The sequence below is a fragment of the Acinonyx jubatus genome, chromosome D4 (genome assembly GCF_027475565.1).
Source record: "Acinonyx jubatus isolate Ajub_Pintada_27869175 chromosome D4, VMU_Ajub_asm_v1.0, whole genome shotgun sequence".
NCBI classification, from domain to species: Eukaryota; Metazoa; Chordata; class Mammalia; order Carnivora; family Felidae; genus Acinonyx; species Acinonyx jubatus.
Genome location: NC_069391.1, coordinates 31,822,251 through 31,924,651, shown reverse-complemented (window position 1 = coordinate 31,924,651; position 102,401 = coordinate 31,822,251). Strand labels below are relative to the sequence as shown.

The 102,401-nt window shown below is 37.8% G+C and overlaps 1 protein-coding gene across 1 annotated transcript; it reads left to right on the top strand.

Moving 5' to 3' along the window:
- The first annotated feature begins 38,425 nt into the window (after positions 1-38,425).
- STX17 (syntaxin 17) lies at positions 38,426-99,318 on the top strand. The gene is made up of 8 exons (XM_027039546.2): positions 38,426-38,477; positions 46,672-46,857; positions 58,616-58,681; positions 81,317-81,542; positions 89,438-89,553; positions 89,634-89,684; positions 97,312-97,398; positions 98,141-99,318. The coding sequence occupies exons 2-8, from the start codon at positions 46,735-46,737 to the stop codon at positions 98,378-98,380; spliced, it is 909 nt and encodes a 302-aa protein (XP_026895347.2). The 5' UTR covers positions 38,426-38,477; positions 46,672-46,734; the 3' UTR covers positions 98,381-99,318.
- Positions 99,319-102,401: the final 3,083 nt, after the last annotated feature.

Sequence of the window (102,401 nt, the reverse complement as noted above, 5' to 3'; positions counted from 1 at the left end):
CATAGTGTTTTTACTCAACTTACTACATCTATAGGAAAATAGGCTTTTAAAAATAACCACGACCATTTACATTTTACCTGATGACCATGAGGAAAGTAGTACTTTTGCATTAATTTTTTGAGCTTATATGCAAACATAATAAACATTATTAAATATCAGGAAAGCTAACATTTCATACAAGGTAGCTTCAGATCAAATTCAAATTGAATTTGAATAAATTAGAAATGCTGTGCATACATAACCCTTTTGTGCACCATTGGTATTGGAAAGTTAATCCTTGTTTTTTGTCATATCCATAAGAGAAAAACAAAACAAACAGAAAAACCAGAGCCCTGGAGAAATGCTGTTACTTTTTATTTTTACACCCATCAGATTTAAGGAAAAGACTTTTTAGCCGTAATATTGATTGGTTGAAATGAATGAAGGTTTTTAGTTATAGGTCTAGACGCTAGTGCTGAAAATAATGGTTATAGCCAGTGTTCTTCCGTCTTCCATAGTTGTAATAACTATGAGAGCTTCCCACATAATCCATCAATTCAACTCCCTTTTTTTGTCTTGATGTTGACACACAAGTTTATACAGAGTGGATGACCAAACTAGCTCAGAAGAGGACAGCAAGAATTAAAGCAGGTGATTCTTCCTTGTGGGAGAGCTCTCTCAGTGTGAACACGCCTTCTGTGGGCAGAAATCAGGAATCCACCAGCTGTTAATGGAGAGTGCCTTGCCTTTCATTTCAGACAGCAGAGTTTTCCAAAGTTTCTCTGCTCTTCTAACAGCATTGCTCTTTAGTGTGTGTTAACCTGTGGTTTGAAAGAAATGCTCTTGTACATTAACAATGTAAATTTAAATGATTAAACTACATTTTATCAATGGCTACCGGTGTGTTGAATAAGCATGCTTCATTGAACAGTATTCTCTTAATCATTTTTAGAATAGTATTTGCTGTGAACTCTTAAACACATCCCAAAATAGATTTTTTTAAAAGGCTTACTAATGCTGAAAAATTAATAGGCATTCTGAATTGGAAATATATTAAACCTCACTGATTGGGAAGGACATTCTGAATTCAATAACCATTTATTGACTGCTTCCTGTGGGCAAAGCACTGCTGTGTGCTTTGAGGAGATACAAACATGCACAATGTCTGAAGCTATTTTCTTTCAACTATATATAACTGTGTGTATATTAAATGGAGCTAATAATTTATTGCCTAAAAGTATTCTTTAGGGGTATAAAGGATTTATTTCTCTATCAAGATGATGGATATTAATTGTTTGTGAACCGGAATTTAAAACAATCAGGATTAGAGTTCTCCAGGATTGATCAGAACTCTCTGCCTTTTTGCTGACGTCATTACTGCTATATTGCCTAGAAACCCCTCACTGTGGGCAATTCCAATGCAACTTTCATTCATCTCTGCCCCAAACATCATATATTCTGAGTTAGTGCAAATATATATTTTTTGTGGGCATTGATGGCTCAAAAAAAGAAATATAGAGCTCTCCCAGTCTACTAAATCAGTTCATGCACAGAGTATTTTCCGTGACATCTAAGTGCCATGTTTAGCCCAGGGCCAAACCCTTCTTCCTGCTTCTAAGAAGTACCTTCAGTACCTTCATTTCTTCAACTATGCAGTATGATTACTAAGAAAAGAATGAGAGAGTTGGTAGAGCTCCATCTTGCATATGACTTTAAATATAGGTGCTCAGCCACAGGGGAAAAAGAGAGAGTTCATCTTCTTCTCTGGGGACTCCAGAGGCAAAAGTCTGGTTTGAATAGGAAGGGAGGTGGGAAATCCAGGGCTAAATAAGGGGGATGTGCTTGTAGTTGAAATTTCCACAAGTTAAATACACAAAGACAACACAAGAAGCTAATTGCTGACTTTTCTTAACTGGGGTGAAATACACATAAAACTTACATTCTTAACCATTTTAAAGTGCACAGTTCAGGTATGTTAAGGACATTCACACTGTTATTTAACCAATCTCCAGAACTCTTTTCATCTTAGAAAACTGAACTCTATACCCCTTAAACAATAGCTCCCCATTCACTCTTTCTGCAGCCCTGGTAACCACCATTCTTTCTGTCTCTATGAATTTGACTACTATAGGAACCGCATGTGAGTGAAATCATACATGTCCTTTTGTGTCTGGTTTATTTCACTTAGTCTAATGTCCTCAAGGTTCATCCATATTACAGTATATGTCAGAATTTTCTTCCTTTTTAAGGCTGAGTAATATAGCATTGTATGTACATACCACATTTTGTTTATCCATCCACGTGTCCATGGACTTTTGGGTTGCTTCCTCCTTTTGGCTATTGTGAATAACACTGCAAGGAATATGGTGTAAAAATAACTTTTCGGGACCTGCCTTCAATTCTCTTGGCTAACTGTTGATGGTTGAGCTTAGTATAATATAAGTGCTCTGCAAGGATAATCTTGATTATAAGTGATTTTTTTTGCTTCAGGCACTGATTTCAGGCCTTCCCCATTTCTCTCTCAGAAGGCACCTGAGGTCATTTCATGAGCAAGCTGTTTGTAAACCTTTGCTCTAAGACCAGGCTTGAAATGGAAAGGACTAAAATCTAAGAACATTAAATGGTCCGTCATCTTGTCCAAATACTTTTTCTTTGCAAAATTCCATACTTTGCCCAAGGGGTTGAAAATCCCATCAAATTTCAAAGAGGGTTTTTGCACCTTCTATTATCTGACACCCTTCACCATGAACAAAATTCTTCAACAACTCTTTCAGAAAATTCTTCCTTGGGGCTGTCTCTGAGTTGCACTGTGACGCTAACACAGATAATATCTTTTGTTTGTGTGTTCTGTTTTGATAGTGTTGCAAGTGCAGTGTCATTCTTGTGTTATTTTTTCTTTGTCTCTGCCCATCTCATTGTTCCATCGTTGACCCCAAGGATCAATGGCCCCTTCTCTGATTACCTGCTGTGATGCTGGCCGTCTCTCATGCTGGGCCTCTAAGGGCATTTGATTTGAGGGGAAGAGAAGAGAGATCTAATATTTATTAGGCATCTATTGTGTGTGCCAGACACTCTGGTAAATACTTTCATATGTGATCTCATTGTCAGACTGTTACACCAGTCTGAAAATGGGGAAAGAGCTGGGAAGGGTTAAGTCCCTTACCAAGGTCCTATTAGATTGAAATACATTTCAATATGGCTCTGTGACTCCTGGCTGCCTTCCTGCAGCTTAGTCTTCAGACTCCTGCTCCTCTCGGCAGTACAGAGATCATTTACCCTCAGTTCCCTGCTCACCAGCAAGTGATGAGGAATTCTACACAGGCACCAGAGCTACTATCCTATACACAGACTCAACCTCATTTCCCTTCTGGTCAACCTTACCACCTGTCCTACTAATCCCTCAGGACTCAAGGCCCCCACCATTTTGTCTCCAGGTCTCTAACCTTGTCCCTCACGAGCCTTATACCCGAAGAGTCTTCTAATAATGAAGCTCTGCTCCACTTCTAGGATCATTTCTGGTGCTTCCCTCTCTCGACACAAATGCTGTCTACCCTGAGAGCAGACTTCGATTACTGAACCCTCACAACTCTTTCCTGCCTCCTGCCAAACTCCCAATTTCTGGGTAATTTAAAACTTCCACTCAGGGGCTCAGCTGGTTAAGCACCCTACTTCAGGTCAGGTCATGATCTTGTGCTTCATGAGCTCGAGCCCCACATCAGGCTCTCTGCTGTCAGCGTGGAGCCCACTTCAGATCCTCTGTCTCCCTCTCTCTTCTCCTTCCCTGTGCATTCTCTCTCTCTCTCTCTCTCTCTCTCTCTCTCAAAAATAAACATTAAAAAAAAAACCTTTTTTAACTAAAAATAAATAAATAAAACTTCCACTAAGGCTCTATAGTCAACAGCTTCAAAGTTGTCCTCCTTTGGAGTCTACAACCACCCCTCTGTTCCTTTCTGGCCACATTCACTAAACCCACAAAGACCAGCCTCATCACATGCAGAATCTACTTTCTTTGTCCCTGCAGAGAGAGAGAGATGTTGGAGCATTGCAGAGAACCAGACCTTCCTTAAGCATCTCAGACTTGTTCTCTTCCTTGAAGCCTGGGGTACATTTGCCCATTGAATTTATGTGTCTTCTAACACACGTCCCACCTTCTCTCTCTCTCTCCCCCTCTGTCTCTGTCATCTCTCTCTCTCAACAATAAATAAACATTTAAAAATAAAATTAAAAAAAAATTTTAAGAAAAAGGGGGCGCTTGGGTGGCTCAGTTGGTTAGGCATCTGACTCTTGATTTCTGCTCAGGTTATGGTCTCACTGTTCATGAGTTTGAGCCCCGCATTGGGCTCTGCACTGATAGTGAGGAGTCTGCTTGGGATTTTCTCTCTCCTTCTCTCTCTGCCCCTCCCTCTCTCTCTCTCAAAAATAAATAAATATTTAAAAATAAAAATAAATAAAATTATAACACACTTTCCACCTCTTATACCTAAAGTCCTAATTTCTTCCCCCTCACCATCTCATCCTTGCTCATTTTTTCCTGCCAGTTTCTAATCAATTGTTCAGAAGTTTACAAAAATGTTTTTAAGTATATAGAAAAAACATACATGTAAGTACACTACCTAACAAAGCTACTTGCGTGTGTTTCACTGTACATTTATATATCTTTAGGGGATTTTTTTAATTTTAAAAACTAAAGAATACATCCTTTACATTTGTATTTTTGCTTTTTACATTACCAAGATTCTATGGGAAATTAAAATAATATAAAATTAGAAAAATATGATTAAAAGGAACAAAGTGGGGCTCCTGGGTGGTTCAGTCGGTTAACTGTCTGACTTCAGCTCTCACAGTTTGTGGGTTTGAGCCCCACCTCGGGCTCTGTGCTGAAAGCTCAGAGTCTGGAGCCTGCTTTGGATTCTGTGTCTCCCTCTCTCTCTGCTCCTCCCTGCTCGCGCTCTGTCTCACTCTGTCTCTCAAAAATAAATAAATGTGATTTAAAAATTTTTTTAATTTAGAAAACAATTAAAAAAGGACAAAGTAAAATATTTATATATACAAAAAAAATAGAAGTGATCTAAAAGCAAAAAATTATGATGAAATGCTTTTTTTAAGTTTATTTATTTTGAGAGAGAGCGTGTGTGTGTGCATTCATGAGCGAGGTAGGGGCAGAGAGAAAGAGAGAGAGAGAGAGAAAGGATTCCAAGCAGGCTCTGCACTGTGAGCACAGAGCCCAACACAGTGCTCAAACTCACTAACCATGAGATCATTACCTGAGTTGAAACCAAGAGCCAGTCGCTTAACCCACTGATGCATCCACACATCCTGATAAAATGATTTTTAAAGCCTTTATTTTATTGTCTTTCATTTTTTATCATTTTGTTTCTTTTTTTTTTTTTCAGCATGCTAAGTGTTTTCTTTAATCTCCATTCCCTGTTTCTCCCACCCCCACCCCACCCTCCCCTCTGGTAACCAGCAGCTTTTTGTTCTCCATTGTCAAGAGTCTATTGCTTGACTTGTCTCTCTCTCTCTCTTTCCTTTTTCCCCCCACTATGTTTGTTTGTTTTGTTTCTTAAATTCCGCATGTGAATGAGATCATATGGTATTTGTCTCCCTCTGACTGACTTATCTCAGTATTATAAAGCATAAAATGATTTAAACATATAAAACAATACTAAACCAAACATCTATGAACGTACCATCCAACACAAGAACTGTTGGAGTCCCTGTGCTTCCCAGCTGTATTCTCTCTTCTCCCCACTAGCCTGAATTTTGGTTTAGCATTGATATGTGTACATTCCTAAACAACTTATTGTTTAGAGTTACATTTTTAAATGTTTATATCAGCGGTATCATAAGGTATATGTTCTTCTGCAACTTGTTTCTTTGCTCAAAATTATATCTGAGATTTATCTACGATGTTAGAGAGCTCTAATATATTACTTTTCACTGCTCAATAGTACTTCTTTTAATACATCATAAGTTCTTTTTTTCAATGTTTATTTTATTGGGGGGGGGGGCGCAGAGAGAGAGGGAGACACAGAATCCGAAGCAGGCTCCAGGCTCTGAGCTGTCAGCACAGAGCCCGATGCAGGGCTCGAATTCACAAACTGTGAGATCATGACCTGAGCTGAAGTTGGCCACCCAACCGACTGAGCCACCCTGGCACCCCTACATTATAATTTCTTAATTAATTTTCCTGTCAATGGATATTTAAGTTGTTTCCATGTTCTTGCTATTAAAAGCTATAATATTATGAACACTTTTGTATACATCTCCTGATAAACATAGGCAAACATCTCTCTAGATTAGTGGTGTTCAAAGTGTAGTCCCGGGACCAAAAGCATCAGCATCACCTGGGAACTTGCTAAAAATGCAAATTTTCAGCCCCCACCCCAAACCTACTTAATCAGAAACTCTAGGGGTGGGGTTTAGCAATCTGTGTTTTAACAAGACCTCCAGGTGGTCATGATGTATACTAAAGTTTGAGTCACTGCCTTAGGCTTACCAAAAAATAGAACTGCTATGGGGTATACAAATCTTCTCCTTTGCTAGATATACCAATTTTCTTCCAAAGTATTTGCACCGGTTTATACTCTGAACAACAAGGTAGGAGAATTCCTATTGTTTTAGATCTTCCCCAACACTTGGATTCATCAGAATGTTTTGTTTTAGCTAATCCAGTGGCTATAAAATGGCATCTTGTTGTACTTTATACAATTACGAATAGAGTTGCCATACGCATTTATCTATAGGTCTTTGTGTGAACATGTTTTATTTCTCTAGAGTAAAAACCTAGGAGTGGAATTGCTGGGTAGGTTTAAGTTTATAAGAAGCTGCCAAACCTTTCTACATAGAAATAGAATATTTAACCAGGCACATGGTTGCTCAGGATAAACACATTTCTCAGACTTCCTTGCAGTTAGGCATGGTCTTGGCCCACTTAAGTGGACATAAGTCAATGGACGAACGTGAAAGTGTCCATCTGGTTACTATCTCCTGTATGTCACTCTCTGCTTCCAGATGGCATTTGACAGCGGCCTTCTAGAGACTACATTATTATTGTCTGGCCCCAGAAAGTGGCCTTATAGATGGAAATTTCAAGGTGGATAAGAATCAAGAATAATATCATGATAGGTGATATTTTAGGATGGCTTATACATACTACTGGTCTTGGAATATATCTGATGTGTACTGTAACCCACATGTTAGCTGGGGCCTCCTCCACTCAGGATCTAGAAAAGATTGTTTTGATCTCCTTCTTCCACAAATAGAAAAATCCAAAGACTTCCTCAAGATACATGTAAATTCTGCCAGTTTTTACATTAGCACTAGCTTCGGGGCCCCACTGCTGTTTGTTTAGCTCTGTTAATGTACTATCTTGCTGTACTTCTGGTGTCATCCCTAGTTCTGGTGTTGCTCTAGAAGTGGAACTTAGATGTTTTCCTTACGTCACATGTATAGGATATTCCCAGGTTCTAGAAACCTACCTTAAGCAATAGTTGGTGTCTTTTGCCCCTTGTTTATTCCTCTCTGCACCTTCCATCTGGAACGTGGATGTTATCTTAGACTATGGAGATAAGGGTACTTCCTAGGGATTGTAGAAAAGTAAGTTGGAAGAAATCAGAGTCTTGGAGGGGTTTTTGGAGAAGAGCTACCCTATCAGCCCTGGATTGCTTCTATCCAAACTTTCCATAAAAGAGAAATAAATGCGTTGTTTAAACCACTCCTTTTTTTTTTTTTTTAGTTTTTCCATTACTCAAAGTTGAACTATATCTCAACTAAGACGCATAAGATACAAGAAACATAGTCCATCTGCAGCATAAGTTTAAAAAAAAAGTCAGGAGTATTAAGGATAGTGATTCAATGTGAATCATTCATGTTTTGAGGCTACCAAATAAGCCAAAGACATCTTAGGCCACAATTATTTATTTATTATTTCATTGATTCATTCAGCTTTGAACTAGGTCCTGTGTTTGTAGTTCCTCATAACCTTACAGACCTAATGCTGCTGCCCCCTTCATGGTCTTCTTTCTTTCTTGTGCTTTCTCTCCTACCATATTCTAATTTCACTTTTACCACTAACTGCCTTATTCAGCATTTTCCAATTCCTATTCCTGAAAGAGAAAATCTAATAGGTTTAGCTCAACTTTTCTTTCTAGGCCAAATGTAGGTCCCTGAACAATCTGTGGATTAGGTGCCCTTGTGTCATCTCTGGTCTAATCAGCTATCATTGAAGAACAGACATTGAACCTTCAGAAAATACTGTGACTTGAATATCTCACTCTGAAGGGGCTGTGAATATCATAACACTGTGATTGTCATGTCTGGTATAGTAGGAAGTTTGACTTGGTTCATGGAGCCAATTGTGTAGGGCAGTTTTGGTAGAATCATTCCTTCTTGACCTCCTTAGTGCCTAGCACAATGTCTGGTTCCCTAGAAACCCTTAGAAAATGCTTCTTGAGTGAATTCAAGTTGGATATTCATTGATGGGGGTGAGAGATGGAAAACAGATAAAATTCCCAAATTCCATATGTCATTCCAAAGTTAGTTTGGAACTAGAGCCAAAGGTCTAGTTTCATATTTTTCTGAACTTCAATGTAATAAGAAAGAGAGAGAGAAAATCAACACAATCCCTGGGAAGGTTTGTTTTTTCCTTTCCTTTAGAAAGCAGCTGTCAGTTTAACTTATCCCAAAATACTGTCAGTGATGAGCATGACTGAAAATGCGTTTTATCTGTAATTAGAGAGATTACATTAAACACTATTATTTGCAGACACACATTGAATTAACCCTAATCGAGGCTAGCAAATAGTAGAGCCTGCCTATTTTTTGCCCCAAAATTTTTAGAAAATTGTGACAGTTGACACACGAGGGACAATGCTGACTAGATTTCTTTCCATCAAATACCAGACAGTAATTGTAATTGCCTTTAAAAATGTTTTAAGCAGTTTTGTTACTAAATCAGAAGTTGCCACAAATCATGCTGAAGAGTTTCTAAACATGGGGGTTGTTGACTGTGCATTCCAATATGAGTTTAATGAATTGATTTTCTAAGGAATTTAACTTTGCATCTGTTTTCAGGTGTAATTAATTCACTCTGATTAATGTGATTAGCATGGATATCAGTGGATTACACAAGATGCCATTTATTTATTCACTTATTTTTAATCTGCCACACTGTCCATTGGGGAATTATATAAGTGTTTTGGGGGGAAACATCTTGCCAGTGACTCTGATCACATTGGATTACTGCAAAGCAGAATCCTGGTAGGAATTTACTGATTATTCACAGCCTGTGCAGCCATGTACTTTTGTTTGAGGGACCTATTCAAGTTTACACAGTCCCTGCTTTTAAAGAGCTTATAATTCAGAAGGGAAGATGAGACACACATTCCAATGCAAGTCACTTACAAAAAAGAATGGCTGTCCCCAGATTCTTCTTTCTCTGAGCATCTCTCCCCTACTCTTCTTAAATAATTCTATTCCTTAGTGTATGTCAATGCCCCCACTTCTTTAATGCTTCCCACTATCTTGAGCAGTCCTATTCTTACCTCAATTACCACTCCCAAATCTACATGTCTAACTCAGTCCTTTCCCCTGAGCTCCAGACCTAGAGGCTCCAGATGCCTCCCGATACCCTCACTTGGATATCCCATAGGTACTTCAAATTTAATAAACCCAAATTCATGATTTCCAACCAAATTTGCCCCTCCTGTCTTCCCAATCTCTGTAAATGGCTCTTCATGCCATGCAATCATCCAGGCTAAACTATTATTGTGAGTCTCAAAACAGGAAAGCATTCATTTACTCCCTGAGGTTCTCAAAATTTAATGTTCATCTTTAGCGTTCACTGGAATCATCTGGAAATCTTATTAAACACAGTTTCCTGAGACTCATGCCCAGAAATTCTGTTTCAGCAGTCTGGAGTGAGGGTCTGTGAGTTTGCATTTCTAACAAGCTCATGAGTGACACCAATGCTCTTGGTCTAGGGACCACATTTTGGGGACAATTGCCCTAGAGAATGACAAGAATGCAAGTAAATTTCCATGATTCACCAAATCACTACTATGTGAGGAATCATTCCTAGAGAATGAAAGCCCAGGAAAAGAATCCCCTGTTTACTTGAAGGATACAATACAGATTCAAAGAGATACATACACCCAATGTTTATAGCAGCATTATCAACAATAGCCAAAGTATGGAAAGAACCCAAATTGATGAATGGATATATATGGATATATATACATATACATATACATATATATATATGTATATATATATAATGGAATATTACTCAGCCATCAAAATAATGAAATCTTGCCATTTGCAATGACACAGGTGGAGCTAGAGAGTATTATGCTAAATGAAATAAGTCAGAGAAAAACAAATACCCTGTGATTTCACTCATATATGGAATTTAAGGAACAAAACAGATGAACATGGGGGGTAGTGGAAGAAAGGCAAACCATAAGAGACTCTTAACTATAGAGAACCAACTGAGGGTTACTGGAGGGGAGGTAGGCAGGGGGATGGGTTAAATGGGTGATGGGTATTAAGGAGGGCACTCGTGATGAGCACTGGGTGTTGTATGTAGGAGATGAATCACTAAATTCTACACCTGAAACTAATATTACAGTGCATTTTAACCTTAACTGGAATTTAAAGAACAACTTGGAAGAAAAAAAAAAGAAAATCTCCTCTACAGAGAGCATTTCTGCATCAGCCAGAGGCAGTATGAGTTAGTGAAATAGCATGTGATTTAATATTCCTTTATCTGTCAACTATGTACTGAGTGCCTGCTCTCTGCTAGGCATAGTGCAAGCACTGAGCTAGGCTCTGAGATACAATGCTGGGTAAAATCATGATATGATTATTTTTTTTTCATATATATATATATATATATATATACACACATATATATATATATATACATATATATATATATATATATATATACATATATATATATATCATCAGTCAATGGACACAGGCTATTTCCATATTTTGGCTATTGTTGATAATGCTGCTATAAACATCGGGGTGCATGTATCCCTTTGAATTAATATTTTGGTATCCTTTGGGTAAATATCTATTTGCAATTGCTGCATCATAGGGTAGTTCTGTTTTTAACTTTTTGAGGAACCTCCATACTGTTCTCCAGAGTGGCTGCACCAGTTTGCATTCTCACCAACAGTGTAAGACAGTTTTCCTTTCTCCACATCCTTGCCAACATCTGTTGTTTCCTGTGTTGTTAATTTAGCCATTCTGACTGGCATGAGGTGATATCTCAGATACAATGAAGTTTTAAAAACCGGGTGGCTCAGTTGGTTAAGCAACTGACTTCGGCTCAGGTCATGATCTCGTGGTTCATGGGTTCGAGCCCTGCATCAGGCTCTGCGCTGACAGCTCAGAGCCTGGAGCCTGTTTTATGGATTCTGTCTCCCTCTCTCTCTGCCCCTCCCCTGCTCATACTCTGTCTCTGTCTCTGTCTCTCTCTCAAAAATAAATAAAACATTAAAAAATAAATAAATAAATAAATAAATAAATAAATAAATAAATAAAATGTGAACTCAGGCAATCTATTGAGACTTAGGTGTCTCATCTGTAAAATGGAGATGATGCTGATGCCACTATATAGACTTTATAAGAAATATAAAATAGCAATATATAGTAAGTCCCTAGTTCAGTGCCTGGCACATTGATTATCAATAAGGATTTTTAACAAATGGTAATTAGTTCTTATTTTTATGTTAGAATTAGCCACTCTAAAGTGCTATGCAAATGCTAGTTGTAATTATTTTTAGCATTATTTCATAGATTCTTCATTGAGCTTACCCAGGTAGTTGGCTAGGCTTTAACAATATGAGAAAAGACCCCAAACTGAAGACATGGTAGAACTTTGGGGTAGTAGAGCTCAGAGTTTCTCTCACTCTTTAATATTATTGGGGCTTAAGTGTTAATAATCATTGCCCAACTTCCCTCCAAAAAAAACTTTTCCATATTGGCTTACTATTTGATTAATTGTAATTCTTCCAGATAAATTGCAGTTGACTCAGAAACCAAAAGAAACAACAAAATTTGATCATTCTTAATGATATTCTAGGATTTCAAGTGTCACATTGTCTGAAAGGAAGGGGATATGGAAATAAAAGGAAAATTTCTTCTTGTTATTAAAGACTAAATGAGGTACTTCCAAACAATAGAATGCTATCAAACCTATGGAAATGGCATAGATTTGAACTTATTGATATGGGAAAAATTGCAAAAACAGCAGTATATATGTATGTCATTTTGATTTTAAAAGAGAGTGAGGCTTATTTATGTGTCTCTACATAGACAAAAGTCTGGAAAGATACACATCAAATTGTTAACACTATTTATGCTCTTTGGAATAACTATGATATTAATCTAAAGATTAGTCCATAGTTTCTCGATTTTATCCAATGACTATATATGATTGGTATAACAAACATTTAGAAAGGAGAGAGGAGAGAATGCATCCACAAATCCTACCAGGAACAGGTAAATCTGTGGAAGCTCTCAGGCAATAGTTCTCAATCTTGGCTGCAAATTTGTTTCACCGGGGAGTTTTTAAAACATCTCAGTTACCACGCTGCTCCCAAGACCAATTAAATAAAAGTCTCTGGGGCTAAAACCCAGGTTTCAGTATTTTTTAAAGCTCCCCAGGTGTTTACTATGTGTAGCCAAGGTTGAAAACTACTGCCTCAGGAGACTTTGTCCTGCATTTCCTTGCTCTGAGTAGGCCCCTACTGAGACCTGGCTTGGGGGCCGAGGGGGTTTGGATTCATCCCCATAACAAAGTTCATCACCCAAGAGAGACATCAGTGTTTCTTGGCTCCCAATATCAATGTATTTTTATTAAAACTTAAGAATCATTTTGAAATGGAGTATAGGTGGAAACTACTTCAGCCACTGAATGGATGTAGAGGGTGGAAAGAAGATGTGAGTTAGAATATCTGGATTCCTTGTGAAGGCTGTCATCTAACAGATGTGTGATCTTTAAAAAGTGACTTTTAGCCTCAGGTTCCTCACAGCTCTGCCTCTCTGGGTTGCTACTAGGATTAACGGAACGAAAACACATCAAAAGTTTTGTAAAAGGTAAAATACTGTAAAAGTATTATTATTATTGTTATTATTATTATTATTATTATTATTATCTTGTAGCTAATAATATGAAGAACAGACTCAGGGAAAGATGATATCCGATGAAGACACTGAGAAAGCTTGACTTACTCTTCCACAGGAGATCCAGGCCTCAGAATGGACAGGCAGACCTAAGTTCAAAGAGAGTTAAGTAAGGGGACAAATCCATGGACTGAAATTAAAAGCACTTGACAAGCCAAACATGAAACATTTCTTTCTGAGAAATCCAGAGAAGAGACTCTGAGAAAGAGCTTCCCCTTGCTTTTCTGATGACTTCCAGGAATTTATCCCAAAGTGGTGATGTCCTACAATAAATAGGTTTTCTTCTCATAATTAAGCCAGAGGTTCTGGGAATGGGCTGAGCACAAGGCTGAATTCATTACTGAGATTACTCACAATTTAATTCAGGTCCCAAGGAGGTGTTCCCTGTGTGTCACCAGAAAAGAGTCCTTGCATCTAGACAACAGTCTATGTATGTCTCTAGATTGACTTTTTATTTTCCTCTGGACTTAATTTATTCTCTGAACAATAACAGGCCCTGGAAGGAAAATTATTGCCACACTCTCTGTGGGAGGAGCTCAGCAGTGGATGGGGCCATTTGAGATCTCATTTGACATCAGTAGTAACTGAAGGAAGTTGAGAGTCCCTTAAGAATAGGGACCATGACTGGGACACCTGGGTGGCTCAGTCAGTTAAGTGCCCAACTTGGGCTCAGGTCAGGATCTCATAGTTCGTGGGTTCGAGCCCCACATCGGGCTCTGTGCCAACAGAGCCTGCTTTGGATTCTGTACCTCTGTCTCTCTCTGCCCCTAGCCCACTTGCACTCCCTCTCTCTCTCTCTCTCTCTCTCTCTCAAAAATAATAACATTAAAAATATTAAAAAGAAAAACAATAGGGACCGTGGCTTTTTCATCTTTGTATCCCCTGCAAGTCACATAGTACAGGACCTAGGAAAAGTACACAATGAATCAACACCTTGGAAACTTCTCCTGAAGATACAGTTCCTAACTATGGTAGCAAGTTAATAAATATTTGTGGAATGAACAGCATTTTCACCACATCTAACACACTGAAAATGTCCACTGTTGTGTAAGTGTGTTTTCCTTTTGTTCACCTTAGCCCACTACTGACTGAAACCAATAATAAGTGGATTTATTGCCCCACATTTTCAGGGTTAATACAGATCTACACTAAAGATAAACCCTAGCATGTGTACGGTACATTCTAGTTGTGTAATTAGATCTTCACAACTTCAATAACTACTGTAGTAATCCAGGCAAAAGATAAAGGAAACCCAAACAAGGAAAGTGGCAGTAGGAGGGAGAGAAGTGGGAAGCTTTGAAACCAGGTTTCTGGCTTGGACACCTGAGTGGACAATGGTACTTTTCACTGAGATACGAAGGAGGTATAGTTTTGAGGGGAAGTGCGATGAGTTTAGTTATGAACATGCTGACTTGTAGGTACCTATCTATCATCCAGGTGTGGTATTGGGTAGACCACTGGACACGCAGATATGAAATTTGGAGGAAACATCTGGATAGGTATACTCTTGAGCATCATCAGCATATAATGATAATAGAAATCCCATAAGAATGGGTATAAGGAGAACAGTGAAAGCAGTTTTAGGCAGAAGGATGTGACAGACCAGTAGCAGATAATTGAGGCAAAAGGTGAAAATGGGTACAGCCAGGAATAAAGAAGAGAGGGTAGTGCGGGAGGGGACATGAGGTCAAAGTAAAGATTTTTAAAGATGGGAAAGACATGTTTCAATGCCAATTGGAAAGAACAAGATGGGCCCACTAAGCACCTCTGTATCTGTCCATCACTACACCTGAACACAATAAGCCTCAGAGAGTATTGGTCACTGCTTCACTTCCGCCTTGGAAACATAGCACAGGTTCCTCTCTTAGCCAAATCTAACTCAGAATCATATAAAAAATGAAATTCTAGGAAATGCAGTTCTCAGTTTATCCAAGTTGACATATCACAATCCAGCACAGTCCCCCCTTGTCAACTCGGTCCACACACTTCTTTAACTGTATTTAATTTCCAAATAAAAACTTCAAGACCGTATTTTTGTATAACATGATTAAATTACCCTTCATACAACTGAAAACTTGTTAACCTTCTCTTAATAAAAGGGCACACAAAGTCCACTTCATCTATCGTGAAGAGCAAAGTTTTGCCACCCATCTGGCACTAAACTGAGTCTTCAAAAAGCTATTACATAATTCAATCAGGTCAGTTGCTTCTAAATGATAGGAAGACTATTACTGCACTCACGTTCTGTAAAATGAGTTCCTTGGTCAGAACCAAGGCTGATGGGATACCATGATGACAAATAAAGCATTCTGTAAGTGCATGGATGAATGGTTTTGGAAGAAACACTGCAGGAAGGGAAGGCAAATCCATATCTGAAATGAGTATCTATTCTAGTAAGAATAATGCATTTCTCTTCTATGGTGGAAATGGTCCAATATAATCAACCTGATGTCAGGTGACCTGAGAAATAGTGCCATATCTCCAGGCGGTATTGGTCTTTGTTGTTGGCAGTTGGTGACACAGAAATGGAAATAATCATACTGGCTTTGGTAAGAGAAAGTCCATGTTGCCGGATGACCTCTATCCCTGCAGCCATGGCCATTTTATTTGTGACTGCACTGGGCAAAGACAGAAATGACTGGGGAAAGATACTTACTGATATCCATAAAACAGGTCATCTTGTCTACCTGATTATTAAGATCCTTCTCTGGTAAGACTGGTCTTTGGTGAGCATTCACCTGGGACACACATATCATATTCTGTATTCATTCAAAGAGGTCTTTCCTCATATCCCTTCTCCAAAACTCTTTGTCTCTCATTCTTTAATCATCTTCCTCCCAAGTCCATTACCAGATCAACCAAACTATTAGCCATTGTTCATGAATTAATGCAGATCCATACCTCTGGTCGTTTCTCCTCCAGGCAAATTAGCCAACCAGGTACACTGTTTGGAGTTTTGCCCACTGAGAGAATCTCTTCAACACTGTCCATGGCCACACCTAAGTGGGGCTGTCATGCTGTAGTCGCTCAATTTCAACTTCTGCCAGCATTTCTGGTAGAAATATCTGTAAACCCAATGCATTATTTTCTATCCTCAATCAACTGATCATAAAGAACACCCCATGAGGCCATAGATGCCGACTGAGAGAGGAGAGGCAATGTAGCAAAAGTGGGTTTCACAGGAATCTGTGCCACTTACTGATGCGATTTCTTATATCTTCAAGACCTGCTTGAGCCTGACCCCTTACATATCATTCCCACTTGTGGATGAAGTGATGCTTATTGGGTCAGACATCACTCATTTTGTGATAAGCAGCTCAGATTGCACGGTAATTCGGTGTCCCATAGTCAAGTGTTCAGACTCCACTGGGGCCAGTAATAAGCCAGAAGTTGTTTCTCAAAAAAAAAAAAAATATATATATATATATATAGATAGATAGATAGATAGATAGATAGATATATATAGTAATTGGGAGAGGATGACATAATTTTATCTCAAAAATCTCAAGATCTGTGCTATGATTCACACACAAAGGCTTGCCAAATGCTCTACAATGCATCTCTGTTTAGACACTTCAAGATCTGCTGAGTCAGACAACTGCTTCTGGTGGTCTTTACCAATGGGAATTTAGAAAAAAGCATTTGCCATATCCATAGCTGCCAAAGCGTTTGTTGTTTTGCTTCAGCAAATAAACCACATCTGCAACTGTAGCAGAGCAAGCAGCTAGCTAGAAGAGCTACTGGCACAATGGAGGAGCTCAAGGGCAAGCTAGAACTTGCTGGGAACCTGTGTGTCTCTATCACATCTGACTACAATGACTTTCAGAGAATAATGGCTGCGTCTCCGCTTCCACCTTCCATATTTGTGCAAGTTCCTCTTTAAGCCAACTCTAGCCATGAGTCAGAGTAAAGGGAATACTAGGAACACAGATCCAGTTTAACCAGGTTGACCCAGCATAATCCAGCACACTGGGTTTTGTTATTGTCATTATCTTGTATTCTTTAGCGTGTATACATACATTATGTTTATTCTTTTGCATGTGTGATTTAGTTCATAATTAAAAAAAAAGATGTTAAAACCAATTTAAAGCTTGATGCACAGAAGCTCTTCTTATAGAGATATTTGTAAAAAAAATTATTTGTGACTGAAAAATTACATTTTTTTTGTATACCACACTCTTCCTTCTCTTAAAGAAGAGATTCCTTTTCCGAGTGCTGAGGTGGGTCTAAGGATGCAAACTGGAGACAGAACTATGAGTTGGGGGTGAGGTGACAGTTTGGGATTAGAGACTGATAAATTTGGAGAATAATTCTAGAGGGAGAGGGCAGATTTTTGAAGAGTAAATAAAATTGCTATTCACTATGGAAAATTGGGAAAAGAATAGAAATCATGAAAGGGTTTTTAAAAAGTATTTTATTATTAAATAACCTCTACACCCAACTCACAACCCAGAGATCAAGAGTCACAAACTGGGGGCTCAAACTCACAACCCAGAGATCAAGAGTCACATGCTGTTCTGACTGCGCCAGCCAGGTACCCGGAAAGGGGATTTTATCAAGGCTTACAAAATGATTTTTCAGTGCCAAACCTCTTCCCTTAATCCCACGGAATTCTCAGCAAAATGTCCATTTCTCATCCATGCATGAGAGAGGTAGATCTATACTGGAAATATGTCAAAATGCTGAGTGCCATCTCAATAGCAGGCCTGGAGCTGTGACTGCTCCCAGGAAGCCTGCTGCACTGCTGTTACACTGGTGAAAAAACAATGTAAAACACTGTTACTAAATTGCTGTAAGCAGTTTGCACCCTGCAAAAAGACACTTTGAGGCAGATTATTCTTTGCTTCAGGGGATATGGCCGAGAATTGGCCCTTTAGTTACACAACTATAAAACAAGCTTCCACCTACTGTTCTTGGGAAGATCTGTGATGTAACCTGAATCCAGATATTTTAGCCAAAAAAGCTGAGTGACTGTGGTATAATATAAATTGTCCTGGCTAGTTTCTAGCAGCCAAAATTATGCATCCACAGACTTTGTTGCTTCTTTGGGAGAAATGTTTATTTTCTCTGTATAGAATTAAACTGGATGTTCTTCACCTAGAAGCAGTTGCTTATTCTTGGAGAGATATATGTGCCTTTATGTGCAGAAATAGGAAGCTGCGAGGAAGAGAAAAGCAGGAGGAACATGTAAGCAAGATCTTCACCTCACCCTGGAATAGTCTTTTAACAAGTTGGGCTCAGTTTGAAGCATAGATATGTAGTTAAGAGGCATGGGCTCTGGAGTTAGACCATCTTCATCTGAATCCCCTCCCCCCAACCATTTATAGGCTGTGTTACCCTGAGCAAATTACCTAACTTCTCTGTTCTTTATTTTCTTTATTTTATTTTATTTTATTTTATTTTATTTTATTTTATTTTATTTTTAACGTTTATTTATTTTTGAGACAGAGAAAGACAGAGCATGAACGGGGGAGGGTCAGAGAGAGGGAGACACAGAATCTGAAACAGGCTCCAGGCTCTGAGCTGTCAGCACAGAGCCCGACACAGGGCTTGAACTCACAGACCGCGAGATCATGACCTGAGCCAAAGTCGGCCGCTTAACCGACTGAGCCACCCAGGCGCCCCTTCTTTATTTTAAAATGGGAGGGATGATAGTTGTTACTCTATAAAGTCGTTGAGATCACTGAAAGAAGTGTATGGAGAGTTTAGCACAATGCTTGGAATATAGCCATATCACAATCAGTTTTAGAATAATCAAGGAAATACTGATAATGCGCCATCACTGATACAATTGCCTAGTAGGAACCAGCGGGTGAGGCCACACTCCTATGAGTAGGTTGGAGTCTCTTCAGGAGTAAAATTCCCACCACTACTCATCCCAAGAAAATGTGGATTACAGGGGTAGAATGATGGAATGAGAAACCAAGAATAGACAATGTGAGAAACGAGCCAGAAATGAGTGAGACAGAAATATTTACAATGAAGTCCCAGATCTCCTGGAAGAAATAGAGAAACTGTCTCTGACATTAAGGGTGAGGCTTCTGGGATACCAGAAACAAGACTTTCAAAACCAGAAGAGGTAAAGGCTGCTCCGGCTGTGGCTAAGGGCGACGTCTCAGGATGACAAGAAACTTTACGTAAGAGATGGAGTGGAATTGGGCTCTACACCCACCCTGGGGGACTTCCTCGCCATTTGTAAGGAACACACTGAATAGGATACTGTTTCTGTCCACATTACTGTGCAACGACTCCCCCCACCTGACACACAAACTTAGCAGCAGAAAACAACAATTTTAGACTCATGTTATCTGTGGGTCAGGAATTGGGACAGAGCCTAGCAGCGATGGCTTGTTTCTGCTCTCTGATGTCTAGGGGCCTCATCCAGGAGGTTGGAATCATCCAGAGGTATCTTCACAGTGGATGCTCGATGGGGCTACAACTGCGCTAGGGCTGACTGCTGGAAAAAAGTACAAGCAACTTCCCTGTGCCGTATCTCTGCATGAGATAGTTTGCACTCCCTCCTCTCAGTGGCTGAGTTCCAAAAGTGAGTATCCCAAGAGGGCCAGGCAGAAACTTAATCACTTCTTACAATCTAATCTTAGAAGTCACATTGTGTCACTTCTTCCAAAGTCACAAACCCACTCAGTTTCTAGTGAAGGGAACACAGATTTCACTTCTCCATGGGAGGAGTGTCAAAGTCACATTGTAGAGAAGAACATGTAGGATGAGAGTTATTCTTTTGGTCATCTTTGGAAAATAAAATCTGCCATACATGGACAGCACTGAACTGCTCTTTTGCCTGGGTTTGGGGGAGTTCTTTTTACATTGCTCTGCACCTGCGGCTCAAAAGCTAAATGACCAAAGTATTACCCCATGTGGGAGTCCAATAGGACAGAATTTCTTTAAGAGTCAGATTAGGAAATGGTGGCTGCATGATGTGTTATCACCCGGAAGGAAAAATCCCTTCCAACAGAGTGAGTGGAAGAATACAGGCAAAACATAATTTGGGAAAAGTCAGGAGCAATAGAAACATACTCTGTCTGGAGAAGAAATGGAGAATAGTGGCGGGATGAAGAACAGGAAGATACAACAGACCGATGAAGGCCATAAAAGGAACAAGTGTTTTCTGTGAAGTAGAAATAAACCATGGGTGGGGCGCCTGGCTGGCTCAGCCAGTAGAGCATGCAGCCCTTGATAGCAGAGTTGTGAGTTCAAGCCCCACGCTGGGTGTAGAGATTACTTTAAAATCTTAAAAGAAAAAAGGAAGAAGGAAAGGAAGAAAAAAAGAAATTTTGGACAGAATTAGCCAATCGTAACTCACAAGGAGTAGGTAGCAAACTGTTTTCAGTTGGGAGGTGGGGGCATTAACTAAGAGAAACTGTTGTTAATGTGCCTTCTGTTGTATTCAGGAATGACAGCTCAAATGGGGACCATACTTCTAAGAGATGGTGATACCTTAGAACTGCACAGGACTTTACTATGATTGCTCCTTATAAGTTTATTGTAACAGGTATACCACATTCATTTCTTATTATATCGTTATGTTTTTTAATGTTAGTATCCAATATCCTAATTTGTGTTATCTCTGAATCTAGGTTATACTTTCTGGCATCTGTCAAACTATTTAGTCATCACTACCTGGAACATTTTAGTACCAGGTGGCAGCAAAATCTGAGAGCTGAGATAAAATTCTTGGCAGAAAAGTAAACACCTAATTAAGAATTTACGTCAAACCTCAGGATGGTTAATCAGGAGTAGCAAATGCATTACTTCCCAACTCCTCTTGTTTCTATTTAGATACCCACCCCCATTTCAGTGAGTGATTATCCAAATTGCATGTACACTGTATCCCTGGCCCCCATACACTCACATAGACTCCTGCAGACACAGAGAACAGCCAGCCAGCTAAGTGTACTATGCTGGAAGTTAGCTTCAGAAGGGCAAGGACTAGAATAGCTCAGAGCATAGAGAGCCAGCAAAATAAAACAAATTGAAATCTGTTGGGAAAACCCAGGGTCTAAAAAAAAAAACAACAACAAAACAAAAACAAAAACAAAAACAAAAACAAAACCAGAGACCAGGTTCAAATACTAATTCCAAAAGGCCAGAAGCAGATCCAAGGTCAGGTATCTCAATGAGACAAAGAGGAAATATAAAGCAAGAGCAAGTATGAAACATAACAATAACTCAAACTGGAGAGGTCAGTGAGGGCAGGTGTTTTGTTACTTTGAGCTAGCCTAAAGAGACAGAAGAAACTAGATCCATACTCTCTTCTTAAAGGTACCCAAGTGTTGACTAACTCACCTCTATAAGACTCTCCGACTTAATGGGCTGGCCAAAGAACAGAGTTCTGGGATCCTTTTCTGGCTTTACCTTGTACTTGGGTGATCCAAACTGGTTGTCTCCAAGCTTGAGGTGATTCCCTCATCAGATGGGAGTTAGGGCATATCTAATCTTGTCAGAAGAGATGATAGTAATTTGGGATGGCAGTTCCAATTTGCTCTTATTTAAGAAGCACTGCCTTCATCACTTCAGATTTTATCTGGCTGGGACCTGGCACTTAAGCTGTCAAACCAGATAAGAGTTGCATACTTTTTAAACAGAAATACAAAATCATTTTAAAGTCCATTAGCCAGATTTTTTTTAGTTGAAGAGTAACTCAAAATTGCTAAGCAAGTTTATTTTCAGATGCTTCCTTAATCCTGAAAAAGTTCCAAATAGTACTTTTCAGTAATTATATTTTGCAAGCATTTTTTAAAAGCAGGTGTTAGAGCTTTTAGGCATTTTCGATCCTTTTCCTACTTGTTGTAAAGGCCCACAATTCAGTCCTTGGAATATGTATCAAACTCTCAAATTAGACACAATCATTTGAAGGATCTCTATAAGGTTTGTAAGGGAATATTTTATAATCTTTCTTTATTCCTGAAGGTGTTCATACAATTGCATGTTTCACCCAATGGCTACATAAATAGATTTTTGTGTCATATGTCTAAAGGAAAAACAACACTGTTTGTTCCATAGAGCATTTCAGAAGATGTTTTAACAGGTGGGAGGATTGCACCTTTTGCTCTTAGGAAAAAAAAGACCTATTGTGGTTAGTAACTGTCTCTTGAAAAGTAGCTATGTTTATTTCTGGGCTTGAAAACTAAGAGGTGGACTGTCTTCACAGAGCAGGTGGTTGTGGACAACTAGCAGCAAGATGGAATCAAAGTACTTCATGGTGAAGAGTGGCCAGATGCCCAGAGAGGCCTCAAAGGGGCCATACCCTGGTGTGATCTCCATGTTATAGAAGCTACACCTCAGGAACCTGACTTAGCAGCATGGTGAGAGTGGATTTCTCTCTCTCTCTCTCTCTCTCTCTCTCTGTCTCCCTCTCTCTCAGGTGGACACCTACTAACAAGCTTTGATGTATAAACCAGGAAGCCCATTTATTTATTTATTTTTATTTTTTGTTTTTGAAAGCTCATTTGTTAACTTATAACTAGGGACTAGTATATTCTTAATTTATAGACAGATATACACAGAAAACCAAATTATTATCAAAAGTCTGCTTCACATAAGCATAGACTCAGAACAAGGGGAATTAGCACATGATACAAGTGTTTACTAGCATAGCTTTGATGTAGCCCAATGTACTTATCTCAATAAGGAGCAAGCCAGATTAAATCCTGCATTTGTTCCTTTATCTGGACTTGATCTAATAGCTTTTCTAGTTCTGACATTTTACATTCAATTTCAACCTGATTTCCATTTTCTTCTGGTGCAAATGGAAGCATTATAGGAACTCAAAAGGGTCAGACAAAGCACAATAGTAGAGAACGATGGCTCAAGGTATATGAGGAAGAAAGAGCACCCTAACTACTCTGCATGACTTCAAATCTTTAGACCCAGATAAATTCTATCCCATAATGTAAAAGAAACACAGACACTGTCATCCTCTGAGACATTTTGGGACATCATAGAAATGAGAAGAGGTGCTAAACATTAGAAACAAGTACATGTTTTGCATTTCTAAATAGAGAAATGACTTGAGCCAGAAAAGAAAGGACAAGTAAGTCTAATGTAAACCTCTGGAAAAATTTAGGTGCATTATTGAGCATAGAAAAGAATGAAGTGATCCCCAGGAAGCAACATGAGTTCACTACCCATGCATCGTTGTTCATCCAGTTCATCATTTCTATTCTAGGCTGCATTATTAGCAGACATTTGTTTATTGGTTTATATCAGATTTAAATTTAAATCATATTTAAATCATCCAAAATAAATCCAAATTTAAATCATAAAATCAACTGGAGGGTATTTGTCTTTCTATGTTCTAAATCAGTTAACAGCAACAATCATTTGTTCACCAGAAGTCTTAGTAAAATCCTGTAGTGAGTCCATCCTGACCGTGTGCCCATCATCTCCTGTAATCAGCCTAGAGGCAACATTTTGTTCTCATACTATTGCCTCTCTTTAGAACGTCTCCAAATTCCTCTTTCAGAATTCTCTTCTAAAGTTTATTTCTTTATGGGTATAAAGGCATTGCCACTTAGAGAATGGTTTTTTAACCTTTTGAGAGATAGTCAAGTCTATTCGAAACAAAGAAGGAAGGACTTTGATCACCTAGTCAATTAAGTGAGGGGGCAGGGAAGTGAAGATGGTAAAGATTAAGGGTATACACATACACCAAGGAAATTGACTTAGTTGGGGGTCTTGTAAATTGGACATGAAAGCAATCTTTAGACAGGAATTTTTTAATGGAAGAAAATGTCCTTAGTACCTTCAAATTCTTAAAGAGTATCTTGTTTTCAAATGTTTGAAAATGTATGTTTAAAATTATAAGGGAGATTGAATATAGGAAGACTACAGACTTTTCTATACTTTTCTTTTTTCTGATACAGCATTGTAATCTGAGCATTACAAATATCTTTTAGTAACAGAACAGATTTCATTCCATTTCCATGCATTTTTATATGCATGATTTTTTAAATTGGATAACAGACTTTATCTTCTAATGTTCTCATAGGCTATACATTTTAGTTCTTTTATTTAAACTTAAATAAAAATTTTAAAACACATAGGAACCAAAATTTAGGTAGTTTTAAGTTTGTATCTTTGCTTAAATTCTTTTGGAAAAAAAAACCCAAGTTTAACTGCAAATGCAAAAATTTTCATTACCAATAGATTCACATTATACTCATAACAATATTATATATGACTTTAACCAAATTTTTAAAGTTAGGAGATCAGCAGTAGTATCAGAAAGTAACTCCTGTAATGTTACTTTCCAAATGTGCCTCATCCATGCCAATTTCCCCAGGGGACATTCCAAATAATTGTCACCAGAAGCTAATTGATAAGAAATGTTAAAAAGTAAGAAATGATTTTTTTTTAGTAACTTAACTTCATCCAGAAAGGATTAAAGATGATTTACAAAACTATATATAATTCAACAAGATTTTTTAAAAGCAAGGGAGGGATTAAAAAGAAAATGAATGTAGGGAAAACAAGCCAGGGCTAAAGTGAGTTTTCACAGGGCACCTGGCTCACTCAATTGGTAGAGCATGGAACTGTTGATCTCAAGGTCATGAGTTCAAGCCTCACGTTGGGCATGGAGCCTACTTAAAAAAATAAATAAGTTAAATGAGTTTTCGGGTACCTGGGTGATTCAGTCAGTTAAGTGCCCGACTTTGGCTCAGGTCATGATTTCACAGTTTGTGAGTTGGAGCCCCGCGTACGGATGTCTGCTGTTAGCACAGAGCCCGCTTTGGATCTTCTGTCCCCCGTCTCTGCCCCTGCTCCTCTCTCGTTCTCTCTCTCTCTCTCAAAAATAAATAAACATTAAAAAAAAAAAAGATATTATATAGAGGAACTCACAGTTAGCCAAGAAAGTTGGTGGAAACCTCTCCAGGCCTCAATTCTGTTCTTGAAATGCCTTCCCTCCCAGCTACACCTGTTGAGTGCTGACTGACATCTTCAGAGTCAATAATAATGGTAATAGTATCTCCATCACCCACAATAGCCACACCATTATAACAATGTACAATTATATATACCTATTATATATGCTTATTATATTACGTGTTTATTATTATACACTACAATAACATCACTTTGCATTTGTATAGTGCTCTACAAAGTTTTAAACCATTCTCACAACCAAGCTTGCTTTGTGGTCTGAGCAGGGATCGCAGTCCTTCCTCTATGATGTAGAAAACAAATCTTGTACATCTTTAGGAAGTGGTATGTGCCATTTCCTCCCGATTTCCACAATGGGACGTGGTCTCTTCCTCTCCTTCAAACCCTGGGGGAATTTGTTTTGTACGTTTCCTATGACACTTAATAGTAACTCCATACATTGTATATAGTGCATTACAGTTTACAAAACACTTTTTCATGCTAACATCCTGTTTCTTTTTCATTCTCACAACTCCGATTAAAGAAAAATAATTGGCTCCTTATCTTAAAGACCCTGTTGCGCTCTTCATGCTCTCTAAAAACGTGAAAACTGCTCAGTAGTTCACCAGCCATCACCACCACCACGCTCACTTTACCATCCTCCAAGAACAGTGGATACTAACATTTTTAGCTCCCTACTCTCTGCCAGGGGCTGGGATACTTTTTTTTATAGATAACACTGCTTCAATTTACCTCTTCTTTGCCTTTAGATTGTTAAATTTGATTCCCCTTCTCCCTGTCCCCCACCAAAACAAAACAAAACAAAACAAAAACAAAACGAACAAACAAAAAAAACAGACAAAATCTAGAAATAAATATGTACTTTCCTTCTCTGTGGATACTTTGACTAATGAGGAAAAAGAAAAAGGGTGGAGAAGCTGAGAAGGAACTGACACCCTCTCTGAAACTCTGCTGCAGTGACTGATTGAAGAACCAGTTTTGGCTGGAGTCCAGCAGAGTGGTATAACATACAGGGCAGATCAAGGATGTGTTGACAAGAGCTGCCAGTTAGAGGGATTTCTGACGAAGACCTCATCAGGTAGGGAAAGACTTCAGCAGAAGTGCTTGGGTGAGGATGCTCTTCATTCTTCACCTTGGCTCAGAGTGACAGTTTCAAGACAGAAGATGGCTGGGGAAGAGAACCAAGATGGAGGCCACCACCAGCAATCTTCTCATCTGAGTACAGGGAAATCCCTGTACCAAGATGCAGCCTTATACAATTCCAGGGGACACTCTTTACATGGAATACAATGTGCACAGTGTCTGTAGAGTTGTGCAACATGGGGTCTTCCCCTTGGTGTCTGGCTCTTTCCTCCATTCTACTGAGTGCCATAGGGGATATCCATGTGGGAGACCCTTAAGAGAATGGGAACTCTCAAGCTTTCATGACTCATTTGCTGATTTGGTACTTGGTGTTTTGATTTCAGTCTTATTTTATGGCTTCCTACAACTTCCTATTAAAGATGGGGCCAGGGCAGGGAGCATAATGGGATTCTCTAGACATGCTGAGTAGGAACATGAAGGCCAGCATCATGCCAATGTGTGCTTTCTCCCATAGCATAACTCAGACTCCTCGTAACAAAGATTTCCCTGGAAAAAGGTCAATTTCACCCAGACTGTGTGGCCTCCATTCTTTTAGCTATGTTTTCCTGGGGGAAAGCATCAGCTTTTGAGAAAGTGATTTTGAAATTATTCTAATTCATATATGGGGCCTGGATACTATTTTCTACCCTCTTAGGTCTGTGGTTTTCAAAACTGACTGCACTTTAGAATTACCTACAGAACTTTAAGATGACTGGTTTCCACTTAGGAACAATTAAATTGGGATCTCTAAAGGTAGAGCCCAGGCAACTTTTTTTTTTTTAATGTTTATTTATTTTTGAGAGAGAAAGAGAGAGAACATGAGTTGGGTAGGGGCAGAGAGAGAGAGAGAGACACACACACACACACACACACACACACACAGAATCCAAAGCAGGCTCCAGGCTCCAAGATGTCAGCAGCCAGCCAGATGAGGGGCTCGAACTCATGAGCAGAGAGATCATGACCTGAGCTGAAGCCAGAGGCTTAGCTGACTGAGCCACCCAGGCACCCCAACTGTATATTTTTAAAGGTCCCCAAGTGGCCTTGTTGTGCCATCAAGGAATCTGTGCATCAGGTGGTTTTCTGGTTATTTCTCTGATCTCACCCTAACAAACTTAGCTTCAGAAGGTATGCCCCACTGGAGAAGCTCTGGAGAAGAACCCAATGAGATTACAAAGGCAATGAGACACACAACATCATCTAAATATTTATCCAGTGCTACATTCCAGGCCACCAGCTGTGAACACACAATAAATAACACAAGGCATCTGCCCTTGACAAGTTGTGCTCTAGTTGGAAAGACAGACATGTGAACAACTCTACAGCAGAGCAAAATTAAATTGAGGTACTGTAGAGCACAGGCTGGGGAAATAGGGAAGTGTTTTGGGGAGAGAAGGGGATTTGAGATGGGTCTTCAGAGGGGGGTAAAATTTTGATCAATGGAAAGGAGGCAGAAAGCATTTCAAAGGGAGGAACAGTTTCAGCAAAGACATGGAAGCCAGAAAGTGGATGGGATATTAGGGAATTACAAGAACTCTGGTAGAACTTCAGAAAATGTGGGCTAGGAGGCTGGACATTTAAATTAAAACTTGGAGGGCCTCAGAGTCTCCCACAAGGAATTGGTAGGTGTTGTGTGAATTTCCATGTGTGTCTTAGTTGGAGGGGGCCACAGCACAGGTTTAATATTAAATAGTGCCATGACCAGATCGGAAACAAATAGGAACATGATCAACATGAACTTTGCTTTTTTAACACATTTATTTTTTGAGAGACAGAGAGGGAGTGGGGGAGGGGCAGAGAGAGAGGGAGACACAGAATCTGAAGCAGGCTCCAAGCTCTGAGCTGCCAGCACAGAGCCCATTGCGGGGCTGGAACTCATGAACCGTGAGATCATGACCTGAGCTGAAGTCCCTTAACTGACCGAGCCACCCAGGTGCCCCAACATGAACTTTGATAAATACATCTGAGGTAGTTACTCATCTTGGCTTTTGCAACCTTCTGTCTGCTTATCTGACCACACTACTTTGGAAACCTGAATATATATCTGTTGCATTATTTGTGCCTTTTACATTGTTCTTTCTGTTCAGAATGTTCTTTCAACCCTTCACTGATTATTCCTATGTATTGACCAAACTCTGAAGTAATCTTCTCTGTACTTCTTTCTATAGCACTTTTTAAGGATAGCTAATAACAGTGCTTGTCAATCGTATTGTATTTATTGACATGTCTGTCTCTCCCTCCAGACTGTGAGTCCCTAGAAGACAAGAATGGAATCTTTAGACCTTCAATCAGCAGGATGAGACATAGTAGCTGGTTTGTTGGCCATATAGACTGACTGATTGAATGAATGGGAAAGCACTTACCAGATGTTGGAAAGATTTAAACTTAGCCATCATGTCCTTTAAGGTTTAAGTACAGGGACTCAGGAAATTTTTTCCATATTTAAACCCATTTCACTCAGGTTTTAAACATTTCTCTTCTGAAGTGCTCACTTATGCAAGCAAAATGAGTTGCTGAACCTATCAATTTATTTCCATGAAGGAAGCAATATTTCTTTCTTTGGTAATAATCTGCCAAAGAAATATTAAAGTTAATTTGTCTTTGGCTGGAGGAAATATAAATACCACTCAAAAGCCCCTGCAGTCCATGGAGGCCTACAGAAGGGGAAAAAAATCCCCTGCAGGCTGTGACAATGGGATTTGGGGGCTTGCTGGGCAGAGAAGAGGGAGGGTGGGGCTCTTTGTGAATTTTGTTGATTTCCAATTCCTTAAATGTATTTCACTAGTTGGAGGATTAAAAGGTTTACTGGTGAGAGTGTCAGTTGTCAAAGGATTGAAGATAGATTCTATAATCCTGTAAAAGAGAGCCCCGGCAGTTTCTCTATCAGGAATCTAGAAATATTTGGTATCTTGGAAATCATTCTGCCCTATTGTTAAATTCTCTTAGTTCTATGACAATCCTGCTGCCCCTGGAAGAAATAGCAACTTTCATGAACCTAACGCATGTTGTTCTCATACTCTATTTGTGAGGCACTTTTTTCTCCCTGCAGTCTATCAGCTTTTGCCTCGTGAATTTCGATGCTGTGTTGTTTCATGCACACATTAAGGATTGTTATGTCTTTTTGGAAAATTAACCTCTTTACCATTATGTAGTGTGATCCTTTTTATCACTGTTAATTTTCCTTGCTGCAAAATCTGCTTTGTCTGAAATTAATATAGTTACTCCTGGTTTCTTTTCATTAGTGTTAGCATGGTACATCTTTCTCCATCCCTTTACTTTTAACCTTTCTGTGTCTTTATTTTAAGATGGGTTTTGTGTAGAAAACATATGGTGGGGGCTTGTTTTTTGTTCACTTTGACTATCACGTTGACAAAAAAAAAAAATGGTGTAGTCAGAGCATTAATATTCAAGTGGTTACTGATACAGTTGATTTGATATTTACCCATGTTTGTAACTATTTTCTATTTGTTGCTTTTGTTATTTCTCCCCTAACCCCTTCCTGCCTTCTCTAGTATATCAATAATATTTCTTTTTAAACTTCTTTTAGTGATTCATTTAGAGTTTATAATGTATATTCACAACTAATCTAAGTATACTTTCAAATAACACTATACCGCTGATGAGGTTTTGGGTGACGGTGGGAGTTCAGAGCTGACGGCTGAGAAAGAATTCTTGAATATGTCTTTGGTAGAAAAAGGTGATTTTATTAAAACATGGGGACAGGACTGGCGGAAGGAATAGCTGCACTGGTGGTGTGAAGAGTGACTGATTATATACTATGGAGTTGGGAGAGGTAAAGGCAAAAGGCAGACCTCCAGAAGGACTTTGGAATGCTAAAGAGGACTCTTAAGATACCTGAGGTCTTGCTATTGTCAAGCTAAGGTTGTCTTCCCTCTAGTAAAGCATTAACTTTAAGATGGTAGGGGGTTCCTGGAGAAATGTTATACTCTGTATTTGCCTCAAGTATTTGTCAATGGGCTGCAGGTTATAAGGAAATTTAATTTTACCTGCCATTTCCTTCTTGCCTTTGTTCCCCACATAACTATGGAAGGGAGGGTAATATTAAGGGTTCCAAGAAACGGAGTGTATAGGTGTCTGGAGATTAGGCTATTCATAAGATTGCCTTTTTCTTGTAATTTACTAAGGTATTTGTAAACTGATAGATGACTGTGATCTCTCTCAGTTAACCATTTGTTTTCTTTCCTTTCCTTCGTTCTTGGGCAGCCAGGAAAGCCTGGGGAATATCACACATATCCCACCTGGGAGGGGTGGGAGAGGACAGTATGCTAGCCTGTACTTTGCCCTCGGCTTGCCTTGTGCTCCCTCATTACCATTTTATGAAGAGTGCAGGTACCTTCCAACAAGAGTATTCCCAATTCCTCCCTCCTGCCCCTTGAAATTTTGCTACCATTGGTTTTACCCAATACATTGTTACTATTACTTTGAACTATTAGCTCATGAAGAATAAGAAAAGTCAAAGATTTTATTTTAACTTAATTTATTCCTTCTCCTGGGCTCTTCTCTCTTTATGTATATCCAAATTTATGATCTATATCATTTTCCTTTTCCCTGGAGAACTTCTTTTAACATTTCTTGTGGAGCAGGTCTGCTAGAACTGAATTCCTTCTTTTTCTGGTTTTCTGGTGTGAGGAAGTATTTTTCCTTCACTTATAAAGGATAATTTAGCTGAATATCAAATTCTAGGTTTGTGTTTGTTTTGTTCCCCCTCCCACACTTTAGATATTTCACTCCACTCTTCTTACTGTTTGGTTTTTGTTGAGAATTCTTTTTTAAATTTTTTTTCAACGTTTATTTATTTTTGGGACAGAGAGAGACAGAGCATGAACGGGGGAGGGGCAGAGAGAGAGGGAGACACAGAATCGGAAACAGGCTCCAGGCTCTGAGCCATCAGCCCAGAGCCTGACGCGGGGCTCGAACTCACGGACCGCGAGATCGTGACCTGGCTGAAGTCGGACGCTTAACCGACTGCGCCACCCAGGCGCCCCGGTTTTTGTTGAGAATTCTGATGTAACTTTTCCTTGGTCCTTGTGTGAACCAAACTAATGCCATCTTGCACAAATCCTCCATGATGCTTGTTTTGTTTTGATTTTTTTAATGTTCATTTATTTTTGAGAGAGAGAGAGAGAGAGAGAGAGAGAGAGAGAGAGAGCGTGAGTGGGGGAGGGGCAGAGAGGGAGACACAGAATCCCAAGCAGGCTCCATGCTCTTAGCTGTCAGTACAGAGCCCGATACGGGACTCGAACCCACAAACCGTGAGATCATGACTTGAGCCAAAGTTAGAAGAAGTTTTAAGGGAGGTGGAATTGCTGAGATCCACCTGTCTTGTGGGCACTCAATACAGGCTTCTGTTCTAAGTCTCCTTAATAAAACATTTCTCATAAAGTTGGACTTGGTCTCTTTCTTCTGTTTTAGGCTCCTTCTGCCTTTGGAGGTCATTTTGCATACACCTCCCTTTCACAGAACAGTACTCTACAGGTTGGTGTTTTTTTTTCTGTCTGGTTTCTTTCAAGATTTTCTCATTATCCTTTTTTTTTTTTTTTTGGAATTGGATATACCTAGGTGTCAACTTTTTGGCATTTATTTTGCTTGGTTTTCTCTGAGCTTCCTTGAAATCTGTGGGTCAGTGTCTGTCACTAATTTGGGGAAAAGCCATTATTCAAATATTTCTTCTGCTTTATTCTCTTTCTCCTTTCCTTGTGGCATTCCAATTACATATATGTTACATCTTTTCAAATTGACTCACAAATTTATTCTGTTCTTTTTTCATTTTTTTTTTCTTTGCATTTCAGTTTGGGAGGTTTCTATTGATATATTTTCATACTCACTGATTCTTTCCTCGGGACCATGTCCAGTCTACTGACAAGCCCATCAAAGGCATTTGTCATCTACATTACAGTGTTTTTTATCCCTGGCATTTTCTTTTTATTCTTTCCTAGAGTTTCCATCTCCCTGGTTACATTACCCATCTGTTCTTTCATGTTGTCAGCTTTTACCATTAAACCCCTTGCCATAATAATCATACTTACTTTAGGGGCAACCTGGGTGGCTCAGCCGGTTAAGCTGACAGCATGGAGCCCACTTGGGTTTCTCTCTCTCTCTCTGCCCCTCCCCTGCTCATGCTTTTTCTTTCTCTCTCTCAAAATAAATAAATGAATACACTTTTAAAAATCATACTTATTTTAAATTCCCTATCTGATAATTACAAGATCTATGTCATATCTGAGTCTGGTTCTGATCCTTGCTTTATCTCTTCAGACTATGTCTCTCTCTTTTTGCCTATTAACAGGCTTTGTAATTTTTTGTTGAAAGCCAGACACAATGTATCAGGTAATAGGAACTGAGGTGAATAGGCAGTTAGTGTGAGGCTTTGTGTTAATCTGGCTAGGACTGAGCTCTGTTTAATGTCTGCTGTACCAGTAGGTATCAGAGGCTTCAATTTCTTCCAGTATTTTTGTTTTTCAGATTTTTCTAAAAACTTCTTATATAGAGAATGTACCTTGCAGTTCTTTCAACTATAGTCCACTGTTATTATATTGGAGTGTTAGGGTGGTGGTAAGGAGCACGGGGAAGGGAAACATCCTATAGTCCTATGATTAAGTTTCATCTTTTGGTGGGCTATGACTTTCACAAGTGTTTCTTAACCCCTCCCCCACCCCTCCACCCCCTTAGGAGAGACTTGAAGGCTAAGACAAGTGGGGCTAGGTAACTTCTCATTCCTTCCCTCCCCTCCACCCCACCCCTCCCATAAATATGTCTCTAGCTAAGTCTTTTCCTGTGCAGAGTAGGGCTTTCTTATGTAGAAGGCTCTGGGTATATTTCAAAATGATTTATTTTCCTCTCTTCTGCCAGAAACATGAAGATTTTTTTTTCTTGGCTCTCTCTTCCCCTTTAGAACTTGGTGAGGTTCATAGAGGTAAAACCCATGAAAGTATTGGTTTCCCCAAAGACTGCAGCCCCCAGGAGTTTCTCACTGTCACACAGTCCACATGTCACTACTAACATTTTGTTGAAGTTACCATTTAGATGTTCCTACCAGCTTCAGATGTTCCAAGGCTTCCGTCCCAGGTAAGCTGATGTTGCCTGTGATTCTCTGTACTTACCTGTCTCTCTCCAGATTTTGGCAGGCAAATGCCCTGCAACCTCAGTTCTCTGATGGGTCCAAGAAAAGTCACTGATGTTTATGTTTGTTCCACTTTGTTCTTATTTTAAGGATAGGAGTGATGAGTTTCAAGTTCTTGACACAACTGGAAGCCCTCAGAACTCTGTAAAAGCAAACTTAAAGAGCATTGTCATTTATTTATTCAATTATTCACTTATAGGTACAAGGCATTGAACTAGGAACTATGGGTAGATACCATGGGTAGATATGGGTAGATAAGCAAACATGGATCCTCCCCTTGGGGAGCTTACATTCTTTAAAAAAAAAAAAAAAAAAAAGATTGTTTTGGTGGCACCTGGGTGGCTCAGTCAGTTAAGTGCTCTGACTTTATCTCAGGTCATGATCTTTTTTTTTTTTTAACGTTTTATTTATTTTTGAGCCAGGGAGAGACAGAGCATGAACAGAGAGAGGGAGACACAGAATCTGAAACAGGCTCCAGGCTCTGAGCTGTCAGCACAGAGCCCAACGCGGGGCTCGAACCCATGGACCGCGAGATCATGACCTGAGCCAAAGTCGGCCGCTTAACCAACTGAGCCACCCAGGCGCCCCTCTCAGGTCATGATCTTGCGGTCCCTGGGTTTGAGCCCTGCATTGGGCTCTGTGCTGACAGTTCAGAGCCTCAAGCCTGCTTTGGATTCTGTGTCTCCCTCTCTCTCTGCCCCTCCCCTGCTTGCATTGTGTCTCTCTCTCTTCCTCAAAAATAAATAAACATTTAAAAAATTTAAAAAATTTAAAAAAATTTTTAATTTGAATATTGTTGACAGAATGTTACATTACACAAAACACAATGCTATATTAGTTTCAGGTGTACAACATAGTGATTCAACATCTCTATAGATTATGCTTTGCTCACCACAGTGTAGTAACCATCTATTACCACACAACACTGTTATAATATCACTGACTATATTCCCTATGCTATCCTTCTTATCCCAGTGACCTACTCATTCCATAACTAGAAGCTATATCTCACATTTCTTTTCACCCATTTTGCCCATTCCTCCACCTTCCCCTTCCCTCTGGCAAATGTCAGTTTGTTCTCTATTTGTAGGTCTGCTTTTGCTTTGTTTGTTCATTCATTTGTTTTGGACCTAGAGGGTATTATGCTAAGTGAAATAAATCAGACTAAGACAAATACCAAATGATTTCACTCAAATGTGGAATCAGGGAGCTTATGTCCTAACATGGAATGGTACAAGACAACTTCTCACCCCCTGTGCTTAAATGTGTTTTAGGTGTGTAGAGGCGTTAACTTCCCCAGCTCCCACTGCAGCTGGGCCAGTGGCAGAAGCTAAGAGCAACTTTCTTATTTTTGCTCTATAAATGCCATTTTCTATTTGTGCCACAATAAGGAAAAGGTTGAAAAGCATTGGAGGTGGTAACAAGACACATACTAAATTACTGTAATAAAAGGTAGACAGTGATGTGTCAAAAAAAAAAAAAAGGATCAGATCATAAGGTAGATATTTGGAGGCGGCAGGCATTAAATCTAAAAATTCTAGGGGCACCTAGGTGGCTCAGTCCAACTCTTGATTTTGGCTTAGGTCATGTGTGAGATCAAGCCCTGCATCAGGCTCTGTGCTGACAGTGCAGAGCCTACTTGGGATTCTGTCTCTCTCTCGCTTTCTCTCTGTCCCTCCTCTGTTCTTTCTCTCTCGCGCTCTTAAAATAAATAAACTTTTAAAAAAGTAGTCTTATAAAAAATAAATAAAAATAAACATTCTAGAAATATTGAGAGGGGTCACATTTGGGATGAACATGGAAAGATGAGTTGGATTTGGATGTGCAAAGAGGGAGGGGTGATTGGTGGAGAATACCTCCGGTGAAAGGCACAGTGTAGGGCTGCGGAAAGGACTGGGATGAAGAATACTGAGGAGTTTAATTTGGTTAGAACACAGGATGTGTGAAGGGGAGTAATGAGAGACAGAAAGCAAGGTTGGGTCCATGCAGAATATGTGTCAATTTGCTTGTCTGTGTATCTACCGTGTGATATTAACTGACATTCATGATAATAATTAAGTAAGGTACCATAAAATTCAAGGTGCCTTGCAAATTGCTGAAGTTTAAATAACATTTAATATGATTCTAATGCTAAGTATGTTTACTGAGTTTTCATTGCAAATGTAAATTTGCATCTTTGGAGGATGAGTGAGTTGGATAGAGAGGGGTATGGCTATGAAGAATGAAAGTCAGTGAATAAAGCAAAAATTAGAGTCAAAATTACTCTTGAAAATTGTTTAAATTGCCCACAAGGTCCATTAAGCGTGGTTTTATGAATACTACCTTATGCAATAATTCTTGGGCACATCAAGTTTTGAGAATAATGAAGGTAATTTTAAAAGAACGAAAAGTGGGGTAGGGAAGTTTCTAGGCAGATGTCTGGGCATTTAAGATATTCTACATGTAAAATGATTATCAAATTTCTAAATGGTGAATAGTTGATGAGTGAATTCCAGAGTTACTGTTTGCCTGCAGAGTTTACTCCCTTTGGTTTGATACAAGGTCTCCATAACTATAATACACATTATAGACTAGCGAACAGACTGGTGATGGTGGGGGGGTGGGGGCAGGAGTGGCAGGTGACAGTAAAACAGAAAGTAAAGTCACCTGGAACGAGGGATTTGAAAGTGCTCCAAACTCTGTTTCTTTTTTGTACATCTAGACACTTTCACCTCCCTCCCCTCTCTATCTCTTTCATGGCTTTTTATTTTATTTTCAAAGGGATGAAGGGCTTTAACAAGGGTAGAGATTACTGTTGCTAATTCACCACTATCTCAGAGAGGTAATAGAAATAATATTAAGAAAGTATAGATTTCCTTGTTTACTAAGTAAGAGGTTTTGTTTGTTTTATATCAAGACTTGCTAGCTCTTTATTTTCCTTTTTTATTATGGGATAACTTACATAAAGTACATAGATCTTAGGTGTACAGCTTGATGAATTTTCACATATGTAGTCACACCGTGTCAATATATAGAACATTTCCAGTACTTCAGAAAGCTACTTTATGCCCTCTCCCAGTTAATGCCATCCCAAAGGTAACTACTATTATTTTATTTTTAACCTTTCTTTGTCTCAGTTCCAAATGACATTGGTATCATAAATGATATTGGAATGTAGAATGCACAAAGAAATAGAACGCATTCAAAACTGCAATAGATGTTTCAATAATTCATGGTTTGAGAAAAAAAAAACAAAAACAAAAACAAAAAAGCAAAAAAACTTTTTTTTTTTTAACACCACGAACTAGGACATACCTATACTCATTTCTCCACAATTACAAATGGTATCTAAGAGCATCATGGCTTCCTCTGATTCACCAGTCTATAGAGTGAAAAACACAGCCACCAGGAGCTCTGCTGTGAGCATCTTCTCCTTTCTAGAAACCAGTCAGACTGAGGCTAGAATCCTAGTCCCAAACCCAAATTCCTGGGAAAGGTATCTTACTGCTCCAGCTTGAGTCAGATGTCTGCTCCTAGAACAATTCACTATGGTCAGGGGCATGGGTTCAGGCTTGTACAAAATGGCTACCAGAGGCTCATAAGTAACAGCTTGTAGATCTGTGGGGGTGGGGTGGAGAGGCAGTTCCCAGAAAAGGACTGGGCTGGGAAGATAACCTCAGAAGTCTATATTGTTGCCCTAAATCTGATTCTCAGGTTCTCCATATACTTGCTCTCTGATACTAAAAAAATGATTTCTTAGTTCATATTGTGAATATATATTACTTTCTTAGTCTTTTAAATGAACACAAAGAATTCCACACACTGTGTTTAAATTTTTAGAGATTATAAATCAAACTAACAAGCTGTTAGATTAAAAAGCTTTATCCTGCTACCTTGACACACCTATGTTCTAGCAAACATACATAAAATAACCCATAAGTTTCAAATACAGAATCCTTGAATCCCTGGTTGAGGTTGGTTTTCAGGACTTATTTTGTTTTGAACGACGTTTACTTCAAAAGATCTTGTTTAATTGACCCTTGCTGGAAAAACATTTTCCCATGGCATTGCTTAATACTTTAATATTTCTCCTTAGAATTAAAATTTTATAAGCTTTTCCTTCCTAGAGTAAAGCAAACAAACATCAGAATTCATTATACCCACAAAGAATCTCTAAATTGCTTAGTTTTTTTTTTTGTTCTAGTTTAGTTCAAGGCTTTCTCACTGGCCCCTAATCTTCCTTTGTCTACAAATTCTACCTCTACTCCCACTCCTCTGGAAGACGGTAAGACCTGAGTTTCCTGAGCTGTGGCTTGAACATCTTTATGTCTTTTAAGGAAATTATCAGCGGATACATTCTAAACAAGTCATCTGAACATTCACAAACACATAAAAGAGGCGGGGTCTGGAAGTCAGAGCATGTGACCCGGACAGGCTTCAAAGCCAGCCATCTGCGTGGTCATTGGTAGCAGCTGGTAACTGGAAGAGCTTGAGAGGGTAATTGGGAAACGAAGTTGGGCGTCCCAGCTCTGCCACTAACTGGCTTAACTGGAATTGAGTCACTCAAAACTCTTTAACCTCAGCGTCATATCTGTGAAATTGGGATAAGGATCGCCACCAGCTTTGGTGGGGGGAAGGGAATCACAACTTGTCTGAGCTTCAATTTCTGTGCCTGTTACAGTTTTTTTAAGACCGTGTCCTGTCCACCTCACAGGGGTTTTGGGGATGAGTGGGAGAAGGCACAACCTTTCGGAGGAGCTTCAGTTTCTACATGTGTAAAAAGCTTAGAACACGCGGCTAGCCCACCAAAATCCGTGTTAAAACAGGAAAATGGACGGGAAAACTTTGCAAAATGTAGAAGGCTATGCAGTATGAATTATCTCGTACTGATAACACAACAAAGAGACCTAAAAAAACGACTGTGAGTCTCTTTCGTTCCGGCTCCAATGTTACAACCCCCAACGTAAACCAAGACCACTCTTTTAAATCATTCCTGCGGCTGGGAGCAGCTACAGAGACCTTGCCACGCCCCACTGGGCCCAAAAGGGCCGGGAGAGGGCGTGGCCCAGCCCAGCCCGCCCATCACGACGCCCCGCCCCGTCGCGCCCGCGCCTGCGCCGTGCACACCAACCGGCCTCGAGCGCCCCGGCGGGAGGTAAGGGGTTTGCGGGAGGCTGCTTCGGGGGCGTCAGGCCCTGACCGGCTGGGCGCTGAACCCGCGCGCGCGCGAGAGGCGCCGGGTGGGAGGCCCGGCATCAGGCCCGGAGTGCGAGCGCTTTGGGGGTCCTCCTGGCTCCACGAAGTGGCGGTTTCGTTTTTGGAAGCTCTCTTCGAAGCGGGTGTTGGGAGGCGGCCGACAGGGCGAGCTTGGCGGCCTCCCGGGGTCGCGGGGTGGGAAAGTTTCCTGCGCCTGATCTGCCCGTGACGCAGTGTGGGCCCTAGGTCGTCCGGGTCGCAGGGTCGCCGGCGCCTTGGTCCCGAGACCGCTCGTGCATCCGTTCCCAGGTGGCGGCGTCTGGTGTTTGTGGCCCAGCGGTGCCGGGGGCGACACAGCGAGCGAGAGGCGACTCCAGGCTCGGGGGCAATGAGGGGAGGACTGGGGAGCCAGAAATCGGAGCCTCCTGTCAGCCACATCGGAAGGTGGTTCTGGAAGGTCCCGCATCTCACTCCCTCCTTTATAAATTCAGAATCAGAGGGCTTAGAGAAGAGACCATATGGGAGGACTTGGGGCCATGACTTTTCTTTCCCAAGTCAGTGCCCCGTCTCGGGGGGACGTGCCTGAGAACATTCGGGGCCACCAGTGGGAAGACCTGTGGGATCTCTAGGACGGTGTTCATCGCTTTTGGGGGGCGGAAGGTTGCCGGCAGTTTTGGAGTTTTTTTTGATAATTGGGGCTGATTCACTTTTAAATAACCTCTTAAGTAATTTAGTGAACTTCCCAGTACTCTTTCCTCACGGGAAACCTGAGTGTTAAGGGTACGCAGGTAATAATAGTTGTAAGCACCCAAGGATCGGTTGCAGAGCACCTGGCACCCCCGCCTCCACAAGTATTAGGGCAGCTCTTGACTTATTAATGTCAGTTGGCCCATGTGAAACATCAGTTAATACATTTTTTAAGAAGTCTATTTATTTTGAAATAATTTTACAATTACAGAGAAGTTTCAAAAGAATAGAGTTTTCAGGGCGCCTGGGTGGCTCAGTCAGTTGAGCCTCAGGTCGTGGTCTCAGGGTTAGCGAGTTCGAGCCCTCGCATGGGGCTCTCTGCTGTTAGCACAGAGCCAGCTTAGGATCCTTTGTCCCTCTACCCCCACCCCACCTCTCTGCACCTACCCCGCTTGTGCTGTCTCAAAAAAAATTTTTTTTTAATAAAAAAAAGTTCTTTACAGCTTTTTAAAAAAAAAAATGTTAACACCTTATATATTATAGTACGGTAATCAAAATTTTAAAAGTTATCATTAGTACAATTCTATTAACCTAACTACCACTTTTTTTTTTTCAGATTTCATAATTTTTTTATACTAATGGACTTTGTTTCTGTTCTGGGATCCAGTATAAGATCCCACATTGCTTTTAATCGGAGTGGCTCATTAGTCTTTTCTTGTTTTTCCACATCTTGACACTTTTGAAAAATCCTGGTCAGTTATTTTGTAGAGTGTCCCTCAATTGGATTTTGTCTGATATATTCTTATGATTAGATTACAGCTGTGCATTTTTTGATGCCACGGAAGTGGATGTACCTTCTCAGTTCCTCATATGAGAGGTTCATGTTATGAGACACTGCTTTTGATATTATTGATCACTTGGTTAAGATGGTGACTGCTATGATTCTCTAACGTAAATTTACTACTTTTCCCTTGTAATGGGAGAGTTTCTAAACTATGCAGGTATCTTGTTTTTCCTCAGACTTTTCACTTGCTGACTTTACCATCCATTGATGGAAGTTGCCTTCATTGATTATTACTGTGATTATTTTAAAGCGTTTTTAAAAATATTTACTTATTTTTGAGAGAGAGAGAGAGACAGAGTATGAGCAGGGGAGGGGCAGAGAAAGAGGGAGACACAGAATCGGAAGCAGGATCCAGGCTCTGAGCCATTAGCACAGAGCCCGACGTGGGGCTCAAACTCACAAACTGGGAGATCATGACCTGAGCTGAAGTCGGATGCTCAACCAACTGAGCTGCCCAGGCGCCCCTATTCTTTCTTTGAAAGACATGTGTCTTTCATCTTCCAGAAAATATTCTCTTCTTTGTTCAGTCCTAGTATACACATCAAGGATTTTCAGGATTTCTTACTCATACTCCTATAAAAAAACAAATTTACTGATTAGCATACAGTATAGTTGTGTGTAGTTCTTTTTGTCTTCAGCCTTTTAGTATCCTCTTAAAATATATTTTTCCATGGGCAGCTGGGTAGCTCAGTTGGTTAAGCATCTGACTCTTGATTTCTGCTCAGGTCATGATCTCATGGTTTGTGGGATCGAGCACTGTGTAAGGCTCTGCACTGGCAGCACAGAACCTGCTTGGGATTCTCTCTCTCTCTCTCTCTCTCTTTCTCAAATAAATAAATAAATAAATAAATAAAAACTTTAAAAAAATTGTTGTCCAGTTACCTAGATTATTTTCTTCCCCCACTTCTTTCAGTGTGGTTATGCTATTCGTTGGTAATAGTTTTGTTTTTTTATAGCATGTGTTCCATTTTGTGTTCCTCCACATTTTGTGTTCCTTTTTTAATTTTCAAAGTTTCATTCTTTGTAGTGTATAGTTCTGTGAACTTTGACAAATGCATGTGATTATATATCTACCACCACCTTCATGATACAGAACAATTCTATCACCCCAAATATTTCATTACATTTTTAAAAAAATGTTACAAGGAAATCAACTGTACAGAAGTTTAGGAGGTTAGGCATTTTTGTGTGTTTTGTCTCTTTTATAGGCATATTTTACACAGTTGTGATGTTAATGTAAATGTATTTTTTATTTTTGTGGCTTAATTATATTGGAAATACGTTCCAATTTTTTTAATGTATTTTTAGTGTTTATTTTATTGTTTGTTTATTTTTGAGAGAGAGAGAGAGAGAGAGCCATGTATGATCAAGGCAAGGGCAGAGAGGGAGACAGAGGATCTGAAGTGGGCTCCATGTTGACAGGAGAGAGCCTGATGTGGGGCTGAACACACAGAACCACAAGATCATGACCTGAGCCAAAGTCAGACACCCAATTAACTGAGCCACCCAAATATCCCGCGTGTTTACTTTTGAGAGAGAGAGCAAGCCGGGGAGGGGCAGGGAGGAGGGAGGTACCGAGGATGCCAAGTGGGCTCTGTGCTGACAGCAGAGAGCCAGATGTGGGACTTGAACTCATGAACTGTGAGATCATCAAGAAATGTTGAAATACACTTTTACCTATTATTCAATTATATTTTAAAACCACATTTTGGGGGTACCTGGCTGGCTTAGTTGGTAGAGCCTGTGACTCTTGATCTCGGGGTTGTGAGTTTGAGCCCCACGTTGAGCGTAGAGATAAAATAAAAATAAAAAATAAATAAACCCACACTTTGTATATTGGATGAAGACTTTCCTTTAGCAGCTTACAAAGATTATTTGAGCTATTTTATGATTGGAGCCACTGCTGGACAACTTTCTGTTTTAATAACATCATGATTTATGCAATTATTTGAATGTTATACAGTAAAACCTTGGATTGCAAGTAACTTGGTCTGCGAGTGTTCTGCAAGATGAGCAAACATTTCTAACAAATGTTGACTTGATAAATGATTGGTGTTTTGCCATAGGAGTAGTACTTCTACATGGTGCTGAATGTCACATGATCACAACTGAGCCAATGTTTCTTGAAATTTGCTTTGATAGGAGTGCTTTGGACTCCAAGCATGTTTCTGGAATGCATTATGCTTGCAAACCAAGTTTATACTGTATTCTTATTTTAGTGTTATATAAGCATTTTATTATAATTTTATAAAAATGGAAATGGTGGCGAGAAGGAAAAAAAGATTGGCCAGAGGGAGACCAAGAGTTAGAAAAGTCTCTAGGGAGGTTCTTGGGGCAAAATGTCTTCCCTGATAGATGGCTTTAATGAGGCACCAGATTTTCCTTGGACACAGAAAGCTGAGGGTAGAATCATGCACAACTCTAACCTGGAAATATCACTTTTGGAACTGAAAAAAAAAATCATCATAGCATCGGGGAACAGTGCCAACAAGTCAAATATTTAATAATTAGGGTTGTTATGTACACCATAAGCTGGTTAGTGGAAGGGAAAGCAGAAACATTAGAGTTGTGTATCAAATGATACATAAATTTTAGAGGCAGGTGGAATATAAAAGAACATCTAGACAGAGGGAGCATCACTGCAATGCCAAAAGTAGAGGTTGGGTGATAATACTTAGATTGGGTTTATCTACTTATGAACATTGTATTTTTTTGTTCAAATAATAGGGAACTCTTGGAAGTTTTTGTTCAGAGGAGTAGCATGTTGCAGTTGGTGTTTGAGTTCTATTAATTGGTGGTAGTCTGAGGAAAAACCTGGAAGAGGGGAAAGAGTCTAAAGGCAGGCCAATTAAGACACTTGTAAGGTGCTATGCATATTGCATTGTTGGAGTGATGGAACTAGAAATGGTGAAGAGACATGTGAAAAAATATTTTATTCCATCAGCATATATTGAGTATCAGGTATGGTAAGAAAATAGGAATGGTGGTAGATGTAAAGATTTCTTCCTATAGTACATAATCTGCATGGTAGAGAAAAACACAAGCAATGTGATAAACTGGGAACATTGTGAGACAAATAATTGATAATTTATGAGTCTATTATATGTTAAATATAATAAGAAAAAGACATCCCCTGTAGTAGAATAGATACATAGCACTAGTAGGCAATTCATAAGAGTGCAAATGGCTAATAAATAAATCCTACCATTTTTGAATGTCTAAGGAGAACCACACCATGTATTGGTGGGAATATGGATAAATGGGCATTTTGATATGTTGCTAATGGGAATGTAAATAGGCACAACCTTTGGGACATGTGGTATCAAAACTTAAAAAAAATTTGTGCACATATACTATTTCTAGTTATTTTGAAGAACCATCATAGATGGTAGTATGGATTTATGTGTAAGAAGGGTACTTATGCTGTAGTGTAGTTTACAATAGTGGAAAATTGGAACAACCTAAATAGCCAGCAACAGATGATTAAATTATGGAGCATCTATGTAATGTAACACTATGCTTCTATAAAAGATGCATTATAGAAAAATAATAATTTACATGCAAAGATTTTTATTATTCAAAATAAATCCTTTTTTCTTTCATTCATTTATCCACCCAGTAACAGTATACTTTATTATAATCATAGCTCCTCACCATTCATCTCCTTTGGGTTTATTATTAAAGTGTGCCTTTTAGTAGTTCTTTTTTAAAAAAAAATTATTTTTTTATTTTGAGAGAGTGAGCGAGCGAGGAAGGGGCAATTTTTTTTTTTTTTTAAATGTATGCTTCTTGGGGCTTATGTACATTTTCAGTTTGAGGTCTTGCATCTTAATTCTCAACATATTCTCTCTTTTTGTTTTCTTTCAGCATATTCGCTTTGAATAATATTTTCACCACTTTCTTTATTTTTCCTTTATGGGACTCCTATTTGTTACTGAGCTTCTCATTTTATCTTTTATGTTTTCCATCTCTTTATTCCTCTGACTGATATCTTCCAATCAATAATTCTCTCTTCAGCTACATAGTTTACTATTTAACCTAATTTTAAGTTTTTATTTTTCAAATTTGTACTTGGTTTTTCAGGTTAGCCTGATATGATCTCATAGTATTACCTAACTTGTAAAAATATTTTATTCCTTCCTTTGTATCTTTGAATATTTTTAACTGTACCTATTTTAATTTTCTTAAAAAAAATTTTTAATGTTTATTTTGAGAAAGAGCAAGAGAGCGGGGGCGGGACACAAAGAGGGAGACAGAGTATCCAAAGCAGGCTTTGTGCAGTGAGTGCAGAGCCCGATGTGGGGTTCAAACTCTTGAACTGTGAGATCATGACCTGAGCTGAAATCAGGAGTGGGCTACTTAACTGACTGAGCCACCCAGATGCCCTTTAATTTCCTTTTTAGATTATTATGTCTAGTCCCGTAGCTATGAATTTTCCTGTTAGCTTTGTGGACTCTTTTGGCAATGAACTTATCCGTATATCTCCAATTCCCGCTTAACTACTGTAGCTGTTGAACTCTCTTTATTTTTGATGTGTGGAGATTTTCCTTTTTTTGCTTTCAAGCTTAGACATAAAAACCAAGTTACTAAGTCGATGAGATAGTCTATATAACCAACACTTCAGGATTTTCAACTGTGAAGGAAAGGAGAGAAACAACATTATTTATAGTTCTTAATGCTTCTGGAGTGATCTCTTTTTTTTTTAATATCATAAAACAATGGACTCTGTCCTCTGAAATAACTAAAAAATACATTAATAATTATTCATAAAGATTCAGGGACTCCATAAAGTATATTTGGGAACCTCTGTCCATAATGGACCCTGGTTTAAGACACCTTAACCCATTGGGATTAACATAGCTTAAAATTTTTTTAAATATAGGAGAGGTTGTGGGCTAATGAGACGGCATGAAAGCAAGGTTGCACAACAGTGGTTCTCAAGTTTAGTTAAGCTGTGGAGTCCTTTACTGATGTAAAATCTAATAAGCTCAAATTTATGAAATATATATAAGTAAATTTTCTCCAGTTGAAGCAGCCATGGGATCCTGGAGCCTGCTCACTTGCCAGCCTCTGCCCTCACCTATCCTGGGGCCAAAAGTATACCCTTTGACATTCTGCAACACTGGTAGAAGACTACTGGTGAATTAGAAAGAACATTTGATAGTACTCTCAGGAATTCTTTCTTATTCCAGCTCTGTTACTGGTTATTTGTATTGGTTGTAGACAATGCTCATCATTGTCTACATTGTAAGAAAGGGAAGAGGCAGTTTAAAGGACTTCAATGAAAAAGAATTGCATATGATGTTATATTTAAAGTATGTAATTACATAGTTACATTATGATGTTAGAAATGGAGTTTGGGGGCCCCTGGGTGGCTCAGTTGGTTAAGGCTGACTCTTGATTTTGGCCCCAGTCTCTCTCTTAGAATAAGTAAATAAACAAACATTTTTTTTAAAAAAAGAAATGAAGTTTGATACAAGCAGAAATGTTATGAATTTTTTTCTAATTTTGCCATTTGACATCTTTTTTTAAAAAGGTTAGTCTTGTGCAAGATATACTGGGAAATGAAAACTTGGCAGTAAATTCATAGCTTTTTTTTAAAAAGGTATTTAAGCATATACATTCTTATATGGAAAAAACCAGACATCAAAATGGAAAGAGGGGCACCTGGGTGGCTCGGTCGGTTCAGCGTCCGACCTCGGCTCAGGTCACGATCTCACACTCCGTGAGTTTGAGCCCCACATTGGGCACTGTGCTGATAGCTCGGAGCCTGGAGCCTGCTTCAGATTCTGTGTCTCCCTCTCTCTCTGCCCCTCCCCTGCTCATGCTCTGTCTCTCTGTCTCAAAAATAAATAAAAACATTAAAAAATTAAAAAAATGGAAAGAACGGGAGAAAGAAAATGGAAAGCTTAGTTAACTATGGGTGAGGAGATGATTGATTTTATTTAATTTAAAATTTTTAAAAAATCTTTATGTATTTTTGAGAGACAGAGCATGAGCAGGGGAAGGGCAGAGAGAGGGAGACACAGAATCTGAGGCAGGCTCCAGGCTCTGAGTTGTCAGTACAGAGCCCGACACGGGCTTGAACCTATGAACTGCAAGATCATGACCTGAGTTAAAGTCAGATGCTTAACTGAGCCACCCAGGAGCCCCTGATTGATTTTACTTTATTCTCTTTTTTGTATTTTCTTTTTTCTTTTTCATATTCTCTTAAAGTGAATATACATTACTTTTGTGGAGAGAAAAGAGTTTCAAAATAAAAATTTTTTTAAGTTTACTTATTTTGAAGAGAGAGAAAGAGAGCATGAGCAGGGGAGGGGCAGAGAGAGACGCAGAGCAAGAATCCCAAGCAGGCTCTATGCTGTCAGCGCACAGCCCAGTGCGGGGCTTGATCTCATGAACTGTGACATTATGACTTGAATTGAAATCAAGAGTTGGTCGCTGAACCAACTGAGCTACCCAGGTGCCCCTAAAATAAAAGATTTCTTCAAGAAAAAACAAGTCATTCAAGTTCAGAACTAAGTTGAATATATATTTAGAATAAATCATAAAATTACCTCGTTGTTGGCTTTTGAAAATAATAGAAACTGATTAAAAACATTCTTAAATATTTCCCTTTTAGGTTTTTCCATGTGAGTGGGGAAGACAGTTGCTGCAAGTAGAAGTGACATAACATTTTTCTAGAATGTCTGAAGATGAAGAAAAAGTAAAATTATGCCGTCTTGAACCAGCTATCCAGAAATTCATTAAGATAGTAATCCCAACAGACCTGGAGAGGCTAAGAAAACACCAGATAAATATTGAAAAGGTGAGTTTTTTCATTTTCTGCCACGAGAAACAGTTACATATTCTGATTTATACTTGTGCATTTCAGCTAAATTTAGAATATTAGATAAGAGGCTTTGCTAAAATATCCATCTCCTATTGATTTAACAATATTCATTTTTTCATCTGGGTTTTGTTTTACAAATATACCTCTCATATTCTTCATTTTTTAGGGAGGAATATTAGAATAGAAACTATGCCTTTTAAGTTGTACATGCTGACATATTAAGTAGTTAATAATTAACATACGAATCGTTTGATAGTGTACCATAATGTAAAGGCAGTGAACTTTGGCTAAGGGGCCTGCCTTAATTTCATTCACCTCATGGCAAGTTTTTTGAACTTTGGGGTCTATCAGTAACTCCTATCCTCTTTAGGTGCATGTAGCATAAAGAGGTAAATCATTGTGTGATATGAGGGAATTTCCCAAATTGACTTCTTCCCATTGAGGAAAGCCCCAAATTAAGAAATAGCACCTAGAGATCAGTTTAGGAAATAGGTAGAGGGAAGCACTAGTCTCAGGGACTGTGCTGAAGGTTGCATAGAACCTGGACAGGTCAGTGTCTGGTGGAAGAGTTGTGGCATTCATGGGAGCATCAGGTTTACTGAGTACTGAGCATTGATTTGGCAGTTTATGTGGTTTCATTTGCTATAGGACAGGTCAGTGGGATTTGCTCCTTAAAAATGATCTCTCCCAGTGTAAATTTTTTTATTTTTAATTTTTATTTTTTAGCTTATCTTTTTAATTTGTTTTCTAATGTTTATTTTTGAGAGAGAGAGAGAGAGAGAGAGAGAGAGAGACAGAGCACGAGCGGGGGAGGGGCAGAGAGAGAGGGAGACAGAATCTGAAGCAGGCTCCAGGCTCTGAGCTGTCAGCACACAGCCGGATATGAGTCTGGAATCCACGAACCGCAAGATCATGACCTGAGCGAAAGTTGGATGCTTAACCAACTGAGCCACCCAGGTGCCCTTATTTATTTATTTTTTTGAACATTTTTTTTTTTGAGAGACAGAGAGCAGGGGAGGAGCAGAGAGAGAAGGGGACAGAGGATCTGAAGTGGGCCCTGCACTGACAGCGCAGAGCCCCGTGTGGGGTTTCAACTCACCAACTGTGAAATGATGACCTGAGCCGAAGTCCGTAGCTCAACTGACTGAGCCACCCAGGTGCCCCTCCCCCACTACGCATATTAAGCTGTGTCACTTTGTGTTAATTTTTTGTGGTGGGGGGTGGTGTGGAAGTGGTCATTAAGCCTTTCAGTGTAAACAATATTTATCACCCTCACCTGAGCACATTATACAACTAAGAAGAGTGTCAGTTTTTTTCCCCAGTAGATACCATCTGTCTTCCTAGTATTTAAATCTTTTTAAAAAGTATAGACAATAAGTGCCAAGAATATGAAGATGGAAATTTCAATGCAAATATGAAGCTATCTAGAATTCAAGATTAGTATTTTGTCATCTTTTAATTTCTTTATCTGTAAACAATAAGTACTGTGACTTTTTAGGGTGGAGGAGTTTTCTGGTAAACTGGTTATTCTTGTTATGAGCCAAAACAAATTATAGGGTTCCATGCTTTAATTAATGAGGAGGGCTCATTGTTTTTTTCTTTTTAATTTTTTTTTAAGTTTATATATTTATTTTGAGAGAGAGAGACAGCATGAGCAGGGGAGGGACAGAGACAGAGAGAGAGAGAGAATCTCAAGTAGGCTCCTCACTGCCAGCACAGAGCCTGATTCAGGGTTTGAACCCACGAAACTGTGAGGTCATGACCTGAGCAGAAACCGAGAGTCCGACACTTAACCGACTGAGCCACCCAGGCGCCCTGAGGAGATCTCATTCTTTTAGCACTATATTAATATAGAAGTAGGGTTGTTTACTTTTGATTGATCATACCTGGGTGGGAGGTTGATAAGGTGTGTTTTAAAGTCCTGAGCTCATATCAAAGTGCTCAGTTACAAAGACGACAAGAATTTAGCAGATAAGTTGATTCTGAAAGGCAGAAATAGGTGGACTGTTGTCTTATGTTACCTTTGAGGTTCGGCGTGTCTTTCATTTCCCTTTTCTTATACTTATTCTGTATGAAAGTGCCTGCCATCATTCCCTCAGGTCCTAGCCACATGTACCACCCAGTCAGTCATCAATGGAAAAGCCAGAACCCTGGGAACAAGGGAGGTAGGGATAGGAAGGATTTATTATCGGTTTGATTAGTTGTGCCAGACTTGCTAAGAAAATTATTCCAGAGGTATATTCCTCTTTGTCTACCATAACATTTTTACTTTAGCATTTTGTGAAATCTTTACTTAACGTGAAAGTTTTAGACAATGTTGGAATAATTATAATTCACAGTGTAGGGGATATCTGCAGCTAAGCAAACTCCTACTGATCTGTGTTTTATTCTATATTCTTGATCATAATACTCTCTCTAGGATTTCTAGTTTTGCATGAAAGTGACTTGTGTGTGTGTGTCTGTGTATGATTGAATAGCATATTTTAATAGTTTATGGTAACGTAAAAACATTTAAAAGCTGCAATGTTCACCATGGACAAAAGAGTTAAGAGCTAGGTTTGGGCTCCAGGTGTGTGACAGTGCCTTATTTTGAAAAAGGCATATTCTTCCTGGGGGAACGGTGTAGACAGATCACATATTTATTATGTTAGCCATCCGTCATCCAGTATGAATTTAAAAGAAGAAAGTCACACTGAAGGGAAATTGAAGGTCAGCCTTAGTGGAGTGACGCTGCAACACCCGAACACAATGGGTGCAGTGTGCCGTGGGCACCTGTGACGCTCTGCCACGGGTCCTTCAGCACTACACTGTATTGCACGTGGTAGATGTGATTAGATTGTGATGCTGAAATCAAAGTGTTAGCATCCAGCTTTCTTGGCTAACGTAAGATAGACCTAAGCACAGCGGATAGAAACAACATGATTATATGCTTGGAACATAATTTTCTTTGTTTCAGGTTGCAGGGTTGGGAGGAAACTTACTGCGTAGCACGTACTGTGTTAGTATATGGTTAAAGTACAAGTGGCAGAAAAGCCCCAAGTAGCGTACCATATCAGATAGGCGTTTTTCGTTTTTGCTTTTATTTTGAACCTCTCACAGTTAGGGAGCACTCCAGGGCTGCAGTGGCAGCTCAGCGGTCATTAAAGACTCGGGCTCTTCTTATCTTGCTCTCGGATCCTCAGCTGGTTTCTATCTTGCATGTAAAATGGCAGCTCCAGCTTCAGCTATCACATCAGCTATTACGTTCCAGCTAAGATGAAATAAAGAGAATCATATTGTTGCTAATTGTGTTCTGTTTTCTGTCCTCTCTTTTTTTCTTTTAAAGAGAATCCTCCTGTTCTTGTTTCATGGATGCAGTATCATCCATGGGGTATTATTATTTAAGTTTTATCTGCCTCTTTGTTTTTCCTGAGTTTCTTTGTTCTTTCTTCTTTTTAAACTTAATTCTTATCTCCTCCACAACTCACTCACTCTCTCCCTTTCTTTTCTGTGTCAGCCTGCAATATTATGGACTTTGCTTTCCTTGGCCAGCTGTTGATATTTAAGAGTGCTAATCAGAAGGTATTTGTGTGTGTAGCAGGGAGTAGGAAAGGTCTTGTAACTTGGAGGGGGAGCGAGTGAAAGATCAGTTTTCATGGGGAACTACCAGACACTCTTGTGGAATGTTGTCTTCTGTGGTGACCAGGGCAGTGTAGTCGCTTGGGCCTGCGGAGAGGGCATGTGGTAGATAGACTGCCTGTTCCTTCCCTAAGCTTTGAACCAATCCTTCTGCCCTACCGTATACATCCTCCTGGCTGCCCGGTAGCTGGTACGTCTGGTTACCGAGCCTTTCGGTAGTAGTGATGTGCCTGTTGGCTTGTCACTCACTGCCTCTCCCACACCATTCACCCCTTCTGCAGCCTCATGTTTCGGCTTTCTCGGGTCTTCTGAGTCTGCAACATGTCTGTGATCTTTCGATTTTCTCAAATTTGGTTAAAATTTCATGTCCACCGATATCTTCTGTTATATTCTCATTATTCTTATGAATGTATACCTGTTAAAGTCCTTTATTGTCATTTTAGTTGCGTTTTAGAAAAGAGCAGAGATACATGCTTGTGTTCAATCTTCCAGGTTTAATGAGGAGGAAAATTATTAATTGCAAGAAATAAATATATGTTAGGTTTTCATAAGTGTTGGTGTTTGCGATTTCTTTTATTGGTAGCTCTTAAAAGGTCATAAAAAAATTCGTTTTCTAATCCTGAAGAAGTTTACAGTGCAGTTAAGAAAATAGGAAATATTCAGAGAATAATAGGTGACATATAATTTAGTGTGAAAATGAGTGGCATGAACTGTTCTGGCAGTATGAAGCACAAACTACATGGTGCAAAATCAAACATCAGTCTCATTGATTTGTTATTTACTGATTTGTTTTGATTTGTTTTTAAATCTGTGATTACAACCAAAAATTTTCCATTTCTCTTTTTAATCTGAGAATGTTTATTTCAGTCTTTTAATCTCACCCCCACCCCCTGCCCCATTTTTGTCTTCTTGACAGAACCTTGATTCAGTCTGTCTTCCTGTGCTTCAGAGTAGGAAATCTTCAGCACAGGTGGTGAATAATGTTTCTAATGGTAGTAATTACATTCTTGTCAGTGTGTGAATAGCAACTGTATCCTAGAGTTGTGGCTAATGAGACTGGAGGGAAAGCCTGTTTGGGATATGGAAACTTCTGGAAAAGATTTTCCTACTGGTAGAAAGATACACATGAGAGGAAACAGTTCTGCTTCTCCTGGCCTTGTGTCTCCCTGTTGTATCTGGAACAATAGCTAGTAGGGGACAAATCTGAGGACAAAAACTTTCTATTGAGAGTGGTAAAGAAGAAAGATAGAACTTAGGCAGTTGGTGAGCTTGTAAGCTTCTGAACTAAACTACCTTCTAGGCTGCTTCTGAGGGGAGATAATAAATGTCCTTATTAAAGTAATTTAAGATTTTTGAGTTTTCTGTTATTTGCAACCAAACACATCCTAATTGCTTCAAATTACAGCATTGCTTTCACTGGTCTCTCTAGTGCTGCTGTGTAGATGGACAACAATGTTTTGTAAAAACAGCACAGTTCAAAAACGCTTGTCAGTAGTTCTCACAACCAAATTTTAAAGGATTTACTTCTTGTAATTTTTTTCACACATACTAAATCACTTTAACTTTTTCCGCTTCTCCAAAAATTTGCAATGATAGATTTTAATAATGTAATATAAGTTAGGTATAGCTTGTAGCGAGTAATAGGAAATCCGAACTATCTTACTCCTTATTTTTCTTAGAATTTTACTGGGTTGCCTGGGTGGCTCAGTTGGTTAAGCATCTGACTTCAGCTCAGGTCACGATCTCATGGTTCGTGGGCTCTAGCCCTGTGTCGGGCCCTGTACTGACAACTCAGAGCCTGGAGCCTGTTTCGGATTGTGTCTCTCTCTCTCTCTCTCTCTCTCTCTCTCTCTCTCTGCCCCTCCCCCACTTGCACTCTGTCTCCGCCTCCCTCAAAAATAAATAAACATTAAAAAAATTTTTTAAAGAATTTTATTGTTATAAGAGATAAGGTCCTTTAGTTCAACCTCCACCTAAGACACTAATCTCTTCTACAGCTTGCTTGACACGTGAGCAAATGGTAATAATGCATTAGGAGATTCACACTCCTGGGAGGTAGGCTTTGTGCTTTGTTTTGGGGGGGTGTTATTTTTGATATTTGTAGGCACAATGAATTATTTTTCACTATGGGGTAGGTATCATTATTTATCTTCATTACATGAGTAATATTCAGTTTATGGCTTTCGATCATTGGGCTGTCTGCTAATATTATGCAGCATTTCTGTTACAGTGTTTGATATTTTCTGTGTTGACAATTATGTCACCTGTGAAGACAAACTATTTTATTTCTTCTTTCTCCGACTGTGTCCTTCCTTCCTGCACTGGCTAGGGCCTCTGGTGTGATGTTGAATAGGAGTGGTAAGATCAGACCTCCTTATTTTGTTCCCAGTATTAAGGAATAGCCTTTTACCACTAAGCATAATATTAACTGTAGCGTTTACGTAGATGCCTCTATCAGGTTGAGGACATTAACTTCTATTTTTAGTTTGGTGAGAGTTCTTATAATGAATAGACATTTGTCAAATGGTTGTCTTTACATCTACCATCTTGTATTTTTGTATGTTTGCCCCATCTGTTCTTTGTCCCCTTTTTCTTCTTTTACTCCCTTTTGGATTAATTTCATGTTTTTTTAGAAATTCCATTTTTCTCTTTTGTTAGCTTATTAGTTATACCTCTTTGTTTTTATTTCTGGGTTTTAGTGCTTGTTTCATAATTCAAAGTATCCATCTTTAACTTTTCACAGTCTACCTTCAAATAATTATATATGTGTGTGTACACACACACACACACACACACACACACATATATATATAAATCACTTCATGTATTTTATAAGAACCTCATAACAATATACTTCTATTTCCTGTCTCATGATCTTTATAGTATTATTGTCATATATTTTGCTTCAGTGTATATTATTAGCCCCACAATACATTGTTATTTTTGTTTTAAACAGTTACCTTCCAAAGAGATTTTAGACATAAGAAAAAATGTTTTATATTTACCATTTTCAGTGCTCATTACTTTGTGTAGAGCCAGGTTTCTCTCTGGTATCATTTTTCCATCAGCCTGAAAGACTTCCTTTTTATTGCAGTACAGGTCTGCTAGTGATGAACCCTGTCAATTTTTTTATGTTGGAAAAAAGGTCTTTATTTTCCTTTCTTTTCTTTTTTTTTTCCCTTTGTTTTTGAGAGAGAGACAGAGCGTGAGTGGGGGAGGGGCAGAGAGAGACAGACAGACAGACAGACAGACAGCTGTCAGCACAGAGCCCCATGCTGGGCTCAAACTCATGAAATGTGAGATCATGACCTCAGCCAGTTGGATGCTCAACCAGCTGAGCCACCCAGGTGCCCCTATTTTGCTTTCGTTAAAAAAAATATTTCTCTGGATATAGAATTCCATGTTACGTTTTAGATTGTTTTCAAGATGTTGCTCCGTTGTTCTCTGGCTTGCATTGTTTCTCAAAAGAAGTTTTCTGTCATTCTTGTCTTTGTTCATTTGTACTTTATGTGCCTTTTGTCTGTGGCTGCTTTTATGACTTTTCTATCATTTATTTTAAGAAATTTTATTGTCATGTGTATTATAGTTTTCTTCATTTTTCATATTTCTGGCATTTCTGGAGTTTCTCAGATCTTACGGATTTATAGTTTTTATCAAGTTTTGAAAAGCTTTGGTTATTCATTTTTCAAATATTTTTTCTGCCGTCTCTCTTTTCTCTTGGGAGTGCAATTACATATATACTATGATGCTTTCAGTTGGCCCAAGACCTGCTGATGCCCTGTTCATTTATTGTCCATCTTTTTTCTTCCTGTGCTTTATTTTGGATTGTTTCTATTGCTATTCTTTTCTTTGCATTGTCTTATCTGCTATTAATCCCATCCACTGCATTTTTCATTTCAGATGACTTTTTTAACTCTAGGAATTAAATTTTTAAAAATATCTTTCATGTCTTAGTGTGCTCATATTTTCTTCTTTCTTGAACACAGGAACTACATAACTTTTTGTAGTTACTTATTTGAATTAGTTAAAAACATTAAAATTTTTATTGCAGTGTAATTGACATACAATGTTATATTAGTTTCAGGTATGCTACATATTGATTCAACAGTTTTGTATGTTACTCAACACTCACCCTAAGTGTAGCCACCATACAATGTTACCATACAATGTTATTATAATACTATTACAGTATTATTTACTATATTCCGTATGCTGTACTTTTCATCCCTATGACTTATTTATTTTATAACTGGGAGTTTGTGCCTCTTAATCCTCTTCACCTGTTTTGCCCCTTACCCTACCCCCTCTCCTCTGGCAACCACCAGTTTGTTCTCTGTATTTATGAGTCTGTTTCTGCAGTTACTTTAATTGCCTGTTATTCATGGTAAATATCTTAATGCATTGCCTACTGGATATATGTCTTAGTAAAGGCTTGAGGGAATAATGTAAGAAGTCTTTGCTGTTTTGTCCTAGAAACCCAATGCCTTGCACCATGGAAATGTTTCATGAAATAGTGGGTGGAAAATATTAGCCAAAAAATGGGAGTAGGCTTAGAGAGAAAAGGTAATGATAACCACCTGGACTGTTACAAGGGATTCCTCTGGTGTGAAAGTATTCTACAGCCTAAGCCCACATTTTTCTTTTGGCCCTGGAAGCAATGTTGCTTTCTCTCAGTTTCCCCTCTCTCTACTCATAAAGTATTATTATAATGAATTTTTTACATGGTCATGAATATTTCATATATATGAACAGATAAACCCTAAAACTATAAAATTTTAAAACTGAAATAAATTTAGTGATGACTTAATTCAACCTGCTCTTTTTATAGAAAAGTGAACTGAGGTCCAAGTTACTGATTTGCCCAAGTTTACAAACCTCACAGAACTAGTCATTCTTTTGTTTTAAATATTCATTTATTTATTTTGAGAGACAGAAAGAGATTGAGCATGTGCACACAGGGTAGGGGCAGAGAGAGAGGGAGAGAGAGAATCCCAAGCAGTCTCAATGCTTCAGTGCAGAGCCCAATGTGGGGCTCAGTCTCACGAATCATGAGATCATGACCTGAACTGAAATCGAGTCTGACTCTTAACCAACTGAGCCACCAAGGTGCCCTGTCATTTTTTTTTTAATTCAAGTATGATTAATCTCCAGTGTTACATTAGTTTCAGTTGTACAAAATAATGATTCAACAATTCTATACATTACTCAGTGTTCATCCCAGTAAATATACTCTTAATCCTCTTCACCTATTTCACCCATCCTCTGGAAACCACCAGTTTGTTCTCCATATTTAAGATTTTTTTTTTGTCTCTGTTTTTCTTTGTTTCGTTTCTTAAATTCCACATGAGTGACATCATATGGTGTATGTCTTTCTCTGACTTATTTCACTTGGTATTATATCCTTTAGATCCATCCATGTCATTGCTACTGGCAAGATTTTATTTTTATGGCTGAGTAATATTCCACTGTATATATACCACATCTTTATTCATTTATCTAATATCATAATTTCTAATATCCTTGTCTATTAATTTCATTATCTCTATCATATGAGTCTGTTTCTATTGATTCATTTTTCTTGCTCTTTTGTATGCATGGTAATTGTTTACTGGATGCTGGACATGATGAACTTTACCTTGTTGGATACTGAACATTTTAAACTTCAAGTATTTTTGAGCTTTAAGATGTGTGAGACACAGTTATTTGGGGGGCAGTTTGACCCTTTTGAGTCATTCTTTGAAGCTTTATCATGAAGGATTAAAATATTCTTTCTTCCAGGGTGAATTTTTCCCCATGAAGGGCAACACTTTGGAGTATCATACCCGATGTGCAGTTTATTGCAAGGTTTTCCCACTCCACTCTGACTTGGGGCTCACATGCACTGCTTCTGGCTGTGTGATCTCTGGAAATTAGTCCACCAAAGAAAAAGGAAACTTTTCAGTGGTTCTTTTTCTGACCTCAGGTAGTTTTCCTTGTGTGAATGTGCTGACTTATACTTGCCTGAAGACTCAAAAGGAGAACCCTGCAGGTCTCTGGAGCTGTCTCTCTCAGTGTAGTCATCTCCTCCCATTGCAACTGTCTCTTCACATGCAGCTCTCTCCTCTCTGATACTCTGGTCCATGAATTCTAGCAGCCATGGCCTCCAAAAATTCTTAACTCTGTTTTCTTAACATTAATTTTTCTTAAAATATCAGGACAGATTAGTGTTGAGTAATAAATTTAAAAGTGGGTTATTTTTTGGGGTGCCTAGGTAGCTCAGTCGGTTGAGCGTGCGACTTCGGCTCATGCCATGATCTCACGTCTCGTGAGTGTGAGTCCCGCATCGGGCTCTGTGCTGACAGCTCAGAGCCTGGAGCCTGCTTCGGATTCTGTGCCTCCCTCTCTGCCCCAACCCACTCACATTCTGTCTCTGTCTCTCTCAAAAATAAATAAACATTAAAAAATAGTAATAAATTGTCTTATTTTCAGGGGTGCCTGCGTGGCTCAGTTGGCTCAGGTCATGAGCTCATGGCTTGTGAGTTCAAGCCCCACATCGAGCTCTGTGCTGACCGCTCAGAGCCTGAAGCCTGCTTCAGATTCTGTCTCCCTCTCTCTCTGCCCCTCCCCTGCTCGCACTCTGTCTCTCAAAAATAAATATATGTTAAAAATAATCATAAAAATAGATAAAAGTGACTTATTTTCAAACATGTATTTTTGACTTTTTTTTTAAGTTTATTTATTTTTGAGACAGAGACAGCATGACTAGTAGAGGAGGGTAGAGAGAAAGAGGGAGAGAGAGGATCCCAAGCAGGCTCTGTGCTGCCAGCCCAGAGCCCAATGCAAAGCTCAAACTCACGAACCATGAGATCATATCTGAGCTGGAACCAGGAGTCGGACACTTAACTGACTGAGCCATCCAGGCACCTCTATTTTTGGCTTCTCTTCTCATCTTTTTATTAATACAATAACATTATCTAAAAGAGCCCTTAATACAAATTAAAAGTTTTAAAACCTGAGGAAAGAAAGAGAAGAGCATTCATACCAGATCTGATGGTATCAGTTTAATTTTTCTTATAAATGAAAGTAGTTTGATAGTGGTTTTAAATTTGTTTGGTGAATATATTTTCTATATTATTTTTAAGCTTAGTAGTTATTGTTTAGTTCTTAGATGAGGTAAAAAACATTTAGGAGTATCTAAAGAGCTTTTTGCTGCATTATTCACTGCCAAATTTAAAGAATATGCAGAAGAAGGAATATGAAAGTGCCCTAGAAACTTTTTTAGTGCTCTTTTGTAATCTGTTACACCTTTCATGCATATATGGGACATTTTCATGTTTCTGTCCTTTCATTGTATTTCTACATTGGATTTTTTTTCTTTTAGTGTTGTAGTATAACAGAAATATGTTTAATGTCATTATTCACAACTGCTAACATATTATTTGGATTTTTCATTTCAACCAAAAATAATATGTGATGTTTGATGTTGATGTTTATATGCTATGTAAGTATTGTGCTGTAATGTTACCACATTTTGCTGTGGTTCCTGTCAGATGAAAAATTTGCCATTATCATACACATAAAGTTTCTTTGGTGAAACTCTGAAAACTAAACAATTGTCTTGATAAAAACTGAAGCATGTATATTAAATGTTCATTCTCATTTTTGTATACTTTCTAGTCTGCACTATCATTGTAACTTTTTCTCAAGGTCAGATTTTGGTTTTTAACAGTTGACACTATCATTGACAAACTTTTAAAATTCTTCATGAATAGTGAGACTATCTGATGAGTACCCTTAATCTTTTTATTTTTCACACTTTTACATTCTCATTCTTTATTTTTTCATCTCCAAAGAATTTTTAAGACAAAGTACACTGGTTTTTTGTTTTTTCTTCAGTAAAATGAATTGTATCTAGTGATTTTTATTTGTTTTACCATTTGCCAGAATTTTGTGTGTAATGTTTTTGAAAATTTCCTACTTGTATTGTCATTGAACCATTAACTGCAACTATAAAGTCCATAACTTTTAGCTGGTATATTTAAGTTTGGGTAGGTGAGTGGGGATTTTTGTGGATAAGTAGAAATAATCAGTTTAGTGATTAAACAAGAATTCATTACCTTTCCTCTCTTTTATGTAGTATCAAAGGTGCCGAATCTGGGATAAGTTGCATGAAGAGCATATCAACGCAGGCCGTACAGTTCAGGTAAGTCTATTACATTGTTTCTAGTGAATCAATATGAAAGACAGTCTTAAGAATATTTTGCTAAACTAAATAGTCTTGTGGCTGAATCTTTTTATGTATATTTGTAACTATTTCTTTAAGGGTGCATTTTTAGCAGGAGTCACTGAATCAAATGTCATACATATTTTTAAGATTTTGGTTCATAATACCAAAATTTCCTCCAGGAACAAAGTATCAACTTATACTCAAAATCAACGCATTTTCCAAAAACCTTATGAACATTAGTATTATCAGTTTCTCAAAATTTTGCCTACTAGTAAGTTAAAATAATGTTGCTTTTGTTGTTCTAATCTGGAGTTTTTATTGCTTTGAATGGTAAAAGTTTTTTTCATATGTGTCTTGGATAGTAATATTTCTTTTGTAAATCACCTGTTCATGTCCCCTGCATATATTATGTTGTTGTCTTTAAAAAAAAAAAAAAAAGTTGATTTATCTTAAGAGAGTGTGCACATGTGCAAGTGGGGGAGGGGCAGAGAGTGGGAGAGAGAATCCCAAGCAGGCTCTGTGCTGTCAGCATAGAGCTTTCTCAGGGTTCTCTTTCCTGCTCTTTCTCTCTGCTCCTTCCCTGACACATGCATTTTTTTCTCTCTCTCTGTCTCTCAAAATAAATAAACTTAAAAAAAATTTTTTTTAAAAAGAGAACTTCAAAACGATACTGTTACAGTAACATAGTATTTATTACAAGTATTCTTAATAAATAAATGTTAATTATTTAAATTTTTAAAAATCCTGGGGCACCTGGGTGGCTCAGTCGGTTAAGTGTCCGACTTCGGCTCAGGTCATGATCTCGTGGTTTGTGAGTTTGAGCCCCGCGTGGGGCTCTGTGCTGACAGCTCAGAGCTTGGAGCCTGCTTTGGATTCTGTGTCTCCCTCTCTCTCTCTCTGCCCCTCCCCACTTGTGCTCTGTCTCTATATCAAAAATAAATAAATATAAATGTAAAAAAATTTTTTAATTTTTAAAAGTCCTATATTTACATAGTTAAAAGGGTAAGCTTTACCTTACCCTTCTCCATCTCTGTGTCCTACTTGGAAGAAACCACTTTTAATCCTTTTGGCCATTTTCCCTGGTATGTAGCTCTTTATTCCTTAATATAATGTGAGAATGCTATTTCTTAATTAATCAGGTTCAGACATTACCTCTTCTTGCCATAATAGGTGGTGATCTAGCTTTCTGCCCAGCTCTGGTACTTTCTTTCCGCCTATACAAATACATACATTATAATTTTTGGTTAAATTATAAATCATTATTTTATTATTTTGATTACAAAAATACTGTTTTCTTCTAAGCCAAATAGTGAAATACAATATAGTTTTTGCTTTTTGTCTTTTTTTTTATTTCCTAGCTTTCTGTGTATTTGTAATTTTTTTCTAAATGCTCCACATCTTTGCTATGTGCTATCAGTAATAATTTTCATATGTCCAAATATTCTACTTCCATTCTTTATCCTGAACACTCCCTCCTGTAGCCCTCTTCCCAGTTCCAATCTGGACTTCCTTTCTAGGCTTCTTGCACAGGTGCTGTTCTGGGACTTCCTTCAGCTACTCTTATGTGTTGGGTCCCTGTCTTCCTGGGTATCATGTCTTCCTCATTTTTGGTTTACTCCATTGTTTTGTTGGAGTACATCTCTCAGTAGCTCTCTAAATAAGCTCTCTAAATTTACGTTGGAGGTAAATTTTTAAGTTATTATGAGTCTAAAATATACCCCTTTTCTCCCCTCACATGTGACTGCTAATTTCAGTAGGTATAGAATTCTAGCTGGTATTCTTTCAGATTTGAGGGTTCTCTAGTTTAGTGTTGCTCTTAATGAAGCTGATATCGTCTGATTTCTCAATTTTTGTATGAGATCTATTTTTTTTTTCCCCCTCTTTGGAAGCTTTTGTAGTCTGTTTATCCCTGGTGTTCTCAAATTTGATGATGATGTGCTTTGTGTTGGACTCTTTCAGTCTAAAAATTTATGTTCTTTAGTTCTGGGAAATTTAAAATATTCAATATGTTATTACTCTGTGTTTTTTCTTTGCTTTTTTTTTTTTTTTTAATCTTTAATTGCAAGAATTGGCAAATGATGGCATTTTCCTTGGATGACCCTCCAGACATCAGTAGCTGGAGGTTTGCTTTGGTTCAGTTTTCTAAAGAAGAATCCTTCTCCTCTTCCTCCTCCTCCCGGGGCAAGTAGGCACTTATTTTTCAGTCATAAAAGCAGGGTAGGTGAAGGATGCTGGGCTTTCATTGTTCAGTACACGCTTTCACATAAATCCCTTCTTTTAGCCCTGTGCCTGGTGTTTCTGAATCTAAAGTCTGTTTTTCCAAAGAATGCATCTCTGATCTTCTTGGATTTCAAAAAGGTTACTGTAGCTGCAGTGTAGTGAATAGATTGGGATAGAATGAAATGATTGCAAGAGATCATTTAGGAGAGATTACAGAGATAGCGGAGATAGAGAAAAACGGATTGACTTGAGGTCTAGTAGAAATTTGACCTACCTCTCTATGTATGTATTTTACTGCTTGCCAACTAGATTATAAGCCTGAAGATCAGGGATTGTGTCTCTGCTATTTGTGTATATCACAGTACCTGCTGTTCGTCAAGATTCAGTGTTTATTGAATGGTGCTAAGCACGTAAATGTCAATGAGATTATTATGACTAGGATTTCTTGCCATCTTCACTGTTTAATATGTTCGTAAAAATCACTTATTTTCTTGAGACAGTGCTTATGGTCAGAGTGTTTACTGATTAAAGAATATATTGACCTCCATTAATGACCTCCATCTGGCACAAAAGATTTATGTGTGCCATAAAAAGAATGAGATTGAAACTGTTTTTAGATGTAAGTATTTGCTTAGTTTTATTCATATATGCTCTGAATTTTGTGTATAGACTAGTTCTTGGCTAGTTTGTATAAAACTGATTTTTGGACAATTTCATGAACAGTTATAATAGAGTTTATAAGTTTCTCATTATTATGTATAGTAAGAACTATCTGCTCACTTTCATTATAGTGTCTTTGTTGAAAGGAATTCTTAATTTAAACATAGTCTAATTTGTCAGTCTTTTGTGGTCTTGCTTTGGGTGTCTTATTCAAGGAATACTCTCTATCCTGAGATCAAGAATATATTTTCTTATATTTTCTATTGAATGTTTTCAATGTTTTACTTTTAACACTTATGTCTTGAATCCATCTGAAATTGGTGCTATGAAGTAGATACAAATAAATCTCCTTTATTCCATTTGGAAAACCAGTTCTGTCACTATTAACTGATTTCTGCAGTGCTATTTACATATCACAATTCCATATATGTATGAGTCTGTCTCTGGTCGTTTTTTTATGTAAAAAAAATGTTTAATGTTTATTTTTGAGAGAGAGACAGACAGACCGAATGAGTGGGGGGAGGGGCAGAGAGAGAGGGAGACACAGAATCTGAAGCAGGCTCCAGGCTCTGAGCTGTCAGCACAGAGTCCAATGTGGGACTCAAACCCATGAACCTTGAGATCATGACCTGAGCTGAAGTCGGACTCAACTGACTGAGCCACCCAGGCACCCCTGTCTCTGGTGTTTCTGTTCCACTGGTCAGTTTGTCGATTTCTCCATCAAGTTCCACACCATCTTAATTATGACAGCCTTATGATAAGGCTTGATATCTGGTAGGACAGTGTTTCTATCTTACTCTTCCTTTTCAGGACTGATTTGGCTATACATATACCTTTAGTCTTCCATATAAGATTTGGAATCTGCTTGTCAAAGTCCATACACAATCTTGTTGGGAATTTGGGAATTGCATTGGCTTTATCCATGTATTTAGAGAAAATTGACATGTTTACAATGTCCAGTTTTCCTACCTATGAATATGGGAGGTTCTTGCACTTTTTATGTCTTTTTTAATATTCTGCATACAGATACTGATAGATTATACTTTTAAAAAATACCTGCAAAATGTTTCCATTCTATTTGGAATTTTACACAATGACCTTGCTATTCCCCAACCAGCAGGTAGAGTCTGATTCCCTTCCTGTTGAATCTGGGCTGAGGCAGAAATAATGCCTGATTTCTGAGGCTAAGTCAGAAAGGTCAGATAGATTCCCCTGGTTCTCTGAGGGTGCTTGCTCTGCGGAAACCTCAGCATCATGTGAAATGTCCAGCTATCCTGAGATCCCCTTGTGGGAGATAGCCACAGCCACAGCTGAGCTGTTAGGAACTTGCAGCCTCAAGTGCCAGCCACACGTGTGTGAGCCATCTCAGACATTAGAGCTTTCGGATGACTATAGCCTCAGCGGGTGCCTGACTCAACCACATGGGTGACTCCGAGTGAGAACTGCCCGACTGAGGATGTCCTTAATTTCTGGTCTGCAAAATCGTTAGCAAAATCAGATGGTGGTTTTAGATCCTTAAGTTTTGGATGAATTTGTTATGCAGCAACAAATGACTGGAATACAGGGCTTATAGTTATTTTGTTTATCTATTTCACTTATCTATTCTTAAGTACTTTATAGTTTTACAGTGTGTGTGTGTTTGGGAGAGGTTTAAATGTTGTCCTTCTTTTTAATTATGCTTTCTACCGTGATGGTGTATATAGGAATATAATTAATTTTCATTCATAGATCTGTTGCTGATTATCTTTAAGTTCTCTTGTTAGTTTGAACAGTCTAAATCCCTTTGGGCTTTCTATTTATAGTTTATTTTTTTGAGTAATGTTTTTCTTCTCTTGTAAGATTACTCCTTTTTCCTGATTTCTTTCTTGCTTTGATTTCTTGTGTTTTGCTTTGTTTTGTTTTTTAGTCAGTCCAGCTTTCTAGTTATTACAAGAAATGGTTATAAATAAGCTCATTCAAATTTACTTTTTAGAAAAAGATCTTATAAATAACAACAGATCCCTCTGCAAAATAATTCTTAATTTATACATAATGTTTTTTCAGAAAGTAAAATCTCATTCATTCTGCTGTATTCCAGGATGATTATAACGATTGTTAATCATGTGTACCAAGTGCTTACGCAGCCCCTGTCATATAGTAGGTATTCAGTTAGTAAGAAGAATGGGAATAAGCTCGATTTCATGCTTTCACATTTAGCTGCTAGATGAAGCTAAACATGAGTGTTGGCTTTTTGTTAGTTTAATTTAAAACACATTGTAATTGCTTCACTTTTCCCCATTTTGTTTGGCTTGTCATATAAAAGTGCAAAATGTATATTTTATTTTATTTTTTTTTAATTTTTAATGTTTATTCTTGAGAGTGCGCACGCATGAGCAGGGGAGGGGCAGAGAGAGAGGGAGACAGAATTAGAAGCAGGCTCCAGGCTCCAAGCTGTCAGCACAGAGCTTGACGTGAGGCTCGAACTCACGAACCATGAGATCATGACCTGAGCTGAAGTCAGACGCTTAACCAGCCAAGCCACCCAGGTGCCCCCAAAATGTGTATTTTAAGAAGCTTAGTTTTCCCTGCTACCCTCCCCAGGTACTTAACATATAATACTAGCTGGTGATAGAGGATTATGAAAAATATATCACAGTTTCTGCTTTGAAGAAACTTACGTAGGTGGGAATTCATAAAAAATTAAATAAAATATGTAAATAATCGCTTAAGGCTTTAGTAAGAGAAGTAAGTCAATCTATAATTAATTGTCAAATATATATAGAGATCAGTAAGTGATACAGCGCCTGTTGTCTGGATGCTGGGTAAGGGGTATTATCCTCATTTTCTTAGATAAAGAAGGCTGAAGAATAGAGAAACTTAGTGTATTAAGTGCACAAGGTCTTAATAAGTGTTAGTGCAGGAATCCAATCTGGAATTAATATTAACTCAGGTGGATAGAAAGTGGAGTGCTGCACTTAATACCTGTATAGTAGATCCTCATTAGATATGTGTTGAGTAAATGAATGGAGACCTTTTTCTTGTTTGAGTTTTATTGCTTTTGGTGGTTCAGTTAATATATTTAAAGCTATGTATATGTTCTTTTTGGTGCCTTTTGATGTTGAAATAAGTGTAAAGTTGTGTAGTAGTTAGGTAAAACATGAATAGTCCAGACTTATCATAATTAAACAGTTATGACTCTGGAGCCTTTAATAATAAATGAGATGTCTAGAATGTATTTACTCTAAGTTGTTTAAATGTTTACCAGTGGTCTTGAGCTCTGTGTTTGTAAGGAAATCAGATTATTATGATACCAAATGTTTTTAGCTGTACACAATTTGCTCTCAAAATTACATGTCGTAAAAACACATTAGGAATCCTTAAATCAATATTTAACAAAGGCAAATATATGCATAGTCACTCTTTTAATCATTAAATACATAATTAGCCATTTTTCAGAATTTCAATTAACTCAGAATAATTACTTTTTACAATGATCAGTATAGATAAGTATATGTTTAAACATATCTTTTAATCTTTAGACAGAAACTTCAGGATATTTCTGAAAGAAGGAGGGGAAAGCCATAACTAGTTATTAAATTTAGTTATAGAGCTAAAGAGAGAGATATGTCACCTTCATTTTCCTGAGAGTTTGGCCATAGTTTTCAGTTTACTACTTGCATACCGCAAGCTTCTTAATTACTGAGTTAGTATGCTTTGTTGTTTTTAAACTTACTTCATTGACTGTAGCCCCATTTGTCTAACTTGTGGATATTGCTGTAAATTTTCAAAACTTAGCATAATAATAGCCTTTCTGGTCTGATTATTATTAGAAGAGCAGAAACATTTGAACTTTCACTATGTTCTAGATACTAGTCTAGACACTGAGGATATAGCTGTGAGCAAAACAAGAAAAATCTTGTTGTCCTTGAACTTATATTCTGGGATGGTGAGTGGAAAAAGCAGAGACATAATTTTTAAAATAAATATATAATATTTACTTATTTACTAAACATTTATTTATTTTTGTAAGAGGAGGGAGGTGGACAGAGGATCTGAGTGGGCTCTGCACTGACAGCAGAGAGCCCGATGCAGGGTTCAAACTCCTGAACCACGGGATCATGACCTGAGCTGAAGTCAGATGCTTACCCAACTGAGCCACCCAGGCGCCTCTAATAAACTGTAATATTTAGATGGTTGGGGCACCTGGGTGGCTCAGTCGGTTAAGCGTCCGACTTCGGCTCAGGTCATGATCTCACGGTCCGTGAGTTCGAGCCCCACGTCGGGCTCTGTGTTGACAGCTCAGAGCCTGGAGCCTGTTTTGGATTCTGTGTCTCCCTCTCTCTCTGACCCTCCCTTGTTCATGCTCTGTCTCTCTCTGTCTCAAAAATAAATAAACGTTAAAAAAAAAAAAAAGATGGTTATAAGTACCGTGAAATAAAAGTAAAGCAGTTTAAAGGGAACAAAAAATCACAGAAGGTCATGAACTTATGTATACGGTGGTTGTGGAAAGATTCTGATGACATCTGAGCAGAGACTTGAAGGAAGTTAAAATATAAACCTTGGGTAATAGGAAATCAAGTGGGAAGACGGAGATGAGAGGATGTGTGGAATATTCAAGGGGGTAGTGAGGAGGTCAGTGTGGCTGGTGTGAGAAGAATATAGGAGGTGAGATCAGGGAGATCAGCTCAGTCTGATGATGGAAGGCCTTGCAGAATATGATAATTTGAAGTTGGGTAGAAAGTGTTTGGAAGGATCTGAGCAGATGATGACCTGATACAACTTTAAAAGATCACCTTAACTATCATGAAAAGGATAGATTCTAAGGGAGCAAGGATGGATATAAGAGTACCAGTTAGATGGCTAATGTAATAATCAAGATACCGTTGGTTTACTTTTTAGAAAAATGCAGATACATGTGTAAACAATTTTGTGTAGAATGGCAGAGACCTAATATGTTAGCTTTTTACCTACTCTCTTTGTAGCCCTAGTAAATGATTCTGAACTTACATGCTTGGCATAGGAATTAGGAACTACTTGACATCAACCTAATGATGAAATAACTTTTTGACAAATCACACACACACACACACACAACTTCAAACATATGAAATATAGAAAATACTAAAAATAGTGTAACACTTATGTACTCATCACCCAACTTTGTCAAAGTAACATTTTGTCACTACTTTGTCAAAGTAACATAGTAACATTTTGTTGCTATTTCTTCTTTTTAAAAATTTTTAAAAGTTTATTTATTTATTTTGAGAGAGGGGGAGGGAGGGAGTAGGGCAGAGAGGCAGAGAGGGAGAGAGAGAATCCTAAGCAAGTTGTGTACTGTCAGTGCAGAGCCTCATGTGAGGCTTGAACTCATGAACCATGAGATCATGACCTGATCTGAATCAAGAGTTCGTCACTTAACCGACTGAGCTACCCAGGTGCCCCTGTTCCTTTTTTAAAAGAAAATTTTAGAAATACCATTGAAATCCCTTGTGTACCTTTCCTTGGTTCCATTTTCCTTGGTTGCATTTTCCTGGTTCCTATCTTCATCTGAAGGAAATCTTTTCTCCTGATTTAAGTATTTATCATTTCTTTTTTCTTTTTAGTTTTTCATTCTTTTTTATTTTTTTAAGTAAGCTCTACACCCAGCATGGGGCCTGAACTCCAACCCCCCCAAGGTCAAGAGTTGTACACTCCCCTGACCAAGCCAGCCAGGCACCAAGTATTTATCATTTCTGTGCATGTGGCTATACATAAATAATCCATTGTTTTGCATTTTCTTTCTGCTTTTTCACCCTAAACAATTTTCTTGAGGTGTTAATTGATATACAATAAAGTACATAATTTGATAAGTTTTGACATATGTGTATACCATGACACTGTCACTACAGTCAAAATAGTGAATATATCCATTGCCCCAGAAAGTTCCTTCAAACCCCATTATAACTCTCCTTCTGGATTCTCCCTCCCACATCCCTTTGCACCCCTTCCCATTCTACACACACACACACACACACACACACACACACACACCCTGGATACCCCAGCAACCACTGACCTGCTTTCTGCCACTGTGCAGTAGTTTGGATTTCCTAGAATTTTATATAAATAGAATCATAAAATATGAACTTCTTTTTCTGTCCAGCTTCCTTCACTCTGCATAAATATTTTGGGGGTTCATTCATTGTTACAATGTGTATCAGTATTTCATTCCTCTTCACTGTTGAGTAGGTATTCTGTTGTATAAATATACCGCAGCTTGTTTATCTGTTCATTTGTGATGGACATTTGGGTTATTTCCAGTTTGAGGTTATTACAAATAAAGCTGCTGTGAACATTTGCGTACAGGACTTTGTATGAACAAAGGATTTCGTTTCTCTTGGATAAATACTTATGAATGGGAATAGCTGGATCATATAGTTTTTATTCCTTAATTATTTGAAACTGCCAGGCTGTTTTATGAGATGGTTGTACCATTTCATATTCTTCCATATCATTGTTAACACTTGATATGGTTAGTCTTATTAATTTTAGCCATTATAATAGATCTCTAGTGGTATCTCACTGTGATTTTAATTTTTATTTGATTAATGATGTTTCTGTTTTATTTTGAATTATTTTTTATTTCATTGTATGTCTTTGTCATGCTAACTATACCTTTTGGTTTTGTTATTTTAGTGGTTGCTTTAGGGTTTATAGTATACATCTTATTACAGTTTATCTTTAAGTGATATTATACTATTTCACATGTTTAAGAAACTTAAATATACCTTTATTTCTCCCCTCCAGTCTTTATATAATTGTTGTTGTATGTTTACTTATATATATGTTATATACTCCATAATGTAAACTCTCAGTTATCTTTTGCAAGTGATTTAGATATTAAGGGGAAAAAAACTTATATAATGGCATTTCTATTTCTGGTGTGCTTAATGCATTTGTATATAACCATATTTCCATCTGGTATAATTTTCCTTTTGCCTAAAAAATTTCCTTTAACATTTTTTGGAGCACAGTTCTGCTGGTGATGAAGAGTTCTGCTTTTGTATATATAAAAAGCCTTTATTTGGCCTTTGTTTTTAAAAGGAATTTTGCTGTATATAAGATTCTATACTAACTTTTTTCTTTCAGTACCTTAGAGGTGTTTTCACTTTTTTTCACTTGCATTTTTTTGCAATAAGAAATCTGTTTCATTCTTATTTTTGTTCTCAGTATGTAGTATGTCTTTATTCTCTGGCTGCTTTTACAATTTTCCCTTTATCAGTGGCTCTGAATACTTTGATCATGATGAGCTTGTGTGACATTTTCTTCACATTTCTTGTGCTCTCAATTTGTAGAGTGTCTTGGATCTCTAGGTTTATAGTTTGCATCCAATTTGAAAAATTTGTGGCCATATTCCTTCATATGTTTTCTGTCCCCTCCCATCTCTCTTCTTCAGAGACTCCAATTACACGTATCTTAGGCTTCTTGAAGTTATCTTACAATTTTTTGGATTCCTCTTTCTCTTTGTGTTTCATTTTGGATAGTTTTATTTCTGTGCCTTCATGCTTCGTATTTACTAGTCTGAGCAGCAGCGGTGTCCAATCTGCTGTTAATACATTCAGTGCATTTTTCATCACACACATTGTAGTTTTCAACTCTAGAACTTTGATTTGGGTTCCTTCCTAACCCCATTCTTCCTTCCTTCCTTCCTTCCTTCCTTCCTTCCTTCCTTCCTTCCTTCCTTTTTTTTTTTTTTAATTTTAATTAAGTAGGCTCCACACCCTACATGGGGCTTGAATTCATGACCCTGAGATCAAGAGTCACATGTTCTACCAACTGAGCCAGACAGGCACCCTGATTTGGGTCTCTCTTTATATTTTTCATGTCTCTCCTTAACTTTTTAAACATATTACATACAGTTATAATAACTTTTAATATCCTTCTCTGCTAATTCTAATATCTATGTCAATTCTGGGTCAGTTTCAATCAAGTGATTATTCTCCTCATTTTGGGTCATATTTTCCTATTTCTTTGTGTGTCTGGTGATATTTGATTGGGAGGTCTTTACTTGGCGGAGTGCTAGATTTTTTTTTTTTTTTTTTTTTTGAGTGCTAGATATTTTTATGTTCCTGTAAATCTTACTGAGCTTTGTTCTGGAATACAGTTAAAATACTTGGAAACAGTTTGATTCTTTTGGGTCTAACTTTTATGATTTATTAGGCTTCATTGGAACAGTGCTCAGTCTAGGGCTAATTATTTCCCCACTATTGCAGTAAAACCTTTCTGAGTGCTCTACCCACTGCCTAGGGAATTCAGAGTTTTTCCAGTTTAGCTGGTGGGAACAGACACCGTTTAAAGCTTTGAGTACTAGGCACTGTTCCCTCTAATCTTTTTGGATGATTTTTTTCTCCTAACCTCAAGTAGTTTTCCCACATACATGTTCTGATCATTTCTCTGCTACATACTTAAGGATTGTATCCCTGCATATGTGCAGGATTCTCTTTCTATGCAGCTCTCTCTAGTACTTCAGTGCTCTCTTCTGCACACTCTGCAGAAGCAGAAGTCTATTATTATGTTTTGAAACTGCAAGTGGAATAAGTTTACTAGTTTTCTTCTGTGGGATAAGAAAACATCAGCATTAAGAAAGATTTTGTGATCAAATTTTGGAATTAAGTTAAAAAGTTGGAAATTTTACTACTGTAATAATTCACTGAAGAACATTAACTTGGATTCTGTAGAAGAAACTTGATCAGCCTAGTCTCCATAGCAGTGGTGATACAGAACTTGTTGAGAACACAGATTTCTGGGACTCACTTTAGAGATTCTGAGATAGTAGATTTCAGACCACATTTAGAAAGATAATGCTCTACAGAGAGTCTATGCTAGTTCTGTAGGTGATGAAAATAAATAAATAAATAAATAAATAAATAAATAAATAAATAAAAGAAATCACTCATGGAACTTCTAGGAGTAAAACTTGACTTTCATAATTTTACTGTCAGAAATATGGAACAGTTGAGCTATGTACTTTTCAAATTTTTAAGAGATTTTGAAAGGGAGAAGCAATAGAAAAGAGGGGATGAGGGGGGAAGAAAGGGAAGTGAGGATAGTAGACAGAACTTAGAGAAGAAAAGATTAATGAGAGTCAAGGCCTGATAGGGAATGGAAAAGAGGATACAGTAGATTCCAAAATGAATGCTATTAGAAGGTAAATTATTGCAGATTATTTTGAGCTTCAATTGAATTTAAATTTTAGTTTTGCCTTGAAATATTTATGAGCTTAATAATCAGGATTTAGGATTTTTGACCTCTAGTCTGATTAGCATAGGTCCTATAGAACCTGAAGGAGGAAATTAAATCTAAGGTACCATCTGTTGTAAGACACACCATTGTTTTGTGTACCTCCAAGAAAGAAAAAGTGCTGCCAGAGAATGGGACATTGTGCTTTTTTGAATCTGTTTTAAGGTGCATTCCAATTTCAGAGATGTTGGAATGTGGGAAAGATATTGTGTCTTAAAATTGATGAAGTGTGGTATTTAGAAGACTTCTATCCTTGTCCTCCACCTCTGTCTTTCCCCAGTCTAGTCTATTTAGTATGTTCTGTTTTCCTAGTGTTCTTTAGGGTAAGCTCAAATCTCACTTCCTTCATGAAGCCTGTCTAGATTCTTATAGTAAGATGTTTCAAGTTTCCTTTGAGCATGTTTCTTATGCCCCTTTCAATTTTGAATATATCTTCTTAATAGAGAATCAAAAGCAAAATAGGAGTTTGGTAGCTCTGCTTTTTCTGCATCATCTGTTAACATTATACCATCTGCCCTAAGCGGTAGACCTAATCCTCCTTTCTTGTTCTTGCTCTACATGTATTTTTTAAATCCTTTTTATTGTTCTTAACATTTTTCATCAGCCTCCGCTCATTCTGGGCTCCTACTTTACTTACATGATTCTCCTTGTTTCAGATCACTCTTTTGTATTCATCCTTGTTCACATGCCTTTCTTTTTCTTTTTTTTTAAAAACAGGTCTCTTAAAATTCTGAACTTACCATAGCACACCATATACAACCATATTGGATTCTTCAGATACCTCTTTTCTTTCTTATCAGATTAGCTTTTTTGTTTCTTGTGTCAGGATATCACCTTTTAGAAACTCTCTCTTTCAAAAAAGATCTTCCTATCACAATATAATTTCTGTGGCATCACACAACTATTTTCTCCAGAAAAACTTGATTCAGTTCCCTAAAGTATCAGTGTTTCCATTATTCTTTTTTAACTATTAAGAGCTCCAAGATGGCATGGTTGCATTTTCTCATGCGTTTCATTCCCACTTCACTATTTTATCCTTGTATGTCAGAATTAATTCCAAAAAAGTGGTTCCGTTCATTATTTCTTCCAGCTAATGAAAGATGATACGTTTCATATGCTTAGTGACTTATATTATGCATTCCTAACTAATTTAGTTACATTCTCGATAGTTGGAGATCTCTGTTGTTGTTGGACTACTGCTTTGCCCTTTGTGGAAAATATTAAGAAAGAATTCATTCATTTACTATGTTTATTGAACCAAAGCGTATATGAGGAATCACATATAGCCTTGAGGATACAATGGTAAAGAAATTAGGTAAATCACAATCTAGTCAAATGAATGAATTTATCTTTTATCCAGGAAGATGGTTGGCAATATACTTCCACAGTGAGATTGATACTCATTTTTACCCCTACCCAAATGCTTTCAAACTTGACTTGTTTCTATCCTTAATTTAATTGACCATCAGGTTAATATAATGTGCTTTTCTAAAAATGTTACTAAAACTTTTTACTGTGAAATATAACATGTGTGCCATGCATACAACATAAATATACACCTAAACAAATTGTTATACTGGGAACACTCAAGTAACTACTACTCAGATCAAAAATAGAAAATTGCCAGCATCCTAGAAACCCCTCGTAGTCTCTTCCCTATAACAATCACCTTTCTCCCACCAAAAGTATAATTACTATCTTGATTTATATGGTAACTGTTTCTTAGTCTCTCTGTATAATTTTACCACCAGAATGTATCATTAAGTTATAAATTAATTTAGTCTATTCTTGAACATTATATAAATTGAATTAAACAGAATATGTCTTTTGTGTCTAGCTTGAGACTTATCTGTGTTCTTGCCTGTAGCAGTATTCAGTCATTTTCATTATTGTGTGTAGTCCATTGTATGAGTTTACCATAGTGTATGGTAAATATATACTATGATATGTTGATGGTCATTTGGGTTTTCAGTTTCTATTACAAATGTGATTAGCATTCTTGTATATTTTTACTGATACACATGTGCATACATTTCTGTTGAGTATATTTTTAGGACATTGGGCATCCTTATTTTCACTGTAGTATAGTACCAAACTATTTTCGAAAATAGTTGTACTAATTTTACACTCCTTCCAGCAATGAATGTGAGTTCCTGTGGTCTACACATCCTCACCACTATTTGGTAAGGTCAGAGTTTAATTTTAGCTTTCTAGTGGGTAGTGAATTATGGTTTAATTTACATTTACCTGACTATAAATGAGATTGAGTAACTTATTGTTTATGAGAAGTGCCCATTTTGGGTTCTTGCCCACATTTCTATGGGTTTTTTGTCTTTTTCTTACTTTCTATAAGAGCTCTTTATTCTGCCTGTGACCACTTTATCAGTATATTTGTTGCATTTATCTTCTTTCACTCAGTGGTTAACCTTTTCATTGTCTTAGTTGTGTTCTTCAATGACTTAGAAGTTCATTTAATTTAATATAGTCAAGGTTATCAATTTTTGTCTTGTTGCTTTCTTATGCCACATTTAAGAAGTATTTCCTACCCTAATGTCATAAAGATATTCTATTGTTTTGCCTTTCACATTTAGGTCTGCAGTCCATTTGGTTGATTATTGTGTATGGTGTGAAGTGGTGTGTCCAGTTTTATCTTTTTCCCACAGGCATACCAAATGACCAAGCACTGAGTTTTGGAAAGATCATGCTTCCCTGCGGTGGAACCTTTGTTATGAATTCAGTGCATATATGTTTGGGTTGCTTCTTGGCTATCTGTTTCATTGGTGTATTTGTCTCTATTCTTGAACTAATAGCACACTGTCTTAGTTACTGTGGCTTTGTAATCAGTCAGTATATAATAGAGGAAGTTCTCCTACCTTCTTCAAGGCTAGTCTCAGCCCTGTATATACAATTTCATATACATTTTTTTAAAAGTTTATTTATTTTGAGAAACAGTGTGTGTGTGCCCGCGAGCTGGGGGAGGGCAGGGGAGTGGGGGGGGGCGGTGGGGAGAGACAGAATCCCAAGCAGGCTCCATGCTGTCAATGCAGAGCCTTGTGTGGGGCTGGATCTCACGAACCGCAAGATCATGACCTAAGCTGAAGTCAGGAGTTGGATGCTCAACTGACTGAGCCACCCAGGCTCCCTTGCAATTCCACATACATTTGAGAATCCGCTTGTCAAGCTCCACCAAAACAAAAAATCTTTTTCAAATTTATTCTAATTTATTGAATCTATAGATTCAAACCTATATTGTTCAAGGTTGTTCAGCTGTACAGGGTTTATTTTTTTATCCCTTTACTTTTAACTGCCTATATGTTTTAGATGTATTTAAATATATTTTCCAGTCTGAAAATTTTTATCTTTTAACTGGAACATTTATTCCATTTATGTTTTATGTAATTATTGATGTATTTAGGTTTAAAACTTATACTCTCTTGTTTGCTTTCTACTTCTTCCATGTATTTTGTGTTCTTTTTCATCTCCATTTTCACTTTCTTGTATTTTTTATTGATCCAACTGTTCTTGTTGGTTTTGGAATTATATACTCTTTTACTGGAAATTACAACAACATCCATAAACAATATAGATTATACAGGTACCTTGGAATATTTTAGTTGTTTGTGTGCCCCCCAAATTAAATGCTATTTTTATATATTTTAATTTTATACATATATTTAAAATCCTCAAGTTACTATTATTACCATTATGATTATTACTGTTTTAGAATAGTTACTGGTCATCTAGATTTACCCACACTTTTATTTATTTATTTATTTATTTATTTTTACTTAAATAAAAAGTTTATTTTTTTCTTAAAGTTTATTTTAAGAGTGAGAGTAGGGTACTAATTTTCCATGCTTGTCTGTATATGGTTTCAGGCATTGAAGTTTTTATACACTACCCAAAAGACTGGAAGCCAAACTGTAGCTCACCTGAGGGCTGATTGATTTTAGGATCACCTGTACTCTCAGGGTACAGCTCTTTCATATCCCAGCTCAAAGCACCATAGTGCTTATACTTAGCAGGCCCCAGCACTGAGTATTTTACTCAGAAATTTGTGATGGGAATGCAAGTTGGTGCAGCCACTTTGGAAAACGGTATGGAGGCTCCTCAAAAAAACTAAAAATAGAACTACCCTATGACCCAGCAATTGCACTACTAGACATTTATCCACGGGATACAGGTGTGCTGTTTTGAAGGGACACATACACCCCCATATTTATAGCACTATCAACAATAGCCAAAGTATGGAAAGAGCCCAAATGCCATCGATGGATGAATGGATAAAGAAGATGTGGTGTATATATGCAATGGAGTATTACTCGGCAATCAAAAAGAATGAAATCTTGCCACGTGCAACTACGTGGATGGAACTAGAGGGTATTTGCTAAGTGAAATTAGTCAGAGAAAGACAGAAATCCTATGACTTCACTCATATGAGGACTTTAAGAGAGAAAACAGATGAACATAAGGGAAGGAAACAAAACTAATATAAAACCAGGGAGGGGGACAAAACAGAAGAGACTCATAAATATGGAGAACAAACTGAGGGTTACTGGAGGGGTTGTGGGAAGGGGGATGGGGTAAGGGACACTAAGGAATCTACTCCTGAAATCGTTGCACTATATGCTAACTAATTTGGATGTAAATTTTAAAAAATAAAAAATAAAATTAAAAAAAAAAAAAGAAATTTGTGAGCCTGTCAAACACTCTGGTAAGCAAGTACCCCCAAGCAAATGTGGCCTTGAGTTTAGGACTTACCTCTCTGGATTTCCACTTTTGTCTAATTCTAGACCTATACATTTCTTACTGTCTTCTTTGCTTTTTGATGCCTTTGAATTTTGTTTGTGATTTTCAGCTTTTTAACTAGTCATTGGTGGGAGGGTTACTTTGAATTATCTAGTTTGCTATACCCAGAAGCAGAAAGACCCACTTTATATTTTTCACATATGGTTTTGCCATCCTGTTACTTTTATTTGATTTTGGAGAGACTCTATAGCTATATTGTCCAATATGTTAGCTCCTAGCCACATGTAATTGTTGAGCACTTAAAATGTGGCTAGTTTGAATTGAGACGTGCTGTAAATGTGAAATATTTCATTAATAATGTTTATATTGATTACATGTTGATAACATTTTGGATATATTGAGTTAAATACAAACATTAAAATTAACTTCAACTGTTTCTTTTTACTTTTTAATGTGACTGTCAGAAAATTTTAAATTACATATATGGCTTATATTTGTGGTTTGCATTATATTTCTGTTGGATATTATAGCTATGTAGAAAAGTTGTTGAGAACACATGCTCTGCAGCCTGGATTTGATTCCTGGCTGTACTTTTTATTAGAAGTGTAATCCTGGGCTTTCAAAATTTTTTTCTTGCTTTAATTTCCTCTTCTTTAAAATGAGAATGATAGTAATACCTGTTTCAAAAGTAAGTTGTGAAGGTAAAACAAGATGAAGAAGGTAAATACTTAGTACAACAGACAACTTATAGTAAGTGTTGATAAAAATTCAGCCATTGTGTTTTTGTTAGTATAGTATCAGAAATATAGTTCAATGGATATTTTCTTTCTTTCTCTTAACATTTTCTCCTCCACCCATAGTAATAGAATTCTGGACACTATAATTTGACTGGGGCATAAACAGATGCACAAATTCTGTAAGAGAGTAAGACTATGTCATAGGCAAATAGTCATTAGCTGCAGAAACTTTTTAATGCTTCTCCAAGATAATATTGCCTAAAATATTTTTATGGACTATGTGGCAAGTATGTAACCAAGCTTTACAACTGTAGTTCGGAAGAGAATTATACAGCCGTTGGTGTCTGGGTGGCTCAGTTGGTTGCACATACCATTCTTGATTTTGGCTCGGGTCATGATCCCCAGGGTTGTGGGATCGAGCCCTGCATTGGGCTCTGTGCTCAGTGTGGAGCCTGCTTACGATTCTCTCTCCCTCTCTCTGCCCCTCTCCCCTGCTTGTGCTCTCTCTCTAAAATTAAAAAAAAAAAAAAAAAAGAATTGTATTGCCAAGAGATGGTGGTGTGTTAGCAATAATATTGTTCCAGGACTTGCTCTAGACCTAATTCTGCCACTGTGCTCATCTGGAGTCCAGTTTCTCTCTTGTAAAATCATAAGGTTGTACTAGATGATAACATAGGCCTGTATGTTCTATGATTTCTCCATGTTAATGATTGCAGGTCACATATTTTTAATTTATAGTTCAGTTATCCTTAGGTTTTGCAGTTCACATTGGGATGGTAAGAGTGACATAAAGTTAAAGGAAGTATAGAATCATGACAGGATAGAGACACAACTTTTTGATTCACCCAGAAAATCTTACAAGGTACATTAGGTTGCAGCTAAACTATTTTTTTCTGGATTTTTTTTGAATTAAAAAAAATTTTTTTTAACGTTTATTTATTTTTGAGAGAGAGACAGAGCTGGAGTGAGAGGGGGGCAGAGAGAAAGGGAGACACAGAATTGGAACCAGGCTCCAGGCTCTGAGCTGTTAGCACATAGCCTGACGCTGGGCTTGAACCCACGAACTGCGAGATCATGACCTGAGCTGAAGTCAGATACTTAACTGACTGAGCCACCCAAGTGCCCCTGCTTTTTTTAACTTGTTAAAAAATTTAATGTATTTTAGAGAGGAAGAGCATGGGGGGGGGGGGGGCAAGGGGGGAGGGAGGGAGCGAGAGGGAGGGAGGGAGGGAGGAAGAGAGAGAACCTTAAGCAGGTTCCACATTCAGAGAGGAGCTTTACACAGGGCTGGATCCCATGACCCCGGGATCATGACCTAAGATGAAATCAAGAGTCAGACACTCAACCAACTGAGCCACCCCAGCGCCCCTTCAGAATTGTTTTTCATTTTACTAGAATAAAATGGATAGTTTAGATTATATTAAGGTACCATATAGATAGGAATTGTGGTTATAGTTTAATGGAAAGATTGCTGGACTTTTAAGAATACCGGGGTTTTCATTGAATCCTAGAAGAGAGCACAGGCAGTAATTTTTCTGACATTGGCCAGAGCAACATTTTTCTAGATATGTCCCTGGAGGCAAGGGAAATAAAAGACATGAACTGTTGGGACTACATCAAAATAAAAAGCTTCTGCACAGCAAAAGAAACAGTCATCAAAACTAAAAGGCAACCTACTGAATACAAGAAGGTATTTGCAAATGACATATCCAAAATATAAAGAACTGATACAACTTAACACCCCAAAAAACAAATGATCCAATTAAAAAATGGGCAGAAGACATGAACAGACATTTGTCTAAAGAAGATCTCCAGATGGCTAACAGACACATGAAAAGATGCTGAATGTCACTCATCCTCAGGGAAATGGAAATCAAAACAACAGTGAGATATCACCTCATACTTGTCAGAATGACTAAAATCAAAACACAAGAAACAACAAGTGTTGATGAGGATGTAGAGGAAAGGGAAGCCTTGTGCACTGTTGGTGGGAATGCAAACTGGGTATTTACCCCAAAATACAAAAATGCAAATTCAGGGGCACCTGGGTGGCTCAGTCCATCGAGCGTCCAACTTTGGCTCAGGTCACAATCTCATGGTTCATGAGTTTGTGTCCCACATCGGGCTCTCTGTCAGTGCAGAGCCCACTTTGGATCCTTTGCCTCCCTCTCTCTGCCCCTCCCCCACTCATGCTTGTTCTCTCCTAAAAATAAACAAACATTAGGAAAAAAAATTTTAAAACCCACTATTTCAAAGGGATACATTTACCTCTGTGTTTATACCAGTATTATTTACAATAGCCAAATTATGGAACCAACCCAGGTATCCATGGATAGATGAATAAAGAAGATGTGATACACACACACACACAGAGGAATATTATTCACCCATAAAAAAGAATGAAATCTTGTCATTTGCAGCAACATGGATGGAGTTAGATTAATGATGAGTGAAATAAGTTAGAGAAAGACAAATACCATATAATCTCACTCGTGGAATTTAAGAAACAAAACAAATGGTCAAAGGAAAAAGAAAGAGAAACCAAGAAACAGACTATTAACTATAGAGAACAAACTGATAGTTACCAGAGGGGAGGTGGGTTGGGAGGATGGGTGAAAAAGGTGATGGGGATGGGGCGCCTGGGTGGCTCAGTCGGTTAAGCGTCTGACTTCGGCTCAGGTCATGATCTCATGGTCTGTGAGTTCAAGCCCCGCGTCGGGCTCTGTGCTGACAGCTCAGAGCCTGGAGCCTGTTTCAGATTCTGTGTCTCCCTCTCTCCGACCCTCCCCCGTTCATGCTCTGTCTCTCTGTCTCAAAAATAAATAAATGTTAAAAAAATTTTAAAAAAAGAAAAAGGTGATGGGGATTAAAGAGAGCAGTTGTTGTGATGAGTGCTGGGTGTAATATGGAATTGTTGAATCACTGTATTGTTTACCTGAAACTAACTGTATTGACTATGCTGGCATTAAAATAAAGACTTAATTAAAAAAACCTTGGTTTTAACTGCACTTTGCTGCTAGATAATTAAGTAAGTCCTAAACAAGTTATCTTTGTTCTGATTTTCCTATAATGTATTAATGTGGAATGTAGTAATATGGAATGTAACACTTCACTCAGAGTAAGTACTTGAGAAATTAAAGAAATTAGTACATTTTGTCCTATTATACAGAATTTGCATTAGTATCTGTGGAAGTACAACAGGGGAGAAGAATTTAAAATGTTATATGAAAATTGTTATATTAATATATATTATAAATAATATAGAGATCTATAATTTTTAAAAGCATCATACTCAGATCATTCTTGCAAGTTAGTTGTGTTTAATTGTCAAAGAATAGTTGGATTTTATGTTTTTCAGGAGTATAGACTATTGGAAAAAATGGAAAGCTCCACAGTTCATTCTGTGAAACTAGCACAACCTTAAATTTGTTAAAGTGACCTTAAGTCTGAGAGAGATCATATAGACACACCGTTCATGTGTGCACATGCATGCACACACAAACAGATGTGTTAAAAGTCCAAATAAATTATTAGCAAATTGAATAAAAAAAATTATATATGTGATTAGAAAGAGTTTATCTCAGAAGTATAAAGATGGCTCTATACCATGAAACCTGCCCGTAGCTCGTTATATCAGCACCTTAGAGGAAAATTTATGATTATGTCAGCAGATGATTTTTTTTTTTTTTGAGAGCGATTATGTGAGAGGGTCATAGGGAGAGAGAGAGAATCTTAAGCAGGCTCCACACACTCACAGCACAGAGCCAGATGTGGGTTCAGTCTCATAACCGTGAGATCATGACCTGAGACAAAATCAACAGCCAGATGCTTAACCGACTGAGCCACCCAGGTGCCCCATGATTATGTCAGTAGATGGTTTTAAAAAGAGAGGGAAATCATTGGATAAAAATCTGGCAACACTCAGAAATGCGAATTAAAACAACAGTGAGATAACATGTACAACTGGCAGTATGTAGGGAAATGGGCATTCATACTTTGGTGGTAGTATAATTTGTTACTGGTAGGAAAACACTGTTAATAGTTATTGAAATAAGAATGCACATTATCCTTTAAGTACTCTCACTTTTGGGAATCTTTTTTTTTTTAATTTTTTTAACATTTATTTTTGAGAGACAGCGACAGAGCACGAGTGGGGGAGGAGCAGAGAGAGGGAGACACAGAATCTGAAGCAGGCTCCAGGCTCTGAGCTGTCAGCACAGAGCCCAGAGCAGGACTCAAACTCAAGAACTGTGAGATCATGATCTGAGCCGAAGTCGGATGCTTAACCAACTGAGCTACCCGGGCACCCAGGAAATCATTCCTACAAAATGTAGTATAATAGGATATACTATAATAGTGATATATACTGTTATGGTATATTAGGATTATATTCAAGGACTTCTGTTTTGGAAACAACATGAATGACTATTGATCACTTGGAGGAGTCATTGAATACATTATTTTCCATCTATACTGTGGAATATGGTACACCCATGGAAGGATATCCATGGTGGTATTGTTATATTATTGGGGTGAGGAATAACAAATTATGGATTATTATGCACAGTGTAATCCTTTTTTTGTGTGTGTGAAAAGAAAGGCTATATATGTTAATGTTTGCATGAGCAGTGGGAAATGTGTGGAAGGACTAGGTAAAGAGAGGTGGTGGGATCAGTAAAGGCGGGCATCAAGTTTGTCTAGATATGTTCTACAGTGTTTGATTTATTATGAAGAGCATGTGTTATCTTTATAATAATCACATTTAATGAAGGAAAAGAATGCTAAACAAATTCAAAGTACCTGGATGTGAGTTCTCATGAAGTTCAATTTGGCTAGAGATACAAAAAATTTTAAAAAAGGTATACTTTCTGCCGTAGAGAATACTTGTATTATTTCCATTTACAAGCATTATCACAGATTACTTTTGACAATAAAGATATTTCATATTAATAGATGGTGGCTTTAATGATTTTTTTTTCTTTTGTAGCAACTCCGTTCCAATATCCGAGAAATGGAGAAACTTTGTTTGAAAGTCCGAAAGGATGACCTAGTACTTCTAAAGAGAATGATAGACCCTGTTAAAGAAGAAGCATCAACAGCAACAGCAGAATTTCTTCAACTCCATCTGGAATCTGTAGAAGAACTTAAGAAACAATTTAATGATGAAGAAACTTTATTACAACCTTCTTTGACCAGATCCATGACTGTTGGTGGTAATGTACTAAGTTTTATTTTTGATCATAGTAATGCATTTAGTTAAAGTTCACCATCTTGTATAGCTGTTGCAGATATGTGAGTCTCCAGGGATCACCTTCTATTTCAGTCTGCTGAATTGTTGAACCCTGAATGTGCCTAGAAATGCATACCCTAGAAGTTTTGCAGGATAAAGATTTTAAGACTGTGCTGTATAGAGTGGAACTTCGAGGCTTCAAGTACCTATTTGTCTATATAATGAAAATAAATGTTATAATATTTCCTAACGAGAATGTCATCCTGGATTGCAGAGTATGCCCCTTTCATCTCCTGGTGCAGGAGTAGCCTGATCAGGCACACCTCTTTCTTTGGCCTTCTGACTTTCTTTCATAGTGGATGTTAGATCTATCTCCCAGCTCAGTTTTCTGAGTTTAATGACATTAAAGAAAATCTGCATTGGGGGTCATGCTATCAGCTTTTATGAGGTGATACTTTAAGAAACAGTCCGGTAAAACTTGTCATTATATCTCTTTTAAGGATGTAATTGATAATTGTTAATTGCATGATAGTAGTACGTTTATAAAGACCACTAAAAAAAAAAATCTTGGTTTAATATGTAGTAGTACTTGAAAGCAGTTGGTCTTTTTTTTTTTTTTTTTTTTTTTTTTTTTTAATCCTATGGGTACTGGATGGCATAACTGATAAGGTTTCTCTACTTGAGTTATTTACTGGAAAGCTTAAATCTGAATTTTTTTTAACTACCAAAAGCCAATTTTTTAGCTCCTGGCTTTGTTTTATAATTGCTTCCTTCATTTTTCCTTCTTTGTTTCCCTTTAATTATGCTATCTTGTTACATTTTACATATGTTCTAAGTTGCCTTAAATCTTAGTGGAAAAAGTGGAATATAAATAAATTACAAATCAGAATAGAATCTGAAGGATATTATACCTGCTGAGTTTTCCTCTTTTCATTTATGTAGGAGGCTCCTGTACCATTCCCTGTCTCCAAAATTAGATTATTTTTAATGTTATATTTTCAGTACTAATGACCCAATAATTTACAGGGAAGTCCAAATTTAGAAATTGGAGGAAACATTTAGGCCATCATCCAGATTTTCTTGGTAATCTTACTTTTATTGTATCCTCAGTATGTAGCATATAGTAGTGCTTGGCACATAGCGGGCCATTAATAAATGTTTCATAAATGTGAATAAATAAATATGTTTTTGGAGACAATTTTATAATTTCGGATGTGCCATACTCACTACACTCTGTGATAACCAGTACTTAAAGTGTTGTTTTGGAGAGAAGGAAGTGTTAACACTCAGCCCCTTGCTTGAAGAGTATTTGGGAAGAGTGCTTTTTGATAGTTTTTAACTAGTTACTGTTTACATTATTCTGTCCATATATATTTATCACCACTGTATTGATGAGCCTAAATGCTGTTCATATCATTTAGTGTGAACTGATACTTTATTTGCCTTAGAGAAATTGGGCTTCCATGTGATTAAGCAGCTAGCTTACCCACTTAGACATTGTGACAGTTGTGATGGCGGTAACAACAGTGAAGATATGTTGGATTTTCTGGAAAGAGTTGCTGACATCAGTTTCTTTTGCTATTTAGTTTTGAGTTGCCCATCACTAGCAATTACCTAGGAAAGAAAAATTTTGTGTTCTGACAGTTTCTCACAATATGATACTATTCTAATACTTGCTTTCATTTGCATTTTTTTATTGCATTATTTGGGTTTCTGTCAGGACTGTTTGGGCTCGACAGACTTGGATTTAAATACCATCAGAGAAACTGGGTGGTTATTAAAAAAAGGCAGTTTACCCAGTTTGCTGGCAATTAAATATCTCTGTATGAAACTGGTGTTAAAACTATATATTAGATATTGGCAAAATTTGAGGAAACGTGTACAAAGAAAATGAAAAAGATTGGGGCAGAGACAGGATTTTCCATCTGTAATGATTCTCAAACTTCTGATTTCATGGAACATCAAATTAGCTCAAGACCTAATCACTTGCCACCAGGAGAAACTACACAATTAAACCTCTGTAGCATTTATAAAAAAAAAAAAAATTGAGACAACCCATTTATATAAAAAAAAATACCTAATTTGTGCCTAAAACAATAGTAGAATGTCAAATTCCAAATGGTCAGATTGCGCTTTGACTTTGAATCCATTGCCAACATTAAGCAGTTAAATGAACTATCTCACCAAGTGCCTGAGTATTTCACTAACTGTGAGAGTTTGTGCTAGGTTGCCTTAAATCCAGAAATATTATTAACAAATAATTGAGAGAATGGGAAAGGTGGAGAATAATGAAAACAAAGGAACTAATTTACATAAGACCTTAATAGTGGGGTAGGAACTGGGTTCACTCCATGTGTGGTCTTCTGGCTGTGGACTCTTTTCTGTCATCCTGCATGTTTTTATCTGTGCTTTCTGGTTTTTCTTTGTTTTTGCTTTAGATACTCATTATAGTAGTGACAGCCTATACAGAAAAATGTGATTTGCATAGAAGTTAAGTGCCTTAAAATACTTCTTCCTTTAAAAATTCAATCTGATTCTAAATAAATTGGTTGGAAATATCAGCAGAGATTCAGGAGCAATGTTGCCACATTTCCATGAGTGAGATCGAAATACAAAAATAGTTTTTTCATTTACAGATAGAAATAACAAGTAGAATAGGATGTTTTATGTTCTTTGGAGAGTAAAAGAAGCTTATTAAGTTTAGGAGGAAGCTGTGATGATTTTGCTGTTTCTTTTGTCCAGATTCTGAGAGTTCCTAAAGCAAATCTTCTCTGCCAATCTTGCTTGATCTGAGAAACTCCCTTCTGTTTCACTTGTGTGTCTAGTTTCATTTTTAGCGTTGCTTCCCACCAAGAGAAGTGATGAGCCTACAAATTTGATTTGTATTTAGAAAGGTGTATCAGGTCATACAGAGTGAATCAGTGCTTCTCTCAATCATTGTCTTTCTTACTCCCCATCCGGCACATGCAGCTCACCAGTGCAATAGGAACAGAATCTTATTACATTTTAAACAAATATTCACAAAAGAAAAGAATCCAATCTTAAAACTGCTGGGAACTTCAGACTGCATATTGAATTTGATGAAATATCAGATTTTATCACAGGTATATATACATGTGGTGAACAGTTTTGCGAAACACGTGGATAGTTTTGTATATTATTCAGAAGATATATTTTCTATTGGCTTTAATTTTCTTAAAAATCCTCCTTTACCACTAAGTTAAGCCATGACTTAGAAGTCATTTTATTTTGATAGATAAGTTGATATAGATGATCAGTAGATTAATTTCACTATTTTTAATCTGTCAGAAAATGAAAAATTCAGGAAATGCTTTTAAATTAATTTAGATTTATAATGAAACTTTCCCAAACATAGTGAAGTTTAGTGGAAACTTTTTATATGTTGTGCTGTAATTCTTAGTAGAATCATTGCCTTTCAATGAAATATGGAGAGAGACAAAGAATGTTTGGACGTATAAAGAGAAGGGAAAAATCTTATGTCTGTGTTATTAACAACTAAAAATATGTTAATATTTTTACTACAAATAATAAATAATGTAGTAAATAATAAGGTTTTGTAGTAAATAATACGGTCTTAAAACTGGAGTTTGAAAAACAGTGGTGCGACGTGTATGTATTCTACCTGCCCTTTACACTTGGAGTTGTCATGTGGATGGAACTATCTTAGATTATTTCATCATATAAAACAATAGCAATTTTCACTTCTGTGGACAGGATAAATTCTTCATCCTTCTTTCCTGCAGCTATAATCTGTCTCAGTGTTTTCCCTCATCATGTCTGTAGTAATTTCTGAAAGTTCAAAGTCAATAAATATTCACTGAGGTACTGATTTCTAATATAAGCTGGAATAAATGAATTACAGAAGTTGTAGATATTAAAGGGTTTCTTTCTTAATTGTTAGTTATGCCTCACATTGATTAGTGATGTTCAGAGTTGTAAGTTTACAGCAGGATTTTCCCCGGAATAGAACAGATTTCTTTGTTCTCAGACTCCATTTGAACTAAGATGCATACGCAGTTTGGTTTCAAGTGAGACGTAAGTGACTTAAACATTTCTTATTTTTTACAAAGGGGAATCTTTTATGTTATTGCTTAAAATACCAAACATTTCCCACCCCTTCAATTTTTAGGTCAAGAATTTATGTATGACAATCTCCCCTCGTTTTGTTGTATACCCTGGCAGTTTCATTTAAATCCTCTGTAATAGAATAAGGGTTATGGCTTATAAAAATCCTTAGAGTGGATGTTCTATTTATAAAGTTCTGCTTTACATTTGGTCTGTTAATGATAACCAAGTTATCATTATTCATCATCTTATTAAAGAAGTGGAGTTCTTATTACAATAGAAATATTAAGTGGAAGAGCGGTCTTAGAGTAATTCATTTATCTTGATTGACATGAAAATGAAAGTGTCTTTATGTGCTATGTTAGGACATAGGGTAAGTAACTCTTTTAAACATTTGTAAAAATCAGAGAGCTTTTAAAATATTGGATACTTGTCATAATGTTGTAATGTAAAATCTACTCCGTATCTGATGTTTTTGCTCTTCCTGTAAGATAAGGAAATGTATTCAGAGAAGTTAAAATTCAAAATTAAAAGAACACTGTGGGGCGCCTGGGTGGCTCAGTCGGTTAAGTGTCCGACTTCGGCTCAGGTCATGATCTCACAGTTCATGGGTTCGAGCCCCGCGTCAGGCTCTGTGCTGATAGCTCGGAGCCTGGAGCCTGTTTCGATTCTGTGTCTTCCTCTGTCTCTGCCCCTCCCCTGTTCACACTCTGTCTCTGTCTCAAAAATAAACAAACATTTAAAAAAAAATTTTTTTTAAAGAACACTGTCAATTCTGATAAGCCTACAAAATATTTTTTAATCAACTACTATGCCCTTCCTAAACAATTCAGATTATTTTCCTCAAGAGGTAAAACATTCATAAGTTTCAAAAGTAAAATAGTAATGCTGTTTTATAACATGCCATCAATTATTGACTAAGATGAAAAAAGAAATCGAGAAGGTGAATTTAAAGAGTTATAATGACTTTTAGGAGTGGATCAGGTATCACGTGTCACTATGTCATGTCCTTGCTTATAACACTTCAGTAGCTCTCCACTGTCTGTCAGATAAAGTCCAAAGCCTTTAACTGGCCTGCAAGCCCCCTCCTAAACATCTACTTAATGTTCTGTGTTTGTAACTCTGTGCCTTCTGCTTTATCCTTTGGCAAGACCAACCTGCTGATTTTTATGTTAAGCTATATTGTTTGTTCTTTTGAAGACCTTTTTTCTTTGTCTTGTAAGATCACCTTTTTTAGGAAGCTATTTCATAAACTGCACACCCACACCAAGCTGGGTCAGATGCCATCCCAGACTTGGAACTCTCAAAATACTGTATGTATCTATATCCCTCTATCTAAATGCCATTGTACTCTTTTATTGTTTTAGGATTATCTCTTTGTATGTGTAACTCTTCTAGAATATGTTCCTTAAGAGCATCTACTTTGTATTACTTTTTTATCTCTGGTACCCAACACAGTAGGTGGTCAGATAACATTAAAGTGGTAGGTATTTTGAGCTTGAAGTAAGGGGGACAAAAGGAAATTAGACCTTCAGATCTCTTCTTTCCATTTCCACTGCCACTGTCCTAGAGCATCATCATTTTGCACTGGACTTACTGCAAAGTCTCCCAATTGGTTTTTCTGCTCTCTAATTTTTTTTACCTTTCAACTTCATCCTTAATCTATTCTTCACGCTATAGCTATGGTTCGCTTTCTAAGTCTGAAATCTGATTATGGCATCCTCCAGCTTCCCAGTAGTCTCTAACTCCTTTTAATAGTTCCATATTGATCTTATGAGATAAACAAAATTCTTTAACATAATTTATAATGCCATGAATAATGTCACCTTAGATTTTTTTCCTCATCCTTTGCTTTTCTCCTTAATAGTCTGCCCTTCAGTTGAATTCTTTTCAGTTCCCAAACCTATGCACATATTATTCTCCCTGACCTGAATAGTCTCTGCTTCTCCCTCCACCTTTGCCTGGGTTCACCTATGTCATTTCTGTTCATCCTCAGCCTTCAGCTTCAAAACCTCCAACTAGTCTCCCCTCCCTAAGTCTAGGTTAAGTACCTCTCTTTTGTGCTCACATAGCATTCCATATTTACTCGTACCATAGGTCTTATCAGACTATACTGAACTTGCCTGTTAACATGTCTGTATTGTACATAATATGGTAAGCTCCATTAATAATAGCAGTAGTAGCAATGGCTATTTATTTTAGTAGTAACTATTTATTAACCCATCTGTACTGAATATTTAAGCCAGGCGCAGTGCAAAGTAAATATCTATCACCTTATTTTTATTTTTATTGTTTAATATTTTGAAGTTTTTATTTATTCATTTAAGTAACCTCTATACCCAGCGTGGGGCTCAAACTCACAACTCCAAGATGAAGAGTCGCATGCTCTTGAACTGAGCCAGCCAGGCACCCCTTTCATTCACCTCATTTTAAAAATGAGGAGGGGCTCCTGGGTGGCTCAATCAGTTAAGCGTCCGACTCTTGATTTAGGCTCAGGTTATGATCTCATGGTTTGTGGGTTCAGGCCCTACGTTGGGGTCCATGCTGACAGTGTGGAGCCTGCTTGGGATTCTCTCTTTCCCTCTCTCTCTGCCCCTCCCCTGCATGCATGCACATGCAGGCTCTGTCTCTCAAAAATATATAAATTAAAAAAAAATTAAAATGAGGAAAATGAGTCAAAGAGCTAATAAATAGCCAAACCTGGATTCTAAACTAGGTCTTTTTGACTAGGTCCATGCTCTTAACCATTATACTATGTTGACTCCCTGGAACTGTTTTTATGGTTTACCATTGTGTCTGTAGTACCCTAGCACACTGATTGGCATTTAGTAGACATTCTGTACGTATCAGTTTAATGCATGAATGATTGGTAAAACCAATACAAGGAAATAAAGACTTGATGGTAGAGTTTGGAGTGTAAATTAATTCATCATCATAGCAGTTTTAATGAGGAAGGCCTTAGTGGGTCGATGACTTTTTATGTTTATTTTTTGAGAGAGAGAGAGAGAGAGAGAGAGAGAGAGAGAGAGAGAGAGAAGGAAAAGAGAGAGAGAAAGCTGGGGAAGGGCAGAGAGAGAGGGAAAAAGAAATCTCCATGCTGTTAGCATGGAGCCTGATGTGGGGCTTGAACTCAACGAATGTGAGATCATGACCCAGCTGAAACCAAGAGTCAGTTGCTTAAGCAGTTGAGCTACCCAAGTGCCCTGGTGACTTTTTAAGACTCAGAAAAGACAAAAGCAATGTCTTTCTAGGACATGGCCTAGAAAAATGAAGAGAAGGATAGACAATATGTATGAAAAGATCCACGTGGTGTTCATTTGATGACAAATTTGTTACCCAAAATGATTTTCATTGCAAAAAAACACATCGCTTTCCTACTTTTAACACCTTATGAATCTGGTATTTATTACTAAAATACCCAAAGAAAGGGTTAATGATTTAGCATTGAAAATGTGAAACCTATTTCTACTGAGTATCTCTGTGTGGAATGTTGGCCAAATAGAATAGTTCTTCTTCAGTGCTTCTTCCACATCTAGCTCTAATTATTCAGATTGGGTAGATGGCATTTGTTGTAGCCATTTTTTTTCGAGGTGATTTTGTAGAACAATTAAAGAAAAAAGTTAACTTTTGAACAATCTGCCATAGATAAATCTATTTTTATAGAACAATCAATTTACTTTTAGTCTGAATTCAGTTAGCATTTTACATGGAAATTGTTTTATGAAATTGATTTATGCTATCCACTTTCTAACAAAGCACATAAACCCTAAACATGAGGCTATGTTCATTCAGGAACATTTCATACTGCTGAGGCTGAAGATGATCCTCAGAATATGACTCAGGTATATGCGTTGCCTGAAATTCCTCGAGATCAAAATGCTGCAGAATCATGGGAAAGCTTAGAAGCGGTATGTAAAAAATTATTTTCATTTTGGTAGCTGTGAGGCATAAAAATAAGTAACTTTTTTTTTCTCTCTCTCTTTTTAAGGACTTAATTGAACTTAGCCAACTGGTCACTGATTTCTCTCTCCTAGTGAATGTAAGTATAATAGTTTTTGTCTTAGAAATGTTAGATTAGTATAAGAGGCTTTTTATCAATTACTAGGCTTTTTATTAGAATTTTAATAGAAGTTACAATTTTCAAGACTGGTATTGAGCCCTGGGTAAAAGTCTAACAGTCCTCAGCTTCCAAATCAATTTAATAAGCATTTGTCAGAGATTTGTTATATAGAAGGTATTGTGTTAGATCCTTGGCACCAGGGGTCTGACAAGGTTAGCTATAGAAATAGATGAAACCTGTTCTCTGCTTTCAAGGATTTACAGTGGGTGGAGATAAGCTTGGACCCCAAAAACTGAAATTTCAAACATGATTGTTAAGTGCAAAAATGAGATTGAAGGAAAGTGTTATCAGCTCTAAGAGAAGCATTTAATTCCAAGGGAGGGAGGCAGGGGTTGTGAGGTAGAAGTATTAAGGATATCTTCACAAGATAGGTAGCATTTGCTTGAGCCTTGAAAATTGAGTACAATGTCCATAGATGGGAGTGGGGAGGGGTGCCTTTGAAAACAGCTGAAGACATGGAATAGAGGAGTGTGTGGCCTTTCAAGAATGACCAGGATTGCAATAAAACCAAAGGATGAGATACTATGGGCAAGCAAAGCAGGGAGTGTGAGAGCCAGATTGAGATGGTTTTGCGGGCCACACCAAAGAATTTTAACTTTAATTTGTAGGCATTAAGGAGCCAATATTAAAAAAAATTTTTAAATACAATTTACTGTCAAGTTGGCTAACATACAATGTATACAGTGTGCTCTTGGTTTTGGGGGTAGATTCCCGTGATTCATCGCTTCCATACAACACCCAGTGCTCATCCCAACAAGTGCCCTCCTCAATGCCCTTTGCCCATTTTCCCCTCTCCCCTGGCAAATATAAATGTTTAAGCAGGTTAGAGTGATAAGCAGGTTCACACTGCTAACGGTTAAGATTACCATTAGCAGTGTGAATAATGACCTCAGGAAGGGGGGGTATAATAGGCGGATGACTAGTTAAGGATCAATAGCAAGAGTTTTACCAAGAGCAATGGCAATACAATATAAAGGTAAAGGCCAGCTGAGAGGTATTTCTGGGGTAGGCTTAGCAGAAATTGAAGGAAGATGGAAGACTCAAAACATCAGGCTTTATTGTGCATAATTGAGTAGCCAGTGACATTGTTAACACAGATCAGGGAACATAAAGTGGATTTGGTGGGAAAGACAATAGATTCTGTCATTATTTTTCTAATTATTCTTATTTTTCCTTCCCAGGAAGTATGGGAAGGTTGGCTATATGAGTATGTGTGTATATGTCTGTGTGCACACAGAGGAACAAACCAGTGTCTGCTTATGCTTTTGTCTAGGTTTAGTGTTTTTTTTTGTTTGTTTGTTTGTTTGTTTGTTTTTTAATGAGAGAGCATGCATACAGGGGAGGGACACAGAGGGAGAGAGAATCTCAAGCAGGCACAGTGCTGTCAACGCAGAGTCCTGTGTGGGACTCTATCTCACGAACCATGAACCATGAGATCATGACTTGAACTGAAATCAAGAGTTGGATGCTTAACCAACTAGCCACCCAGGCACCCCTAGTTCTTTGTTTTTGATCAAACTGTGATTTGAGGGTTTTACATCTGTGAGTTATGGTTTCCCTGATGCCTGGCTTTTTAAGGATAAAAGTCCCTAGATTACACAGTCTCAGAACTGGAATTGGAAAGGATTTACAAGGTCAGCTAATCCAATTCTGTTCTTGCCCCAGCTTCCCATATAGATGGTTTTTTGCTTTTTTTGAACAATTACAGTGTGGGGATACTTTCTATTTCAGCCATTCTATTTGAAGACTACCTCTTAGAAGTTCTTCCCTGTGTAAGCTCTGCCCTATAATAACTTCCCTCTGGTACTTTTGCCCTCTTGGAGCCATAGACTGAACAACTTTGGTAATTTTTCCATATAAAATTATTCATCTTCTTGAGACCAATACTCTCCTTCCTCACCCTATCCCACCTCATCATATTTTTTTCTTTTAAGAGTTCTTGATTCTCTAATATGCTCCTTCTAGAATATGATTTCTGGGCTTTTTAAGTGCTAGTCCCTTCCTTTGCTTGTTTTCTAGTTTTTGTATTTTTTTCTTGGCATCTAATGCCTCAAATTGAATGTCAGTAGATTGTTTAAAGCATTTTCCTTTTTTGATGCTTCTAAATCAGAAGAAGCAAAATGCTTGAAGTTTTTTGATTAGATATCTGTACAATCTATCGATATACTTGCATATCAAAGGTAATGATACGACAAGAATCCCAAAATATTTGTTGTTTCAGAATTAATTGTAACTCATAATATCTGATCTAATGCAGTTTCTAAAATCTGTACATGTATGGTTACACAAACATACATTTGCCAAAAGTCATTGGTATCTACACATTAAAATCTGTTATTATATAAATTATACCTCAATACAGTTGATTTAAAAAACAAACTAAACATGTACAAAGTCTTCTCATTCCAGACAAATATATTTCCCTTCCAGTGGAATAGGCACATGAAAGGAAAATTGAGAGTTTGTGGCCATTTAACAGTTATATATCCGATTAGGTTACGTAAGAAGCTCCTAACCCATAATCAAGGAAGGTTCGTGTAGAAAGACTTTGGCTTTAGCCATAGTTCTATACAAATGTCCTATTTATAATAATCTGTGTGAGGACATGGGACAAAATGCTATTAGGCACAAGCTCAAAGGAGAACCCCTGATGACTTTTCCCAGGGTGGTTGAGTTCTCATGACCACATGGTCAGGGACTCACAGAAGCTCCATTTAGGCACCTAATGACTTGGGAACATAAGCAGAGTGACCACATCCCTTTCATTATCATCACATGGACATGATAGTATCTAGACAAATAAACTATGTGTTTTTGGAGCACTTTCTATGTGCATAGTACTGTGCTAAGCTCAATGAAGAATAGAGAATAGTTAAAAAAAAGAAAAACCCTATAGGATAGTCATGATAATTGCACAACATTGTGAATGTACTAAATGCCACTGAATTTCACGCTTAAAAATGGTTAAAATTGTAAGCTTTATGTATACATATATATATTATATATAACATATAATATATAAGTATATATTATGTATATGTGTGTGTGTTTGTGTGTGTGTGTGTGTATACACATACACACACATACATACGTTTTTTTTTACCATAATGAAAAATGAACCTACAAAACCATTGAGAAATCCAGGTGTGCTCCAATAATAAATTAGTATCTACTAAGCACCCTTCATTTTTCTTTAGCATTTAATTGCTCAAGTGCCTTCTGTTCCTATAACTGTGGAACTTGCCCTAGTTCTTGTCAAGGGAAATTTAAAGAACTCTGGGCCTGTCACACAATGGCATGTCACCCTTGCTGCTGGTCCAATATTGTCTCTACCTTCTACTTTATTCCCTATGGCTTTTACTCTGGATGCATGAAAACTGGGATGTAATGAATTATATCAGATTAATCAGATTTATTACCTGTTTGGCCTTCAGGGTGTTGTTTGACAATAGTGAGTTTTGTAAAATTGATGGGAGGACTAACTGAAGTAATATCCCCTTCCCTTCTACTGACCCCAACTGCATTCCTGCTTTTGTCCTTGCTTACATGATTCCCTCTTTGGCTCCTTCCTTAGAGTTACATTTTTGCCACCACCTCTTTCCTAATTGCTGAATCCCATGATATCAGCATGCTACTTCTGCTCTGTTTATTGCATACTCTATCTAGGCCAATATAATCCTGAATTTCTGTATATAGTAGTCTTTGTATGTTTCTGAGCTTTTCTGTGTATTATTTATTGCATATGGTTAAGAATTATAGACTACAAAAAAAAAAGAATTATAGATTATATACTTTTGGAATTCAGAACCAGGATAGCTCAGTGTTCCCTGGATTAACCAATATCTAAGACTAGAGCTAGCCTTGAAAGATTCCTGGAATTGAGTCAGGAATAAAGGAAAATAACCACAGTTTTGACAATAGTTTCTTAAACCCATAGCTTTTAGCACATTAATAAAACTGCACAACTACTGGCAAGGCTGTCCAAGGCAGGGCATTTTTATTGATGTAAATAGATTTGGCGATGGATTTGTTGAATGTATTACTATTTGGTGGATATAGAGGATGCTGAGTGTACAAGTGACAAATATTCACTTAATCACATTTTTTTTTAAGACTCTTAAGTGCTCCTCTAACTGCTCACTAAGATTCAGTTATTTTTTTCAGGTAAATAAGGAGACCTAATTCAGTGTTTCTTAAAATGAAATCCACAGACACATTCTCAGAGTATTTTGAGATGTCTTTACCTTTAAAAAGAGGAGTCTAACTCCTTTTAAAGGAATGCCAAGAACTTATATGAGGGGCCAAAGTATAAAATGTCAAGAAAGGAGTTTCAAGATTGTTAAATGTGGGAGGCCCAGGCGGATGAAAGCAGACATAAGCAAATCAGAAGCAAAACGGGGAGGTCGGTAGGTAGAGGTGAGGAGACTTCTAAGCCATCATTATTAGGAGCTTGATTTCCTGTATTGGGGTAAGGTTGTGTAGTTGTATCGTTTGGCCCAACATAAAGAGCCAAGGGCATGGTGGACTAGTGACCAAATTCAGCTCTGATGGGATCTAGTTTGGCATTGTGTATAGACAGTGATTGACAACTGACACTAATTTGCTGCCTAATTGTGATGGTGTCATTGAGTCCTCTTTACTTACGAAGCAGAATTTGAAGATACAGGAGAAGTTTGGGATTCAAACTAAGAAGAAAAGGGGAGAGGCAGGTCTGTACAACTGAGGGACAGTTGTTGATTCCAGGATAGTTGCTGATCACCCTCTGCCTTATCTCCATGTCCCTATTTAAGCAAGCTTCCTGATGTAGTGAATAAGTACTCACAGGTTTGGGCTACTCCCCAGGGTCAGACAGACCTCATCGAGTACTGGCGATTGCAGTGATAGGGGAGCATCAGTGGTCTCACGCTTAGTTCTGTCTTGTGGTCTTTTCTCCAATTATACCAAAATATTTTTGTGAAAAAATACTAAAATTATGTTTAAAATTTTTTAAATTTTATCTTATTTGGAGAGAGAGAAAGTGTGCATGAGCACTCAAGCAGGGGAGGGTCAGGGAGAGAGAGGGAGAGAGAGAATCCCAAGCAGGCTCTGCAGCATTAGCACAGAGCCAGAGGCAGAGCTCAATCCCACAAACCGTGAGATCATGACCTGAGCCTAAATCAAGAGTCAGGCACTTAACTGACTGAACCACCCAGGTGCCCCAGTTTTTTTAAAGTATTTTTGATTTTTAAATTTTACTTTATTTTAAAAGAAAACAATCATAGAGCTGCAGTGTCCAACCTTTGTTGGAAGGAGCATTAAAAAAATGTTTCCCTGAAGATTTGGGATCACACTTGGGGTATAGAAATGACAGTAGTCCTAGCAGGCTCCATCATCTTGATGGAATCATTTGGAGACTGAGAGAAAGGAGACATGTTGGCTATTTTCCCTCTACCCCATCAGCTCATCAGGATGTGGAGGTTGATGATCACACATGTGATTTATCTGCTGGCCCAGACTTTCAGGCAAGAATGGAAAGTGTTGAGGATGTCCCAAACAGAAACAGTGATAGAAATCCAGTGTCAGAAATCCCTACAGGTTGGATATTATGAATGGTGGCACTTATGCTTCTATGGGTTGGAAGAAGAAAGCTAACATTAAAAAAGTTTTGTCTGAGGAAAATAAAAACTGAATGAATGAATGGCTAGGAGAGATCTAAGGTTTTCATGCCCAAGAATTTTCAAGCTTCATAGAAAAGAGTTTAATATGCTTTTTAGAAAAGAAAGATGGGAGTTAAGCTTTCTTGAGAAGATGAGAATGACTTTGTAAATTTTTCTCCTCACACAGTCACTATCTCATTTATCCTCACTTCAACTCCATGGGGTATATATCATTATCCTTCTTGAGAGATGAGAATATTGACACCTTGGATAGCTGGAGTAATCTGTCCATGGGCACACAGTGCTGTGATTTGAACACAGGACATCTGGCCAAAGGTTGTGCCCTTACCAGTTATGAACATACATTAGTGGGTTTTAAAGTGTGAGAATCATGGACTTGCAGCACTCATGAGAAATGCAAATTCTCAGGCTTCACTCGAAGTCTACTGAATCAGAAGCTCAGGGAGCGGCCCCATCAGTCCGTGCCTTCAGAAGTCTTCCAGGCGACGCAGGCATGCTCTTGAACACATGAGAACCATTGCTGTACTTGTGTCCGACAGAAATGTGAAAAGGAAAACTGATAAGGGACTTTTTCAGGGATTGTGTTAGAGATGTCAAGATAGCAGTAGAGAACACAGGAATGAAGGGATACCATGAAAGGTCTGACAGTGAAAAGGTACCCACTTGGTGTATGGGAAGGGAAGGAATGTCAGTAATGCTGACAGGAAGCAACTGTGGGGAAAAATCAGCTGATTGCATTTCATGTTCTTGAATGACAATTGGAGTTAGAAGAGTGTTACATCTGATTCGGTGTAAGTTAAGCAGGCAAATACTTCAGGATTAAAGTTGAATTATTTCACAGTCATTGTAGAAGTAGGATTTACCTGGGATCAAAGAGGGATTCTCTTCTTCTTTTCAGTGAATTGAAAAAGCACCTGAACAGTCTATATTGATGTGATGGTGGTTACAGGTGTTTATACATTCGTCAGAACTCATCATCCTATACCCTTAAAATGGGCACATATCGTAGGTGAATTGTCTAAATAAAGCTTTTTTAAAAGTGGGCATGTGCTCCTGTGGCAGGTAATGAGTTCCTGTCACTGGAGGTGTTTGAGCTGAAGTTCAGTAACCACTTCTGAGAAATGTAGTGGGGCTTCACACCTCTCAGGGAAAAATCATTCCTTGTGCCCAGAGATTCCGTGAGTCACAAGGTTGCCGTGTCAGAGCAGGTGCTGCCGTGTTTCATAGAATGCCTTATTAATATATTTGATCGGAAATATTTTAACTTGTCATGATTTTAAAATGTATTAAAGTGTACAGGTGTGAGACTCGGGACAGTGAATTCATCCGCAGCCCCCTACTGCATATCACAAGTGGAAAGATTTCATGACAGATCAAACCATATTGTCTTCTCGTTCCTAAAATGTAATAATTTGTTTCATTGGATCTAAGCATGTTTTACTCCTAAGGGAAATTTTCCTGTTTTAAATCTTTGAATCTTCAAAAAAGGTAACTTAGGAGGAAGGTTTTTTGTTTCATTTTGTTTTGTTTTGTTTTTCATCAACCTCCACATGACACGTAAATGCTTATTTGGATTTTTCTTCTCTTACAAAGTAGTTCATTTGGAGAATAATATGTTTGTATGTTTGAATGGATTTTAGTGTGAGATCCTTTTTCCTATAAAGGTGCCACCCTTTTATTACCTAATAATTAAGTCGCCCTTTTTTTTTTTTTTTTAATACAAGTGAATTTGTACTTTCAGCATAGTTTATCAGACACTATTAATGAACCACTATTCAGACAGCAAGGCTGCAGTACACGGGACCCTGATTACAGGAATTAAAGTACTGTGTATTGGCTGACTGCTGCTCCCCAGCAGGACTGCTCACTCATAATTCCTTTGCATCTAGTCTCAGCAGGAGAAGATTGACAGCATTGAAGACCATGTCAACAGAGCTGCTGTGAATGTTGAAGAGGGAACCAAAAACTTGGGGAAGGTAAGATTCTGCTCCTGCTGACAAATCAATGGTACTCTGGCTCCCAGGAATCTCCAGTATTAACCCAATTGATCTGCTCTCTTTAATGTGGAGGGAACCAGCAATTAAGGAAATAAGGAACAAATGACACATAGGTAGTGCAAGAAATCAATGATTGTTGTAATATTTTACTCTCAAGATTCATTCTGTCGGGAGAGAAATTTTTCAGAGAATAAACCAAAGCCCCACTAGAAGGCATTTTGGTGTTATAAGGACATATTTGCAGAAGTGCAGGGAATGAAGTAGAGGGTTGCCAGAATCTGGTAGGGGCAAAAGTGTAAGGATGTGACCGTACGGGTAGAATGGGACCGTCTGTTTTCCATAGAATATTGCTTTTAACCCCAGGTATACAGCATGGAATAATCTCTGTGCAGCATAAAAGCTTTGGGGGTATCTATAGCAGCTGAAACTGTTGAAATAAGCCTGCTAGATAGTTAGTGGATTGATTGTTTTGCAAGTAAAATCAATTTGTAGCAGTCCACTTTTTGTAGCTCATCTCTCTGAGTTCTGAGATCAGGAGCAATTGTAGTACCTGTGGAATACTTCCCCCCACTCCCCAATCTCTAGGGTTAATTATGTACCAGGAGTTAAAGAGGCATTGCCAGGAGTAATGAGAGGAAAATGCACATCACCACAGGCAGATATTCTCAACTCAATTTCTAAATTGAATTTTTTTTTTTTTTTTTTTTTTTTTTTTTTACAGGCTGCAAAATACAAGCTGGCAGCTCTGCCTGTGGCAGGTGCACTCATCGGAGGAGTGGTGGGGGGTCCGATTGGCCTCCTTGCAGGCTTCAAAGTGGCAGGAATTGCAGCTGCACTTGGTGGTGGGGTGTTGGGCTTCACAGGTGGAAAACTGATACAAAGAAAGAAACAGAAAATGATGGAGAAGCTCACTTCCAGCTGTCCAGATCTCCCCAGCCAAACTGACAAAAAATGCAGTTAAAACCCAACTTCAGTCTTATTGGCGCCAACATGTCTATCCTAATGAGGACCTTTGCTGCTGTTGGACACTCAGTCAGTTTTGGAACATGATTATATCAAGATAGTGGCTGTAGATGTTCAAGTGGGATTGAACTGTGATAAGTGGATATATTTTGTTGTTTGCTGGAGTGTTAATGGAGATGTTAGAGATTGAGGAGCCTGGGATGAGGGTGTGTAGTGTTGTCGGGTAAAGTTTAAAGACTGCCAAGGAGCAGATTTTCTGCCTGGAAATGTGAAAATTGAGCTTACAACTCTGATAAGACTTGAGGTGTATGGACATGATGGGTTATGGAAGACTCGTTTATTCTATAACCCTGACTTGGAGACCCTAAGGTTAAGTATCTTATAAATATGTTTGTTTATCTCCCAAACATAGGAGATTATTTGGCCCATTGACAAAGAAAAGAATGGGGAGTTTAGGAGCCTTTCTTATCAAATAAGGAAGTCGGGATCTCACGAGGGGGAACAGGTGAGCTACATGGTGGAGTCCATTTGGTGAACCTTATTGCAGTTTGGTCACCTGTATTTTCTGGTGACGGACACTAATAGTGTCAGAAAATGGAAAGAGAGGTGCAACTTCTCTTTCAGGTAACTTAATTTGTGACACTGGCTTCTTTTCTGAACTCTTCTTTCTGTCTCTCTTTAAATAAAGAACACAGAATCTCAAGTGGTAGGAGACTATTAAGCCAGTCACTGAGCTTGCTCTGTCAGTCTGTCTCTTAACACCTCAAAGATCCAGTGGCCTCTGCCTTCCCTCCCTTGTAATTTTGAACAGTTCTTTGACTTGTGGGGTGAATTCTACCCATGTGTAATGAGGACTTTTCTCATAATCTGCTTTCTTGTACTGTCTCCCATCTCTGTTTCTTTCCAATCATCCTTACTTGTAACCTCTAGGTGAAAGAGAGAAAAAAAGGGAAGAGAAATCTCCAAATATTTCCAACATTGTTAGAGTTTGAGGTAAAAAAAATAAATAAGCAGAAGGTAGGGGGACACCAGATCATTTCTTAGGGACGTCTTACAATTTCAGGAGACTGATGTCCCTGCCACACAGGGACTCTCTGACCCTAAGTCTTTCTAGCTGGCCCTTGGAGGAGGGCTTTCTACCTCACTTCTGTTACTGCCATCCTTTTCCCCAGGCTCTGCTGTCTCCTGTGCTTTCCTTTACTTTTCACAGCTGCTATTTCTTCCCAAGAATGGCGTTCTTGCCTGCCTTTTCTCACATTCAAGATGATAGACAAAGCCTGGTGCCAAGACTCAGTCCTCACGAAGGATTTGTGGTGCTAATCCCAACAGAGCAAGCATGGCCCAGCCTAACCTAGTGTCTGTCTTATCAAATAGCAAAGGGATTTTAAATTTGGGAGAAAAGAATTCAAAATCACAGGTAGCCTCATTCTGCACCCCCAACTCATTTGAAATAGGAAGGAACTTCCCTTTGCCTTAATTTTTACTGTTTTCTGAGAGCAGAGGAATGGGCACCTATACCACCAAATGTGTGAGCTCGGGAACCAGATTCCTCAGGTGGTTGAATGGTTTATCACTTCTCTCTTGTTGAGTTTACTCTTAATAATTTTTATTAATTCTACCTTTTACTTCTTTGTCTAACCTAAACAGACCTTTCTCTCTCCCACTTTCTTGACGGTCACTAATGAATCTTTTTTTTCCCTTTTATTTAAATGCAAGTTAGTTAACATATAGTGTAATAATGGTTCAGGAGTAGAATTAGTGATTCATCACTTTACATCCCACTCACCAATGAATTCTAATGAAGAGAAAGCACCATTTCTTACTGTCATTCAACAACTGGAAAATATCAAGTATTGCTAACTGTTGACTTGTATCTTTAGTATAATGCCAAGAAGGAAATGCTTTGAATAAGTGTTGGATTCTAATCCAGTATTTGATATTGGATTCCTGTAAGGTTGGGATATTTGGAACTCCACCTTTTTAAATATTTTCTGATCCTCGCTGTCCCTTTAACAGAGGGTATTCAAACCAGAGTGAGGATCAGAATCACCCAGGGTCCTTGTTTAAAACAAGATTGCTAAACTTCAGTCCCATAGGTACTTCTAATAATGGCCAATCTGGCCTGGCCAGCCAAAATTACAAATTTAAGGTAGAGTTACATCAAGATTGAGCTGTATCATTGAGTTCTGTAATTTCTAGTATTCTGCCCTTCATTGTGGCCCAGTCTTCATCTCGACATATTACTCCTACTCTGCCAACCCACACTTGGCTATGCGTTTTAAGCCCACCTGCTGAACAGCACCAGGGACTAGTTTTACACTGGAGCTGGAGGAGGGAGGAGGCCTGTAACTGAAGCTCACATTTCGTCTGGGGATCTCATTTATACTCCCACTGCATGTTCCCATATAGACCTTTGGTTTTCAGTAGTTGTCAGGATCGGAACATTACTCTAGCAGTCTTCATGTTCAGGCAAGTTACAGCCCTTTTAAAAAGTTTTACAATTTAAAATTATTTAGAAATTGTATCTAATTTCCCCATAATAGAACTTAATAGCTAACTTTTTGTAGAAATTTCTTGGAAGTGTTTAATCAACCTATAAAGTGTTTAGAGGTATAAATTAGACAATATGACACAGAAACCAATCTTAAACTGAATTTAATGCCCTACAGTATCAGATTAAGTTCATCTTCTCTGTGATTCATGTCTTATTTTTACTAGATCACATTAGAAGATAAGGGGCACTTTGATTAAGTTCTTAAAATTTACAGAGGTACCAACTTCCAGTTATAAAATAAAGAAGTCACGGGTGAAAAGTACAGAATGGGGGTGGGGAGAATGTACTGAGGCTCATTTGGATAAAGGCAGTGCTCCTAAAGACTGTTTTTCCTGAAGACTTTTGTGATGTAATAGTTTTGAGACTTTCTCTGTAGAGCAGAGACTTTGAAACTTTTTGGTTGTAACTCACAGTAAAAAATGCATTTATATCAAAACTCAGCATATGCATAATGGAACGACATTATGTGTAGGGTACTCTGATGCTTTTTATTGTTTCAGTTTTAAAATATGCTGGTTGCAACCTACCAAATTGATTTCATAATCTACCAATGGATTGTGACCCTTAGTTTGAAAAGAAGAAAACACCTAATGGAGGAACTGATATTTATTGAATATCTTTTGTTTTCCAGGCACTTGACTAGGCATTTTACAGGTAAGGACACTGAGTCTCAGAGATGTTACATGATTTGCAGGGGGGGTATTCAGGTGTAAAAAGTTGAAGCCAGGATGTTCACTAGGTCTCTTGAACTACAAAAATTTCTATTACTCTCCTACTATGCTACTTCTGTATATAAAATTGAGGTAGGCCATTCGTCCTGCTTCAGCCAAACCCCAATTTATTCTGTAAGGCAGGCTTGCTGTGAATTTACATATGCCATTCGTTTGCAGTGGGGTTTTTTTTTCCTAATCTTTTGTCACAAAGTGTCCCACATCCTCAGAGTTTTCAATAGTGGCTGATGCAGAAGTACCCAGTGCTGAATTTGGTCCTTAGACTATGAAATTAAAAATGTTTCCATTCCACCTGCACATCCTACAAATTTTCTTGTATTCCATGGGTTAGAGCCATCTCTTAAGCAGTGCTTTTTGATATTAACAATGAACTCTACTGCAAAATCTATCATAACTCATAGAATCAAATGATTACTCTCCTTTAAAATGGTACCCTTGGGAGGCCACGCACTTACTGTAGTGACGCTAGTATTACTTAGAACATTTTTGAAACTTTTCTTTTGAAATCATCTCCAGAGACATTTTATCAAACACATAGAAAAGCCACCTCGGTGTTCATTAGTCACAAATTACACTCCCTTGTCCTTATGACCTTTCCTCTCTCCCTTTCTCAGTTTTGCTTTTCTTCTACTGGCTTAGCTCTCCTACCCACCTATTCTGGAGCTAGTAACCTAAGGATGCCCAGAAAGGGGGTGTGCTGGCCAGAGTTCCTGGAGCAAGAACTTTTAGTTTTT

Coding starts and splice junctions, on each gene's coding strand:
- STX17 (XM_027039546.2), top strand. CDS start 46,735: ATGTCTGAAGATGAAGAAAAAGTAAAATTATGCCGTCTTGAACCAGCT. Junction 89,554..89,633: donor CATGGGAAAGCTTAGAAGCG/GTATGTAAAAAA, acceptor TCTCTTTTTAAG/GACTTAATTGAACTTAGCCA. Junction 89,685..97,311: donor ATTTCTCTCTCCTAGTGAAT/GTAAGTATAATA, acceptor CTTTGCATCTAG/TCTCAGCAGGAGAAGATTGA.